General features: G+C 32.4%; 8 protein-coding genes, 1 long non-coding RNA gene and 2 pseudogenes across 14 annotated transcripts in view; 9 read left to right on the top strand and 2 right to left on the bottom strand.

The window, feature by feature from the left end:
• The first annotated feature begins 4,615 nt into the window (after positions 1-4,615).
• Positions 4,616-4,716, top strand: LOC112416181 (uncharacterized; annotated as a pseudogene).
• A 1,091-nt stretch (positions 4,717-5,807) lies between these two features.
• LOC11423785 (ABC transporter B family member 15) lies at positions 5,808-13,547 on the top strand. Its single transcript, XM_003618360.3, has 7 exons — positions 5,808-6,092; positions 6,549-6,603; positions 6,701-6,879; positions 7,082-7,539; positions 8,018-8,558; positions 9,977-10,915; positions 11,198-13,547. Exons 1-7 carry the CDS (start codon positions 5,847-5,849, stop codon positions 12,599-12,601), a joined length of 3,822 nt encoding a protein of 1,273 aa, XP_003618408.1. The 5' UTR covers positions 5,808-5,846; the 3' UTR covers positions 12,602-13,547.
• A 5,096-nt stretch (positions 13,548-18,643) lies between these two features.
• LOC11423783 (uncharacterized) lies at positions 18,644-25,524 on the top strand. 5 transcript variants are annotated; one of them, XR_005646608.1, is made up of 10 exons: positions 18,644-18,832; positions 19,147-19,170; positions 20,459-20,749; positions 21,497-21,580; positions 22,030-22,063; positions 22,157-22,212; positions 23,266-23,410; positions 23,775-23,866; positions 24,833-24,987; positions 25,219-25,524. It is a non-coding gene; the product is annotated as an uncharacterized lncRNA (long non-coding RNA). The 5 variants fall into 5 exon arrangements; XR_005646607.1 differs by having other exon boundaries at positions 19,147-20,749; positions 24,934-24,987; XR_005646606.1 differs by having other exon boundaries at positions 19,147-20,749.
• Positions 25,525-28,925: 3,401 nt separating this feature from the next.
• LOC11424105 (ABC transporter B family member 15) lies at positions 28,926-38,055 on the bottom strand. Its single transcript, XM_003618356.4, has 7 exons — positions 37,713-38,055; positions 36,477-36,531; positions 35,449-35,627; positions 34,038-34,495; positions 33,040-33,580; positions 31,184-32,107; positions 28,926-30,517 (listed from the first exon to the last, which is right to left on the bottom strand). Exons 1-7 carry the CDS (start codon positions 37,974-37,976, stop codon positions 29,114-29,116), a joined length of 3,825 nt encoding a protein of 1,274 aa, XP_003618404.2. The 5' UTR covers positions 37,977-38,055; the 3' UTR covers positions 28,926-29,113.
• An 11,850-nt stretch (positions 38,056-49,905) lies between these two features.
• Positions 49,906-57,347, top strand: LOC11424104 (ABC transporter B family member 15). Its single transcript, XM_039826662.1, is given in 8 exon segments — positions 49,906-50,367; positions 50,722-50,776; positions 51,476-51,654; positions 51,860-52,317; positions 52,847-53,375; positions 54,863-55,079; positions 55,082-55,816; positions 55,819-57,347. Coding segments are annotated over 8 exon segments (3,816 nt in total). The 5' UTR covers positions 49,906-50,124; the 3' UTR covers positions 57,219-57,347.
• Positions 57,348-60,650: 3,303 nt separating this feature from the next.
• LOC11429382 (ABC transporter B family member 15-like) lies at positions 60,651-70,309 on the bottom strand (annotated as a pseudogene).
• Positions 70,310-78,047: 7,738 nt separating this feature from the next.
• LOC11419686 (ABC transporter B family member 15) lies at positions 78,048-85,169 on the top strand. The gene is made up of 7 exons (XM_039826661.1): positions 78,048-78,382; positions 78,729-78,783; positions 78,877-79,055; positions 79,338-79,795; positions 80,412-80,952; positions 81,615-82,562; positions 83,409-85,169. The coding sequence occupies exons 1-7, from the start codon at positions 78,140-78,142 to the stop codon at positions 84,810-84,812; spliced, it is 3,828 nt and encodes a 1,275-aa protein (XP_039682595.1). The 5' UTR covers positions 78,048-78,139; the 3' UTR covers positions 84,813-85,169.
• A 14,916-nt stretch (positions 85,170-100,085) lies between these two features.
• LOC25495245 (paired amphipathic helix protein Sin3-like 2) lies at positions 100,086-104,640 on the top strand. The gene is made up of 11 exons (XM_013595441.3): positions 100,086-100,214; positions 100,348-100,390; positions 101,096-101,281; positions 101,386-101,566; positions 101,649-101,747; positions 101,871-102,183; positions 102,996-103,132; positions 103,696-103,771; positions 103,858-103,887; positions 104,030-104,231; positions 104,332-104,640. Exons 2-11 carry the CDS (start codon positions 100,350-100,352, stop codon positions 104,489-104,491), a joined length of 1,425 nt encoding a protein of 474 aa, XP_013450895.2. The 5' UTR covers positions 100,086-100,214; positions 100,348-100,349; the 3' UTR covers positions 104,492-104,640.
• A 4,967-nt stretch (positions 104,641-109,607) lies between these two features.
• Positions 109,608-111,198, top strand: LOC120580955 (uncharacterized). The gene is made up of 2 exons (XM_039835311.1): positions 109,608-109,635; positions 110,417-111,198. Exons 1-2 carry the CDS (start codon positions 109,608-109,610, stop codon positions 111,196-111,198), a joined length of 810 nt encoding a protein of 269 aa, XP_039691245.1.
• A 5,980-nt stretch (positions 111,199-117,178) lies between these two features.
• Positions 117,179-126,607, top strand: LOC11421085 (paired amphipathic helix protein Sin3-like 2). 2 transcript variants are annotated; one of them, XM_003618345.4, is made up of 23 exons: positions 117,179-117,489; positions 117,656-117,737; positions 118,361-118,567; positions 118,673-118,859; positions 118,958-119,056; positions 119,155-119,328; positions 119,410-119,683; positions 120,334-120,470; positions 121,045-121,120; positions 121,213-121,242; positions 121,411-121,598; positions 121,691-121,845; positions 121,973-122,100; positions 122,207-122,461; positions 122,580-123,224; positions 123,349-123,443; positions 123,637-124,248; positions 124,335-124,432; positions 124,552-124,690; positions 124,776-124,928; positions 124,999-125,162; positions 125,315-125,426; positions 126,117-126,607. In XM_003618345.4, exons 2-23 carry the CDS (start codon positions 117,658-117,660, stop codon positions 126,270-126,272), a joined length of 4,164 nt encoding a protein of 1,387 aa, XP_003618393.2. In that variant the 5' UTR covers positions 117,179-117,489; positions 117,656-117,657; the 3' UTR covers positions 126,273-126,607. The 2 variants fall into 2 exon arrangements, with proteins under 2 accessions (XP_003618393.2, XP_024642003.1); XM_024786235.2 differs by having other exon boundaries at positions 120,331-120,470.
• A 10,676-nt stretch (positions 126,608-137,283) lies between these two features.
• The window catches only part of LOC11423781 (uncharacterized), a 2,671-nt gene continuing 669 nt past the window's right edge, over positions 137,284-139,285 (top strand). The window contains exons 1-3 of the mRNA XM_003618343.4: positions 137,284-137,488; positions 137,944-138,010; positions 139,026-139,285. The exon at positions 139,026-139,285 is cut by the window's right edge and continues 669 nt beyond it. Coding sequence (XP_003618391.1) covers positions 137,438-137,488; positions 137,944-138,010; positions 139,026-139,285 — 378 coding nt within the window. The 5' untranslated portion in view covers positions 137,284-137,437. The remainder of the gene's footprint in view (positions 137,489-137,943; positions 138,011-139,025) is intronic.

Below are 139,285 nucleotides of genomic sequence, written 5' to 3'. Positions count from 1 at the left end.
GACAAAACTTCAGCAAAGGGAATCTTAATGCAAATCTTCTTAAGTATGTTCACAAAGTTATTGAATTGAGCCTCCAAGTTAAGCTTAACAAGCCTTAATGGGGAAGGGGCTTTGTTCTTATCAAGCGGTTTCTCACTTTCTATCACATCTTTCTCACCTAAAAGCTTAACACTCTCTCCCTTGGTACTTTTAGCTTTCGCAACGGTCTCTTCTAACTTACTACCCAAAAAAAAATAGCATTGACATGAGCCTTTGGATTGGCTTCGGTTTGACCAGGAAAGACTCTCGGTGTTTGAGAAGAGGTGGCCACTTGTTGGGCCACTTGGGAGATTTGGGTCTCAAGCATTTTAGTGTGTGTGGCGATAGAATCTACCTTGGTATTGAGTTTGGAGAGAGAGTCGTTCAGAAATCCCATTTGGTTTTTGAGTTCTTGAAGTTGTTTATTTTGATTCATCATGCAATTTTCCAACAAAATTTCCAAACTTGATTTCTGAGCCACCCTCTGGTTGTTTGTATAGCCAAGTGGTGGTGCTTGTCCATAGGAACCTTGAGGATTTTTATAAAAGTTTTGGTTAGGCCTCGTTCCTTGGTTGTATTGAGCATAGTTCATTTGCTCAATACTATTAGTAGCACTACCTAACTTACAATCAACACCAATATGACCAAATATACCACATATTTCACAAGGAGGAGATGTAGGAGTAGGTGTGACAACACTAACATTAAGTTTTTCAAATTTTTGGGTTAGTGCATCCACCTTAGTAGCAAGGTGATCATAATCAGAGACTTCATACATACCTGCCTCTTTTTTAGAGGGTGTAGAAGTGGTGATGGCTCATTCGTTGGTCCATTGGTAGTGATTATGAGCCACGTCTTCAATCAAAACGTATGCCTCCGTATAGTTCTTGTTCATTAGGGCTCCACCTGCAGCTGCATCAATAGACATCTTAGTGGTATATGTTAGGTGTTATACCCTATTTTTGGACCTAAAAATACTGGGCCCAATTTCATTTTAAACTTTGTCAATTATTAAATTTCAACTGCATGGTTCAAATTGTCTCTGCCTCGCAGTATTTTCAACCACAATTTCATCTATGTTTTTTTGCATAAAACCTTTTGAAATGTCTTTACTTGTCTTATAAGTCATTCAAAAGTGTCTATGGATCATTACATTGCTTTTACCACAGTTTATTTCAAAATTTGCAAAAAGTCATACAGAAGGGTACTTTGGTCATTTCCTGCAGTGGGACCCATTTTCATCCTTGTGACTGTCTCTGAGTCTCTTCAGATTGTTTTTTTTACATTTCATCAGTAAACCTTGTTAAATTCATTTCAAACTTGCATCTGAGTCAGTGTCAAGTCAATTTGAATCTGTTTAGGTCAATTTTAGCCCTAGGGGCATTTTGGTCATTTCACACAAAATTTTGGCATAGAGAGGTTACTTTGAAGTACCTCATTTAGGCCATTGGTTCGTTTTAGTCCATTTTGTCAGTTTTATTTTTTGTTTCGCTTTACGTTTGGTCAAATTACGTTTTTACTCAATTTTATTTTTTATTGCATTTTGGTCCCTCAATTGAGGTCCCAAAATTGCATTTTGTCCAAACTGTTTTTTAAATTTCATTTCAAGCCTTTTTTTGTGATTAATTTTGCAGTTTAGTCCCCAAATTCTTGATTTTTGCAGAAAGGTCCAGAAGCCAAGTTTGCCCAGGCCGTGCCATTTTTTTTCCAGGTCCAGGTGTCACTTTCTCATTGGTTCAGAAGCACACATGTCAAGCTATAAAAGGTGTACAGTGCCACACAGACCCATTAATTACACGCCACATCACAAACAGAAACCACAATCTCTCTCCTTTCAGTTACAGATCAAAATCATCAAATTCATCAAGAACACAAGAACCCTAAAAATTTCCAAAACCAAAATTCATACACGATTTCATTGATTTTTGCATCAATCCTCAGAGATTCGTGTGAATCTTCATCACTGGATTGAAGATTCTCCTGCAATTCCAAGTGCGAGCTCACATTGAAGCAAGCTCAAGCACTGATCACAGGGTTTCCTCACGCAAATCTAAGAAGCAAGCTCAAGCACGTAATCACAGAGAGAGAAGTAGAGAAAGAATCGAAGAAGATGAAGAAACAGAACCGGTAAACCGATTTATTTTCGGTCCAGAGAAGATCAAAAAATCATCAAGAACATTCAAGTTTTCCAAAGATTTTCCTCCATCAAAAGTTTCAACCAAAACTTCAGGTAAAACTCATTTTCCTCTTTTAAAAAGTTTATAATCACAGTTAAACCTGTAAAATCACGCGAGCAAGCATATCAAAATTTCCAGAATTCAAAGAAAACCATAACCGTAAACACGAAACCTAGATCCATAAGGATCTAAGTTTTGGAAAACAAGAACAAGCACCAGGGAAGTAGTAAACAACGAAACGATGTAGATCCGTAAAGATCTAGACCTTTTCTTTCAAAAAAGATCAAAGAAAATCAATTTCAAAACCGTACGAAATTTTCAGATCTACATCGTATCAAGCTGTGTTTGAGAAAATAATTGCTGGATTCGTGTTTAGGGTTAAAGGACGAATCAAAAGATGTAAAAATCTTTAAGTTCTGGAAATTTTTCACCGGAAACTGCTTGAGCTCGCCGGAGAAGATGAAGATTCCGGCGGACCTTCAAGGTCTCCGCCGTCACTTCATCCTCACCGGCGGCGAGGTTCTAGAGAGAGGCGAGAGGAGAGGGAAGCTTAGAGAGAGAAAGAGATGAAAGAAATGGACTGGACCGGTGTCCACGTCCTTATATAGACGCTTGAACCGGTCCGGTTTATTTCGTTTTCATCTTGAACCGTAGGATCTAGGGTTTTCTCCTTTGAATGGTTGTGATGCGTTGTTACCATATGCTTGATCTACGTTGCCATGCGCTGTGTGTTTTGAACCGTCAGATCTGAATCTGGATCAATCCAACGCCTCTGAGGCCTTTGGATGATCCAGGCCCAGTCTGTATTGGGTTTTGGTTTGGGCTTAAGTTTTCTTTTACGTTTTTTAGTTTCTTCTTGCTATTTGCACTGCCTTTCTTGCTATCTGAACCTGTTGCTTGCTTACCTTTTTCACAAAAAATTCCTAAAAAATCCTAGTTGTTTCTTGATGTATTTTTGGTATTTCTATGGTATTTTTGCATGTAAAAAAATGGTAAAATGGCCTGAACTAATCTCCATGTATTTTTACACTTTTGGTATACTTTTTGCTATGTTTTTGTTCTTGATACTTTGGTATGTGTTATGAATAAATGATACCCTATCTTGTGATGAATATGCCTCTGGACATGTGCTTCTTTTTGCTGTTTTTGAATATGATTTTATGGATTTCTTGTTTTACAAGCAACAAGTGTTTGTTTTAAAGAATAAAGTGTTAAATTTCTCTACGAATTTGGTGTGATATTTTGCTTGCATGTGTCTCCATTAATTTCATGTCATGGCTTGAAACAAAATCTCTTTCAAAGTTGCTATGATGTGATGATTATGGGTTACAAGTACCTTTAAGTATCATATCAAATTTTTTAGGTTTATTACCACTTTATAACTTTCTTTTGCTTTTCCTATGCAATTTCTTTTTGTTTATTTCCTACTATTTTGTGCTTTGTGATTACTAACCATTTCATCTCATATGTCATACATTTCATAGCATTCCACCACCCCCTTCACTTTCTTTAGCCTAGCATTTATTTTTGCAAGTTTTAATTCATTTGGTGATGTAATTTGTTATCATTGGTATGTAGCTTGGCAAAGGGGCCATAGAATGTATTTAGGCAATTTTTGTAATATGGACTATGGACACTATGGCGCACCGGCACGCACACACTCACCCTAGATGTATGCCTAGGATTGCATGTGTAGATGTATGGCTAGGATTGCATGGTTAGATGAACGCTTAGGTTTAAACACTTAGAGAAAAATCCAACTTTTTCCAAAACATGCAAATAACCTCACTTGAAAACCTTTCTTGAAAATAAAATAGGAGTCAAAACTCCTTATTTCCCTTTTATTTTCTTAAGTAAAATTTCTAATAAATTTTAACTATACTTGGACTTCATTTTGAAAAAGCTAACTCCACCTCACTTTTTTTCAAATCTCATGCCCTTGAGGCCTCTCATCTCTATTCTTCAAAATCTCTTTTCAAACTTAAAATCAACCAACAAAAACAAAAACTATTTTTTGAGAATGAACTACGATCGGTTTTGATCCCGTAAAACGGTACGTAGGCAAGGGACTTTAACCCCTCCAAGCCGAAATAAAAATCAAATTCTACTTCTTCTCACCCCCATTCTTCACTAATCATACCTTCTTTTTTACAAATAAGCAATAAAACTAAAGCGTAGAAATAAACTTAGGAGAACGGTTCTTATGGAATACCATAATCGCTCCGGGTGCCTAACACCTTCCCGTAGTGAAAACGACCCCCGAATCTAGAACTTTTTAAGGGTTTTTCTCCTTTTACCCTTCCCAAGAAAAAGAGAGATATCAACGGTCGAAAGGTTCAAGTCCAATTAATGGCTTGACACCCAAAAACCATGATAACATTAGGCCATTATAAAAAGTGTGAACTATGAGCCACTTCTCTAAACCATGGTGGGGACAAAGTCTATCCTTGAAACGCTCCCACGCATCATAAAGAGACTCCCCATCTTTTTAATTGAACCGCGTGATTTGATCTCTTAGTTTAGTGGTTTTAGAGGGGGGAAATAATCGGGCAAGGAATGCTCGCCTCATTTGATCCCATGAAGTGATGGAACCAACTTCTAGGGAATGGAACTAAGCGCTAGCTCTATCCCTTAAGAAAAAGGGAAAGAGATGAAGTCTTACGGATTCTTGGTTCTCTTTTATAGTGCCACTGAGTCTTAAGAAGGAAGAAATATGGGGATTTGAATCCTCAGTGGGTGATCCAGAAAACTGATTTTGCTGCACCAAATTGAGTAGTGCAGGCTTGATCTTAAAGTTGTTACCCTCAACCGTCGAGTGCACAATAATAGCTTGTGGCTCTTCCGTAGAAGGTGTTGCATACTCTTTGAGAGTGCGTTCAGCCATGACAATATTATTTTGTGCCTCTCTCCTTTTCTTATGCAAATATCTTTCGATCTCAGGAATGAATTCTCCGAGACTTTTACTTTTTCGCATAAGAAATTGAGAACCCAAGAAGTTAACGGTAAAACAAAGAAAGAAAGAAGTAGAGGAAAAGGGAAAAGAAAAGATTCTAATCACAAAGAAAATGTTAATTAAATTAGTTAACTCCTTGGCAGCGGCGCCAAAAACTTGATGGGATAAAACCACAAGTGTACGGTCCTATCGAAGTAGTAAAATAAGAGTATCGTTCCAACAGGGAGCTGTTAAATTCAATTAACTTTAATCGATGATTAGAAGAGAATCTAGTTGTAAAGTTGAGGTTTTCAAACGGTTGAAAGATAATATAATAAAAAGAGTCTTGGGATTATTGGTTCATCTTAATGACAAGTCCTTCTCAAACTAAACTATTAAGCCTAGAACCTTATGTTAGACCTAACTTCTAAAGACAGTTTCTCTTTTGTTCCTCTAACAACCAAGCCTATTTCGCTGACTTGATTACTATTAGATTTTTGGTCCTTTAATCAATTATTAATATTAAAAGTCAAAGAGTCAATAAGAACAAACATTTATACTCCCTCTTTATAATATAATAATCAATCAATTCAAACTCTTTTCGCTGTCTCACACACAAATATATATAGTATGTAGTTGTCAGAAAAATCTTATTGTATTTGGTTGTTTTTTCCTTTTTTTTTTTTTTTATCATCATCACAAAAGAAAAGAATACTTGAATGGGTGGTAGTGATCAGAAAAATGTTTCCATTAATGTTAAGAAGAAAAAGAAAAATGGTTCTTTTAAGTCCATTTTCATGCATGCTGATGTTCTTGATTGTTTCTTAATGGCTTTTGGTTTGTTTGGAGCCATTGGTGATGGAATAATGACTCCTTTGCTTTTGTTTATCTCAAGCAAACTTATGAACTCTATTGGTACTATTTCTGGCACATCAAGCAACAATTTTGTCCATAACATCTATGAGGTTCTCTCTCTCTCTCTCTCTCATCAAACACAACATAGATTATTTTTTTCACAAAATCTCAACGGTTAGATTAATCTAATTGTCGAGTTGTAGAGGATTCACGTCTCTCCCTTAGCAGACACTATATTCTCTGTTTCTAAATAGAAATCGAAGATCTCAACTCCTTGTCTATTTTTTCAAGCAAAATCTCATAATTTAGATTAATCCAACGACTGGTTGAGAGTGTCTCTTAGTCGTTGGATTAATTCAATTGAATTGCTGAGATTTTACTCAAGAAACGTGAAAAAAAATGCACGTGATACAACTGCTTAACAAACATATGCAGCATGCACATGGGAGAAAAGACAACAACCTAGTAAAAAATTAAGTGTTTGTTGGGAGTAACAGTTTCTTGTGAGAGAGCATTAAATAAAATTAAGTGTTTGTTGGCTTGACTTTGTCAACTTTGTGATGCAGAATGCTATTGTTTTGTTATATTTGGCATGTGCTTCTTTTGTTGCTTGCTTCCTAGGTGAGTTTTCAATTTTGTTATTATATATTTTGGTGTTCACTTCTCTTGGATTTGTATATATGATACATGACAAGTATTAACATTGTACATTTTTCAGAGGGTTATTGTTGGACAAGAACAGGTGAAAGACAAGCTGCAAGAATGAGAGTTAGGTACTTAAAAGCAGTTCTAAGACAAGAAGTATCATACTTTGATTTGCATATTACAAGCACATCAGAAGTCATCACCAGTGTCTCTAACGACAGTCTGGTAATTCAAGACGTTCTTAGTGAAAAGGTATAAAAAAAAGATACTTCTAGAGGGATAAAAAAAAAGTTTATTTTTTCTAAAAGCATACTTTCGAATTGACTTGGGGTCCGGAAAGAATATCCCTGTCCATTTTAAGCCTAATGCTAGACCTGAAAGTCTATTTAAATACCTACTTTATATTTGTGACATCATCAGTTATTTCATTTCTTTTAACTTGAAAACTATGTAGGTTCCAAATTTGTTGATGAATGCATCTATGTTCATTGGAAGCTATATAGTAGCATTTACATTATTATGGAGATTGGCAATTGTAGGGTTCCCTTTTATTGTTCTACTTGTGATTCCTGGTTTCATGTATCGAAGGACATCGATGGGATTGGCTAGAAAAATTAGTGAAGAGTATAATCGAGCTGGTACAATAGCAGAACAAGCAATATCTTCAATCAGAACTGTTTATTCCTTTACAGGAGAAAACAAAACCATAGCTGCTTTCTCAAATGCTTTGGAAGGATCAGTGAAGTTGGGATTGAAACAAGGCTTAGCTAAAGGTTTTGCCATAGGAAGCAATGGTGTTGTTTTTGCAATAGCTTCTTTTATGACTTATTATGGTAGCAGAATGGTCATGTATCATGGTGCTAAAGGTGGTACTGTTTATAATGTTGGAGCTTCCTTAGCACTTGGTGGATTGTAATTATACTTTTACCCTTTATCTCATTCTATTTATCTCATTCTATTCAATAAACACCATTAAAAAAAGTTGAATTAGCGACGTAAAATTAGAGACGGAAAAACAGGAAGTCAGTCTCCAAGTGTTAGAGACGACTTTCAATTTAGTAGCGTTGTGTTAAAAGTTTCATACTTTCTGAGCTTAAGGTATAAAATGTTATAAAAATTGTATGCAATCACGATCATGACTGTGTCATCATGGTTTGCAAGTATTGTGACCATGATTGAGACCTCGTCATTTGACTGCAATTCTCAACTGTGTCATGGTTCATGACTTGATCGTGATTTTAAACCTTCTTCCTAAGTGGTACCTTTTTTTTTGTTAACATGTATATCACAAACATACACACCGGACATGTGTCAGACACTATACTATTCTTCAAATAAAAAATGTCGGTGTTATAATGTTGTTAATTATATATTTTTCCTTATGTGACAGGACTTTAGGAGCTGTTTTATCAAATGTGAAGTACTTTTCAGAAGCAAGTGTAGCAGGAGAAAGAATAATGGATGTGATAAATAGAGTTCCAAAGATTGATTCTGAAAACATGGAAGGAGAGATTCTAGAGAAAGTTTTAGGAGAAGTTGAATTTAACCATGTTGAATTTGTGTATCCATCAAGACCAGAAAGTGTGATCTTAAATGATTTTTGCTTGAAGGTTCCATCAGGAAAAACAGTGGCATTAGTAGGAGAAAGTGGTTCAGGAAAATCAACAGTTGTATCACTTTTGCAAAGATTTTATGATCCAATTTGTGGAGAGATTCTTCTTGATGGAGTTGCCATTCATAAGTTGCAACTTCAGTGGCTTAGGTCTCAAATGGGTTTAGTAAGTCAAGAACCTGCTTTGTTTGCAACAAGCATTAAGGAGAATATACTTTTTGGAAGAGAGGATGCTACATATGAAGATGTTGTAGATGCTGCTAAAGTTTCCAATGCTCATAATTTCATTTCATTGTTGCCACAAGGATATGATACGCAGGTTAGTGCTAGCTATTATTTTTCATTATGCTAATAGACAAATATATGAGTATGAGTGGAATTTTCCTATTCTAAAATGACTAAATGGTAAAAAGTGTTTCTAAATTAAGTGGCGGCTGCAGTCATACTGTGAACCGTTGTAGTGAAATGCGAGCAAATGTGACTGTTGCGGACACAATTATTGTAGCAAAGGCGTTGCAGATACAATAGAACCGCAACCCTTATTATCATTGAAAACTTAGGATTTATAGAGTACAATTTATGTTTACATATCGTGGTTCGTACTACCTTTCTATTACTCTTGGTCCGCTTACGCGACATATCCACTTATATCAGTAAAACTATGAGTCATACTCGACTTAGATATCTCTAAAATCTTTATATTGCAGCCGAGGACTGCAATTTAGATCTATGGACAAAGATCAGAAGGTCAAATAAGGAAATTAATTTCCATTTGAAATGTTCTATTAAATTTACAATAAATTAGCTTTTTACCCATTTGCTAAACAGAATTAATGACAAGGATATCATGGAGTAAGTGGCATGAATACTTAATTTGATTTAATTATATTCTCCATCCATGTGAAATCTGTTACAATAATTTGGTATCTAGAAAAAAAACACTTAGTAATAGTTGAATTTTTCAAGACCAATATAGAATGCAAGCTACCTGCAGAAACGTAATGTACTAGTACATTCCTTAAATTGAATCAATAAACAATGAAACTTAAAGGACTATCTCTCTATTTTTTGTGAGAACTATCTCTCTGTTTTTGTGAGAACTATCTCTCTATTTTATTTAGGACTTGCTTGGGACTTTTGAAACTTAAAGGACCACTTTGGAAAAAACGAAAAACTTAAAGGACCTTTAGATGCATTTGACCCATATGTTAAGTTTTTCTTTTTACTATATATAAATTTTTTTTACTTCAGTCTTTCACCACTTTCGGTTCTTGTAAAAATTTAATGTTGCTGGTTTAAGTGCATTGAACCTGTTGTGTGTGTTCAAATCAATGATTTTGGATTGTTTCCATCAAAGTCGTAAGGCAGGCGAAGAGCTAGCGCAAGGCGTTTCTAGAAAGATGAGAAAATGTTGAGTTTTTTGTCCGGCACGCAATGCGCAGGCTTGCATGCTAGTCGTCCATGGAAACAATGAAACTTGTCCATGAAGCAAGCTTGCGTGCAAGGCGTGTCACGCTTGCGACCAGTTTTATAAATTTGTGTTTCTCAACCCAATTTTGAGAAGAGGAGTGAGGCAAATTAGCTCATATTTTTAAGACCTCAAACAAACACTACTATAAATTCGAATTTTAGAGACAGAAATATTGCGATGGACAAATTTATGTTTGAGTAATTTGTTAGTCGCTAACTTGTTATATAATTACAATTAAGTTATTAATTGCATGTTTACTACTACAGGTTGGGGAGAGAGGAGTTCAAATGTCAGGGGGGCAAAAACAAAGGATTGCCATTGCAAGAGCCATAATAAAAATGCCTAAAATTTTATTGTTGGACGAAGCGACAAGTGCACTTGATTCTGAATCCGAACGAATTGTCCAAGACGCTCTAGACAAAGTCGCAGTTGGACGCACAACCATCATCATCGCTCATCGCCTATCCACCATCCAAAATGCTGACATCATTGCAGTGTTTCAAAATGGCAAGATAATGGAAACAGGAACTCATGAAAGCCTCGCGCAAGATGAAAATTCTCTTTACACCTCTCTCGTTCGTCTCCAACAAACTAGAAATGACCAAAATGAGGACCCTGCATCTATCATGAACAGAGGTCACATGCAAAACACGAGTAGTCGTAGACTCGTGAGTCGTTCTAGCTCTTTCAACTCAATGACACATGGTGGTGATGATATCAATAATTTTGTTGACGATATTGTTAATAATGTAGTTATAGCTGATGATCATAATAATAATGATGATAAAAATAATAAGAAAAAAGAGAAGGTCAAGGTTTCTTCGTTTCAAAGGTTGTTGGCAATGAATGTGCCAGAGTGGAAGCAAGCATGTTTGGGTTGTATAAATGCGGTTTTATTCGGTGCGATTCGACCTGTATATTCGTTCGCAATGGGGTCAGTTATATCAGTTTATTTTTTGGAAGACCATGATGAGATCAAGAGGCAAATTAGGATCTATGCATTTTGTTTTCTAGGGTTGGCTGTTATCTCAATGGTTGTTAATGTGCTTCAACATTATAGCTTTGCTTACATGGGAGAATACTTGACTAAGAGGGTTAGAGAACGAATGTTTTCCAAGATACTCACATTTGAAGTTGGTTGGTTTGATGAAGATCAAAATTCTACAGGTGTTGTTTGCTCTAGACTTGCCAAAGAAGCTAATATGGTATGTTAAAGATATATTTCTTCGATTTTTGTTTTCATTTGCAAGTTATGTTAAAGATATATAATATGAAAACTGTATATAAAGAACTATATTATCTACCAAAAAAAGCCGTATGTTTTTGTTTTCAATGGTGTCTATGCTAATATTTGAAAAACAAAAACAAAAACTGAAAATAAAGTGTCATATTTAGATATGTGGGGTATGTAAAGTTTCGTCCATGTCTACCTTGTGCATTATGACTCTTTCTGTAACTATATTTCTTCTTTCAAATTAATAACACAGGTAAGATCTTTGGTGAGTGATAGATTGGCGCTAGTGGTACAAACAATATCAGCAGTGGTAATATCATTCACAATGGGTTTAATCATCGCATGGAGACTAGCCATTGTTATGATAGCAGTTCAACCCCTTATCATATGTTGTTTCTACACAAGGCGTGTCCTTCTCAAGAATATGTCAAGCAAAGCCATCAAGGCCCAAGATGAATGTAGTAAAATAGCTTCTGAAGCTGTTACAAATCTTAGAACCATCAATAGTTTTTCATCTCAAGATAGAATCCTCAAAATTCTTGGAAAAGCTCAGCAAGGCCCTAGTCATGAAAGTATTAGACAGTCTTGGTTTGCTGGCATTGGACTTGCATGTTCACAAAGCCTCTTTTTGTGTACCTGGGCTTTGGACTTTTGGTACGGTGGAAAACTTGTGTCACAAGGTTATATTTCGGCAAAAGCATTATTTGAGACTTTTATGATCTTGATAAGTACCGGAAGAGTTATTGCAGATGCCGGTAGCATGACAAATGATCTTGCTAAAGGCTCTAATGCAGTTGGATCGGTTTTCGCAATCCTCGATAGGTATACAACAATCGAGCCTGATGATTTTGAAGGTTACAAAGCCAAAAATTTGATAGGGAAAATTGAACTTCTTGATGTAGATTTTGCATATCCGGGTAGACCTAATGTGATGATCTTTCAAGGGTTCTCAATTAAAATCGACGCTGGAAAATCGACGGCTTTGGTCGGGGAAAGTGGTTCAGGGAAATCAACAATCATAGGACTAATTGAGAGATTCTATGATCCAATTAAAGGGATAGTGACAATTGATGGTGAAGATATAAAGTCTTATAATCTAAGGTCGTTAAGGAAACACATTGCACTTGTAAGTCAAGAACCAACACTGTTTGGTGGTACCATAAGGGAAAATATTGCATACGGAGCCTATGATGATAAAGTTGATGAGAGTGAGATTATTCAGGCATCAAAGGCTGCAAATGCTCATGATTTCATATCAAGCTTACAAGATGGTTATGATACATTGTGTGGTGATAGAGGAGTTCAACTTAGTGGTGGTCAAAAACAAAGGATTGCAATAGCTAGAGCTATATTGAAGAATCCAAAGGTGTTACTTTTGGATGAAGCAACAAGTGCACTTGATAGTCAATCAGAGAAATTAGTGCAAGATGCTTTAGAAAGAGTTATGGTTGGAAGGACAAGTGTAGTTGTCGCACATAGGTTGAGTACTATACAAAATTGTGATTTGATTGCTGTTTTGGATAAGGGGATTGTTGTTGAGAAAGGAACACATTCATCTTTGTTGTCTTTGGGACCAAGTGGAGTTTATTACTCTTTAGTAAGTCTACAAAGAAGACCAACCAATACAATTGTTGGTTCTTCACATGAAATCAACTAAATAAACAAGGTCGATTTTCCATGTTTGAAGGAAGAAGCTACAAAAAAGAATTTATGATGGAGTTGTTTTTTCATCTTTCTTTTACTATATTTAGTCTTTGGTCTCTATATCATATGATTAAAATCTTGGCTTCCAGCTTGAAAATAAGGGGAGTTAGGGAGATGATACTTACTAAAGAATTCTTCTTTTTTTGACAATATTATTGAAGAAGTCTTGTTCTACCTCTTATTTGAAAATTGCATTAGTAATAATTACATACTAATGTAGAACAACTTGAAGGAATTGCTGCTAGTCTCTCTTATTGCATGACCATCATAAAAGTACAACTGGAAGAAGTCTCTTATTGCTTGAAAATAAGTGATGAATTCATCAGAAACCAACCAATTACAACCATTTTTTCGACAAAAGAGAGTTGATGCTGTCGGGGCTGGGACGAGAATGGACAACGGGAAGTGGGAGAAAAAAAAATGATTTGTTGTATATGATGCATAAATATATATCGTGAGTAGGATCGCCTCAAACAATTTAGAGGTTTTGTTCTAATCTTAAAATTTGAGCCCCTAATAATAAGAAAGTGTCAAATTGGACCCGCTAAATCTCTTTCCATTCACTCTCTCTGTCTCTCTCCTTCCACAATTTGTGTATATGCACTCTAAGTTTTGGAGAGAAGATCAAGAGATAGAACATGTAAGGAAATAAGATCAAAAGAGGGATAGAAACATATTTTAGAAGGAGAGAGAGGAGAAAGTTGATGGAAGAAGAGGATCCAAAGTTGAATGGAGGCAAAATTGGGTGTCATGTGTTGAAGGTCTGCTTTCACAGACCTATAGTCTGCTTTGATGGTGAGCCTTTAACTTCCAAGATTGGTCCATCAAGCATCCTTTGTCATACTTGTCCAACCAAACACAAATATGAGTAAATGTTTAAGAGTCTATTTTGTTGTTAATCAGGTATTCATTGTGTGCAAGACCAATCCCTCGAATTAGGTATCGCAATGGACAACAAATTTCTCAATAAAAGATTTAACACTTCTTAATTCTGAATGATGGATTCGAATCCATAACCTCTATTTAAGATAGAAGAAATCCATTACCAGCTAATCTAAGTTTTCTTAGGTCGATGTTTAAGAGTCTCTTTGTTACATCTTATTTTATAAGAAAAATAATAACTTTGGAAAGTTTATATCCGTTTGTTACTAATCTACTTCTCAGATTTTTTACGTTAACTTTAACCTTTCAATCTTTCATCTTTGTTTTAAGTATTAACCTTTAATCTTTCATCTTTGTTTTTTTATTGAATCAGCAAATTTTATTTAACAACCAGATCCCTACTCACAATCTTTCATCTTTATAATGTAGTGTAGTTAAACTTAATTGAAATTGAAGCAATGAAGCTCTCGAAGAAAATTATTGAAGCAATGAAGCAGTAGCATACATTAGTCCCATCACACCCATTAAAGTAATTGGTAAGTTTTTGTTGAGGAAAGAAGCTGATCAATATACAATAGAAATTGTGAGGCAATTTCTTATCATAGTATTAGTAATTAGAATAATCTTTTTTAACATTTTAGGTATTGCATTGTGAGTAGCATTTAATTGTTGATATAAGTCCTGCCAAAATTTCAGTGTGCTAAAATTTAATTAATTAAGTTTTGATATACTTTTATTTTTCATGCAATTATTCTCGAGTTCTAAAATTTCAGTCTACTTCTCAGATGCTATTGTTCTATACTTATGCAGATTTTTTATTTTTATTTTTATTGAGTATTTGATTTATTTTAATATGCTGCCTAAAAAACATTTACTTGGTAGTGAAAAACGGAAGAAGAAAACACAAAATGAAGTGCTAATAAAATCACAACAAGGAGCTCTTAGTAAATCTGTTTTCAAAAAGGTAGATACCCAAGCAAATTTGGGAAACAACGACAATAAAAATTTGGATCATGAAAATGAAAATGAAGAAATTGATGATAATTCAAGTGTTCCTAATGATGTGCCAAATACTAATATTAAAAATATTGGTGATGATTATGAACAAGAAATTCCTCATTTTGATATTTATGATACAAGAAATTGAGAAAATTTGATAACACGTCAAAGGATATTCCCAACGACAAATATTTTTGGCATTTTTCTTATGAGAATTATTCAAGAAAATTAAACCATGGTGAGATTAGTGATAGAAAATGGTTAGTATATTGCAAATATGTTGACAACGTATATTGTTTAAATCTTCTACTTATTGATGTAACTTGAGTTTGCTAGTAAGTGAGGGTTTAAATGAAGCATATTAGTCAAAGGCTCAGAAAACATGAAAATGTTGTCGAACATATGGTTGATATGTATACTTGGAATGAATTGAAAATAAGATGTGATAAACATCAAACAATTGATAAACACTTGAAAAAATAAATTGTGATAGAGAATGAGTGTTCGATACAAGTTTTACATATAATATTTTCAGTGGTGAAATATCTTGCTAAGAATAATCTATGTGTATCCACGCTACCACAAAATAATTGGAAATGTGTTATCTTGCTTTGGAAAATATCGAAAGCAATGTGTTACAAAAAGTATGGATCTTGCAATAAGTGTTGCACTTGAAATGAAGGTTGAGCCCATCTTTTCAACATAACATCGTGTGATTAGAAAAATACATTTTGGAGAGAATAATGAGAAAATTAGTCACAAGAATAATCATTTAGAGTCGACTATTTTCTTATTGTTGTTGATATGTCAATTACTTATTTGAAAAATAGATTTTAGGAATTGATTTTTGAAAGTATTTTGGATTTTTATATGATTCATAAAAGTTTAAGTCTCTAGATAAGATAATGAAGAGTTGAATAAATGGTATGTTATAAATTTCATTCACCTTTTTCTCATGTCAAATTTATCGGATGATGTAGATGATCTTTTCTTAGAATTAAAAGTGTTTCAATTCACTTTGCCAACTGAAACAATGTCGAATTCTGCTCCTTACCCAACAAAAATTGCTCGCTCCCAATTGAAAAGATTAAAATATCCCTGATTGACGCAGATGCATTTTAGTCTTTTCAGTTGGGAGCGAACAATTGATGTTGGGTAAAGAGCAGAATTCAACAATGCCTGCCATGGATATTTTGAAATTTGTCAAACTTGAAGATTGTTATCTGAATGTTGCGATTGCTTATAGAGTTTTACTGAATGTGCAGTGACTGTGGCAACGACGGAAAGAAGTTTTTAAAAACTGAAACTTTTAAAACATAAGGGACCAAATATTTGTTGATAAATAAACCAAACTTTTTTTTTTTTTAAGGAATAAATAAACCAAACTTAAAACCTAAAATAAACCAAACTTGCAATTAAGCCTAAAATATATTACAGTTATTAGTTATTGGGTTCTCTAAAAAGTTAGTTATTTTATGTTTCTTAGAATGCGATTTATTATCCTCTACTTAAGGTTTTGCTTCTGTTACTATAGAGATAATTGTATTAGTATAAATACTGGTTGAACTTTCATTCAATCAGAGGGAAAATTAATTGTTTTATACTCATGTATCTCATTCTTCGTTGGTTAGTTATCTTTTGTAATAGTTAGATGCATAATTAATACATAAAAAGTATTTTAGAAAGTTTTATATACAAAATAGACACATAAAATATACCGTCTATTTTTCTTAATATTTGTGGAAAAAAAAACAAAAGATATTTGGCTTAAGTGCATTTTTGATACCTTAATTTTTAAAAATGTGATTTTGACCCTAACAAAAAAAAAACAATTTTGGCCCCTTTCGTCCTAAAATTGAAGAGAAGACGCCACATGTTCCTAGAAAGGGGGTCATAATCGCAACTTTTTGTAAAAATAAGGGGTCAAAATAGCATATTTACCTTATGTTAGGGGACAAAAAAACATATTTTCCTAAATATGTGGATAACTTTTGCCATTTTTTAAAAGGGGGTCAAAATCGCTACTCTTACAAACTTATAGGATGAATAGTGCGTTTATGCTAAGATATTTATAATAGGGGCGAAAAGGCTATAAAACAAAGTTATAAGAGGAAAATAAATCATGAATCAATTACTAATAGAAGAATGTTAAATTCCTATGTAATTAAATTCCACTCATTCACTCAAATAATTGAAATCAATTTTTATTAAGGGCAAATTGTTCACTTATATTTTATATTTTATAATTTATAATAGGGTTTAAAACTAGATGTAATTAATGAAATTGTAAAGAAAAAATAGATAAAAATATGAATTTGAATTTTTTAATTTTAAAGTAGATCTACAATACTATCTTTCTTCGGAGTGTGTTCGATTTTTTTTTTTTATAAATTGCTAGAGATAAAAAAAAAAACTTATTAAGGGAGAAAATTGTAGATTTAAACATAAGAGGGGTGGGAAATGTAATTCAAGATTCTTTCAGGGGTCGGGAGTGAAATAATTTCTAATATGTTTTGCATAAAAGGGGAGGGGAGTGGAGTGTATATTTTAATATAGAATGGTGGGGGAGTGTAATTCAAGTATCTTTCAAGGAAGAGGAGTGTAATTTACTCTTTATTTTTTATTATTTTTCTCTTTCTATTTAACTTCTTTTTTTATTGGTTGATGTATTTTGTTTTATTTTCTTATGAAGTAAGGTATCAATTAACATATCGGAAAGGACTTCATAAATAATGAATTATAAGAGGACGATGTAGATGATTAATTTCAAGAAGATAAACTTGAATGAATTGGAAGACGTTTTTTTTTATTGTAGTTGAAGGCGAGCTATATTTTTTGTTATTTTTTTAGGTTTATACTTCAAAGTATTTAACCTAGTATTAAATAATGTTAGACATTTTGTTTACTACTATGTGTTAAATTAATTTGTGAACTTAACTTTATTGTAATACAACTTTGTGGATGTGTGCTTAAATTAGATCTTGTTTAAGATATGATTGACAAATTTTTTTAAGCCGGTTATAATCGACTATATTTACAAAATAATTGCTAAACTGTATATTTCAATATGACACTGTAAAGTGTTGCCTATAAGCTATGACTACACATTTTAAGTGTTCCTACTGATTCATATTTAGGGAAACAAGCAATAATTGTAGCCGCCTATGACAATAATTAAAAAAACATTGCTTTAGATGCCCCAAAAAAAAAAAGAGCCCAATGATCAAGAAAAAACGTCGCCTTAGACAAACGCTCGCATCGAAGACGCTTGAAAAATGTCCCATTTTTTTAGGAAACTTCTACCCACATTCAATTGTTGGTGGAAAAGATAAATGTTGAGGTGATATTAATTATACACGTCATGGCCAAATAATGACAAAGAGTGCTTATGCATGAAGTGGTTGTTTCATGCTAAAAAAAATCATCAAATAAGAGTCCAATCCCATAAGTAATTTTAGGATGGTTATGCGATAAAGAATGTAATTGACTGATAATACCCGTCTAATCATCAACTATTTCTTAGTTTCGCATGAGAGTACATTATAATGTTAGATAGTGATTGAAAAGTTATTTGTGCCGTCTAACTAATATTCCAAAGTGTGAGGTATGAAAATCATTTGAAACATAATTGATACAAACTTAGTTATATACATCATAGGAGGAAGAAATTTTTACTTTAAGTTGTTAGGAAATAGTCTACTTAAGTTTTCTACATCGATAGGTAATCAAGTACATATGCATTAAATCAAAATTGACATTAACAATATTAATACAACTTTCAAATAATAGGTTGAACAAGACTACTTCAATAAGTGTCATCTCCCTAACTCCGCTTATTTTCTAGGTGGGAGCCATGGTTTTATTCATATATGATATGATATAGAAATAGATAGAGCAAAAATTATACTTAGTTGAAAAAAGGATTTAACTATATTACAATATAACGATATAGTAATTAGCATATATAGGACTTGTGTCTACTTATAACTATATAGAACAATTGTTGTCTGTTTTTTTGACTATTTTGCCCTTAGAAGGGTATTTTGGTAAATTAGTAAATCATGCCTTTCACCTATATATATATATGTAGTTGTACGATTTCAATTCATTTGTTCCCACTACTTCATCACTTCATTCATATTGTTCACTTGAGTCCGGTTCCCTTTCCTCTCACCATACCTTTCTGTGTCCGGTTCATTGTTCTTAGGTTTTGTGTGTTTTTTTTTCGTTTTTTTTGCTTTGGTTTTGTTCTAAGCCTGTTTTTCATCTTCTTCTTCAGGTTTCTTTGCCATCAAGCATAAAGGTTTGTGTTTTGTTTTTAATTGCTCTTTGTGTTTTGTTTTTAATTGCTTTGCATGTCCTTTTTCTGTTAAATTATTTTAATTTTTCTGTGTTTTTGTTCTGTTTTTTTAATGGTTGTTGATGTCTTTGCTTTTGATTGTAGTTTCATATTTTTTTCAGTATAGTTTTCTTCTCTTTCCTGCAGTTTGTTCTTATGCAAGTAGAAAGCTTTGTGAGTTTGGTTTGATCATCATGCATGTTGTTCCTTTGTGTTCTGTTTTCGGTTTTTTGTTGTTTTTGGTTTGTACTGATTATGTTTCTCATCTTCTTCTGCAGGTTTCTTGGTTGTCAAGCATAAGGGTTTGTGATTCTTGGAGTTGATGTTGTTTATGGCAATTACTTCTTGATATTTTGTTTTGTTTTTGTGTGATTTTGCTCTCTTTGTGTTGTTTTGTTTTTTTAATGAGTGTTGGGTAATGTTTTTTAAAATTGACTTATATGTTTTTGGGTTCTTTTTAATTTTATTTTGGTTGCATGTTTGAGACAATTGCAAAATGTTGAGACAAATGCAATAAGCTGTGATTAAGTTGCAAATAAACAGATTATAAGCCATTTGAATCAGTGTTTGTGATCAATTGATGTTAAAGATGGCCATGGATATCATTTGCTTGATCACCAAGTAATTTTAAGAACCTGGTTGCTGTTTGTGTTATATTTGTTTGCTATTGAATCATGATTTTGTTATTTCTTTTTGAAACCAGTGAGATTTTTGCTAACTTCTTTGGAACACTGAACTGATTCCATGAGGTGTAGGACTCATAAATATGGCTGCGTGCGAAATTTGAGTGACAATGACCTTTGGTTCTGACATCATTGCATCAATCCATAAAATAAGTTTGCATACATTGATTTGATTCCTGCTTAAAAATTTGCATTTCAAGATGATAGTTTTTTATTTTAAATTCTGTATGATAAGGATTCTAAATGTTGTGTCGAAGGTGTGAAAAACTGATATAGACTTCTGATACAAAATTTGGAATGGAATGATGGATGTTTTCAATGTAGCTAATCTCCAATGTAAAAGCTTGATTTAGAAAATTAAAGGTTGGGTCTGAACCAACGCTGGAACTGTAATTTTTGGAATATTTAACTGATTCCATCAGGTGTAGGGATAGACAAATTGCTGGTATAAACCTACTAAATTTTTGCTTAAATTTTTTTGGAATGGACTTCTTGGAATAGACTTCTGATACAAATTTTTGCTTAAAAATTTGCTGCTATAGTCTTGGTTTACTTTCTTGGATATATTGAACTGATTGTTATCTGAAAATTTACTGAAAATCTTAAGTTCTTGTGATTTGGTTGGTGACTTTGAGAGATAGTGTTTGTCTGAGAATAAAGTTATAATGATGGTGTTTGATACAATATTTGGGTGAAGGATAGTCTCTATTTTGTTTCAATTTCCAAACAAGTTTATCCATTTGTAGTCTATAAAATAAGGATCTTTCATTTGTAGTATATTGTTAGCTCAGTCCGAAATGTTCTGATTTTGTCATGCCAAGTACCATTTTGTGCCATCTCTTGGAAAATTTATGCATACTGTAATGTAATCCAAGTGTAAGTACAAACTGAAAGGTTCTCTTTGCAGAAAATAAGAGAAAACCAGAGCTCACCAAAATCATTGTCGCCTCTTCTGGTTTTATGAAAGCCAATGAAGTTGCTCAGAAAGCTTTTTATGGCATAAGACGTGGCAGTTTTATCATTTCTTGCAATTTGGAGGGTATTACGTTATCCCTAGCAACTTCAGGTTTATCCCCTCAGAGGTCATTCTTAATGGCATTTGTTGAGGTTATTGCTGCTGGAATAATGTGTATTGCAGCACTATGTCTCCAGTGGAACTGGTATGGAAGTATAGAGAAGTGGCACAAGCAAAGGAAGTGTAAGTGTCTGTTTAATTTTTAAAAACATATTTTGTTTTCATTTTCTAAAATTTGTTGTCAGATTAAGTTGATAAAAATAAGATGGAAGACTCCTGTAATTGTAATGAATAATCAGGCTGGTTATAGACAGGGTAGTAAATATCCAGTTTGCTTTGCTCCCTTATTTTTATAGGGTGTATCAATTTGGTCCCCTGCTTTTATAAAATGTCACGTCAGTCCCTCACTTAGTTGTCACTGGAGTTACATACAGAGTATCAAGTTGTCCCTGAAATTTCATATTCTTGGTTCATGAAATTATATACTTAGGGTCTATGAAATCCAAGTGATGAGCAAAAACATGACAAATGAACTAATTTGACAAACTTTCTGCAAAGTGAGAGACCAGCTTAACATTTTATGATAGTAGGAAACTGAATTGAGTTAATTATTCAAATAACTCCATCTTTCAGAACCAGGTAAATTTTAAAATATCAGTTTGAAACGATGAAATTATTTAAGATACATACCTCTTCAAATTCCAATATTCAAGTTCAAATATTGATATGTTACATACCTCTTCTTGGGATTCACCACACTGACAAAGAAATCCCTCTCTGCCAGGTTTCTACAATGATTTGGAATCATAGTTAGGCATAAAAAATCATGAGCGATGAGTTTCTCCCACAATTTTGATTTAAGCTTGATCTGTGGGTTTGTTGTGTTTTACACGGTAATTACTTGCTATAATTTGGTTGTTACCTTTTCAGGTCAGTTAATGGTGCTCTTGTTTAACTGAAATTGCCAGATTGTGACTACCAATGGATACTGAAGCGCGGAAAATTCTGCACGATGTAAGTAGAAACCTCGATTTCGCGACTTTTATGAACTGTGGTTTAGTTTGGTCGCCGTGACTTTTGTTTTGTTTGATTAGGTTTATTCATCGCTGTTAATTTCTCATTTAAATATTGTTTTGATGATTTTTGGTTTATTCTGTTACAAATGCACTCTGAGTACTCATAATAATTGTATGCAAGTGTTAGCAACAAAGACTGTGTATACTTTTTTAGCGTCATTGTCTTAATCTTGAACATTAAAGGCTAGGATTAATTATATTTTTAGTTGCAGTGTTTCTATATTTCTGATGCAGTTCTTGTGAATTTAGGTTATAAAACATAAAAATCTTTTTAAAACAAAATCATAAAGATGATAAATTAATTCAAGGCCTTACATTAAGATGATATTAGCTTTTGAAATTACAAAAAGAAACTTATAGTAATTTCACTTACCCTTTTCTTGGCAGGTGCTTGATGAAATTGGTGTGGATGTTGCCTCAGGTAGGAATAAGCTTTTATTAATCTCTGCACTTATATCAACTGACAGTGCTTTTGGTCAAGCTAATTTGTATTTTATTTTTACTCTTTTGGCAGTTATCAGCAGCTCCCAAAGGGGGAATCGCAACAAAGAATACTGAAAATGTCGGCAGGTATCTTCCGTGTAACTCTTTCCGTATTCTCTAAAAACAAAACGAAAGATAAGAGAAGGGAATATATACACTTCTGTATAGCTTTCTCTAATAACTCTAAAAACAAAGTAAAGTATGATGCTTTTGTGGTGGTTTGAAGTAACTCCAATCACCAAGTTTGCATATGTTGTTTTTAGTATGTACTGCTCCCTTTTCCTTTTTGACTTATTTTAAACTATAATTTCATATGTTGATGCTATCATTTTAAATTAACCATTCCTTCAACAAAATAATCGGAAGTAGCACAGTGAAGTTTGAAATATGGTTGAAGCAGTTTCGATTGTGTAAGTGCATGTTGAATTAGTTTCCATTGTCTCAGGAATTCTGTCATTGTGAGGTTTTGCGGAATTGAGGATTGGTGTTTCTAGGCTGTATTCAATGTAATTCGACACATTTAATGGCAAGCGTGTTACCTTTGTGGGATGAGAATAGTTTATTTTGGTCCAAGTTCTGTTTAGATAAACAGATGTAGTGAAATTGGCAATTTAGAATTTGATGAATCAGATCTGAATATATTTTGTCATTGTTTTGCCCTTGATTTTACCAATAAACCATGTCATGTGTGTGTGGATTTAACAAGAGCATTTTGAAAGGAAAAAAAAAATCTTGCCAATAGAAAAAATCTATGGGCCAAACCGTTAAGAAAATTTGAGTTAAATGATCAATCTTTGAACTTAATACATATAGGGAATAAAGACATTGTCTGACCCACATAGGGTGTGATACAGCTTGGTTACTGATGTATCTTCTTTATGGTAGCAATTGTTGGAGTCTATTAATTTGGGTTAAGATATACGGACCAAGGACGGTCTTATAAATAAGGTCCCATTGTTCTCTCTAACCAGATATTCTAGCTGATTTATGCGCGTATAAACATCATAACAATATCAGAAAATGTAAATTGTAAGATAGTTAAGTATAATAGGTTCTGGGCTTCTGGAATCTAAGCTATCATTTATGTGATCTCAGTATCTTTTTTCTGGAGAGTATTTCAGTGGTATGCCTAATGTGCAGGAGATGTTTTTTATGTAAACTGGAACGAAGCACTTCCTGGAGCTACTGCAGTAGTCTCAACCCTCAGAAGTTTTGGTAGCGAGGAACAAATGAGTAAGATTAACAGCGAGGCTAATGTTGGCTGCAAATGCTGCAAACGAATATGGTGAGCCATCTCATTGAGCGCTATTTTGCAGTAAAATTATTCACTTGCATTTATCTTTTATCTTTTAAGTTTGACTCTATTATTGTAGCCCTAAACTTTCATGCATACCCTTCCATAAAACAAGACTTAAAATTCTGAGAGCGTTGTTATGTGCTGTTTACAAGGCGAGTTCATTCTAATTTCCATCAACTGTCATATTTAAAAAAATAATCACCGATAGCTTTTTATATATTATTATGTTGTACTAAAAAAAAAAAAACAAAGTGAGAATCTTTTGAGTACTTATCAAAGTTTTTTTCACATTAAAAAGTGACTCACTCATTCACACACTCACTGATAGCTGTTGTCAAGTATTCTCTTATAGGTTCCATCCTTTCAAACCTTCTTCTTGTGCTTGAAACCTCTCTACTTTGTGGTGACATTGCAAACCTTGGAGTGGAGCAAAAATATGACAGAGTAAGTCCCAAAAATCCAACACTTCTGTTGTAGTATGACTCAAAATTTGATGGAAGAAGAATATTGTTGCTAAAAATATAAAAGATTTGTTTCAAATATATTTTGTGCTGAAAATATATTTATGGACAATAAATATATTTTTGTATCGTATGAAGAACGATTTGATGCAAATATATTTTGAAAGGGAATATTATATTTTTGATGCAAATATTCTTTCACTGAAGGAGGAAAAAAAAACGTATCTTCAGTGTAGTATTTGTTCCAAATTTATTAGTTATACTTTTACTATAAATATAGACCTTGTATCATGTTAAACTTTGAGAGAGAGATAGAGGGGCTGAAACAAGGGTTTAGAAAGGCAACAACAAAACTAGGGTTTGTATAGAGTTTGTCTCTTAGGAACAAACACTAGGTTTTAAGGGTTGATTCACCTTGGGAAACACTATTAGGATTGAGTCTCTTGGTTACGGGAAGAGATTGGGACTTTGGGTAGAATTAGGCGGAGAATTTATTCTTGTAACCCATTGATTTCTCTTTGTAACGGTACTCATCATATAGTGGATCGGAGGGCTGCTCTCTCCCCCAGACTAGGTCAATTTGGACCGAATTGGGTCAACAAATTCTTTTGTGTTCTTCTCTTCTTTGTGTTCTTCTCGCCGTTGTTTTCTACTTTTGGCTTGTATTTATAACTTCCATACACTTTGATTTTGGTTGCTTGATTATCCCTTGCTCCACACATCAAGTTGTTATTGGTGTGATTTTCATCGAATTCGCAACAACTTCCATTTTAAATTGAAGTATTTTCAAAATAAGTTAATTGAACTATCATGTGTGTTTTTTTGTTTCTACCTTTTTCTTGTGTTCTGTTTTTAATATACAACATTTATGTGTGCTACAAGTATATTACTTTAAATCTAAGTGACAGTACTGTACTTCAGAGCTTTTATTTTCATGTCCATATTACAGGGCGGTTCAAATATCTTTGCCTATTCTATGTAACAACTAAATGCTGCAACAGTTTATGAGATTTTGAAACTAAGGGACTTATTTATCTTTCAAAATTTCAGTGAGCTCAGAAGCAACAAAATTGATACACGTAATCAATTACTCACCACTACAATGTTAGTTATTTCAAAAATATCTTAAAATCATGATTCTTTCAAGTTGGATTAGGTTCATTTTCTTTAATATAATGTATGTTAGGACAACTTTATACTTAATGTCATTAGGTTTTGAAAGAAACATATTTCTTTGGTGTCATCATTAGGTTTTGAAAGAAACATGTTTCTTTGGTGTTAGGATTGCAAATCTACTTGCTTATACATTATTTTGTCCTCTCTTTATTGCAACAGGAATCTCTCTCTGCTTATGCTAAAAATGATTTGGATCTGGCTGGGAGCTGCACTCCTGCAAATGTGTTAACAATGTATAATTTGTATAATATTTCGATGACTGTGTGTTGAAATTATGGTTTGGATATAGTAATCCAACCCTTTTTTTGATAATCAAACTTAAATAGGTTTTTGACTATATCGCAGCATCTATATTTTGGCTGCAGTACACTATCTATACAGTAACAATGGTTGCTACGTTAGTTACTATGTAATACACGTTCCATGATTTTCAGTTTAGACAACCTTCATTTTCATATTTGAGAAGGACAACAATGTTCCATGATTTCGACAATACTCCTTTAGAAACAAATTTTGGAAGAACATCTAATTCAACCCGTGCGAAGCACGCGACCTTCGTTCTCAAATTTACGAAGAATAGCAATGTTATGTAATTTGAACATCTCTCTAGAGCAATTTTTTTAAAATACGTAATTCAACCCGTGCGAAGAACATTGTTGATCCTAAAAAAGAAGAACATCTTATGTAGAACAACATTTTATATGCATATAAGGATGTGCGTGTATATTAGTGATTCACAATATTGCACACCAGGTGAGTTAATTCATGTTTTTATTTATTTAATTTTTTTTTTGGGGTGTTGCCAGGCAATAGCATCTATGATTGTATACTTTGATCAATACTCTTTCCCTTTTGAGAAAAAACACTTCCCAAAGCATTGCCCTCCCAAAGTCACGTCTTTCTTCGATAAAATATAACCTCATTAGTCCTTTTGAGAAAAAAAAAACACTCTCTAAAGGCACTCTTAAACTCCGAAAAAGACCCTAGGTGGATTTTATTTTGAAGTTCATAACCATTTAAAATATAACCTCATTAGTCCTTTTACATTGAATTGGATAATTTGAACACTTTTAATTGGTTGCGCATGTACATGCATTTCAAAGATGCTCATATATGCTACTGAACAATATGAGAAGTGATTTTGCCTTTGATTTGTGATGACACAATTAGAATGAATAATGTTTAGTTGAATGTAACATAAATAATTAGTTATCAATTATCACAACAGGGACTTGCTTTTTCGTTTGATTTCTGTGCATCATATCTGATTTCTTGCTTTCCTAAGAGTCCTATTTGTTCAAATATAAGTAGTTTCAATCAAAATTTAGGTGTCACTATATTGTTGTTGCTTGCTTTTTCATTAATTATAGTCAATTGTTGCTCAACAATGAGTGGTTGTGGTTATGGTATCTTTGTAGATATTAAAATGGCTTGGGAAAGATTTTGGAATCAAAATTCTTGACAAAGTTCGGTTTAAGATGAATCATCAGAAGTCAAAGGAACACTTGATTTTTGAAGATGGGGTGTGAAAAAATAAAGTAGCAAAGGCTAGACTTCTTAGAAAAAATGTTCTTCAAGTTAAGAAAACAAGAAGGTTGAAAACAATGTCAAAAGAAAATGCTCCAATCTCATGTAAATGTTATTTATTTTTATTTTTTTTTTATGAATATGAAGTTTGCATTTTCACTCATATTCTAATGTTTTGGAAATTGTATTTTGGCATGTATATTTTGTATAATATTTCAATGACAACTTCACTTCGTGGTGATAATAACCAACTTCGAAATAATACTAACATGATCACAACTTCTACAGCTGCATTACCTAACAAACCATTAATATATACTGCTGTGAATTCTAAGGTGAATCAGGAAATAGAAGAAAGTAATGTTACCTCACCTAAAGTCTCATAGATTCAAATCTCTACTCCTCCGCCGAGTAACCAAGCAATGCAAGAATCAATCCACAACAGAAAGAAATGGATAAATGATGAGGAGAACTCTTCAAAAGTGGTTAAAGGATTTCGTAAGCTTATTTTCTTTGGAAGAAGGAGTTGAAGAACCTTTGTGGATTGATACTTTTTCACAGAGAGGTTCACATGAACTTATGAATTGTTCATGGAAGTTATGAGTTCTCTTTATCCATGCTTTTGGTTATTCAATATTTCAAAAGAGAGTTTACTTTGTCCATTATTAGCTCAATAGAAAGTGTTTAGCAAATTGAATTATTTGTTGTTATTGAACATGCTCATTCATGTGACATGATAGTCATGTGGAAGATTATAGATAGTTTCTAACTTCTCACACCTTATAAGAATAATATAGGTTACTAAATCCTTTTATGAAATTGCAAGAAACCTTCATACAAATTGTTATCAGCTTTTTAATGTTTAATACACCTTATTTTGGTTCAAAATAGATTGCTATTCTATCACATCTAATTAAATCTCAACTTTTATAATTGATTAGCGAAACTGTTAAAAAGTTTGACTAGAGACTCAATGTAGTCCATTTTTTTTTTGCCTAAATTCCAACAAAAATAAGTTTAAATAAATTTTTAATTCCTTAGTAAATTTATTTCTATACCCTTTACCCTTTCTTATTTTTTATCAATCATAGCAATCTCACAAATATTAATCTCTATTCAATATATCACCAAGAAAATTTCAAAAAGAGTTCGGAAAGAAAAGTGCAAGAGAGATACACTCAAAAAGACCAAACCTAGCTCTGCTAAGGCGAATTCAAAGATGGAAGCTGTAGATGAACGACACTTTGAAAAGAATATGGTTGAATGAATGACTAAGGAAGACAAGCTGTAAGTCATGGTATATTATCTTCACCTTAAAATAACTTATACTGCCATCAATTTATACATGATATCTAATTAATATTAAAATTCGTTTTCGACTTAGCATTTCCCCAATGAGATATCAAGGGCGGTTCTAAAGGGAAAACGGAAAACGACACTCATTGATGACCAAACTCAAACGAGGTATAGGTGTCGCTTGATTACCACGGAGAGAGCAAATCATGAAAACTACTTGGGTGGTCAATGGTTCAACTTTTTTCGAGAACGTGTGTTAGAGGTAGGTGGTAAATTAATCTTAAATCTTGAACAACCATCTAAAAACATGTATGTTCAAGTTGTTCCCAAATAGGTCTTCGTTGTTCAATATCCACCACATTAACAAATCGCCTTAACTCTAATCCAAAACTATCTTGATGTGGGGATACTGTTTCTTTCGTTCATTTTGTGTGCTGTGAATATTTGTGTTGATCCCTTTTTCGTAACTCTATGACAGTAGCACTTGCTTTTATAATTTGGGCTAATATGTAATTGTAATTTTCACATTTTTTGTTCCTTCAATGGTTCCAATTAGTTTCTTCTTAATCTTATGATGTTTTCGTGGTCTCATGAACAAAATATATGTTTTTTTTCATAAATCAAGACTTGGTAAGGCTTTCATAAATATTTTGATAAATATTTTTAATGTTTGTGCAATTTTTCTTAATTTTCTCATTTTTCCTTTGAAACAATTTTTTTACAAGATACGTTATTCAACCCGTGCGATGCACGGGTTTGTAACTAGTTATGTTAGAAAAGCCTACAATTTTCATAATTGTAGAAATGAAATTTTTAGGAAGCTAAGGTGAAACCAATTTCCCTGAACCTCTTCTCAATATTAATAATATTTTCAAATAAGAGGTTGAACAAGACTACTTCAATAAGTGTCATCTCCTTAACTCCACTTTTTTTTTAGGTGGGAGTCATGGTTTTATTCATATATGATATGATATGATATAGAGAAATATAGAATAAAGATTATACATAGTAGAGAAAAGGATTTAACTATATTACAATATAAACATATAGTAATTAGCATATAAATTGTGTTATGTTAGAAAAACCTACAATTTTGATGATTGTAGAAATGATTTTTTGGAAGCTAAGGTGAAACCAATTTCTCTGAACTTCTTCTCAATTTTCTTTTCAATTTCACCAACTCATCTTTGTTACTTCTCCCTTCAAACATTAAAAACAAGATATTGTTTATTTATTTAATTTCATGTGGAGAATCAACAATTATGTTGGTTGGTCTTTTTTGTAGACTTATCAAAGAGTAATATGCTCCACTTGGCCCTTTAGACAACAAGGATGAATGTGTTCCATTCTCAACAACACTTCCCTTATCCAAAACAGCAATCAAATCACAGTTTTGGATAGTACTCAACCTATGTGCTACAACCACGCTTGTCCTTCCAACCATGACCTTTTCTAAAGTGTCTTGGACTAATTTCTCAGATTGACTATCAAGTGCACTTGTTGCTTCATCCAAAAGCAACACATCTGGATTCTTTAATATAGCTCTAGCTATTGCAATTCTTTGTTTTTGACCACCACTAAGTTGAACTCCTCTGTCACCACACAATGTGTCATATCCATCTTTTAAGCTTGATATGAAATCATGAGCATTTGCAGCCTTTGATGCCTCTATAATTTCACTCTCATCAACCTGATCACCATATGATCCATATGCAATATTTTCTTTTATGGTACCACCAAACAATGTTGGTTCTTGACTCACAAGTGCAATGTGTTTCCTTAATGACCTTAGATTATAAGTTTTTATGTCTCTGCCATCAATTGTCACTATCCCTTCAAGTGGATCATAGAACCTCTCAATTAGTCCTATGATCGTTGATTTCCCAGAACCACTTTTCCCTACCAGAGCTGTCGATTTTCCAGCATCAAATTTAATCGAAAATCCTTGAAAAATCATCACATTAGGTCTAGACGGATATGCAAAATATACATCACAAAATTCAATTTTTCCTATTAACTTTATAGCTTTGTGACCTTCTATTTCATCAGGCTTGATTTTCGTATACCTATCAAGGATTGTGAAAACCGACGCAATGGCATCAGAACCTTTAGCAAGATCATTCGTCATGCTACCAGCATCAGCGATAACTTTTCCGGTACTTACCAAAATTAAAAAAGTCTTAAATAACGCCTTGGCTGAGATATAACCTTGCAACACAAGTTTCCCACCATACCAAAAGCTCAAAGCATAACTACATAACTTGATACTTTGTGCACATGCAAGTCCAATGCCAGCATACCAAGATTGTCTAATACTTTCATGACTTGGGCCTTGTTGAGATTTTTCAAGCATTTTGAGAATTATTTCTTGAGATGAAAAAGCATTGATGGTTCTTAGATTTGAAACAGCTTCAGCAGCTATTTTGCTACATTCATCTTGGGCCTTGACGGCTTTGTTTGACATATTCTTAAGAAGGACAAACCTTGTGTAGAAACAATATATGATAATTGGTTGAACTGCTATCATAACAATGGCTAATCTCCATGCAATAAGTAGTCCCATTGTGAATGCTATTACCACTGCTGAAATTGTTTGTATCACTAGAGACAATCTATCACCCACCAAAGATCTTACCTGTGTAAGTGTTAAAAATAGAATTTAATATGGATGCACACTATTAATATAAAATAGTTTTATGTCGTCGTCCATTGAGAACTCATGATATTAATATTTGAACACCCTTTAACTTTATACACCTATTCAACACTTTCTTTTCTATCTATATTTCTCTTTTAATCACATCAACAACATATTACATATGTCACATCAGTCTCTCTATCTCTTTACCTGTCAAGGTGCCAAAGGGTTTTTGAGTTACTATCAATCTTTTTCCTTAAAAATAACCATAAATTGTTTAATTCTTATTAGACGTCCATATATAATAGTTTACACTGACAATGCATGTCCTTTTTTCTAACAAATAATATTATCATATGTAACTATACATTTCTCAAAATGATCTAAAATAATACACCCTTCAAAATGACGAACAGTAAAAATTTGTGATAGAAAAAAGAACTACGTTACTGAAAGATGCTTGTGTAATTGGGGCAGTAAGTAAATACATCATTCTAATTCCTTTGTTCCTTTTTACTCTCAACTTGTGAAGAATTTATTTTTCTCATTTTTAAAATTCAATGCTAGTTTGAAAGTTGATTACCCTTGTAATTTTTATATTATATGTCTCTAACATAAAATAAAAATTTAAAATAAAATAAACTAAAAACTGAGAAGACATACCACATTGGCTTCTTTGGCAAGTCTAGAGCAAACAGAACCTGTAGAATTTTGATCTTCATCAAACCAACCAACTTCAAATGTGAGTATCTTAGAAAACATCTTTTCTCTAATCCTCTTAGTCAAGTACTCTCCCATGTAAGCAAAGCTATAATGTTGAAGCACATTAACAACCATTGAGATAACAGCCAACCCTAGAAAACAAAGTGCATAAATCCTAATTTGCTTCTTGATCTCATCATGGTTCTCCAAAAAATAAACCGATATAACCGACCCCAATCCAAATGAAAACACAGGTTGAATTGCACCGACTAAAATCGCATTTATACAGCCCAAGCATGTTTGCTTCCACTCTGGTCCATTCATTGCCAACAACCTTTGAAAGGAAGGAACCTCAACCTTCTTGTTTTTACTATTATCATCATCAACTACAAATTTAGTAACAACATCTTCAACGACATTGTTATAATTAAAAACATCATCACTGCCTCGCGTTGTTGAGTTGAAAGAGTTAGATGGACTCACGAGTCTACAACCACTCATGTTTTGCATGTGATCTCTATTCATGATAGATGGGGTGTCATCGGTTTGGTCCTTTTTTGTTTGCTGGAGACGAACAAGGGAGGCGTAAAGAGAATTGTCATTTTGCATGAGGCTTTCATGAGATCCTGTTTCCGCGATCATACCATTTTGAACAACCGCAATGATGTCTGCATTTTGAATGGTGGATAAGCGGTGAGCGATGATGATGGTGGTGCGTCCAACGGTGGCTTTGTCTAAAGCTTCTTGGACAACTCTTTCGGATTCAGAATCTAGTGCACTTGTTGCTTCATCTAGCAAAAGAATTTTTGGCATTTTTATGATAGCTCTTGCAATGGAAATCCTTTGCTTTTGCCCCCCAGACATTTGAACTCCTCTCTCCCCAACCTGCAGTAGTAAATGTGTCACCCATCAAGTAGGAATATAAGAATTTTAAATGTGAATAAGTTAATTTGAGGAGCAATTTTTACTTAGATAGAAACCCAAATGAAATTTATTTGGGTACACACACAAATGTAAAAAATTAAAAGAGAAATGATTTAGTTGCATCATTTAAATCTCTTATCTTTAAAAAAAAACATCATTTGTAAGTGTGTATTTAAAAGAAATTCATTTAGGATTGTGTTCAAGTTAGAATTTCTCTAATTTGAGAAAAGATGGGAAATTATTTATTTAGTCCGATAGAGTAGTCATTGTTTGTAATAATTAATTTAGGGAAAGTCAACTATTGACGTCTCCTTGAATCATCTTTATAATTTGATTTGTGCTAAGATCTTACATTTTGAATTTATAGTCACTAAAATACTTGATAAAAAGAAAGGAATTATTTGTTCTTCTTATGCCTGAGAGTCGTTGTCATTTATTCCGTTGGCAAATAAAAGTCAATATATTTTAAGAAGTGAATTTCTAACCACTAGACTACTTAACCAAACACAAAAGTTAATATATTTTAAGTTTTATAGTTCCACGGCATCACCAGTGGAATTTAAATATGTTAGTTTATCTTTAACTCTTTACCATAGTTCTAAATTGCACTCTACAGTCGCAATTATATTGTGGCCACAACATAAAGATTTTAGAGGTTTTTCCATCAACATTGCAACAACAATTGTTGTTGCATAATGTCTTTTTGAGGTGTCTTCAGGGCTGGTTTAGTGGGGAAAGATTATATGTGGTTTTTTGTCAATCCGACATTCAGTTGTATGGTTCGTCTGGACAACCCGTACTACTATTTTGTTTTTAGGTAAGCCTTTTGATGAGAAAGAACTGATCGATAAACTTTGTATATTCGCATTGTGGCAAAAGCAATCAACACTAACCTGAGTATCATATCCTTGTGGCAACAATGAAATGAAATTATGAGCATTGGAAGCTTTAGCAGCATCCACAATTTCTTCATATGTAGCATCCTCTCTTCCAAAAAGTATATTCTCCTTAATGCTTGTTGCAAACAAAGCAGGTTCTTGACTTACTAAACCCATTTGTGACCTAAGCCACTTAAGTTGCAACTTATGAATAGCAACTCCATCAAGAAGAATCTCTCCACCAATTGGATCATAAAATCTTTGTAAAAGTGATACAACTGTTGATTTTCCTGAACCACTTCCTCCTACTAATGCAACCGTTTTCCCTGATGGAACCTTTAAACAAAAATCATTTAGGACCACACTTTCTGGTCTTGATGGATACACAAATTCAACATGGTTGAATTCAACTTTCCCTGACACTTTCTCTAGAATTTCACCTTCCATGTTTTTAGAATCTATTTTTGGAACTCTATTTATCATTTCCATTATTCTTTCTCCTGCAACACTTGCCTCTGAGAAGTACTTCACATTTGATAGACCAGCTCCTAAAGCCCTGCCACATAGGAAAAAATATATAATTAACAACTTTGTAGCATCGACACTTCTGATTGAAGGCGTGTCCAGTGTTTGTCATGTGTCAGTGTCGTCGACACATGTGATTACATTAAAATGATTCATTTTCTCTCAAATTGATACATGTGTCATTGATCTGTCTGTGTTAGTTTCATGACAGTGTTTGTACTTAACAAATTAACAAAAAAAAGTCACCACTTAAGCACATGGTTTTAAATTGCGATCACGTAAGTATCCTTGATACTTTGAGAATTACATGCAAATATGACCGACGATGTCTCCATAATTGCCACAGACTTTAAAACCATGATAACACGGCCATAATCGTGATCGCATACCATGTTTTAAAACCCTGCTTAAACATTAATCCCACAAAGTATGAAACTTTTGAACTGAGAAAACTATAAAAATAAGATGAAGGGTAAAGGTATACTTACGATCCACCAAGTGCTATTGAATATCCAACAGCAAATACAGTACCACCTTTAGCACCATGATACATGACCATTCTGCTACCATAATAGGCCATCAAAGACCATACAGCAAAAAGAAGACCATTGCTTCCTATGCCTAAGCCTTTAGCTAAGCCTTGTTTCAATCCCAATTTCACTGATCCTTCCAAAGCATTAGAGAAAGCAGCTATGGTTTTGCTTTCTCCTGCAAAGGAATAAACAGTTCTAATTGAAGATATTGCTTGTTCTGCTATTGTACCTGCTTTATTGTACTCTTCTCTCATTTTTCTAGCCAATCCCATCATAGTTCTTCCATACATGAAACCAGGAATCACAAGTAGTACCACAAAAGGGAACCCAACAATTGCCAATCTCCATAACAATGCAAATGCCACTATGTATCCTCCAAAGAAAATAGATGTATTCATCACAAAATTCGGAACCTATGTAGTTTTCAAGTAACAAGAAATTAACAAAATGTTACAGTCACGAAATTAAATTACAGAAAATTTAATATAAACTAGGTCTTTAAACAGACTTAAAAATGGCCAGGTCAAACCCTTAAAAAGCAACATTCTTTCCCTCCTTCCAAGTCACTTCGGAAGGTAATTATGGAAAAATAGACCTTTTTATTAAGGGCATGCCAACTAGCAGGGCCGTCCATGTGAAATAGGAGGTTCGGCTCTCTTTTTAAAATAGGCCCCTAGTAAAATAAAACGTAATTTTTTTGTGTAGTTAAATTTCATTAAAAAAATCAGAATAAGAAGAACTTTTAAACATGAAAGCAATTAAAAAAATTAAGTGAAAGAGGTGAAATTTATCCAACGGTGTCGTTTGGATTTGTCACTCCTCTGTTGTGGAAAAGGGTAAAACGAATGGTTTATGCGAAGAAAAAAATAATTGTTGTGATTCTTTCAATGAAATAGCTTTTCAAATTGACTGATTAAGTGATTATACAAATTAGGGGTGGTTTGATAGGATCCGATTTATGTACAAAAAAGAGAACTAAAGTCTAGAAAAAACTCAAACGTGTACTAAAGAAAGAAAATGATATAACATATATATTTTTTATTTAAGTGGGGGGTGGGTATTAGATTTAATTTTTCAATAGAGGCCCGTAACATTTGGAGACCCGACCTGGTTGAGCACCTTGCACACTCTCAAAGTCGGGTCTGCCAACTAGTGCTTTCAGGATATTAGTTAAAGAAACAAAAGAAAAAATATTTGTATTGAAAAGAGCGTTTCTATGACTTTTAAAAACCGTGTGAATGACTATATAATATATATTATGTAGTGTTATTCAAGATAATCAAAGTCTGACTTAGCGTGACTTCGCATTTTCATCCCTATATAGAATAAAATTGATATAAAGTAAAATAAATTTTAATTTTTATACCTTTTCACTAAGAACATCTTGAATTACTAGGATGTCGTTTGAGACACTTGTGATGACTTCTGATGTGCTTGTAACATGCAAATCAAAGTATGCTACTTCTTGTCTTAGAACTGCTTTTAAGTACCTAACTCTCATTCTTGCAGCTTGTCTTTCACCTGTTCTTGTCCAACAATAACCCTCTGAAAAATGTACAATGTTAATACTTGTCATATCATATGTTAATACTTGTGTATATCATATGTAATGAATACAAAATCAATTTAGTCTATAAAATATCACTTTCTCTCCAATATAGGCTGTGACGTATATTAAGTTGTATATGATTTTTTTTTTTTTTTTTCAAGTAGTCTAGTGGCAAGAGCTAATACAATTTATTATAGAGAAGTGGAGTATCCGGGATTCGAACCCAACTCCTACATGTAATATGTGATATCTTTATCAACTGAGCTAAGCTTACGGAAATTATTAAAAATTTATATAGGCCATAACGTATATTAAGTTGTATATGAAATTTATTATTTCAATCCAATCATGTTAGTTTTAACATTTTAATATATGTGGTGACAATTTTTATTTTTTTTCTTTTGGCTACTCTTATTCTTCTTCTTTTTTATTGACAATTGTTTATACTTTTAGATACTACCTATTATGATATTGTGAGCTTAACTTAGTTGGTAGAGACAATGCATAATATATGTAAGGTTTGAGGTTTAAACCTCGGCCACCACAAAAAAAAAAAAAAAAAAAAGTTACTACTTATTAATATTTGGGTAGTGTTAACTTGTGTCCTTATGGCACATGTTAAAAAATCTAAAAGAATAAATATTCTCTAAAATTTTATGCATTCAATACATTAAAACGTTAAAGGTTAAATGTAATGCATACATCCCAATAAACTATTTTTATATTTGATTCATTAACTTGTGTTTTAAGAGCACAAGTTAGCATTTTCTTTAATATTTATATATCATTTAGATATTAAATTATAGAGAAGTAAAACCCAAAATAGTAAAAAGCTGAACACTTACCTAGGAAGCAAGCAACACAAGAGGCACATGCCAAATATAACAAAACAACAGCATTCTGCATCACAAAGTTAACAAAGTCAAATTAAAATAAGCTACTATCGTTTTCTTTAATGTTCTCTCATGAAGAAACTGTTAAAAAAATTTAGGATTAAATAAGTTTTTATCCTTATTAAAAAAAAGTGATATGTTTTGATCGTTATAAAAATTTTCAGTACATGTAAAATTAAGTTTTGTTTAATTATGATTAAACTTATAAAATTTTTAATGATTATTTTACAGGTATGTCAAGAATATTTTTTTTTTCAAGAAATTAAATTAGTCCATCTAAATTGACATTGGAGAGAAACGAACTTGAGACCTTGAAGAGGAGCACACTTCCATGACTCAAGCTAATACCACTAGGCCAACCCAAATGGGTTCATGTTAAGAATATTATAAGAAACTCTTATAAAAAAAATATAATCTTTTAACATGTTATGGATTAAATATGAATTTTTTAACCTAGAATTTATGTAATTAAAAGATCACACTTGTTTTCATGATAAAAATCAATCATGCAAATGTATGACCATTGAAATCAACACTACTAATCAATCAACACTATTAATCATTTTCTTAATAAAAAAGTCACACATGTTTTCATCATAGAATCAAGGCTAAAATATGGTTTTAGTCCCTGCAAATATGCCTTGTTTTGGTTTTGGTTTTAGTCCCTGTAAAAAAAAAATTGTTTTTGGTCCCTGCAAAATTTTTTGTTTTTGAAAATAGTCCCTGACCACACTTTTGTGATGATTTGCATACGTGACACATTATAACTGAACCAATTTTGTAGTTTTTGGTCCCTGCAAAATATTTTGTTTTTAAAAAAGGTCCCTGCAAAAAATTTTGTTTTTGAAAATAGTCCCTGGAGGGGGGACTATTTTCAAAAACAAAAAATTTTGCAGGGACCAAAAACAATTTTTTTTATAGGGACTAAAACCAAAACGAGGTATATTTGCAGGGACTAAAACCATATTTTAGCCTAGAATCAATCATGGTGTGACCCCAACAAACACTTCTTTCTTTTACTACGTTGTTGTCTTTTACTAGATTTGAAAGTATATAATTTTATACACTAAAATATATGATAATAATAGTCTTCTATTTTATACACTAGATTAATCGAACAATTAGTTTTTATTTAGAGAGAGAAGGGAGAGGGAGAAGGAGAAGGAGAAGGAGAGAGAGAGAGGGAACCTCATTGATGCTACGGACAAAATAGTTCTTTGATGGGCCAGAATTAGAACCAATAGAGTTCATAAGTCTGCTTAAGAAAAGCAGAAGCAAAGGGGTCATTAGTCCATCACCAATGGCACCAATCAAACCAAAAACCATGAAAAACCAATCAAGAACATCAGCATGCATGAAAATGGACTTCAAAGAACCATTCTTCTTTTTCTTATCATTAATGGAAACATTTTTTTCACCACACATTTGCCACCACAACCAAAAAGTATTCATACCAACGTAGTACTGTGATGAAAAGGAAAAGCAACCAAATAGAGTATGATTTTTCTTTCTTTTTTTTCAAGTGTGAGTAAGATTTAAGGTTTCTCTGACAGCTATATATAAGATGATGTAGATAGCCTCGATGAAACATAGTAAACAACAAAAGATGAAATGTTATCCAAAAGAAAAATGTTTTCTAGAATTTTGTGCTTTCAATTTAGTAAAAGCATAAAAATTAAATATAATGCACACATTCTAATGAACTATTTTTATATTTGATTCATTAACTTGTACATTAAGGATGTGTTTGATTTGCTAAAAAATGAAGGACAAGACAGAACAACTCTAGTTGTCCACTGTTTGATTTGTAAAATTGTTTCAGGTACAGGACAAATTGGAGGCAAGGGACAGGACAAAAACTCATATTTTTGTCCCTCACCAAACCACAGCACAACTTTTTGTCCCACGTACAAGTTGTCTAAAATACCAAAATAGCATTTTGTCCCTCAAAAATCGTATAAAATAAAAAATTACTCAATGCCATAAAAAATTTGTCATGTGTTGTTCTGCCTTGTGTTGTACTGTTCTATCTTATACTGTTTTGTCCAGTACTTGTTGTTTTGCAAACCAAACACACCCTAAGAATTGTATTAAAAAAAAAAAAAAACTTGTACTGTAAGAGCACAGGTTAACATTTCCCTTATAATCTTAATAATGAATCTTTTATTTTAATTTTTTGGAGAACGTTAAAGAGGTGCTCTAGAGACACATATTAAACATCCAAAACAAATAAGTTTTTGGCAAATGCTAACTTGTGCCCTTAAGGCAAGTTAAGATCCTCTTCATTTAAATTCTTTTCCATTTCTACTGTTTGGAAAAATAAAAACGCAAAAAATCTTAAAAATAATTAATGATGGTGTGACTCATTTAATGACAGAATCAACCACCTATAATTTCAATCTCCATTTATTTTTAAAAAACTTATTATAAAAATATACGTATCAAAAGTCGTGCATTCAACTTCTAAAAAGTTAAAATATCATTAATACAAATTTGCTTTTTTTAGGTTCCTTAATATGTGTCATAAGAGCACAAGTTAACAAGATCCTAAATTTTATATAAAAAGGTGGTACAATTATTACTTGATCAAAATAAGCAACCAAAATAAATATTACATTCGTCCCTTATTATAGGACCCTTTTAAAAAAAGAATGTCCCTTTTTATAAGACTCTTTTACAATTGTCAACTACATTAATGATTTCTTTACAAAATTACCCCTATTTACCCCTCTTTGGTAACTTCCATTCATGCACCTGTTTAGTTCAAAAATAATTTTGTTTTACTCCTGATCCCTATCAAAGAGCTTGTAAAATGGCGCCTCCTAATCTCTATATGTATACTCCTATTTCATGCTCCTTGTACCTAAAAAATGGCGTCATAAATTGTCAAAAATAATTCCTAAAAGTTTAAATTCCGGAGCCATCAAAATTTAAATTTTAGAAGAAAAAAAAAAAAAAAAGTGATTTCAAATTTTTGTGAAAAAAGGTGAATGTTCATAGAGGTTCCAAATTCTTGTGGCATGGCCTTTCCAATACTAGTTTTCATTCAATCCAAACTTTGCCGTCAAATATTCATTAACGTTAATTTTGTTTTTATTCTACAATGATAAATTAATTTGGTGTATTATTCAAGTAGTAGTGTGTAATTAATATAGAAAAATAATAAGTTGTGATTTCAATTATTAGAAGGGTAAACATGGCAAAAATATTATTTGTCAACAAATTTAATACAATTATCAACTTTCTTAATATTCGTGTTTTGTCAAAAAAGATCATTTTTTTGTGGTGATCGGGGTTCGAACCTTAGACCTTGCATATATTAAGCATTGTCCAAACCAACTGAGCTATGTTCACGAGGAGGACTGTCAAAAAGAGTCATATAATAAGGGACAAAGGTAGTAAGTTTTTACATAAAAATGTGATGAAATTATTACTTGATCAAAAGTAGCAACTTATATTTTTAAGACAAAATTTCTATTTATGGATTGCAAATGTATTGGTTAACAAGACCCTATTTATTTTTTCCTGAAAGAATACTTAAATAGTACTTACAAATCATCCACCATCAAAGAGGCTGTCACATTTACAGAAGCTAAACTCACGACTTTGAGAGTATGGCTGTCAAATGATAGGCCGCAAGTGTACGACTATGTCAGTTTTAGTATAAAAATGTATCCTATCCACATAGACCAATTTAACAAGTACCGCTTCTTGTTGTTCCTATGTTTATCTAAGGAAAAATTCAAAATATTTTGATTTCGTGCGTAAAATAAATATTGATTTTAATTAAATATAAGACGGGTAGAGACCAAAATGATGGTTTCCGTCGACCTTCGTCACTCAAGTAACTTTGCGCTAATTTAATTAATACGAAAAAAATAAAACTTTTGTAGAAAAATATTAAACAAGAGACTTTGTTTGCTTTCACAATACGTTGTCAGGATTTTTAGACGCATAACTCCCTGCTTCCGTAGTATATAGTTATAAGCTTAAAAATTCTCTTTTCTTAATTCAATAAATTCTTAATTAAAATAAAAGAAATGATTTCGCTTTAACTTTTTATTTTGCTACAGTTAAAAAGGCGTGCAGCTATATGAGACCCGTCGGTACGACGGTCCTCTTATTTTGGACTCAATTAAGACTACTCACACATGATAAAAACATTCTAAATTTATCTTTGATGAATTCATAGTAAAAAACAAGTAAAAGAATAAAAGAATTCTATTCACATTTCACTCAATGTTAGAAAACACTATTAATTAAAATAAATTCTCCAACCATCTTTTTTTTATATTCAAAGTTGGGAGTTTAAACTCCGACCATCTTTTTTTTATGATGTGTTTCAACTTTATTAAAAGTGTGAACAGCAATTTTGAAAAGAATATGTGTTGGAGCCTGACAGCAATTCCTACCGAACAGTAACGAAGCAACAATAAGCAACAATTGGAATCCACGATTGCAATCTAAGTACGGCACCGAACAGCTAGGAGTCAATTGGAATCCACGATTGAAATCAAAGTAGAGGCAGCAATTTAGATATAAATTATGTAGCCGCCACGTGAAATAAAGTGTATAGCCATAGGAACAAGAATTCTTGTTTTAGGCAATTTCAATTTCATACTACCGCAGTAACAAGAATTATCCCAAAAAAATTATGTTAGGATCCTAATATTACAGTTATTTAACGGAGTAATTTAACTCAAGTGATTAATAGATTTCACCAAAGACGAATTTTTCGGAAGAATTGAATTCGATTTTTAGATGGAACAACTCTTAGTCAAACTGTTGAATTCGAATCTTTCCCTTAAAAAAAAAAAATGTAAATATTTGTTGACTCAAATGACTTTTATAATAAGATCATAGAGAGTACTTTTAACTATTTATTTGATCTAAAAAAAATATATTTTTAAGAGTTATTTGAGTCAACAAAATTAAATGTATTTTATCTAAATTTTGAATTAGACATGTAAACATTTGTTGACTCAAATGACTTTTACAATAAGATCATAGAGACTACTTTTAACTATTTATTATTCTCTCTTATTTTAATTCTGCAATTTATCTTTTGTCGTATATTATTAATGAAAGATAATTTTGTAAACCAACCCGTAATTTTTCTTTCACATACAAAATTAATTACATTTTTTTAATTTGTGTGATAGATTCAACATGACTTATAATTTGGGACGAACGAGTATAATAAATCAACAAGACATCGTAAATAAAAACTTCATAAGTTACTAAATGACTAACTTAAAAAGAAAAAAGAAAAAAAAGAAGCTAAGATCATAAAACAAAAGTGATTAAATTAAATATATTTTTTTATCTCTATTCTATAGAGGAGAAAATAAAAAAATTGATTGTGACCTATTATAAATAAAAACAAATGAAAAAATTCCAACCTACCTGCCCAACCCACCCAGTCTTATCATTCTTATTGATATTGTGTTGAGCCATCCCTAAATATAACTAGTTGTAACACGTTGGTCAATGTTAGACCCGCTTGGTCAGAGGGTGTGCATAAATGTTAATTTTGAAAAGATAAAAAAATAGATTTTTTATTTTTAAAATAAATAAAAGAAATATAGTCAATTACCTCCTCCTCTGACATGGTATAACTTTCTGACCAAGGGCAATACCATGTGGACAATTAACTGTTATATTAGAGTGTTAGATGGAGGAAATTAACGAATGGAGGTATTTGACATATGTTACATAATTTTGAGGGTGTTCTTGAAGTTTCTCAAAATTCACAAGAATTTTTTGACGAAAGTTATAATTTCATAGGTAATTGATTATTTACTCTATACTTTTCTCACCTAAAAGTTATATTGTTCAAGTTGAACTCATATTGCAGACGCATTTGATGCGATTAAAATTAAAATAACCTCTAAACTGAGAATTGCAAAACAAGAAAAACTTTAAATTTGATTAAAAGATCTGCTTTTTACAAGACCCAAATCTAAAAAGTAAGTGGGGTTATGATCAAATTGAAACTAAACATTATTTAATTAGAGCCTATTATTGCGTTGTTGGTTTGAAGCTACCGAGGAATCTCACGAGAAGATTTTTTTTTGGTTACTTTTTTTCTTTTTTCTTTTTCTCTTATTTTTTTCTCTCTTTTTCTTCTTTTTTTCTCTTTTCTCTTTTTGTCTTCTTTTCTCTTTTTTTCTTCTTTTTCTCTTCTTTCTCTTGTCTCTTCTTTTTCTTTTTTATCTTGTTTCTTTATTTTTTTTCTCTTTTTCTCTACTTTTTTTCTTCTTTTCTTTTCTTTCTTTTTTTCTCTCTCTCTCTCTCTTTTTTTCTTTCTTTCTTGGCGAGTATAAAATATTAGTTAATCTCATGAGAAGATTGATACCACCAAGTTTGATTTTTGGAAATATACTTTTTCAAATCAAATAATTTTGTTTATTTTGTTTACAAAATGAATTTTGGTAATATAGTGAGAAACCATGTTTAACCATATAAAAATATAAATAAATAAAAATCAAAACCAGCGAATATTGAGAAACCTTGTTTTGTGGCTAGCTTTGATCTGTAATAAAAAAATGTTCAATGAACTTTTTGTTTCAATGGCTACTTTTCAAGAACACTTCCAAAAATTGTCAACAATTTTTAATTCGAAAAAAACTAGATAGGGTGAATGAGTGATATTCCGTAAAAGGTTAAAATGGATCAAAGCATAAGCATGTAGCCAATGTCATGGTTGTCAAACTCGCGAGTAGACTCACAAATCTATACGAGTTTAGAAGACAAAAACGGGTAGACTCGTACATAAAATTGTTTGTGATAGACTGAGGCAGACTCGTAACTACTCGCATAGACTCGTGAGTCTAGGACACGTTTACAGAGTTCATGAACTTTTCTTAGAAAGCTATGGTTTTATTTTATTTTATTTTGAAAAAAGCCTAAAATATAGCACAAATTCCAAATCAAACAAAAAAAATGTGAATAGAAAAAACCTAGAATCTTAAAACCCTAGAAACGAAAGGTTGCTTTCTCACACACTTAGTTTAGAAACAAAAAGTTAATCTTTCTCAATGACGACGTCTGATCTCACCTCCATAGCCGACTAACAATTCACCTTCGACATTCTCTCAGGTTTGTATTTCGTAAATCACTTACTTGTTTTTTTTTTTCATCGACGACATTCATTTGCTTCCTTTCATGTAATCGCTGCCTTGTTCAATGTGTTTCATTCGGGGAAGAATTTGATGATGATGATGATGATGCCGACGATGCCGACGATGATGATTAGGATGCTAGTGAAGATGATGGTGACCATGATGATGACGATGGTGGTGGTGATTTTGATGATGAGCAATATTTCATTGGAGCTTTGGATGCTTTAAGAAATTATCATTTTTTTTCCTTTATTGGTTATGGGGTTCTAATTTTTATGTTAATTGGTATTTTGTTATATATATTTCTCATTTCTGTATCACATATAGGATTTTTAAGGTCATTTTAAAATTTCCATAAACTCGTTTACGAGTCGAGTCTACAGACTCATCTCGAGTATGTATAGACTTGCAAGTTTGACAACCTTGGTCAATACTATCACCTACAATGGATCACCCACTTTTACCATTAAAAAGTATGTCATTTCTTTCTAACAAAATAGATCAAATCTTTATCGTCAACCACACCAGATGAGACACCTTCTCGCCTTTCTTATTTCTACAGATAGAATTGAAGTGAAGCAAATTGTTTAACACTTCACATCCCTACCCTGATAAATGCAAATCTAACCACTTGAAGAGCAAACTCATATTTTTTTATATCTTTGGACAAGATGCGAACAAATGACTAGTTGATTCGACCTCATTAAAACATCTGACACGACATTGTTAATGTTTATCTCTAATTATGTCTCTCCTCCACAATTCTAATGTAGTGATTTAGCTATAGTATACACAAAGCTGGCAGTTATTTATTTAGATCAACATGCTACGTTTTTGAAATAGATGTATGGTTTTCAAAAAAAGTTTTTGGATTTTTCCTATGTTATTTTGATCTTATGAATAAGCACTTAATTAAAAGCTGCTTTTAGGAGCAAATTGATATTTAGAGAAACCACATGTCAATGTCACCGTTTTTCTTGCTGATTTTTACATCAAAGTTGAAAATATATTCTTAAAATTCAATCTATATTGTAATAATATTATTAAAATAAAATATATATTAACCATAAATATTAATTTATCATTCTTTAAAAAATTGTTCCTTCGAAAAATATAAATATTAACCAAAGCCTCATTTTCCTTCCCCTCCAAATTGCCAAACAAAACCCAAGAGTATGAGCTTTCATGACATGAATTAGATCAAGAGGAAAATTACTCTTCTTCCTTTTATAATTGCTCATTCCCTTATCTCAGTGGAAGTTAAATCACGTTCGACACGGTTCAATCACTTTTTAAGTTGGTTCAACCAATTTTAAAAATGCTAGCGTGAGTTAAATCACGCTGAAAAATATCGAGCGTAAGTTTCCCGATAAAATAAAAAAATGAACAATTTTAAAAGAGAGAAGAGCAATTTTCAATCAAGAGATATGTTGGCCCAACAACCCAAAGCTATGAATCATTAGAACCATATGTCTAGTCACTAGTAGTGGAGATGATTGAGCATTTGTGGATGAATTGCTTTAAGCTAGCACAAACTTGTTAATATACGTCTCATGTATAAAAGAATCCACATGCTTCCTCTCTTGACCTTTGAATGTGAATTTAGGAATAATAATTTACGCATTGAACGTTCATTGTCCACTACATTATCAAATGTGGAGAAAAGATAAGAAGAAGAGGCTATACTATGAGCTAGGAGAATCACGGCATAAAGGAGACATTTTCGGTGCAAAATTTGGATGGGTATGTGTAGTACACTAAAAAGTAGCACAAAATAATAGTCTATAAAAAAGTAGCATAAAGTATATAATAATAACAGGGACAACTTAGTCTATAAAAAAGTAGCAGAAAGTATATAATAGTAGCATAGGAGTGAATGTTGATTTTAGTCTTTGACAAAATTCCTAAAACCATTTTAGTCTTAAACTCTCGAGAAAAATAAAAGCAATTTTTAGTCCTTAAAAAAATAACAGGGACAACTTAGTCTTTATCCTATTTACATCAAGGTTTTGCAATTCGAGAATTTACTTCAACTCGTTTCGCCTAGGTAAAATTAACTCGAGAACTCGTACGAGTTTACCTAAAATTAAAACTATATAAAATTTATTATATTCAAAACATATATAAGCCAACATAATATTGTAAATAGGTCAATAGTGAAAAATACGGCTTAATTATAAAGAAAAATTATATCAAACTACCATAATATTCCATTATGCTCAACTTAGCATCAAAATTATGCTCAACTTAGCATCAAAATACAAAAATTAACGCACAAAATCATAAGTTTCATAAGTCTCTAAGTTTAAGTCATCCATAAAATCATCCAAAAAAGCAAGTTTTACAAGTTTCTAAAGTTGTTAAAAAAACTATCTAAAAAAGAAACTAGTTAATTTTTTCAAAAGGTCAACAAACACTACCACCACAACCCTAACCGGCGTCGCAATCACCGATGTCGAAATATGAATTTCCACCGTCGGAATCGCAATGCTAACTGGTATGTGCTCTCATGTTCATGGTTTGAGAACTCATAGAAGAAAGAAAAATACATGTTCATTTCAGAAACAACGTGTTACTGTAAAGGTAACTATTCAATAAACATTTCACTCTTTGGACTTGTTGAAAAGGAATTTGGTTTTGAAAAAATTGGACCAAAAAAAGGGCCATTTTTCATTTTTTTTTTAGATGTAAACTCGTAAAACTCGGTCGAGTTTATAAGAGTTTATTGAGTGTTAACTCGGTCAAACTCATCAAACCTTCTGATTTTACCAGAAATCGAGTTTACCTCAGAGTTAAAACGATTTTGGTGCCTAAACACGTAAACTCAGTAAACTCAAAGAGTTAACATTCGATTTGCGGAACATTGATTTACACTTTGTTTAGTTGATAAAGGAATTATAGAGGAAAGAAAAAAAAAAATTATTTAGTAGTTTGGTATGAAAGAATTTGAAAAGAAATTATAATAAAAGAATTAGTTGTCTTTGACACCTTGTTCCTTAGGATATTCCCTTTCTTAGGATAGATCCAGTTTCTCTTTTCATAGGTTTTTCACTTTGTGACTCTGATGTATTGGTTCAGGCTTCTCCAGCTTTTATATTTTACTGCTTTGATAAAAAAAAAATATATATGTAATTATAAAATAACATAAATAGATTATAAAAAATATTTATAAAATGACATAAATATCCCTAAAGAAACTTCATATGATGAAAATAAATTAAAATAAGTATTTCATTACAATAAATGTAAATTACAAAAACATGTATATAAAAAAAATATGAAATATAGTATTTCATAACAATCAAAGAATTTTTTTTCAATTTAATAAATTAATAATAACATGAAAGAAAATTTTGAATTATTTTTATGCATATATATGTTACATATGTCGAAGATGGATGACAGAGAGTTTGTTGAAGTTGAGAACATAATTGAAAAGTGATGGTAAAGGTCCGTCAAATAAGAGAGGGTGCAAAAGTTTGGTTTTGCCGTCAAAATCTGGTCCAATTCTGATTAACCAAGGGCGTTGGTGGAGATTTTGTTGGTGTTTTGGTGGTTTGAAGAGAAAAATGTCGTGTTTTATGAGGTACATAACAACATCAATGTTGGGGTGGGAACGAAATAGTTGGCAAGAGAATTGTCCAAACTTTACGGGTATATAGTTTTTTTTATAGTCGTTTGAATGGAAGATCGCCACCAAGAACAGACGGAACGAGAGCGAATGAGGTAAAGTTCCCTGTTGAGTTTTTGTGATATTAGTTGCAGAAACTCATGTGGAAGCTGAGACCATTCTGCTACCATGGATGCTGCTATTCGATAGTAGGGTTGTGGAGTAAAGTCGTTGTAAGGGCTGGGCGGATAGCAAGTTTGTCGTTCTCTCGTAAAGAGTCTTAATGGGCGGTTAGCAAAGTGATATGAATAAATATCTACGGTTTATTTTAATAATATGACCCAACACGATGATTGATAACTTAAGTCATGAGGAGGTGCTGCTAGATACGGGGCGCATTCAACCGCTGGTGAAAGATTGGGATGAAACAGAAATCATCGAAGAGGAAACAACGAATAAGCTTGAACCACGACGACGTTACAAACCAGCATGGACCTACGACTTTATCATGACAATACTTAAGCGAAGAATTACGTTCTAACAAAAATACTAGCATAGTAGTTACTATCCATTAATATTAGGAAAAGTAGTTTATTTTTGTTTGTTATGCTAAGAGTAATAATAGGGAATTTAGTTTCATATTTTGTGTATAAATAACTCCTTAAAGACTTTGAAAGGTATTGATAATTATTTAGTGAAAGAGATTTGGAGTTTGGCACTAACTTGAAGAGTGCAAATTACATTACCGTATCAACTGGTGCTTTCATCGAATTCATCATGGGTAACGAAGATATTGCTGAAGCACTTCGCGCCTTGGAAATAAGCTTCAAACAACACACTGAAAACAACCTAGCTTGCTTCACCACCTCCCTCGATGAATACATGACATCCAGTGACACACGTCATCGAATTATCTGAAATTCGACAACAAGGGAACTCACCATCACCACCACCAAACGTCGACACCAACATTCCTACCATCGATGCAGGGAAGTCAATGTAATTTGCACTTTTATACATCATTATTTTTTTCTTAATTTCTCAATTCATATATCATTGCATTGCGCTTTGATGCATAGCTCCCCCACTTCGAATTAGCCCGTGCGGAGCACGGGTTTGTTGCTAGTTTAATTGAAAAAGATATTAAATTTCCTATAGACACGACCTTATTTATGTTTTTCATATTCTTATTTTTTTTTCAAAAATTTGAGTAATGGATACTTTTGAAATAAAATGGCTGGATTACTCTAAACATGTGGATAAAACATATTGTTTTGTTGTAAATTGTTCACTTTTCAAAATAGTAGCCACATGAATCTTTTAGCAAATGATGAAGTAAATGACCGGAAGCATATAAGTGAGATCGTCAATGTCACAAAAATGTTGAATGATCTAGCCATTTTATGCACTGAGAAACACATGATAGAACATTTTAATTTCTTTAAAAATAAAACATGATAGAACATTTTAATTTAAATTCAATTATTAGTAGCTTCACGTCTAGAAATGTTCGGATGAATCTTTTTGTATGAGCATTTGTATAATAAATAAAAAAATTCAACGTTTTTTTTTTTTTATGAACACTAATGTTTTTATTTTATTATTTTATATCGAAATAAAAACTATCATTTTCAATAAAATTATGCATACTTAAGAACTCAAATTTTTTATATACTTACTAGTTAGGGTTCAAATTATAGATTCAACCATAGGCCACCAAAATTTTAAAAACGGCTCTGATCGATAATCATAGGGTTAATTATAAGATTTATCATCCATTTAAAGGGATAACTGACAATGTATGGTAGTATAGCATTATAATCTAAGATCATTAAGGAAATACATTGTACTTGATAGTCAATAAGAGAAATTAGGATTTGGATTTTCTGTTATTACACAAGGACAGACGTTGTAACAGTCTGATAGTATGGTCGAGGTCGTTTTCAACAATTTTACAATTGTGTAAATCTGAACCGTTCAATTTGTAATTAACAGCCGGGATGCAGAACAACGTGAAAATTGTGTGTTTTATTACAACAGATGATCTTGGTCCGAAAAATTAATTCAAGATACTTTTGAAAAGGTTAGTTTATTTGAGAGTGATAAAAATATAATATTATCAGGGTTAAGGCTCAACCAACCCAAGCAAGGGCTTTAAGCCTCAAAATTTTGGGTGAAAAAAGACCTCTAAATAATTAATTTGGTTATAAGTATATTATATAACAGATAAATTACAGACATTTGTATAACTCAATTGATTATTAAAAAGACCTCTATTACTTTTGATCATGAATTCAAATTTCGGTCTCCACAAAATTGATATAGATATTCAGTTAAAAAAATATTTTTGAAGACCACATTAAATTTTTTATTTTAAGCCTCTTACTCTATTGGGCCGACTGTGAATATTATAAGGTAGAATCGGAAAATATGATACTCCCTCCGTCCCAAATTGTATGTCACTTTAGAAAAAATATTTGTCTCAAATTGTATGTCACTTTAGAATACCAATGAAACATTAATGTAACTTTTTCTATTATATCCTTAACTATTTATTATTCTTTTTTTTTTCAATTCTTACATTTATCTTTTCCATATCATTTATTAAGGATAATTTTGTAAAACAACTCATAATATCTCTTTCCCACACAATATTAATTATATTTCTTAATATGTGTGAAATGCCCAAAACGTCATACAATTTGGGACGGAGGGAGTATAAATATTGCTATGAAAAACAAGAGGGTACATCTCCACGTGTTATCATGAATTACACAAAAATGTTACAGCATTGAATAACAAATAAGATCATATTGAAAGCCTTTCTTCGAACCAAGCACTAATATATATTTGTTAGAAAAGTCAAATGGGTGGTGGTGATCAGAAAAATGTTTCCATTAATGTTAAGAAAAAGAAAAATGGTTCTTTTAAGTCAATTTTCATGCATGCAGATGTTCTAGATTGGTTTTTCATGGTTTTTGGTTTGATTGGTTCCATTGGTGATGGCATATCAGTTCCTTTGTTGTTGTTTATTGCAGGCAGACTTATGAACTCTATTGGTGGTGCTTCTGGCACATCAAACAACAATTTTGTTCATGACATCAATAAGGTTCCCTCTCTATCTCTCTCTTTTAACAAGTACAACTTGGATTCTATTTTAATAAAATCTGTTAGATTAATCTAACTGTTCAGCTTTGATCGAATCAGAACAATCTTTAGTCAGACTTTATTTATATTCCAGCTAAACTTTGGATTATCAGAGCACCTTCCCTTAAAAATTGTATAAAGTAGTTTTTTATTGACCTTTGCATGACTGATTCTTGGATGAAAACATATGTGACTTGTTAATTACATAAACTCTATAATAGTTGCTTCAAGACTTTCCCTTCAAACATTTAGAAAGAACATCAAAGAAAATAACATTAGCCATATTTGGTTTGACTTTATTAACTTTTTGATGCACAATGCTGTTCTTTTTTTATATCTGGCTTGTGCCTCTTTCGTTGCTTGCTTCCTAGGTGAGTTTTCAGTTTTGTTACTGTTTTTGGTTTTCACTTCTCTTTAATTTGCATATGGAATAGCAAGGACTATTTCTGGTTTTGACTTCTCTTTATATTGGAGCTGTGAAACACAGACACCTTTAGGATTAAGCGTGTCGCAGTGTCCGACACTGCTATGACACACATACGACACGTGTCGGACAAGTGCCAAAATGAGTTGTTTTCTACTTTATTTTGACACTCCTTGGACCGGTGTTTGACACCTATAACACATATAGGCGTGTCGGGCAACTCAAATAAATATCAGGATTATTTTTCTTTACTTCCACACACAACAGATTCAAGAGTTAAATCTGTGAGAAATGTTGATCAACTAGGGTTTATAAACATTAAAGTTGATTACAACACATTTAAATTTTTCGATAGTACATGGATAAATAAAGGGTAAATACTATTGTATCTTGTTATATACCTTTTTCTAATGAAGTAATCTGCTAAGTTAGATGCATATGTTTGTATTTTGATTCTTAATTTAGATCTTTTATAAATAAATTAATATATAGGTAGAGGTGTCGGTGTCCGAGGTTTTTTACATTAACAGTGTCGACGTGTCCGTGTAACTGTCGTGTCAGGTGTCTGTACTTCATGGTATTGGAGAGAAAGTAACACTTTACCGACTAAATTGATGGTCTGCTCTTTGCATATGATAAACTACAGAGGGTTATTGTTGGACAAGAACAGATGAAAGACAAGCTGCAAGAATGAGAGTTAGGTACTTAAAAGCAGTTTTAAGACAAGAAGTAGCATACTTTGATTTGCATGTTACAAGCACATCAGAAGTCATCACCAGTGTCTCCAATGATAGCCTGGTAATTCAAGATGTTATTAGCGAAAAGGTACCCCAAAATATAAATTCATTTTACTCTATATCAATTTTTATTTCTATATAGGCCCGAGTTTGGTCTATTATCTGACCAAGACTATTTTTAAGTGTCTGGTCCGACTTATACCCGAAAACCCACTTAAAGGCCTATTTCGCTTTAAATTTAATATGATTATATTTGTGACAAATAGTTAATTTATAAGTTGAAAATTATATAGGTTCCAAATTTTTTGATGAATGTGTCTATGTTCCTTGGAAGCTACATAGCAGCATTTGCATCGTTATGGAGATTGGCAATTGTTGGGTTCCCTTTTTTGGTATTACTAGTGATTCCTGGTTTCATGTATGGAAGGACTTCGATGGGATTGGCTAGAAAAATTAGGGAAGAGTACAATAAAGCAGGTACAATAGCAGAACAAGCAATATCTTCAATTAGAACTGTTTATTCCTTTACAGGAGAAAACAAAACCATAGCTGCTTTCTCTGATGCTTTGGAAGGACCACTGAAGTTGGGATTGAAACAAGGCTTAGCTAAAGGCTTAGGCATAGGAAGCAATGGTCTTGTTTTTGCCGTATGGTCGTTGATGTCCTATTATGGTAGCAGAATGGTCATGTATCATGGTGCTAAAGGTGGTACCGTTTATTCAGTTGGAGTTTCAATCGCAATTGGTGGATTTTTAATTATACTTTAACCCTTTATCTCATTCCATTCAATTAATAATACTGAGAAAAATTTGAATCAACGACGAAAAGTTAAGAGACAGATAAACATGAAGTCCGTCTCTATATGTGTTGAAGACACCCTCAAATGCAGATTAATTCAATTTTTTCATTTCTATTTTCTGTCGCTAATTGAACTTTTTCTAGTATTGATTGCTCAAACATTTGGTATGTTTGGACAATATCAAACCGTCCAAATTTCTAGCTTATTATTCGAAATTTAAAAAGAACAACAAAAATTTGCATTGAAATTGGATGGTTAAGATGTGACCTATTGCGTGCAGTCACACTGCACACAATCCAAACATGGTACCAATCACAATTGTGGCCTTGCCATCTTGGTTTTTATGTCTCTTTGACCTCATCAGTTGTATTTGACTGTGATTCTCAACAATATCAAGGTTCTTGACGTGATCGTGATTTATACCTTGTGCTTAAGTGGTGGCTCATTTTTTATTAATTAAATATTTTCCCTTATGAGATAGGGCTTTCGGAGCTGGTTTATCAAATGTGAAGTACTTCTCAGAAGCAAGTGCAGCAGGAGAAAGAATAATGGAAATGATAAAACAAATTCCAAAGATTGATTCTGAAAATATGGAAGGTGAAATTCTAGAGAAAGTCTTGGGGGAAGTTGAGTTCAACAATGTTGAATTTGTGTATCCATCAAGACCAGAAAGTGTGGTCCTAAAGTGTGGTCCATCAGGGAAAACGGTTGCATTAGTAGGAGGAAGTGGTTCAGGAAAATCAACAGTTGTATCACTTTTACAAAGATTTTATGATCCAATTGGTGGAGAGATTCTTCTTGATGGAGTTGCTATTCATAAGTTGCAACTTAAGTGGCTTAGGTCACAAATGGGTTTAGTAAGTCAAGAACCTGCTTTGTTTGCAACAAGCATTAAGGAGAATATACTTTTTGGAAGAGAGGATGCTACATATGAAGAAATTGTGAATGCTGCTAAAACTTCTAATGCTCATAATTTCATTTCATTGTTGCCACAAGTATATGATACTCAGGTTAGTCAGATTGCTTTCTTCATTCTGTCACTGCTAGCAAAATATTTGAGTAGGTGAAAGGGTAAAGAAATAGTTAGATTGCAGTTGCAGTTATACTGTTAGTTCAAAATAATGTTTTTTATGTGTCCAATAATGTTCCTATTATTGTGTATTGTTCTTAATTTAATGTTATTTAAGTAATTTTTTAATTGATAATTTAAATAATAATATAAAAATGATCAAATGTTTTTTTTGTGTGGTGGGGTTCTCATAAATGATTAAATTGTTTAAATGAAGGGTAATTAACTAGCATATCCCCTTTATAAATTGTTTAAGCTTTTATATTTATTTTTTATCTCTCATCTCTGTCTCTCTATTTTAAATTTTTACTCATGTCATCATGTGCAAGTTGCACAATGGTCTTCCATGATTTTTATGCAAAGAATATTCTCATCCTTTCTCATATTGCTTATTCACATTTAAAATATTTTATGCCTACTTGATGGCTGAGACAATAATTAATACCAAAATGTTCCCAATACTTTCTATCAATCTCTTTTTCCTCAATAGTATTACTGGTATTAGTTATTATATTTTTTAGGGGTAGTATTTGTTATTATAATTAATAATTATAATAATAAATAGCAAGTAGCATTCACGCAATTGACTGATTGAGAGAAGTTCAATAAATTTACTCAATAGTGTGCTCAAAATATTGTATCAGATGTAAGAACCCAAAAAAAAGTAGTGTGTATCAGAGAATATGATTTTGGATATATAAAACTTATGTGCATTTTTTTTAGTGTTTTTTCTTATAATTCTTATTTAAAAATACACTTTTTTTTTATTATTATTATAAATATAACAAGCTTTGAAAAATTATGAATTTGAACAAATCATGGTTAATTTAGTTAAGAATGATACAAAAAGTACCTAAGAAAATGCACATAAATTTTGTCATATGGTTTTCATCTCTACTTTAAACCTATCTAAATAAACTGATTAGAAAATAATTCACGACAAAAAAAAAATTTGAACAAATAATTCACGACAAATTAATGCAAGATCAATGGTTTTATACATGAATTTTTCATTTTTACTCAATATTCGCAAGAGTATTTTATTTTTCTCTCTTATTAATTTTTGTTATTATATATGATTTGCACTTGATTCCTTTATATAAAATTTAACCAGATTAACATTTGATACAACATTTGTTATTGATAAAAGAATTAGCAAAACACTTTTTTCCAGTCTATTTAATGAAATGTATGTGGCTTACACTACTTTAAAAATGATTCTCCCCACATAGGAATTAGGGAGACTTGTATGAATTTCGAGCAATATTATGGAGAGAGTAATGCTAACACTTCTATTCTTCATAACAAATCATCGATTAAAAAAATTTGTAAAGTAAGAATTCACATGAATCAAACTAATTCTACTAAATTATAGAATTATCGTGTTAAGTTAAAATAAAGATGTTAATTACATGTTTACTACTACAGGTTGGGGAGAGGGGAGTACAAATGTCAGGGGGACAAAAGCAAAGAATTGCAATTGCAAGAGCCATCATAAAAATGCCAAAAATTCTATTGTTAGACGAAGCAACAAGTGCACTCGATTCTGAATCCGAACGAGTCGTCCAAGAAGCTCTAGACAAAGCTTCAGTTGGACGCACCACCATCATCATCGCTCACCGATTATCTACCATCCAAAATGCAGACAAGTCCTTTTAGAGGATGATGGTGATGATTTAGATGATAGCAACAAAAAGCATTATCCACACCATTTGCCATGCCTAAAAAGATGAGTAATTTTAAGTGGGTGTTAGGAGCCAGATTTGGTACCAAAGATGAGTTCAATAAAGCAATTACCAACTATGATATCTACAATATGACTTGTTTGAAACGATTCAAAAACTAAAAGGACTTGTTTGAGACCTTTAAAACTTAAAGACCACTTTGGGAAAAATGAAAAACTTAAAGGACCTTTAGATGCATTTGACCTAGAATATATTTGGTAGTAAAGTTTGTTTACATATAGATAACAGTAATGTGATTTTTAATTAAATTGTTAGCTCATGATATATTTAAGTAATGGAGCTTGTATAAGGTATCACCAATTTAATTATCTTTAATTGTAATATGCTTTCAATTTTGTACTTGTGTATAAAATTTACATAAGGGTGCCCAATGTATGTGGACTCATTTGGCAATAATTGTTGAGCTTGTGTATAAAACATATTTTTCATGTTGGATTAGTCCCATAGCCGACTCAAAGGATGTTAATTATGGTGACTTCCATTTTCTTTGTTAATTGCATAAAACATATGTTTATGTTTTCCATTGCAAAAATATCACATTATTATAAGTTTTCAAATATTTATAAAAATATTAGAATACTTTTCAATGTTTTCTATACTAAAATCTGCAAAATAATACCTTGTGCATTGTGATTCTTTCTATAACATTTTCTTTATTCCAATTAATGACATACGTAAGATCTTTGGTGGGTGATCGATTGGCATTAGCAGTACAAACAATTTCAGCAGTGATAATAGCATTCACAATGGGCCTAATCATTGCATGGAGACTAACCATTGTTATGATAGTAGTGCAACCAGTTATTATATGTTGTTTCTATACAAGGCGTGTCCTTCTTAAGAACATGTTAAGCAAAGCCATCAAGGCTCAAGATGAGTGTAGCAAAATAGCTGCTGAAGCTGTTTCAAATCTAAGAACCATCAATGCTTTTTCATCTCAAGATAGAATTCTCAAAATGCTAGAAAAAGCACAAGGACCAAGCCATGAAAGTATTAGACAGTCCTGGTTTGCAGGTATTGGACTTGCATGTTCACAAAGTCTCAATTTTTGTAATTGGGCTTTGGACTTTTGGTATGGTGGAAAACTTGTGTCGCAAGGTTATATCTCGGCTAAGGCGTTATTCGAGACTTTTATGATTTTGGTAAGTACAGGAAGAGTTATTGCTGATGCCGGTAGCTTGACGAATGATCTTGCTAAAGGCTCTAATGCGGTTGGATCGGTTTTCACAATCCTCGATAGGTATACAAAAATCGAGCCCGATGATTTAGAAGGTTACAGAGCTGAAAAATTAATAGGAAAAATTGAACTTCGTGATGTATATTTTGCATATCCAGGTAGACCTAATGTTACAATTTTTCAAGGGTTCTCGATTAAAATTGATGCAGGAAAATCGACGGCTTTGGTAGGGGAAAGTGGTTCTGGAAAATCGACAATTATAGGACTAATTGAGAGATTCTATGATCCATTTAAAGGGATAGTGACAATTGACGGTAGAGACATAAAGACATATAATCTACGATCATTAAGGAAACATATTGCACTTGTGAGTCAAGAACCAACATTGTTTGGTGGTACCATAAAAGAAAATATTGTATATGGAGCATATGATGATAAAGTTGATGAGAGTGAGATTATAGAGGCATCAAAGGCTGCAAATGCTCACGATTTCATATCAAGCTTAAAAGATGGTTATGATACACTGTGTGGTGATAGAGGAGTTCAACTTAGTGGTGGTCAAAAACAAAGAATTGCAATAGCTAGAGCTATATTGAAGAATCCAGAGGTGTTGCTTTTGGATGAAGCAACAAGTGCACTTGATAGTCAATCAGAGAAATTAGTCCAAGATACTTTAGAAAGGGTTATGGTTGGAAGGACAAGTGTGGTTGTGGCACATAGGTTGAGTACTATACAAAATTGTGATTTGATTGCTGTCTTGGATAAGGGAATTGTTGTTGAGAAAGGAACACATTCGTCTTTGTTATCTTTGGGACCAAGTGGAGTTTATTACTCTTTGGTAAGTCTACAAAGAAGACTATAACCAATACAATTGTTGATTCTTCACATGAAATCAACTAAATAAACAAGGTCCAGTTTCCATGTTTGAAGGGAGAAGCTACAAAAAAAGAATTTATGATGGAGTTGTGTTTGGTAATAGGTAAAATTGAAAAGAAAAATGAGAAGAGGTTTAGGAAAATTAGATTTCCTTTAGCTTCCGAAAAATTTCATTTGAACATGAATGTTGTGTTTATGGTTTTACACACATGCCACAATTCCTATGTTAATTATTATATGCTTCTATTGTAAATTGTAATATAGTTACATCTTTATTTTACTATATTCAGTCTTTGATCTCTCTATATCATATGATTAAAATCTTGGCTTCCAGCTAGAAAATAAGGGGAGTTACGGAGATAATACTCACTAAAGAAGTCTTCTTTTTTTGACAATATTATTGAAGAAGTCTTTTTTTTTTTTTGAAGGATTTATTGAAGAAGTCTTGTTCTACCTCTTATTTGAAAATTGTATTAGTAATAATTACCTACTAATGTAAAACAACTTGAAGTAAACTATTTTTCAACAACTTTGAGTTAAAGTTTCAAATGATTTTCATACCTTGCTCTTTGGGAAATTAGTTAGAAGGCAGTCGCAAAGGAATTGTTAACCTCTCTTGTTGCATGATCATCGTAAAAGTACTTATGGCATGTCAAAGCATTCAAATTCATATGAAATCTATACTATATAAAGAAAATAATCTCTTTCAGTTTTTTGGGCTGATTTTTTCTCTTTTTAAAAATACCCTCAATTTTCAATACAAATAACATCTATTTCGAATCAAAATTCATTTTCTTCTCTTTTTTTCCTCCACTCTCACACCATCAGGCTACTTGTTTCTCTCATTAATCAAAGCAAATCAATACCAAACTGCATCAACAGAAATCGAATCAACTGCTAAAAACAATTATCAACATAGAGAATCAATAAAATATAAATGAAATACATGCTCTTGAAAAAGACGATGTAGATGAACAATGCAAGAATGAATGGAGATGAGAACATTCATCTCCATTAAAGAATGAATGAAGATGAAAATAGAAGAGAAGAAATTATGCATTCTTTCTTATTGAATCATTACTGTTCATACATAGTGTTAGTCTTTATATAGGAGAATGCTTCTAACTAACTTTGTGGTTACTTCATGTGCAAGTAATCCACTATCTAACTAATCTCCTATGAATTAGGAAAAGTCTAACTGTCACAACAGTTTGTACAGCTGGCACATTATTCAATCTAACTAACTAACAATCAAAACTAATCATCTACATTGGTGTCATACTATAATAAGGAGAGAGTGGAGATAGTTGATGGAAGAAGAGGATCCAAATTCTATTAATTTCGCCACGGTTGAATCGAGGCAAAATTGGGTGTCATGCGTTGAAGATCTGCTTTCACAGACCTATAGTCTGCTTTGATGGTGAGCCTTTAACTTCCAAGAATGGTCCATCGAGTATCGATCCTTTGTCACACATGTCCACCCAACACACAAATATGAGTAGATGTTTAAGATTCTATTTTGTTGTGAATAAGGTATTCGCTATGCACAACTGTAAAAACGAATCCCTAGAATCACGTGGGATCGTAATGGTCCATCAATTATTGATGCAATGAAGCAGTAGCATACATTAGACCCATCACACCCATTAAAGAAATTGGTAAGTTTTTGTTGAGGAAAGAAGCTGATCAATATACAATAGAAATTGTGAGGCAATTTCTTATCATAGTATTAGTAATTAGAATATTCTTTTTTAACATTTTTGGTATTGCATTGTGAGTAGCATTTAATTGCTGATATAAGTCTGCTAAAATTTCAGTGTGCTAAAATTTAATATAGTAATAGATGGGACTAACTTATTTTAATGTGAGTAACGTTTTGGAAAAACTTAAAACTTTTAAACCATAAGGACCAAATTAAAAGCCGTTCTTTTTTATTATAGTTGAAAGTATTAAACTTGAACAATATAATTTTCAATGTGTTTCAACGCTGAAATATATTTTTTGTTATTTTGCTAGGCTTGTACTTGGAAGTATTAAATCTAGTATTAAATAATGTTAGACATTATGTTTACTAGTATGTGTTAAATTAATGTTTGAACTTAGGTTTTTTCTAGATTATCTTTGAAGAATTGTGGATAATTTACCCACCAACCAATGAAAATGAGCAATTTGTTGGTGGGGTCAAGATAGTTCATGGATACCACTTAAAAATGTGCTTATGTGGCTAATGTGTATTGGTTGGGATAAATTATCCACCATTCTTCCATAGGTACCCTAGTTGTCACCTTGAACTTAACATTTTTGTAATACAACTTTTGTGGATGTGTGGTTAAATTAGATCTTGTTTGAGATATGATTGACAAAAATTTTAGAAGCCGGTTATAATATCGACTATATTTACTAAATAATTGCTAAATTGTATATTTTAATATGATACTATAAAAGTGTTGCGTCTAAGCTATAACTACACATTTTAAGTGTTCCTACTTATTCATATTTAGGGCAACAAGTAATAATCGTAGCCACCTATGACAATAATTAAAAAAAAAAAATTACTTTAGATGCCACAAAAAAGGGCGCAAAAATCAAGAAGAAACGTCGCATTAGGAAAACGCTTGCATCGAAGACACTTGAAAAACGTCCTTTCTTTGTAGGTAACTTTAACCCATATTCAGTTGTTGGTGGAAAGGATAAATATTGAGGTGATATTAAGTGGTTCTTTCATGCTAACAAAATCATCAAATAAGAGTCCAATCCCATAATTAAGTACTTTTAGTATACAACTCTTTCTTGGTTTCACATGAGTGTATATTGTATTGTTAGATATTGATTGGAAAGTTATTTGTGTGGTCTAACTAATTTTCTAAAGTTTGAGGTATGAAAATCATTTGAAACATAATTGATACCAACTTGGTTATATATCATAGGAGTAAGAAATTTTTACATCAAGTTGTTAGGAAATGTTCTACTTCAAGTTTTCTACATCGCTAGGGAATCAAGTACATATGCATTAAATCAAAATTGACATTAACAATATTAATACAATTTTTAAATAAGAGGTTAAACAAGACTACTTCAATAAGTGTCATCTCCCTAACTCCGCTTATTTTCTAGGTGGGAGCCATGGTTTTATTCATATAGATATAGAGATAGATAGACCAAAGAATATACATAGTAGCAAAAGGATTTAACTAAATTACAATATAACCATATAGTTATTATCATAGGAATTGTGTTATGTTAGACAAACCTACAATTTTGATGATTATAGAAATGAAAATTTTAGGAAGCTAAGTTGAAACCAATTTCCTTGAACCTCTTCTCAGTTTTCTTTTCAATTTCGCCTATTAATTACTACAACAACTACATCATCAACCCATCTTTGTTGCTTCCCTTAAAACATTAAAAACTTGATATTGTTTATTTAGTTGATTTCATGTGAAGAATCAATAATTATGTTGGTTGGTCTTATTTTTAGACTTATCAAAGAGTAATATGCTCCACTTGGCCCTTTAGACAACAAAGATGAATGTGTTCCTTTCTCAATAACACTTCCCTTATCCAAAACAGCAATCAAATCACAGTTTTGGATAGTACTCAACCTATGTGCTACAACCACGCTTGTCCTTCCAACCATGACCTTTTCTAAAGCATCTTGGACTAATTTCTCTGATTGACTATCAAGTGCACTTGTTGCTTCATCCAAAAGCAACACCTCTGGATTCTTCAATATAGCTCTAGCTATTGCAATTCTTTGTTTTTGACCACCACTAAGTTGAACTCCTCTATCACCACACAGTGTATCATAACCATCTTTTAAGCTTGATATGAAATCATGAGCATTTGCAGCCTTTGATGCCTCTATAATTTCACTTTCATCAACCTTATCATCATATGATCCATATGCAATATTTTCTTTGATGGTACCACTAAACAATGTTGGTTCTTGACTCACAAGTGCAATGTGTTTCCTTAGTGACCTTAGATTATAAATTTTTATGTCCCTACCATCAATTGTCACTATCCCTTTAAGTGGATCATAGAACCTCTCAATTAGTCCTATGATCGTTGATTTCCCAGAACCACTTTCTCCTACCAACGCTGTTGATTTTCCGGCATCAATTTTAATCGAGAATCCTTCAAAAATCATCACATTTGGTCTAGACGGATATGCAAAATAAACATCACAAAATTCAATTTTTCCTATTAACTTTTCAGCTTTGTAACCTTCTATTTCATCAGGATCAATTTTCGTATACCTATCAAGGATTGTGAAAACCGATTCAATGGCATCGGAACCTTTAGCAAGATCATTCGTCATGCTACCAGCATCAGCAATTACTTTTCCGGTAGTTACCAAAATTATAAAAGTCTTGAATAACGCCTTAGCTGAGATATAACCTTGCGACACAATTTTCCCACCATACCAAAAGGTCAAAGCATAACTACACAATTTGATACTTTGTGCACATGCAAGTCCAATGCCAGCATACCAAGATTGTCTAATACTTTCATGACTTGGGCCTTGTTGGGATTTTTCAAGCATTTTGAGAATTCTATCTTGAGATGAAAAAGCATTGATGGTTCTTAGATTTGAAACAGCTTCAGCAGCTATTTTGCTACATTCATCTTGGGCCTTGATGGCTTTTCTTGACATGTTCCTAAGAAGGACACACCTTGTATAGAAACAACATATGATAACTGGTTGAACTGCTATCATAACAATGGCTAGTCTCCATGCAATGATATTAGTCCCATTGTGAATGCTATTACCACTGCTGAAATTGTTTGTACCACTAGAGCCAATCTATCACCCACCAAAGATCTTACCTGTGTAAGTGTTGAAAAATGAATTTAATAGAGATGCACATTATTAATGTAAAATAGTTTTACATCGTCATCCATTGAGAACTCATGATATTATCATGTAAGCTTTCCCTGTAATCACTATTTAAAAGTTCAACTTTTATATTTGAACTACCTTTAACTTTATACACTTATTCGACACTTTATTTTCTTTCTATTTGTCTCTTCATATCACATCAATAACATATCACATCTATCACATTAGTCTCTCTATCTCTTTCTCTCTCTCAAGGTGTCAAAGGGTTTTTGGGTTACTATCAATCTTTTTCCTTAAAAATAACCGCAAATTGTTTAATTCTTATTAGACGTCGGTATATATTAGTTTACACTGAAAATGCATGTCCTCTTTTCTAACAAATAATAATATCATATGTCACTATACATTTTTCAAAATGCTCTAAGAAAGTACACCCTTCAGAATGACGAACAGTAACAATTAGTGATAGAAAAAAGAACTCTGTTATTGAAAGATGCATGTCTAATTGGGGCAGTAAGTAAATACAACGAAGCTAACATGAAAAGCTAATCCAAAATGAATTTAAATGCAAATTTGAAAGTTGACTACCCTTGTCATTTTTATATTATATATCTCTAACATAAAACAAATATTTAAAATAAAATAAAACTGAGGAGACATACCACATTGGCTTCTTTGGCAAGTCTAGAGCAAACAGAACCTGTAGAATTTTGATCTTCATCAAACCAACCAACTTCAAATGTGAGTATCTTGGAAAACATTCGTTCTCTAACCCTCTTAGTCAAGTATTCTCCCATGTAAGCAAAGCTATAATGTTGAAGTACATTAACAACCATTGAGATAACAGCCAACCCTAGAAAACAAAGTGCATAAATCCTAATTTGCTTCTTGATCTCATCATGGTTCTCCAAAAAATAAACCGATATAACCGACCCCAATCCAAAAGAATACACAGGTTGAATTGCACCAAATAAAACCGCATTTATACAACCCAAACATGTTTGCTTCCACTCTGGTCCATTCATTGCCAACAACCATTTAAAGGAAGGAACCTCAACCTTCTTCTTGTCTTTACTATTATCATTATCATCATCATCAACTACAAATTTAGTAGCAACATCTTCAACAACATTGTTATAGTTTAAAACATCATCATTGCCTCGTGTTGCTGAGTTCAAGGAGCTAGAAGGACTAACGAGTCTACAAGTACTCGTGTTTTGCATGTGATCTTTATTCATGATAGATGGGGTGTCGTCAGTTTCGTCCCTTTTTGTTTGTTGAAGACGAACAAGGGAGGCATAAATTGAATTGTCATCTTGCACGAGGCTTTCGTGAGATCCTATTTCCATAATCTTACCATTTTGAACAACTGCAATGATGTCTGCATTTTGGATGGTAGATAGGCGGTGAGCGATGATGATGGTGGTGCGTCCAACGGTAGCTTTGTCTAGAGCTTCTTGGACAACCCTTTCTGATTCAGAATCGAGTGCACTTGTTGCTTCATCTAGCAATAGAATTTTTGGCATTTTTATGATAGCTCTTGCAATGGCAATCCTTTGCTTTTGCCCCCCTGACATTTGTACTCCTCTCTCTCTAACCTGTAGTAGTAAAGATGCAGCTGATAATGTGTCAGCCATCAAGTAGGAATAAAAGAACTTTAAATGTGACTAAGTTAATTTGAGGAGCAATTTTTACTTAAGCACAAACCCAAATCAAATTTATTTCGGAATACACAAATGTAAAAAATTAAAAGAGAAATGATTTAGTTGCATTATTTAAATCTCTTAATCTTTTAATTTTTTTTTTTATTTGTGAGTGTGTACCTAAATAAAATTGTTTTGGTTTTGTGCCTAATTAGAATTTCTCTAATTTGAGAAAGGATAGGAATATTCTTGCATAAACTACCGATGGATAATTAGGTCTGATCGAGTAGTCATTATTTTTAATAATTAATTTAGGAAAAGACAACTACTGACGTCTCCTTGAATCAATTCTTTATAATTTGATTTGTGCGAAGAACTTACCGGTAAAGGAATATAAAAAGGGAGCTTCTATGGTGCAGAAAACTGACTTTTTGAATTTATGTAGTTACTAAAATACTCTGGAAAAAAAAATTGGGAAGTATTCGTGCTACTTATGCCTCTGCTCCTTGATTTAGGCAGCCTACAGTAGGCTAGGTTTATTGACCCATTGTGTTGGATTCTTGGTGGAGTTTGAAGCATTGCCCTTAAGCATTATTGGATTCTTGGTGGAGTTTGAAGCATTGTTTTAGTTGGTGGAGTTTGAAGCATTTTTTTCTTGACTCGCTGGTGTTTTCTTTTGGTTTTGGTTTCTTGGTGGTTAACTTGTTTTTTCTGGTTTGGGTGGCTTGTCCAACTTCGTATATTCGCTCACTTTCTCCCTATATAGACATTGAATGCACAATTGTCCAACTTTTTAAACTATCAAGATATTGAATGCACAATTTTCAAAATTAAGTTTCTACATTTGGTTTATAAACTTGTGTCTTAAGGGCACAAGTTAACATTTCATATATATATATATAATGTTTTTCATTCAAAGAAAAACCAATTGTTCCTCCATCAGCCACATTTTTCGACAGTTTATCCTTCATGATATTAAGGTTCACCAGCAACCACGTTTTTAGAAAAGGTAATTATAGACATTTTAGCCTTGTAATGATGTTTTTCAATTTAAGAACCTAAATGTTAATTTCATAAATTAAAAGGCTAAATTGAATGATTTTTAGAATTTCAACAACTAAAATATACCTTTTTTTAATAGGGAAATTCCACTTACTCATAAATACTTGGAAGTAGCATAATATCAAAAGAAACTACCCCTAACATGAGTATCATATCCTAGGAAAATTCCAGTAATTACTCATATTTGGTTAGTAACTAATAACAAGTCATCTTACGTTGTTTTTAGCATATTTTTCAGTCATTTTCAATTGGTTTTACCAACATAAAAGATGAGTATTAGAACAATTGTCTATGATTTCGTGACATTTGTAATGTTTTCTATATTTGAGTCTGTAATTCTATTCTTCCCAAAACATGGCAATTCTTGGGTGTTTTTGATGTAATTCACGAAGAAATCGTGATAATCGGCAAAGCAAGAACATCCGAAGATTAGTGAATACCTTAGGAAGATCAAGAATGAAGATTCAAGAGGCCTCAGAAAACTTTATAAAGGAGAAATTTTATTCCCATGTCCCAAGACATCTTATATGGAAGCAAAAACCCAAAAGGACGGAAAATCAGAGAATTAGGGCCCGGAGAGCACACTCATGCGCCTAGGGCATGGTTTGCAATGCACACTCATGTGCCTAGGGCAAGAGGTATGTTCCCCGAGCACTAAGTGGTGCGGGCCAAAACTGTTTTTTCCTACTTTTTATGGGAAAAGCCTGGTTTTTGGGCCAAACTTCAGGTGGAAACTCTCCCAATAAATACCGCATTCCTCATTCATAATTTCTAATTCAGAGCTGAGGCAGTTCAAGAGGAAAGCGACACCAGGAGCTTTCAAGGAGGATTTTCTCTCTCCTCTCTCCAAGTTTTTCTAGGGAACATTTATTTGTTTTTGTAATTTGTTTTTAGTTACCATGGGTAACTAAATCTGTTTAGGCTAGGGTTCTAAGATGAACCTCTATTTCATTTGTTGAATAATTATTTAATTCAATGTCATTTATTCAATTATTTTTTGTTGCTATTTAGTTTTACTGTAGTGTGTAAAATTTATCTCATCTGGAGCATAACCCTAGTTTAGGCATTTAGGTAGTGACAGAGCCTAATATTGATGTTTATATCTTGATATTTATATATGTCTATATTAGGAGGTGACATTACTAATATTTGAGTAAAATTTGCTGAAACCAGGATGTAACTAGTTAGTAATTAAGGAAACAAGTGACTTCATGACTTAAATCAGCCTAGTAACGTCATTCTCCTCGCACCTTGGTAAGGTAGACGCTGATAGGGTTGTCTGTTTGGAGAACTACTGAGAGGGAGAGTGTGCTATGTACTCCTAAGATTCATAGATGAAAAAACATTTAGGAACACTGACCACCATACCTTATGAAATTTAGGAACGCCAACTTAAGTTTATGTTTCAATTACCATTGAGGGAGTAAGACCCCACAGGTAAAAATTACCGTGTGACCAGCAGGTGCAACTCAACAGGCGGATGGATAGACCAAAATCAACCGAGAGAGTAAGACCCCGCATGCAAGGATCACCGTGCGACCAGCAGGTGCAACTTGAAAAACCGATTAGGTTAGAACGTCCCAACAGACTCATCCCTTTGATAACTGAACGCAACTTGACTATTATTTAATTCCAACAAATGTATAGGGGGATTCAAAGAATCCTAACCGCTGGTAACATTTCTGCAACTAAGACATGTAACTTGTTGTGTTGAAAATAGATTAAAATTAAAAATCTCTACACCCTTGACTCTTTTATATTATTTTGTTCTCAAATAAGAACGCGAATTTTTTGGACGAAACGACAATCATTTTGGATGCATACTATACTTATCACTTCATTACTTGGTAAACAATTTGGTACACTTGCCTAATTAGACCATCAGTGACATAATTCCAGTTAATCATATTTGGTTTATAGCATATTTACAAAAGCAATCAACACTAACCTGAGTATCATATCCTTGTGGCAACATTGAAATGAAATTATGAGCATTAGAAGCTTTAGCAGCATCCACAACATCTTCAAATGTAGCATCCTCTCTTCCAAAAAGTATATTCTCCTTGATGCTTGTTGCAAACAAAGCAGGTTCTTGACTCACTAAACCCATTTGTGACCTAAGCCACTTAAGTTGCAACTTATGAATAGCAACTCCATCAAGAAGAATCTCTCCACCAATTGGATCATAAAATCTTTGCAAAAGTGATACAACTGTTGATTTTCCTGAACCACTTCCTCCTACTAATGCCACTGTTTTTCCTGATGGAACCTTTAAGCAAAAATCTTTTAAGATCACACTTTCTGGTCTTGATGGATACACAAATTCAACATGGTTGAATTCAACTTCCCCCGACACTTTCTCTATAATTTCACCTTCCATGTTTTCGGAATCAATCTTTGGAACTCTTTTTATCACTTCCATTATTCTTTCTCCTGCTGCACTTGCTTCTGAGAAGTACTTCACATTTGACATACCAGCTCCTAAAGCCCTGCCACATAAGAAAAATATATATAATCAACAACTTTGTAGAACCGACACTTCTGATTAATGGTGTGTCCAGTGTCTGTTACGTGTCACTGTCTACGCTGACACATGTGATTACTTTAAAATGATTCATTTTCTCAAATTGATTATGTGTGTCGATTTGTCTGTGTTATTTTCGTGTAAGTGTTTGTGCTTCACATATTTAACTAAAAAAAGGCACCATTTAAGCACAAGGTTTTAAATCGTGATCACGTAAGGATCCTTGATACTTTGGAATCACAAGAAAATATGACCGACAAGGTGTCATGATTATCATGAAGACTTTAAAACTATGATAACACGGCCATAATCGTGATCACAAACCGTGTTTTAAAACCCTGCTTAAAATTTTATCCCACAAAGTATGAAACTTTTGAACTGAGAAAACTATAAATATAAGATGAAGGGTAAAGGTATACTTACGATCCAGCAATTGCTAATGAAAATCCAACTGAATAAACGGTACCACCTTTAGCACCATGATACATAACCATTCTGCTACCATAATATGCCATAAAAGACCATATAGCAAAATTAACACCATTGCTTCCTATGGCCAAGCCCTTAGCTAAACCTTGTTTCAATCCCAACTTCACTGATCCTTCCAAAGCTTCAGAGAAAGCATCTATGGTTTTGCTTTCTCCTGCAAAGGAATAAACAGTTCTAATTGAAGATATTGCTTGTTCTGCTATTGTACCAGCTTTATTGTACTCTTCTCTAATTTTTCTAGCCAACCCCATCGAAACTCTCCCATACATGAAACCAGGAATCACAAGTAGTACCACAAAAGGGAACCCAACAATTGCTAATCTCCATAACAAAGCAAATGCCACTATGTATCCTCCAATGAAATTAGATGTATTCATCAAAAAATCCGGAACCTATGTAGTTTTCAAGTAACAAGAAATTAACTAAATGTCACGGTCATAAAATATATATTAAAGAAAATTTAATATAAACTAGGTCCTTAAATAGACTTCTCTAGGCTTAAAAATGGCCAGGTCAAACCCTTAAAAAGGAACATTTAGTCCCTCCCTCCAAGTCACTTAGGAAGTAATTATGAAGAAAAAAAATAGACTTTTTTTTTTGTTAAAGGCTTGCTAACTAGTGCTCTCAGGGTACTAGTTAAGGAAACAAAAGAAAACAAATTTTTATTGAAAAGAGCATTTCTTAGACTTTTAAAATTTTGTTTACTCAAGTTTCAAGATATCTTTATTATATTTGCTTCTTTAACTAATGTTACAGAAACACTAATTAACGTTTTCCTTTTTTAGTTATACGGAACTATACTTCCCACAGAAAACACGGTAGTTTTACCCTCCATAAGTATACTTTCAAACATGTGTAGATTTTTGAAATGTCAGGGTAGAAAAAGAAGTTCTCTTTAAAAATAGCTTGACTGTTGCTTTTCTGACATCCAATATATCTTGGAAACATAAGTAAATGACCAAAAAAGTCAACGGTAGTTATCTGCTGCCGGATTTCTAGATATATAGCCAACGGTAGTTAACTACAGCTGAGGTATTTTAGTATTTTACTTGTGTTTTTAGGAAGTTTATGATGTTAAACAGCAATTGTCAAATAGCTTGTGTCAAGTAATAGACTAGATAAAGTCCTAGGACTTTTAAAACAAATCGGACCTATTTAATCTATGATATTTGTTGATATTTAGATAAATAGTAAATAGTTTATATTTACGTCGTAAATATATTCTAGCTTACTCTAGAAGTTACTGAAGATAGAACAGTATTTTGTTTGTAAGTAAGTGTATAATCCCTTATATAATAGACCTTCTACAGTGTTATTCAATTACATAGTTTTCTCTCTTATTCAACATAATCAAAGTCTGGCTTGGCATGACTTCGTGTTTTCATCCCTATATAGAAATAAAAATTTATATAAAGTAAAAATAAATAAAAAATTTATACCTTTTCACTAAGAACATCTTGAATTACTAGGATGTCGTTAGAGACACTTGTGATGACTTCTGATGTGCTTGTAACATGCAAATCAAAGTATGCTACTTCTTGTCTTAGAACTGCTTTTAAGTACCTAGCTCTCATTCTTGCAGCTTGTCTTTCACCTGTTCTTGTCCAACAATAACCCTCTGAAATTCCTCACCAAGTAAAAAAAAAAAAAAAGGGTTCAATGTTAATACTTGTGAATCATATGTAATGAATAAATTATCAATTTAGTCTAAATAAAATATCACTTTCTCTCCAATATAGGCCATGACGTATATTAAGCTGTATATGAAATTTAGAAATTAAATTATAGAGACCAAAATGAAGTAAAAACTATAGAGAAGTAAAAACCAAAATAGTAACAAAACTGAAAACTCACCTAGGAAGCAAGCAACAGAAGAGGCACATGCCAAATATAACAATACAATAACATTCTGCATCACAAAGTTGATAAAGTCAAATTAAAATAAGCTACTATTGTTTTCTTTAATGTTCTCTCATGAATAAACTGTTATAAACTTTAGGATTAATCAGATTTATTTAAATCAATTGCTGAGATTTTTCTCACCAAACATATGCAGTATGCACATTGGGGAAAAGACAACAAACTTTAGGGCCATGCCATGATTGGTCGTTGTATTATCTAAAAGTTGAGATTTTGCTAAAATTAAGTTGAGTTAACATCTTCTCAGTTTTATTTTATTTTAAAAATGAAGGCATTTGTTCCTATAATTAGATTTATAAAAGACAAGTATATGTCACTAGATTTGTAAGTATACAATTTTATACACTAAAATATTTGATAATAATAGTCTTCTATTTATTGTCAAAAAAAAGTCTTCTATTTCTTTTGAGAAACGAAAAAGATATATAGTCTCTACTCGGAGAGGGATCCGATTAGATTAATCGAACAATTGAGATTTTATTAAGAGGAGGAGAGGGAGAGAGGGACAGAGAGAAAACCTCATTGATGTTATGGACAAAATTGTTCTTTGATGGGCCAGAAATAGAACCAATAGAGTTCATAATTCTGCTTAAGAAAAACAGAAGCAAAGGGGTTATTAGTCCATCACCAATTTGTTTTAGTAAAGTTTATGAAAATAATTTTTCTACAGCTTTAATTACTAATATTTTTAAGCATTTTAATTAAAATAGTTAAACTAATATTAGTTTTGAGAAAAAACTAATTACAAATAATAAAATATAAATATTTAGGGTCAAGTTTGAGTTCTTTATAAACAACCACTATTATATAAAGAGTGGTGATATTTGAACATCTATTTGAAACAACTTTTGTGACAACCTCTTTTTTCTCTCTTTTCATTGATCAAAAACAATGGAGAGAGAAAAAATAAGAGAGAATAAGAATATAATGTGAGAATTGAGAAAAAGGGTGTAGTGTTACCAAATTACCCATCTAGTTCACACCAAAATTATTGTTTTGCCCATACTATTGCATATCTGTCTAAAATTGTGTGTCTTATCATTTCTCTATATAAAAACTACTTAGATCAACTATTGATTGGTTAAATCATACATAGAAATTTGACCCCACGAAAATTAACATAGTTTACCCACTTTAGTTCACCCCATTAAAGATACTCTAATAGTTCTTATTATTATTTTCATAAATAATGACATCACTTAATTGACATCACTTAATAACTTAATGTAAATTAGGCCTAACATGGAACTCAATGGTGTACCTACTATAAGTAGGATTGGGTATATGATGGATAGAGGACTACATATCACAACTCATATTTTTAAAGTTTGACTCGTTTAACACGTGAGCTTTTAAAGATTGGATTAAATGGGAGTTTAGGTATGCTTCATTTATCTATTGCTCCATTTACTCAATTTAGACTACGGATATGTGACATGTCGTAAAGATAGATCTAAGGGTTGAGATTTCAAACAATAAAAAAAGTTTGTTTAATAAAAATGAACTAAATAGACTGCACCGCCTCCTCCCTTCTTTGTCTTTATAATTTCAGTCCTCTCTCCCTTCTCTCATCGCCGTGATCCTCCACCCACCGTCGTCCATTGTCATCGATCTCCGTCCCTTTCCCGTAATAACAACATACGCCCTCTCTACTCTTTCTTTCATCGCCCTCTCCCCTCATCCTCTCACCGTCGTGCCGTCGCCGTCGTTTCAAGCCATAGTTGTTGTTATGGATCAGATTTGTTTTCAACTCATCTCTCTTGTTCCAACTCTGATTTGTTTTCATGTATTGTGACGGGACATATTGAAGGAAATGGGGAAATTGGGCAACAAATGTTGAAACGGCGGTGTACACGGTGGGGGTAATACCACGGTGAGAGGAAAGGGACGAAGAAAGCATAATCAAAGTGGCGGCAGTCAGGGAGGATTGACTGCCATGATAGGAGAGTGCAGAGGAAAGAACACGGAGGGTATTTTGTTTTGTTCTTTGTTTATCACACATACTGTTTATTTATTATTTTAAATCTCATAATAACTGAGTTATAATAACTGAGTCATTTAAAAAAAAAAATCGAAATGAATGAATTATTTCACTTTTCAATACAATATATTTTTGTAAATGGCTCGGTTATTATAGGATGAAAGGAGTAGTATTTTGCTTTTAAATTCGATATCCGATTCAATGAACAGCTAATTAGAATTGTTCAATTCCATCGTTCACTTATGACCTCATTTAAATCAAGAGCAAAGTTTTATATAGACTAATTTATTGAAATTTATATCATAGAGAATTAAATATAAGAGCTGAAAAAGAGCACAATTCAAAATTTTAAGCCAGCATCTTTATATCAACCTAAGTGGGTTTGCATTGCACTTTCTTGATTATAGTTATGATACTAATGTTAGACTATTTAGTAAAAAAAAAAAAAACCAATGTTAGACTATTGCAATTCACATTTGCTTTAAAAAAAAAAATTCAACCAAAGAAAAACTTGTATAAATTAATAGATAAATTTAGGGTCCTGCTAACCGGTGCTCCCGGGGTATTGGTTAAGCATACCATAAAAGGGAATTATTACCATAAAAGGAAATTATTTTTGACTTTATTATAAATTAATTACATAATTTCAATGCATTAACTACTATATAATTTCCTTTTTTATATCATTAACCAGTACCTCAAGGGCACCGGTTAGCATTTCCCATAAACTTATATTTAGGGACAAACAATTTTTTTAAATATGATCTTATAATTATGGACTGAATCACAGAATCAATATTAATTAAACATATTTTGTTTAGAAGAAATTAATTAACATATTAGTTTTGTCAAGAAAATTTTTAAGTTGAATGATGTGCAAGTATCTTATTGGATTATGTATAGAAAAACTTGTTACGATGGCGTTCTCCCTAGGACCTATCTTTCAAATACTTTGGATAGATAAATTGAAGAAATAGAGTAGAGTGGTATCGTAACTAGGAACAGACACTCTTTATGGCCCACCTTTAACCCCTTTTAAAGGGTATCTTGACACTCTTTAGCACCAATGGCCCACCTTTAACCCCTTTTAAAGGGTATCTTGACACTCTTTAGCACCAACCCAATGGTAGTGCCTGCCTACATTCATAAGCATTACTGCATTAGTATCTATTAGGTATTTCCTCCGTTTTAAATCAGTCGTGTTGATTTTAATGATAAAATAAATTTCATTTATTAAAATACTCTTATTAACTATAGTTTATAGTGTAATTGGATTATTGAAATGCAATGATAAGAGTATTTTAATGAAAAGAATAATAAATATTATATTGATATTATAAAGTGACAAATAATTTGAGACTGAGAAAAATAGTAAAGAGGACATCTATTTTAAGATAGATGGAGTATCATCATTTAAGAAAAAAAATTTAACTGCTTAATACATTGGGAGTCTCAAATAAACACTCTCAATTTGCGGGTCCTACACCTTAATATTGAAATTTGAAATGTAATAATATATAGTTATTGATAGATGATTAGTGAATTACTATACAAAGGTTGTGTGAGGTGTTGGTCTAAAGGGATTAAGTGATTATCAGGCATTACTATTAAAAAAACAATAAATTACTGATATTTGTTGTTGTGTGCAAGTGTGAGTTATATGTCCCACATCGGATAAAAGAGTAAAGGTTGAACACATTATAAGTAAGAGGACCCATAAACCCACAGCCTTAAGGTTTTGGGTAAGAATGTGGTGTCTCTCTTGCTTGTGCGGTTGTTCTAGCCTCGATGTGGAAGGTCCCCAAGCTCCCCTCATTACCCAACAGTGGTATCAGAGCCCCGGTTCCACGAAGGGTACGACCGAGGCAGCCAGTTCGTTTGCGCAGAAAGCAGCAATTGCGGTACAATAAGTGACGGTCCATTTGCGGAGAAACCAACAACAGAGATACAAACAAAGTAAGAGCTTTCGCTTGAAGGGGGACCATGATGAATAGACGGACTCACACTTGAGGGAGAGTGTTGTTAGCAGGTGTGAGTTATATGTCCCACATCGGACAAAAAAGTAAAGGTCGGATACCTTATAAGTAAGAGGGCCCATAAACTCATTGCCTTAAGGTTTTGGGTAAAAGTATGGTGTCTCTCTTGCTTGTGTGGTTGTTCTAACCTCGATGTGGATGGTTCCACAGGCTCCCCTCACGAATCAACAGTGGTATCAGAGCCCCGGTTCGACGAACGGTACGACCGAGGCAGCCGGTCCACTTGCGCAGAAAGCAGCAACGGCGGTACAAAGCGGTGTCGGTCTGTTTGCAGAGAAACCAGCAACGGCGATACAAACAAGTAAGAGCTTCCGCTTGAAAGGGGAGCAACATGATGAATAGATGGACTCACACTTGAGGGGGAGTGTTGTTGTGTACAAGTGTTAGTTATATGTCCCACATCGGATAAAAGAGTAAAAGTTGAACACCTTATAAGAGGAACCATAAACCCATAACTTTAAGGCTTTGGCTAAGAGTGTGGTGTCTCTCTTGCTCGTGTGGTTGTTCTAGCCTCGATGTGCACGGTCCCCGAGCTCCCCTCATGACCCAACAGTGATATCAGAGTCCCGGTTCGACGAAGGGTACGACCGAGGCAGCCAGTCAGTTTGCACATAAAGCAGCATCACACTTGAGGGGGAGTGTTGTGAGCAAGTGTGATTTATATGTCCCTCATCGGATAAAAAGTAAATGTTGAATACCTTATAAATAAGAGGATCCATAAACTCATTACCTTAAGGTTTTGGGTAAGAGTGTGGTGTCTCTTTTGCTTGTGTGGTTGTTCTGACCTCGATGTGGACGGTCCCCCAGGCTCCCCTCATGAATCAACAGTGGTATCAGAGCCCCGGTTCGACGAAGGGTACGACCGAGGCAGCCGGTCCGCTTGGGCAGAAAGCAGCAACGGCGTTACAAAGCAGTGTCGGTCTGTTTGCGGAGAAACCAACAACGGCGATACAAGCAAGTAAGAGCTTCCGCTTCCGCTTGAAAAGGGAGCAGCATGATGAATAGATGGACTCACACTTGAGGGGGAGTGTTGTTGTGTACAAGTGTGAGTTATATGTCCCACACGGATAAAAGAGTAAAGGTTGAACACTTTATAAGTAAGAGGACCCATAAACCCATAGCCTTAAGGTTTTGGGTAAGAGTGTGGTGTCTCTTTTGCTTGTGCGGTTGTTCTAGCCTCGATGTGGACGGTCCCCCTAGCCCCCCTCATGACCCAACAATATATGCATGTGAGACTCATTTAAGTATCCAAAAATTGATTTCTTCATTGTTGATGCTCTAACTACTCTCTCTTTGATCGATGTTTTAAAAGTACTACCTCCATCTTAAATTAAAAGTTGTTTTGGCAAAAATCAAGCAATTGGACTCAAGTGGTTAATGAGCTTTACAAATGACGAATCATCCGAGAGAACCCGGGTTTGATTCCCGGATGGAACAATTCTTTGTCAATATTACTGTTATTTTTTCTTTTATACTCTCACTAGACTTATTTATAAATGATATTTGGATCAACAAAATTAAATGTATTTGATCTAAATTTTGAACCACACACAAACTTTTGTTGACTCAAATGTCTTCTACAAATAGGATAATAGAGAGTATTTTAAACTATCTATTATTCTCTCTTATTTTAATTATTCAATTTATCTTTCTCGTATATTAATTAAGGATAATTTTGCAAACCAACCTATGATTTCTCTTTCACATACAAAAATTAATTACATTTTTTAATTTATGTCAAATAATCAAAATGATTTATAATTTGGGACGGACCTTTCCTACATCTACAGATAGAATTGAAGAGAAGGAAATTGTTTTAACACTTCACATCCCTACCTTGATAAATGCAAGCCCAACCACTTGAAAACCAAACTCCAAATTTTTTTGTCTTTGGACAAGATGCGAACAATTGACTAGTTGATTCGACCTCATTAAAAAATCCAACACAACATTGTTGATGTACATCTCTAATTACCCTTCTCTGCCACAATTATACTCTAATGATTTAACTTAAATATACACAAAGCTGGTAGTTATTTATTAAAATCAACATGTTACGTTTTTGAAATAGATAGTGATTTAACTGAACCAAATCGAGAAGATATATAATCTTAACCGAGTGTAACGTCTCCGGTACAAATCGAGAAGATGAATTGAGCAGCCATGGATGTGAGTACTGGACACGTGAGAAGAAAAGAAAGTGAAGCGTATGAAATTACTGTTTATTTTAACAAAAAATGTTTTATTTAATTTTAAATTCGAGTCATTGAATTTTTTTTTACCACGTGTCATTTATCCAAAACCTTAAATGAATTAAATGGAGCATATTGACTCGTATCCATGAACATCTTTAGTTAAGGTATCTTTGAATTTTTGGGTATAAAACGGTAATAAAATTTGTAATCTCCAATTTTTGGTATTTCCTATGGGGATACGTTAGTAAAAAAAAAATGAAGTAGGAGACGTTAGTAAGTTAGTATATCAACGTACCCCTACTAGGATGTTGATATATTTATATACATTTATGCATATAATCTTGCCCCACTAATTAAAATTTTAGATTCCTCTTTGTTTTATATAAGTATTTAGATGTATATATAGAAGAAAAAAAATTCCCATGTTGTTTTGATCTTATGAATAAGCACTTGATTAAAAGCTGCTTTTAGGAGCTAATTGATATTTGGAGAAACCACATGTCATTGTTACTTTTTTTTTCTTATTGATTTTTACATCAAGTTGAAATTAAGGCTTTATTTCGATGTTTGGATGAGAGGGGAGGGGAGGATTTTGAAAAAAAAATATGAGCAAGTGGAAGAAATATAATTATTGATAGGAGATAACTTTAAATGTTAATTTTTTATTCATAATACAAAATCCCCTTCGTTTGGAGGAACTCAATAAATATAACAACTTCATCACGACTCATACAAGTTAAAAGAGAAAGAAAAAAAAAGTATCTTTTGACACAAATAACTAACTACTCCAAAATGAACATTGGATAAGGACTGGTGTTGATGAAAGCAAATAAAATAGTCAAATGCAAGTGAAAGGGATTTTGTTAAAAAAATTAATGTAGTAGCAAATAAAAACATAAGGATGGTCAAAACTCCACAACAAGAAAATTGTGGATGATCAAAACAAAAGACTAGACAAGAAAATAAAGATCAAGCACTTTTATTTGAATGTTTCTTATGACAATCTCCAACCCAAGTCAAAATACCATGGTTCTGGAAAATTGACAACATGGACGTATATGAGACAGGATAAGGAGGGCGATCGTCCCAGACCATAAAAAATAAGTTCAAAATTTAGGCCACAAAATATAAAAAAAATTAAAGGTTCATTAAGTAAAAAATAACAATACTTGATGGCCTAGATCTTAATTGACCCATTTAGAATTTATCACATCATGTTATTAAAGGAAGATAATCTTGAACAATCTAATGAAAATTGGAATGATGGCAATCATATCAATGAAAATGATAATGTTTTTGCATCAAATGTTGATATAGACATCGATTACCACTTCATCACTTATTTATACATTTATGATCCTAGAAATTGGGGTATTCTTGATGTTAAAATCATTATAGACCTAAACATGTGAAATAAAGAATAAAATGGAGACTTTTGAAATAAAATGGCTGGTTTACTCTAAACATGGGGATAAAGGATATTGTTTTGTTGTAAATTGTTCACTTCTCAAAATAGCAGTCACATGAGTCTTTTAGCAAATGAAGGGAATGATTGGAAGCATTTAAGTGAGATCGTCAATGTCACAAAAATGTTGAATGATCTAGCCATTTTATGTACGGATAAACACATGATAAAACATTTTAATTCCTTTAAAAATACATGATAGAACGTTTTAATTTAAATTCAATTATTAGTGACTTCACATCTAGAAATGTCCGTATGAATCTTTGATGTGTATACATAAGAAGACGTTGTAACAGTCCGTCTGATCGTATGGTTGAGACCGCTTTCAACAATTTTACAATTGCGTTAATCTGAACCGTTCGATTTGTAATTAACAGCCGAGATGCAGAACAATGTGAAAATTGTGTGTGTTTTATTACAGCAGATGATCTTGGTCCAAAAAATTAATGCAAGATGCTTTTGAAACGGTTATATTTGACTTGAGAGCGACAAAAATATAATATTATAAGATAGAATGAGAAAAAATGCAATTAATATATTGCTATGAAAAACAAGAGGGTGCAACTCCACGTGTTATAAGCAACTCCACGTGTTAGCATGAATTACACAAAAATGTTACAGCATTGATTAACAATTTAACATACAAGACCATATTGAAAGCTTGTCTTCGAACCAAGCACTGATATATAGTTGTCAGAAACATCTTACTTGGTTGTTTTTCTAAGAAAAGAAAGTGTAGAACAAGCCAAATGGGTGGTGGTGATCAGAAAAATGTTTACATTGTTAAGAAGAAAAAGAAAAATGGTTCTTTTAAGTCAATTTTCATGCATGCAGATGTTCTAGATTGGTTTTTCATGGTTTTTGGTTTGATTGGTTCCATTGGTGATGGCATATCAGTTCCTTTGTTGTTGTTTATTGCAGGCAGACTTATGAACTCTATTGGTAGTGCTTCTGGCGCATCAAGCAACAATTTTGTCCATGACATCAATAAGGTTTTCTCTCTCTCTCTCTTAACACACACAACTTGGATTCTATCTTGATCAAATTTGTTGGATTAATCTAACTGAGGCTGTGATCGAATCAGAATAATCTTTAGCCAGACTTTACTTACGTTCCGGTTAAACTTTGGATTACCAAGAGCACCTTCCCTTGAAAATAAATTGGAGGGTTAAGACCAAAAAGAAATACACAAGATACAACTGCTTAACAAATTGTTGGGGTTATACCTTTGCATGTCTGATTCTTCAAGACTTTCCTTTCTTCAAACATGCAGAGAAAATATTAATGAAAATAACATTAGCCTTATTTGGTTTGACTTTATTAAACTTTTTGATGCAGAATGCTGTTCTTTTTTTATATTTGGCATGTGCCTCTTTTGTTGCTTGCTTCCTAGGTGAGTTTTCAGTTTTGTTACTGTTTTTGGTTTTGACTTTATTAACCTTAATTTGCATATGATACACAAGTATTAACATTATACCCTCTTCAGAGGGTTATTGTTGGACAAGAACAGGTGAAAGACAAGCTGCAAGAATGAGAGTTAGGTACTTAAAAGCAATTCTAAGACAAGATGTAGCTTACTTTGATTTGCATATTACAAGCACATCAGAAGTCATCACCAGTGTCTCCAATGATAGCCTCGTAATTCAAGATGTTATTAGCGAAAAGGTACCACAAAATGCAAACTCATTTGACCTATTATGGGATAGCATATCAATTTTTATATTGCAATAGAAATATATCAGACCATACTTAAATTAAATAGGTTTTACTGTTATAATACTCCAAGCCCCGAGTTTGATCTATTACCTGACCTAGATTATTTTTTAAGTGTCTGACCTGACTTATGCCCGAAAGCCTACTTAAAAGCTTATTTCACATTAAATTTCATATGATTATATATATGACATTAACAAATAGTTAATTTCTTATAATTTGAAACTTACGTAGGTTCCAAATTTTTTGATGAATGCATCTATGTTCCTTGGAAGCTACATAGCAGCATTTGCATTGTTATGGAGATTGGCAATTGTTGGGTTCCCTTTTTTGGTACTACTAGTGATTCCTGGTTTCATGTATGGAAGAATTTCGATGGGATTGGCTAGAAAAATTAGAGAAGAGTACAATAAAGCCGGTACAATAGCACAACAAGCAATATCTTCAATCAGAACTGTTTATTCCTTTGCAGGAGAAAGCAAAACCATAGCTGCTTTCTCTAATGCTTTGGAAGGATCAGTGAAATTGGGATTGAAACAAGGCTTGGCGAAAGGCATAGGCATAGGAAGCAATGGTCTTGTTTTTGCTGTATGGTCTTTGATGTCATATTATGGTAGCAGAATGGTCATGTATCATGGTGCTAAAGGTGGTACTGTTTATTCAGTTGGAATTTCAATAACACTTGGAGGATTGTAATTATACTTTAACCCTTTATCTCATTCCATTCAATTAATACTATTCAGAAAAAAGTTGAATCAGCGACGAAAAGTTAAGATACAAAAAAACATGAAGTCCGTCTCTATGTGTTAGAGACATCATAATTGCATAGTAATTCAATTTTTTCATTTCTATTTTCTGTCGCTAATTGAACTTTTTTAGGTATTGATAACTCAAAAATTTCTTACTTTGTGAGCTTAAGGTATAAGGGTCTAGGTTGTGTGCAATCTCAACTCGACGACTGCACGCAGTAAGCCACATTTGGATTGTTTCAACAAGATCCAACCATCCTAATTTCTACCTCATTATGCTAAATTTCAAAAATAAAAAAAATAAAATTTGCATTGAAATCAGACGGTTAAGATGTGACATATTGCTTGCAGTTACACTGCACACAATCTAAACCCAATGTACATACCGATCACAATTGTGGCCTTGCCATCATGGTTTTTAAGTCTCCATGACCTCGTTGGTCGTATCTGACTATGATTCTCAACAGTATCAAGGATCATGACGTGATCGCTATTTAAAACCATGTGCTTAAATTGTGCCTCTTTTTTTATTAACTATATATTTTTATTTATGAGACAGGGCTTTCGGAACTAGTTTATCAAATGTGAAGTACTTCTCAGAAGCAAGTGCAGCAGGAGAAAGAATAATGGAAGTGATAAAAAGAGTTCCAAAGATAGATTCTGAAAACATGGAAGGTGAAATTATAGAGAAAGTCTTGGGGGAAGTTGAGTTCAACCATGTTGAATTTGTGTATCCATCAAGACCAGAAAGTGTGATCTTAAATGATTTTTGCTTGAAGGTTCCATCAGGAAAAACAGTGGCATTGGTAGGAGGAAGTGGTTCAGGAAAATCAACAGTTGTATCACTTTTACAAAGATTTTATGATCCAATTGGTGGAGAGATTCTTCTTGATGGAGTTGCTATTCATAAGTTGCAACTTAAGTGGCTTAGGTCACAAATGGGTTTAGTGAGTCAAGAACCTGCTTTGTTTGCAACAAGCATTAAGGAGAATATACTTTTTGGAAGAGAGGATGCTACATATGAAGAAATTGTGGATGCTGCTAAAGCTTCCAATGCTCATAATTTCATTTCATTGTTGCCACAAGGATATGATACTCAGGTTAGTGCTAAATGTGCAAGTCTAACATGCACAAGTGTTTTTTTTACCATTAGATCAATAAGTCACATCACATCTTCATATAATTTAATCGTGAGATTTATTGGTCCAATGTTTAAAACTAAATTTTGCATGATGCAAGATTTGTCTTACTTGTTCACTATTGTTTTGTCTTCTTTCTATTATATCTCACTAACGCCGAGATGGGAGCTTACATGTACGTTTTGCTTTGGTTTGCAATGAACAATAAAATGGTAAAAAATAACTAAGTGAAGGGTAAAATTGAAAGAAAAAAGTGTTTACATTTTTAGATTAGTTTTGTGTATTGTTCCTATTTTAATGCAATTTAAGTAATTTTTTAATTGATAACTTAAATTGTAATATAAAAAAAATCATTGAAGAATTAGAAATACACTATTTGGCAATTTCTTTTTCATAAATTTATTCAATGAAATGTATGTGGCTTACACTACTTAGGGAGACTTGTATGAATTTCGAGCAATATCATGGAGAGACTAATGCTAACACTTCTACTCTACATAACAAATTATCCCTTAAAAAAAATTGTAATGTAAGAATTCACATGAATCAAACTAATTCTACTAAATATATAATTATTGTGTTAAGTTAAAATAAAGATGTTAATTGTATGTTTACTACTACAGGTTGGGGAGAGGGGAGTTCAAATGTCAGGGGGACAAAAGCAAAGAATTGCAATTGCAAGAGCCATCATAAAAATGCCAAAAATTCTATTGTTAGACGAAGCAACAAGTGCACTCGATTCTGAATCCGAACGAGTCGTCCAAGAAGCTCTAGACAAAGCTGCAGTTGGACGAACCACCATCATCATCGCTCACCGCTTATCTACCATCCAAAATGCAGACATTATTGCGGTCGTTCAAAATGGTCTGGTCATGGAAATGGGATCTCACGATAGCCTCATGCAAAATGACAATTCTCTTTACACATCCCTTGTTCGTCTCCAACAAACTAGAAATGACCAAAGTGATGACACTCCATCTATCATGAATAGAGATCACATGGAAATCACGAGTAGTCGTAGACTTGTGAGTCATTCTAGCTCTTTCAACTCAATGACACACGGTGGTGATGATATCGTTAATTATAACAATGATGTTGAAGATACTGTTAATAATGATGTTGCAGTTGTTGATCACAATAATAATGATCATAAGTATAATAAGAAAAGGGAGAATGTCGAGGTTCCATCGTTTCGAAGGTTGTTGGCCATGAATGGGCCAGAGTGGAAGCAAGCATGTTTGGGTTGTTTTAATGCGGTTTTATTCGGTGCGATTCAACCTGTGTATTCGTTTGCAATGGGGTCGGTTATATCAGTTTATTTTATTGAGGACCACGATGAGATCAAGAAACAAATTAGGATTTATGGTTTTTGTTTTCTAGGGCTGGCTGTTATTTCAATGGTTATTAATATGCTTCAACATTATAGCTTTGCTTACATGGGAGAGTATTTGACTAAGAGGGTTAGAGAAAAAATGTTTTCTAAGATACTCACATTTGAAGTTGGTTGGTTTGATGAAGATCAAAATTCTACAGGTTCTGTTTGCTCTAGACTTGCCAAAGATGCCAATGTGGTATGTTCTCTTCAATTTCTGTTTAACTTTGCTCTAGACTTGCCAAAGATGCCAATGTGGTATATAATATCACAAATATATATTAAGAACTTTTATTTTAGAGAAATCTATATATTAAGAACTTAATACACTAACTTAAGAAGTTTACATAAATAGTCAATACTATTTCATAGTCTCGTCATATTATAAAAACAAATGCTAAGAAGTAATACCAGAGTGATTTTTGCTTGTTAAAAAAAAAACAGTAATACCATAGTGTAGTAAGATGGTAGATATATTTGATAGTAAAGTTTATCTACATATAGATAACAGTAATGTGTTTTTTAATTAAATAGTTAGCTCATGATATATTTAAGTAATGGAGCTTGTAGAAGGTATCACCAATTTAATTATGTTTACTTGTAATATGCTTTCAATTTTGTACTTGTGTATGAATTCGCATAAGGGTGCTCGATATATGTGACTCATTTGGCTATAACTGTTGAGCTAGTGTGTGTGTGTGGAAAGAACACCGTTCGATTCTATCCTCACAAAATACATTATTGAGGATTAGTCTCATAGTCGACTCAAAGGACGTGCGGATATTTTGAAGTGTCGCCGAAATCAAATTAAAGATTTGAATCATGGTGGCTTCCATTTTCTTTGTTAATTGCATGAAACATATGTTTTATGTTTTATAAAAGTAATAGAATAATTTTCAATGTTTTCTATACTAAAATTTGAAAAACAAAAAGTGAAAATAAAGTGATATATTTGGAAACATGAGGTAGGTAAAGTTGCTTCCAAATACACCTTGTGCATTGTGATTCTCTCTATGACATTGTTTTATTCCGATTAATTTCACAGGTAAGATCTTTGGTGGGTGATAGATTGGCATTAGTAGTACAAACAATTTCAGCGGTGGTAATAGCATTCACAATGGGCCTAATCATTGCATGGAAACTAGCCATTGTTATGATAGCAGTTCAACCACTTATCATTTATTGTTTCTACACAAGGCGTGTCCTTCTTAAGAACATGTCAAGCAAAGCCATCAAGGCTCAAGATCAGTGTAGCAAAATAGCTGCTGAAGCTGTTTCAAATCTAAGAACCATCAATGCTTTTTCATCTCAAGATAGAATTCTCAAAATGCTTGAAAAGGCCCAACAAGGCCCGAGTCATGAAAGTGTTAGACAGTCTTGGTTTGCAGGTATTGGGCTTGCATGTTCACAATGTCTCAATTATTCTACTTGGGCTTTGGACTTTTGGTATGGTGGAAAACTTGTGTCGCAAGGTTATATCTCGGCTAAGGCGTTATTTAAAACTTTTATGATTTTGGTAAGTACAGGAAGAGTTATTGCTGATGCCGGTAGCATGACGAGTGATCTTGCTAAAGGCTCTGATGCCATTGGATCAGTTTTTGCAATTCTCGATAGGTATACAAAAATCAAGCCCAATGACTTGAGAGGTTACAAAGCTGAAAAATTAATAGGAATAATTGAACTTTTTGATGTACATTTTGCATATCCGGCTAGACCTAATGTGATGATTTTTCAAGGGTTCTCGATTAAAATTGATGCTGGAAAATCGACAGCTTTGGTAGGGGAAAGTGGTTCTGGAAAATCAACAATCATAGGACTTATTGAAAGATTCTATGATCCACTTAAAGGGATAGTGACAATTGATGGTAGAGACATAAAGACATATAATCTAAGGTCATTAAGGGAACACATTGCACTTGTGAGTCAAGAACCAACATTGTTTAGTGGTACCATAAGGGAAAATATTGCATATGGAGCTTACGATGATAAGGTTGATGAGAGTGAAATTATAGAGGCATCAAAGGCTGCAAGTGCTCATGATTTTATATCAAGCTTAAAAGATGGTTATGATACATTGTGTGGTGATAGAGGAGTTCAACTTAGTGGTGGTCAAAAACAAAGAATTGCAATAGCTAGAGCTATATTGAAGAATCCAGAGGTGTTGCTTTTGGATGAAGCAACAAGTGCACTTGATAGTCAATCTGAGAAATTAGTCCAAGATGCTTTAGAAAGGGTTATGGTTGGAAGGACAAGTGTGGTTGTGGCACATAGGTTGAGTACTATACAAAATTGTGATTTGATTGCTGTTTTGGATAAGGGCATTGTTGTTGAGAAAGGAACACATTCAAATTTATTGTCAAAAGGGCCAAGTGGTGCTTATTACTCTTTGGTAAGTCTGCAAAGAAGACCAAACAATTTAATTTCGTATTCTTCACATGAAATCAACTAAATAAACAATACTAAGTTTTTCATGTTTGAAGGGAGAAGCAAGAAAGAAGAATCGATGATGTACTTGTTGTGATAACAGGTGAAATTGAAAATAAAATTGAGGAGGTTTACGGAAATTGGTTGTCCCTTAGCTTCTAAAAAATTTCATTTGTACAATCATCAAAATTGTTGGTTTTTCAAACATAAGACAATTCCTATGTTAATTACTATATAGTTATTTTGTATTGCTCTCAATATCATATATGATTAAAATCTTGGCTCCCACCTTGAGAATAATGGGAGTTAGGGAGATGACACTTACTGTAATCTTGTTTTACCTCTTATTGAAGTAGTCTAATTCCACCTCTTATTTGAGAATTGTATTAATATTGTTAATGTCGATTTTGATTAAATGCATATGCACTTGTTTACCAATGGATGTAGAACAACTTGAAGTAGAATATTTCCTAACAACTTAGTGTAAAACTTTCTTCCTCCTATGATAACCAAGTTGGTATATCAATTCTGTTACAAATGATTTTCATATATACATCACTCTCTAACATTAAAATGTAGACTTATGTGAAGCTAAGAAAAGAATTGAAGAGGAGATGCAGATTATCACTCATGTGAAACAACCACTTATTACATAACCCCTCTTTGTCCTGCTTAGGCCATGACTTGTTTCAAAATATCTATTACGTATACCTAAATATCACTTATAGCACCCATTGGGTTGGTCTAGTATAGTGTTAGCTTGGGACCTTGGGAGTGCTCTTTTCTCAAGGTCTCAGGTTCGAGTCTCCAAAATACCAATTTCATTGGGTTAGTTTGACTTCTTAAAAAAAACTGTAATATTGGACATTGTATTCCATTCTATAGGTTGGATACGAATTAGCTACCAAAATTGGCTACGAAGTAACATTTTTACCCAGAATCAGATAAAATTGCATCTTGCTAGAGGTTAGCTACGAATTACCTGCCAAAACTGTTACATTTTTAAAATGATACTAAGAAGACTCTCAAGGGTTACTAAAACCATTTAGTAACACGGACTTTACCAAACATTTATCAAATGTTACAAGATCTAAATAGTAACATTTGTTTTTGATTTAGTTACAATTTTACTAAATCTCATATATGTTGTAAAGTTCCTTGAAAGATTCGTTAATTCACATTGAAGCTATATATGATGAGTCATGTGATTTGTAGTGATTTCTAGCACAAATCATATCTGAAGTTAGTTAAAGTGGATTGCCAAAGAGCTAAAGAATATATGAAGGTGCTGAATATGCTATAGCATATTAGGACCAACCTTCATGGTGAAAAATGAGTAGCAGAATGATGAAGGAGATTAAGCAAGTCAAATCTTCCATTAACTATCCGTCTTTCAACATTAAGAAATTGGGAATAAGGTTTTTATTGTAGTGAAAAGTTAGTTCTTATAAAAAATTAATCATGTAAAAAATATTTCAAGTAGGGTTAGCTTTGTTTTTTGAATAAAAATAAAATATTCATTATATCTATAAGGCCGAAAAATATTCATTATATACCGTCAAAGTTAAGAAATTTCAAACAATTAGCTGCGACCTAGTGGTGTAGTGTGACGCTTGTAGGCGTCTGGTACCCGAGGTGGTGCGCTTTTCTAATGATATTAGTCTCTCTTTTTTAATTATGTTTTTAGTGTTTGTTTTATTAAAGGTCCATTTTATAAGTTTAAAATGGGGCCTTCGAATTGTCGAAGAATGTCCTCCATTTTTATCACATAGGTTATTTTCCTAGCATCAAACCACCTCCAAGAGATGATTTTGATAGCCTCTACAATCTCCTGCATCTCGAATTTTTAAATTGTTGCATGCCAAATAAGCATTAAGCTCTTCCGATGCTTTTTTACGAGCATGACAAGGAGTGTTTATTTGGGAAGTGGTTGTTTCATGCTAACAAAATCATCAAATAAGAGTTCAATCCAATAAGTACTTTTAGGATGGTCACGCGATAAGAATGTTATTGACTAACAATCCCCATCTCCTCTTAAACTATTTCTTAGTTTCACATGAGTGTACATTATAATGTTAAAAAGAGTTTGGAAATTCTTTGTGCCTTCTAACTAATTTACCAAAGAATGAGGTATGAAAATCATTTGTAGCAGAATTCTAACTAATTTTCTTAGTTTTTGAATTATTTTTTTACAATGAAGCCTTGGTATTAGATTTTCTTTTTGAAGCAGCTTTGATATTGGTTTTTTGTTCAAAAGAGCTTAGATAATGGTTATAGCATTCGAGTAAATGGTTTGTGTCTCAGATGTCTTTTGTGATCTGTTCGAATGTTTCTCGGGCACATATTATGTTTCTCATAGTTTTATTTAAAAAATTAACGAAAATTTATAGATTTGCCCTCAGCCTAAAAAAAAAAATTAAGACATAAATTTGGTTCTTTAGTCAAAAACAATTGAGTGTATATTGCTAATTTACTCCTTAATGTTTTTAGGTAGATATAATTATTGCAATATTACATGACCCGTGAGAAAGCATAGGTCTTTTTACTAGTCGTAACTAAATTTGTAACCTCACTTGAAACCCTAAAAGTATGTCTGGTGCACAAGATAAAAAGATAGTATATGATTAAAATATTGTGACTCAATCCATTATTTGGTACAGAAAATGATAAGTTTAACATATTTCTAATCATATCTCACTGTCCCTTTGTTATTTTAGAGCTCAATTTGTTATAGTATATTAAGGAAACAAAATCTTTTAAAAAAAAAAAATCACTTTTAATATTATTGTATCTATTTGTTACAATTTTTTTATCATAAATTATAATCTAAAAACAACTTCAAATAAAAAGTTGTCTAAAATATCTTCTCGAAATATAGAGTTTTTTTGCTGAGGAGAGTGAAAATAAATGTAAAAAAATTGAGTTATTTTTTATAACAAAGAATCTCTTTAATATAGTTACATACAAACACAAAATAAATTTAAATTTTCTATAAAATAAAACCTCTAACAATAATATTTTATTTTAATACGTAACAAACTAGTTTTATTTTATTTTTTTGAGAGAAAGCAACAAACTACTTGTTTATCTTAATTTTTGGTGGATTGCCAACCTTATAAAATCGGAAATTTCTATGGTACTTTCATAAAGTGAGGTGTACCGGTACTCCTGCTTCATAATTTTATAAAGGCTTAATTGCACTTTTGGACCCCTATCTTTTCAAAAGTTGCGGTTATGGATCCTTAACTAATTTAAACACAAAACAGCCCTCTATGTTTTGATTCTTTGGCAGTTTTGGACCCCCAGTCCATTGTTGACTCGGTCAACGCTGACGTGGCACCCTAAGTGAGGTGCCACGTGTCAAATTTTTTATTATTTTTTTGCCTTGGGGGTCCAAAACTGCCAAAGAATCAAAACATAGGGGGTTGTTTTGTATTTAAATTAGTTAGGGATCCATAACCGCAACTTTTGAAAAGATAGGGGTCCAAAAGTGCAATTAAGCCTTTTATAAATTAACGATCATTTTTTATGAAATAAATAGTTATTTGTTAATATTTATATTTTATAGAACATCATTTCTTAAGAAAAAACATCATTTCATTATTTATAAAAATCATAATAAATTTTTTTTACATATTATCATAAAAAATAATCAATGTTCTCAATTATGAGTGAAAAATATTCAAAAAAAGATTAATTTTATTTCGTTGACACTTTTGATGAATAAGATTTAGTTATTATAAGTATAGATGATAAAAAACAATATTTAAGCGTACCAATACACTCAAATATATTGAATGTACCATAGAATTTGCCAGTAAAATTACGTAAAATTACAAACCTCTAGTTAATTCTTTTGAAACCGTCCATTCTCTCTCAGTTCTTCATCTCTACGGTCAACCCTCCAACTCTCGGTTTCTCCCTCTCTCCCGTCAAGCCCCCCCCCTCCCCCCCCCCAAATTACTGCATTATTCTCCTGTTTGTTCCTTTTTTTATCATAATTTGTGTGTTGCACGATTGAATGTTTGATTGAAAAATTGTATGACTGATAAAAAAAATTGAATTTGTTAATTGGAAAAGAAAAAACATGTTGATTGAAGGATAAATTCCTATGTATGTAACCATTCAATTTTTCTTTCTTGGTAATACTACCTTTAATTTGTTCAATCAACCTAAGAACAAATTCAATTTTTTTTCGTCCAATGGAAGATATAAGTGTGTGTGTTTGTTTGATACTCCTATCATGTCAGTATCACATCGTATCCTTATTCAACTTCTTATTCTATTTCATATCTATCTTATCATGCACACCCAACAACCTTAAATTTTTATCACTCTGGCCGATTCAAAACCCTAGAAGTGACTTAATCATAATTATTGGGTTTGGTTACATTCAAATATTTGTTCTTTAGTCTATTTTTAAACACCGATACAACTTAGCTGGATAGTGTTACTTGTGGTGTGATTTTGCTTTCATATTATTAATATTGCTGTCATATTACATGAGTCTTGGATGATATATGGTTAATGATTCTTCTAAGCAATGACTTTAAGAAATATATATTTGTTTAACTTTGTTAGGTCAGTCAAGTGTAACTGAAGACAAAGAAACAAAGGAGTATTGTTGAAGATGAAAAGCCAAAGTGAAACAGATATACAAGACGGTAACAACGCAGACAGACTCAGTGATCTGCCGAACCATCTTCTTCTGCATATATTTGAATTTATGAACATAAAATGTTCTATTCAGACTTGTGTTTTGTCTAAACGTTGGAAGGACCTTTGGAAAAGTCTCACTAATCTCACGTTTCATCACTCTAGAGACAGATCTGGTACATACAACAAGTTTGTATCTCATATTCTGTCTGGCCGTGACGACTCTCTTCCGCTTCATAAGTTAATATATTTTCCACTAACATCAAAAAAGAAAATAAGATATTTTCTTCAAGATTCCTCAAATTCCTCAAAAACTACACTCCTAGAGGTCATGAAGTATGCTGCTTCACATAATGTCGAGGAACTCACAACCTATGCTGGCCCATGGCTCATAAAGAATTTTGAATTGCCTCATTCCATCTTTCATTGTCATTCTTTGACATCTCTTAAGCTTGACTTTGGGCATCCATATTCATCTGGCCGTAGTAAGATAATGTTTCCAAAGTCATTGAACTTGCCGGCATTGAAAACCTTGCATCTTTCTTTTCTCACTTTCTTTACAAGTGAAAATGGTTGTGCTGAGCCCTTTTCAACATGTAAGATGCTGAGTACTTTGGTCATTATTAAGTTTTGTTTAGAGGAAGATGCACAATCCCTCTGCATATTTAATTCTAACATTTCTAGTTTGAAAGTAGCTAGTGACTGCACGATTATGGGAGATCACTCTTACGAAGTTGTTTTATGTACTCCAAAACTTACTTCTCTCACTATCATGGGTTGTTATAGTTTCCTAACCCCTTCTACATGCGATTTAAATTTTCTTGAAGAAGGAAATATTCACTACAGATTTTGTAATAAACCGTTAGAAGAATTAGTCATGATTGGTTGGTTACATTTGCTTGCTAATGTCAAGAAAATGACTCTCAAGTTTCGAGTGTTTTTGCAAGATACATAAGGTAAGTTATTTTAGTATCTTTATTTATTGGCAATATTTTCTATTTTAACTTGCTAGAAAGGAGGTTGGTATGAATCATTGTAATGAAGATAAAGATGAAATGCTTGTTATGTTGCATTTTTGGAAATTATGAAATTATTTTGGTATTTTAGTTGTTTCCAAGAATTGCACATAATTGCTCACTTTTAAGTGTCTAGCACTTCCTTGGTAGCAAGTAAAATTAACAACATTGTTTAGGAAATATAAATATATTCTTTTGCACAAAGGAAACAATCTTGTATGTGACAATATTCATTTGAATGTATCCAATTATGCAGGCTCTAAACAGATTTCCTTGCTTTGTTAGACTGAAGTCATTAGAAGTGGAATTGGAATCTGATTCAATGATATTTGATGAGATAATAAGAGGAAAGGTAAGAGAAATGGTAACTAATCTGCTTCAAAAGTCTCTTCATGCCAGAGTTGATATCATTATGAAGGCAGGCTTAACTTTCAGGTATTGAATTTTACTAAATATATATATTTTGTTTGTGTTTTGTTTCATTTATTCTCTCTCTCTCACTCCTACCAAGTCTATGGTAAACCAGTTACCTATATTATTTGATTTACTTTAGTAGGTGGATGGTGAAGGGTTTTCCAATGTCCCATTTTGGTTTAATAAATCTTACAAAATTTTCAATGTATTTTTTGCTTGATTGAAGTTGAAATTGAAAAGTAGTTTACGTTACTTATTCTATTCACAGGAAATTAGAAGACTAAAAGGTGTAAGCAAGTGTTGGTGGCAATAATGTCAAAGGCTTCAACCAGCTTTTTTATAACAATTATTTTCTTTCATTAGAAGCTTTTTTTACTTGATTAGCTATGGGATGTAGAACAACTTGTAGTAGAATATTTCCTAATATCTTAATGTAAAACTTCCAATTTGAAAATAACATTTCCTTCATTGTGTTGCTGCCAACTAGACTTCACCACATCACCCAAACTTGGTTCGATCCTCCAAGCATTTTCAAACCTGAAATTTTTTCGAGTTTTATTAGAACGAACCGTAGGAACTCGAGTAAGAAGAATGGGATAATGATCAGATGTCGGTGCAACTAAGTTATCCAACGACACATTGGGGAAGAGGTTAAACCATGCTTCATTTGCTAACACTCGGTCAAGTCTCTCCTCCACCGCTCTATCTGTACCCAAACTCTTGAACCAAGTGTAAGGATACCCATCAAGGTTAATATCAATCAAACCTGCATCATGAATAGCTCTTCTTTAGCCATTTATCAACCAGGATGGACGGACTGTTCTCCCCTTCTTTTCATGTGCATGAAGGATATCGTTAAAATCTCCAAAAATGCACCATGGCAGAGAAGTACTATTTGCTAATTGACGAATGAAATTCCAAGAATCTCTTCTCCTCCTCCCATCGGGGAAGCCATAATAACCCGTTAACTGCCATTTACCACGTGAACCTTCGTCCACCTCAACATTAATGTGGTTCTGAGAGTAATTTAAAAGTTTGCAATTAAAAGTATTACGCCAAAATAAAGCTAACCCGCCACCACGACCTTGTCTATCAACAGCAAAACAATTTTCAAAGCCAGGAATATGATGGAATTCCTCGACTTTATTACTGAAGACTAGTGTCTCACTTAGAAAGAGGGCATCTGGCTTGTAATATCGAACTAGGAACTTTAAATTAGGGACTGCGCTCAGGCTCCCTAGACCTCGACAGTTCTAGCTAATAACACTCATTTTTAGAAATGCACACCCTGACAAGAAGCAAGATCATATTGAAACAATAGCATATGGAGGGTGTTTGACGCTTCAAAGTAACACAAGATCCTAATATATATATATATATATATATATATATATATATATATATATATATATATGAATAAGAGTGAAACGTGTGGTTAGAAATAACATATGCAAGTCTCGGTTCAAAACTAGAGGAGGACAAATAACATCAGGCTTATATAATCAATATCTATAACCATGATTGATTAACTTGAAATTGAGACACGTTTTGTATTTACTAGGGAATTGACGGACTATGGAATTACATTTAAGAATAATCCACTTCAATTGAAACTTGATCCCATTACATAGAATACACACATACATACCTGAGATACCAAACGTACAGATTAGGGGAAACCTAACCGTAACGATGAACCAACACACTCACAAGGGAAGTAGCGTCAAAAAATTGTTGATATGTTAGTATAGTACATGTCCACTATAAAAAAATTATAAAATTAAATAATATGTATTTTTAGAGTTTTTCCACAGGTTATGATCCTAACTGACTTAATATATTAGTTTGTGTAGTTGAAATTTTTTAAAATGTGTATATTTGGTTGGATATAATGAAAATTGATTTGTAGTTTGTTGATATATTGATGCTACATAATAAGATATTATAAATTAATTTAAAATTTAAATGAACACAGACTGTAATATCGATACATGCGGGCTTAAGAAGGAAAAAAAAAAACTTCCCGCCTCAAAAAAATAAAAGCTTATTAAAAAGAATTTGACAGATACTACCACACCCTAAATAATCCAAGTTACACCCCAAAAATACTAATATACCCTTTAATTAAAATAAAAATTTCAATCCAATTTAAAACCCACAAAACACGATTTACATATTCTAGGTTTCCATATCCCCACAAAACTGAGTTTACATACACTACGTAAATTAAGTTTACATACACCATGTAAACTGAGTTTACATAAGTTAAGTTTACGTAGTTTATGTAAACTGAGTTTACTTAGTTCATGTAAACTGAGTTTACGTGTATGTTATTCCTTTTTAGAATATGTACGTAAACTAAATTCACGTGCGTCAGACCTATGTAAACTTAAATTACGTAACCCTTCTACGTAAACATAAATCAAACAAATCGACATCGACAGACAAACGTTAAATTAACAACAACTATAAACATCCATGGTAAAATTAACAACATCAAATAAATCATAGAGCAAACGATAAATAGAAACTCGAAGAAATTTATGAAATTCATTTACTTGTATGAATCGAGTACATATCAATGGAAGAGATGTTGATTCAATTAGCGATTTTATTAGGTATTGATTGCATATCCATGGTGGTTTGTGGGTGAAAAGGGGTGAGGGTTCAAAATGATAATGAAAGAAGATTTTTAGAAATTGACATGAAGAGGGCAATTTTGGTATTATTATAAAATTTTAAATAAATTTTGGTGTAACTAGAATTATATGGGGCGAGACTAGAAAGAGTCAAAGAATTTTGCTCTTTACCCAAACGATTTTGCTCGTTCCCAAAGTAAATGTTCATATTGCTCCTACGTGAGTTAACTCACGTTAGTATTAAATTTACGTAAGTTAACTCACGCTGATAAATCACTTTGAATCCCAATGTGAGTTAATTCACGCTAGTTTTCTTTCAATATCCATAACCATGATTGATTAACTTGAAATTGAGACACGTTTTGTATTTACCAGGGAATTGACGGACTATGGAATTACATCTAAGAATAATCCACTTCAATTTGTTTAATTTTGTAAGAAACGAGTTTGGATTGATTAAGTATGTTAGAGGCATAATTTGTTTGTTCAATTTTTTTAACATGTTATTGTATTGTACTAGGCGTGTGTAATACCCTCGATGAAAATAGGTTGAAGAAGAATGTAACATTTATGTGATAATAATACAAGCAAATTAGTCCTTGAATTATTGTGAAAACATTAAATCGATCCGTACATTATATGCAAAACTATCAAATAAATCCTTGAATTATATATTTAATAATCAAATTGATCCTTGATGCATACATGTTCATAACAAAGTAAAAAAATAAAAGCGACACAATTAGAGTGCATATCTTCAACCTGTTTCATAATTTAGCCATTGTATTACAAGTCCTTGCGTACACAAAATAATGTTTTCTAACCACCCTTGATAAAGTCATAATAGTGGACCTAAACTTAAGGTAACCACCGCAAAAACAAGTGCGGAAATAATGCATATCCAAAAACAACCCAACTATGGACATTAGTAAGTCAAAAGTTATAAAAGGAAGTTCTTTAATATTACGTAGCTAAAAGCAACCCAACAATAAGGTATAAATAAGCCATAAGCAAAAATTTCCTAAGCTAACGACTTGAATTAGCTTTGACGGTGATCTCGTCGTTCCTCTTTGGAAGTTTGCTTCCTGCCTCACCAACAAATTAATGGGTTTCTAAGCATGATGCATGTTTCAAATTTACTTCCTTCAAATGCACTTTGTGCAAAATCTATTAGTTAGATTGTTATAATAATTCATGGATGAAACTTCAATTCAAACATGTAAAAGATAATCAATAACAATTTTTTTCGTTTTTAACAAAAATATCAGTGATTAATTTGACTGTTAAAATAATTAATTTAAGGATTAATTTGATATCAGGGACCATCTTGTTTTTAATGAATAATTCAGAGATCAATTCAACAGTGTAATAATTTATTACGACTTCATTTTTTTTTAAAAGTCCAATGTGTTTTTGTAAATCTTCGATCAATTTTATCCTTAAATACATGGGATCTGAGTTGCCAATACACGACAACGTTTAACATTAAACGTCATCACCGTTAACGATGAGACTTGACGGAAGGGCGGAATTGATCGACGTTTATAAAATTCAAACTTGTTTTAACTATTTCGAATAATTCGAGGACGAAATTAATCGATGCAGACAAATTAAAGGAAGAACATACATATTCATTAAAGATGAATGTTATGGACACTCTTTTTTCAACACCCTCTTATTGGATGAAACTAATGTTATATCCTACTACTTTAATGGAACCCATTTTCAAAGTGTAAATCCACTTTGATTTAAATTAACAAAGAAGTGAGTATTTAAAAAAGTATTGAAAAGAGAGTGTTGTTAACACTCCTCTATCTATATCCAAGCTTGAGTTACAAAATTTATCACCATTTCTTATTTTATTGGTAACATTAACATACAACGCTTCATGTCTAATGCTAATATTTCTTCCTTTCATGTCTAATGCTAATATTTCTTCATTGCAAAACGGTGAAAAAAATGTATCGTTGTTGAATGAATTTTTTTTTTTTAAACCTTGACTTTTCAATTTCATCATATCAAGTTGAAAACACGTAAAATAGAGTATCCAATCGAGTAAATTTTTCTCTAAAAAAAAACAAAAGAGTAATTTTTTTTTATGTAGTGGCGTTTTGGCAGCAATCAAATTGTTGTATCTTCCTTTCAGCAAATAAGTTGTTAATCAAAATAAGGGATCGAAGGCACCGTTGTCTTTGACAATAATCTTATATTTACTCCCAATATTTTCTTCAACTTGAAAAAACGAGTGCAAATCAAGCTTGGATACGAAAGAAAATGTTATTCTTTTGAATAACGCCCTACTTACACACATGATCCAACATATTTTAGCAAATTTATGAGTACAACAACTTTTATGGCAGGTATGAGTACACATTTCAATCGTGCTTCTTACTTAAAAATTTGAGTCTTTTATTAAAGGGAAATGTTAATTTGTGCTATTAAGACATAAGTTAATGAATCAAATATAAAAATACTTTATTAGAATGTGTGTATTATATTTAATCTTTAACTTCTTAGTGATGTGAATGCACAACTTTTAGAGAACATTTATTTTTTTGGGTTTCTTAACATGTGTGCTCTAAGGGCACAAGTTAAACTACCCTTTATTAAATATACTTTGACGTTAGGGCTCAAAATGAGTAGAGCTGAATCAAACTTTCTTCAGCTCAGCTCGACTCGATAAAATTTAGTTCGGCTTTAAACTCGACTCGAGTTTGTTACAAACTATTTTTTTTTAGCTTAAATTCAACTCAATTCAATCTCATGAATAACTCGGTTCAGTTCGATAGATTCACTTAAATAATCAAATAAACCAAAAGTAAAAAACTATATTAGCAAGGTGTTTAATTAACCTAAGAAGCCTCCCTAAAAATGATTAGTATATATATTATATGCCTATGAAAAATGATTTTCTTTAAGATTTGGGTTGACCGTGGCCCACCCTAACCCACGAGTAGCTCCGCTGCTGCCCTTAGAATCAATTATTACAATCTAACTCGATATGAATTCTCATGTTTTTAAACTATTCTTATCAATCATTGTCATAAAAAAAAAAAAAAAAAACTATTCTTATTATTAATATTAATAATAATCGTATTAACTTTGATAAAAAAAATAGTAGTCATGTTACGTATTTTAAAATACTATAATCAAAGTTATTATTTTATTATATTTAAGAAAAGATTAAAAATATATTCTCATTAAACCTGTGCGACAATCTCCTAGTAATTAAGTTGAAAAAGAAAAAAAAATCTCCTACCAATTGATTCTATTCTATTCGAAGGGTGAATTTGTAGTTTTTCACTTCTATATTTGATTTTAACATTAAATTTATTGTTAAACCCAAATTTACAAAAATACATTCCAACATAAATCGATATGCATTAAATTCACTTTACTTAGAATTAATTTCACATGATCAATTTACTTACGATTAATTTTAGTCACAATAGAATCGAACATAAGTTTTCCAAAAAAAAAAAAGAATCGAACATAAGTTATCTCGTAAATGTAATTAAGTTGGTAGCTATCAGTGATAAATTGTGTAGGGGTCAGAGTTCGAATTTCGAATTCTCCACTTCTTCACATATAATGTGTGTGAATTTAGCAATCAAACAGACTACTTGATAAAAAAATAAAAAAAATAAAAAAAACATAAGCTTTAGTTTTTTTCTATCGAAAATAACACGAGACTAAGATATAATCACAACATAAACTTTTTTTCTTTCAAGTACCTAGTGATTTTTTTAAAGGTTCAACTAGTCTAGTAGTAGGAATTTAACTTTTAAGTTGATTTTTTTTTTATCGTAGCTGGAGTTTGAACCACGTACCTTACATATTTATGTATTGTCATTAATAAATGAACTAAGTTTATAATAACAACTTTTAAATTGAATAATTGTAATGTTAAAGGTTTGAATTTGATTCGTATATATTATAATATATTGTCTCTGTCAATTAAATAGTAATTTTTTTCATTATAATTTCTAAAGATATAATTTTTAAAATAGGTGTATATGGTGTAAACATTTGTGTTTAGAGTGTAGAATGATTTTGTCATTTCTCTTTATTCTTGACAAAAGAAATTGACTAAAAATTATGAGGATTGCTATTTCCCACGAAAGGCAATTCCACGAATAGCACGATGGTGTGCAAATTTACTAACACAATTTTGTTTTTAATATTAAAATGAAATACACGAAAAGCGGATTTGGTGGAAAACATGGGTGGGTAGTGCTATTCGCAGGTTTCGTGTTTTGCCATTCGTAGTAAAAAGTATTTCCCAAAAATTATACATGTTGCGAACTGGTTCCGACAAGTTTAAACGGCTCTTCAAACTTCTAGTTGTACTTCCTCCGTCCTATATTAAGTGACATAGTTAACTTTGTCACACGTATCAATGCACATTTTTGATCTTACATAACTTTACTAAACTATTAAAAAAAAATTATAAAAAATTTATTTTTTAAAAATATTCATTGAGACAAATTCAACAAAATTTTATATAATATTATTTATCTTTTTATATTAGTAAGAAAATACAGTCAAAATATGTTATAATAATGCATATTTTCAACTAGGTCTAGGACGGAAGAAGTACTAATAATTATTTTGATAAAATGAGAGATTAGAAATACACAATTCTTCATGGTATTTTGATCGCTAATGAGGTGGTTGATGAGGCAAGGAAATCTAAGAAAGATCTTTTGTTGTTCAAAGTGGATTTTGAAAAAGTGTATGATTATGTTGATTGGGGGTACCTTGATGAGGTTATGGGGAGTATGTCGTTCCTGATGGTGTGGCGAAAGTGGATTAAAGAATGTGTTGGTACTGCTATTGCCTCAGTTCTTGTGAATGGTAGTCCTACTGATGAGTTTTATCTTGAACGGGGATTACGTCAGGGTGACCCATTATCTCCTTTTTTTTTTTTATTGGCAGCAGAAGGTTTGAATGTGTTGATGCAAGCGTTGGTAGACGCAGGTTTGTTTACGGGGTATAGAGTGGGGCGCGCGACTCCAGTGGTTGTGTCTCATTTACAGTTTGCTGATGATACGCTTCTTATTGGGAATAAAAGTTGGGCTAATGTGCGGGCGCTGAGGGCTGGTCTTGTTTTGTTTGAAGCTATATCGGGTTTGAAAGTAAACTTTCATAAGAGTTCTCTGGTAGGGGTTAATATTAATGATTCGTGGTTGTCAGAAGCGGCTTCTGTGTTGGGTTGCAAAGTAGGTAAAATCTTGTTTCTCTATTTGGGGCTCTCGATTAGGGGTGATCCGCGTCGACTTTGTTTTGGGAACCTGTTGTGAATCGTATTAAATCTAGATTGTCTGGTTGACAAAGTCGGTTCCTTTCTTTCGGTGGTCGTTTGATTCTACTAAAGTTCGTCCTGACTGCTCTACCTGTCTATGCACTTTCCTTTTTCAAAGCTCCGTCGGGTATAATCTCTTCCATTGAATCTTTGTTTAATAAATTTTTTTGGGGAGGGGGTGAGGAAAAAGAAAAATATCTTGGGTTAGGTGGGATACTTTGAGTATGAGGAAGGAGTATGGAGGGTTGAGGGTTACGAGGTTGAGAGAGTTTAACATTGCTTTGTTGGGTAAATGGTGTTGGCAGTTGTTATTGGAGAGGGAAGCTTTGTGGAGAAAGGTGTTAGTGGCTAGGTATGGTGTGGCGGATGGAGGTTTGGAGGATGGGGGCCGGAGTTGTTCTTCGTGGTGGAGGGAGATAATGAGGGTTAGAGATGGGATAGGTGAGGGTGGAGAGGGATGGTTTGGGACTTGTGTTAGGAGGAGGGTGGGAGATGGTGCAGAAATGTTCCACTATGTGCCCGATTTAGGCGCCTTTTTGACTTGAATGTTCACAAATCAATCTTAGTTAGGAATATGTTCTTGTTGGGGGTGGACGTGGGTGGGGAAGCGTTGCGGTGGCGTAGGCGGTTGTGGGCTTGGGAGTAGAAGTTGGTAAAGGAGTGTAGGGCTTTATTACTAACAGTTTCTTTGCAGGAATCAGTGACAGACAGATGGCTTTGATTACCTAATCATGATGGTGGGTATTCTGTACGTGGAGTCTATGATATGCTGACATCACAAGAGCAGCCCCAGTTACACCATAATATGGAGTTAATTTGGCATAAACAGGTTCCTCTCAAAGTATCTATCCTTGCTTGGCGACTTTTGAAAGATCGGTTACCTACAAAAAATAATTTGGCAAACCGTGGCATTTTACCTTTGGAGGCGCAGTTGTGTGTTTCTGGATGTGGGAACGTTGAAGATGTTAATCATTTGTTTTTGTCTTGTGTAACTTTTAGTGCATTATGACCAATGGTGCGGGCATGGCTAGGAGTGATAGGGGTCGATTCTCAATCAACTTTTTGCTTTTAAACTACGAAGCTGTCCGGATTATGTAATCCAAAAACTATTGGGAATTTCCTGATTTTGTTTTCCAAAAGGCTATTTTGTATTTTTCTGCAGGTCGTGTGAGAAGGGCATAGGGTGGGAAAAATAATAGTCATAAATTACTTGGCCTAATATCATATTTAAGCCAACTTATAATTAGTAAATAAAGGCCATATTTTATTTAGCCTTAAAAAAAACATGGATTTAAATTGGTTGATTTTTTGACCCGACCCATACAACATAGCAATAACCCCTCCCTCTCTCAAGTTGTCTTCTCAGCTCAATACAATTTTCCTGTGAAATTCATAAAGTACAATTCTTTTCCTTTTTAACTTTCAATTCAATATTATTGATCAACTGAATTGTTCATTTTTTTTTATTGAATTAAATTAATCAATTAAATTTTAATTTTTGGATGTGATTATGTGATTTTGATTATGCAGGGATGAAATTCAAACGGTGCATGGGTTCACCAAGTGCTGATTCGTAAGTTTTCTTTGTTACTGTCATTATTTTAATTTGAAATTTTGATTTTTTTTTACCTATTTTGTGTTTCACACTTTTTGGATTTGCCCTAATTTTGTGTTTCACTGTTGAATTTGAATTCATATATACCTTTTCACTTGTAATGTTCAATTGTTGTTGAATTTCATTAGGGTTATATTTGATTTGAGTTTAAATTGCTTGTGTAGTTTTTTTTTTTTTTTTTTAAACTCGATATCCTGCTCTTGATCAGACTAATCCGAGGGGACCATCCCAGGGGATCAACCGGGAGGGTTTATTTTTTTCTTTCTATTTGAAAATTCGGTATCCGGCTCTAGATCGGACTAATCCGAGGGGCCAAATCATATTGATTTGCATTATTTTTGTGTATGAAACTTACTAGCCAAGTAATACGAGTAATGTTGAAATTAACATAATTTGGATTAAAGAACTATGTGTTTGCATGTATCTGTGGACTAGTATTTTTGAACCTGCAATATTATGAACTCTTGTTAGTTTGTTGATATTTTGGATATCTGAAATTTTCGTCGGGCTTTGAAGAACTATGTCTTTGCATGTATTTGTGGACTAAGATTTTTGAACCCTGGAATAATTATGAGTTTTGATTTTGATATTGGAGAAATAGATGTCTTGTTTGTTGTTGATATTTCAGATATCTGAAATTGTCATTGCATTTTGTCTATGAAGCTCTGAAAATGGAGGTGGCAGTGTTGGAGGTGGAGTTGTTAATGGCGGTGGAGGTGCAAGTACTCCCAGGAAGCTGACAACCATTGATGCTTTATCTTATTTGAAGGAAGTGAAAAACACGTTTCCGGATCAAAAAGAAAAATATGACATGTTCCTTCAGGTCATGAAAGATTTCAAGGCTCAAAAGTAAGTTCTTAACCTTATTTTTACGTTTGATAATGATTTTGAAATGTGGAACATTGTGCTTACAATCAAGGGATCTCGATATTTTTTGTGGTGATTGTTTCCAGGACTGACACTCATGGTGTCATAGCTGCTGTCAAGGAACTATTCAAAGGTCACAACAATTTGATTTATGGATTCAACGCTTACCTACCAAAAGGACATGAGATAAGACTTGATGAGGATGAAGCTCCTCAAAAGAAAAAGGTTGAATTTGAAGATGCTATTAGTTTCGTGGGCAAAATAAAGGTAATGTGCTTTTTTCAGTTACTAAGTGAGTTTACTGATATAGTTAATTTCTAGCTGTAATTGGTAGATTTGTTTTCTACAGAACCGATTCCAAAATGAAGAGCATGTTTACAAATCATTCTTGGACATTTTGAATATGTATCGCGAAGAACACAAGACTATCACTGAGGTTTACAGTGAGGTAATATGGTTGTCCTATATACTTTCATCACTTTGTTGTCATTTTTCAAATATTCTTATAAAAAACGTTTTGGTTGAAATGTTTACTCTTTTTATTTTAACTTCTTTTCATAAAAATCTCTAGGTTGCTACCCTTTTTAAGGACCATAATGATTTGCTCGAGGAGTTCACTAGATTCTTACCAGATAATTCGCTAGAACCTTCCACTCAACATGCTCCATTTGGTCATCGTGATCTGAGTGTTGAACATCCTGATGTGGATGACGAGGAACCAATGAACATGCACAAGGAGCAAAGGAAACGTGAGATCAGGGATATAAGGAAACATGATTTGAACTCACTACGCTCTCCTAACAAAAAGAAATCTGTTAAGAAGGCTGAAGCTAATGGATTGTCTTCTGACTTAGCTTCTCATGACGATAAAGATGCGTTAAAGAGTAAGCTATCATATTATGCTTTGAATGAATATTATACTTGAACATGTGATCTATATTTCTTACATTTTAGGTTCTTACTGTTATTTTAGTTTGCGTGTAAACCATCACGTTTTCAATATGCTGTAGATTTTTATCTAGTTCTATGTCATAAAGTAGTATGATTATCGGCCCTTGTGCCAACACGTAAAAAATTAAGAAGAGGAATTGAAACTATAATTACTTTTCTATATTCTCAAACACTCAAATTGTAGATACAGAGAGATTGAATCTGAATTTTATTCTCTAGAACTCAATAGTGATTTGTGATTATAAAGCGGGTATTTATAGTGAATGTATCTTAACTGATTTGAACTCAATCGTTAATACACAATACTTGTATCACAAATAACTTTTGACTTACAGAATGTGGAATACAGATTCATTCTTTGTTTTCAGTTTCTATCACAGTTGAAGAAGCTCGTTTAACAGGAGAACTATAGGGGAGGATTAGCGTATGTAGTCAACTGTCATAAAACTATCGAATTTGACTAAACTATTTCTATTGCCGTTATAACATTTTTCCTTTTTGGAGTTATTAGATGCATAAAATTTACTATTAGGACCACTATTGAATGTTGATTTTATATTTGAAGTTAAAAACGTATGCATGATTAAATGTAGCCATTTCGAGTTCTTGAAGTTTCTTTATTAGTATTTCTCTGTCCTGTTGGCATCTTTCTTGATTTTTAGCTTTCTGCTTTTATTTGAGATAATATTGACCTAGAATAATTTTCTAAATTTTGTTATTTATTTAATTTCCGTATTCATGTCAGTCATGTATAGTCAAGCATTAAGTTTATGTGCGAAAGTTAAGGAGAGATTGAGCAGCGCTGAGGACTACCAAACATTCTTGAAGTGCCTTCATAATTTTAGCAATGGAATAATAAAAAAGAATGAGTTACAAAATATGGTATGTGCTTCCTTTTCGTGTATCCTTGCTGACTTTGGATCGTCAATGTTATGAAAATTAGTTGGTACTAGACAACTTGAAAAGAAAAATTAAAGAAAGATTCACAATGTTTCTACTTGATATTTTGACCTATGGTATATGCTACTTTGGACAAATTATTTAATATGTATTTACGTAGCATTAACCGGAAAGAATAAGATTGGAGCTTGCATATAGTGTACAAAAGTTTTCAGGGTCACAAAAAACTGTTAAACTTGGAACTTCTGATCTAGTCTCACATTTTTTGCTGCATTATCCAAAGATTCGCAGATTGTTATTTGAAATTTGCATCTTTGATGTAATTATACATATTTAGTTTATGCTACAATAGATTTCATGTAGTTTCCTTTCTGGTTTTTATTACTACTCTCTTCCAAGTGAAACTTTAGTTTAAAATTATGCTGCGACTATGAAGGATTTTCAATAGTATTCCAACTTGGCGGTTTCACTATCTCGGAAGCATTACCTTGTGAGTTCTATTGCGGTCTAGTTTAATTCATATACTTTTGAAATATATATTTCAGGTGACTGATTTACTTGGAAAGCATTCTGATCTCATGAGCGAATTCAATGATTATTTGGAGCGTTGTGAAAATACTGGTAATTGTTTTGCAACTCTTTTGTTTATTCCTGTTATCGTATTTTCTCATATCTTGATGTTTCATTCTGCCTATTTGTTTTTGCAGACGGGTTCCTTGCTGGTGTCGCGAGTGAAAGTATGTTGACATACCATATATATCATTGCAATTTTTTACTTAGGAGTCGTTCAAATGATGATGTTGAATTAGCTGTGTAATTTACATTTTCTTTTTCATCCAAGTTTGGTTGATTTTATTGTTTCGAATATATTGATTTCAGAGCCACTCGATACTGACGGTCATTTATCGGAATCAACCAAGTTGGAGGACGACGAAGACAAAGAACACAAGCATGAGATGGAAGTATCTGAAGAGAGAGAAACATACAGGGAAAAATACATGGGAAAATCCATTCAAGAACTTGACCTTAGCGTCGGCAAACGTTGTTCTCTGGGCTACCAGCTTCTACCTACTGATGACAGGTAAAACTTGCGTTATCGGCTTCAATCAACTGTCCTACCTACTGATGAAATGTGTTGACATGCATTTAGGTTTGTGATAACATTGTTATTTCTGATGTAGGCTGGACATTTGTATACACATTGTGCGCGGTGACAAGTCTGATGTCAGAGGTTGCAGCGGTCGTAGCCAGCAATCACATTGGAGGCAGCGCGCATGGATTGGTCTTCTAATTATTATCAATTTATTTTTGTTTTATTTTAATTTTTTGAACAAGTATTAGAGAGTTTAGTTTATTTTAAGATATAAGGGATTTTAGTAAATTAATAACTTAAATGATATAATGATGTGGAAATTAAGTAGACATCTATAAACTTTGGTCGACATGTCGTTGTCCGGTCCACATCAACCTTGATTAGCTGTTGATTACAACTGTTTTAGTTTTTTTTTTTAATTTAATTTCTATTTAAAAATTATTAAATAGTTTAAGAATCTTGAGATTAATTTAACATTCTTATTGCATGGCCATCCTAAAAGAAATAGATAGATAATACTTAAGGTTGCACAATAAAGAAAAGATGGGAATGAGCTCTTATTTGAAGACTTTGTTACCAATCACTTCCTACATAAGCACTTTTTTCCATACTTAGGTCATGGCTAGCTTCAAAATATATATTGAAATCTAGTGAAATCTCTTAAGAAGTAGCTTCAATCCTCAAGGACTTATGACATAAGCACTTATATTACTATCTATTAGTATACTATTTTGATTGTGTGGATAAATAACTTAATTAAACGTTTATTATATATAAGTGTTTATGTATAAGTTATTTCTATAAATTTGTTTTAGAAGCTATTCTATTATGTGGAGAACTTGTCAAAAAATGTCTCAAACAATATTATGAATGTTTATGTCAGTAGGTAAGCTCAACTAACTTATCAGATGCTCATAAGTTGTTTTCAACTTAAGAATAAGTACCTAATTAAACTCTCTCAAATAGCTTATTGAATGAGCTCATATTTAAATTGTTTAACCCAAACACGTCCTTTTTGCCATAAGTAGGCCAGGTACATTATCAATTATGCTGCATACATCTCATTGTCAAAGCTACTTTTAAGAGCTAATAGAGATATATTTGGAGGAGCCACATGTCAATGTTACCTTTTTCTTGTTGATTTTGACATTTTTATTTTTTAAATAGGACTTGATTTTGACATGGAACTAAGAAAGAATATGAGATTTCTGTCATAAGAAGAAACTTATTAATGTGATTAGTTAGTTTTTCAGTTCTAATGGACTACATAGCTTCTTAATAACATGTCAATTTTTGTAGAAATCATGTCCCCGGAAAATATATGTATAAAAAAAATAGTCTTTTTTTTTTGTGGTCGGGGTTTGAACCTTTATTTTTTTTTTGACAAACGAACCTTTATTTTATTGATGATAGTTGAAATTACTACAACTCACGCAAACATTTTATCGAGATTGGGCCCCACAAAATGTTGTTCCTTCATCAACGAACGATTATTAACAGTTTTCTTGCAAAATCTTCTCCTTTTCATGTGACACACTAGCGGACGCAATCAAAAAAGTTGATGTTGGAGTTGCTCTAAGAGAGCTTGAATTTAGTTGATGTTAGAGCTTGAAATGTTGTTCAAATTTCAATGTTTAATGACCTACAATGTTTTGTATTTGAATATTTATTGTTAAGAAAACTTAAAGAAAACCAACGCACTGTTATTACACCTTGGCGGATTCCAACAATTTTCTTTGCGAAATTCTCTCTTTTTCATGTGACATGCTTGCAGACGCAACCAAAAAAGTTATAGTTGGAGTTGATCGAAGAGAGCTTGAATTTAGTGGAAAAGATTTGTCGTCGTTGACAACGTGATGAACTATTGTTCAAATTTCAATGTATAAAAATTTCAATATGTTATATTTGAATATTTACCGTTAAAAAAAACTTATAGGAAACCAATAAAGGAAAATCCTACCCTAAAATGGTCTACTACTGTCCCAATCCAAAACAGCATAGGCTAAATCTTGTCTTTTAGTTTTCTTTGAAGATAGATTGTCATGTACACAGCCAAGTCAATCTATCAAAAGCAAAGAAGTTGAGTTTCTCATTGGTAGAAATGTATCCCAAAATCATTCTCACGAGGAAACAATCTATGTTGGACAATCCTTAAATAAAGGGAAGACCAAGATGGAGATGATGTTTGTTGAATAAACATTTTAAAGCATGTGTAGATACGTTAATTTTAAGTTGATACGTTTTACTATGATGTTTTTTATGTGTTTGTATTGCGGAAATTATATAAGATATTTTTTTTTGGTGCACAAGAGGGTCTAAACCGGAAGGAAAAGAAAACTAAGTAACAATTAAACGAGGAGTATTCCTTTTACATTATTACTAATCAGCTTGTAGAGTTTGGTCGGACAAATATTAAATTCTTGCAATCCACTACTAGAAGCACAATCAAGAATGACTAATGCTTTTGCACACTTGTTAGCCCCTTCGTACGAGTGACAAACTCGCACATTTCAATACATCTTCAATATGTGATCTTATAACATTAATCTCTATTTAAATTTTATTCTATTTTTCATCCTCAACGTTTTTTCACGTTTGTAGGTTTGGTCTCTGCTATCAAATTGTTGATGACTGGACAGACCGAGATGCCATTTAGACGAGCCACGTGAATGCCACTTAGACTCATTTAATGGCGTGGCATGCCAAGTGTTAAAAATATCAATTAAATAAATTCACTTGAGTTGGTCTGGTGATGTTGACTTGAGATCTTGAAGTGTGTTTCTCTCCGGTGTCAATTTAAGTGTGCTAATTTAATTTCTTAAAAAACATCATTTAAATTAAATATCTAAAATTAAAAATTATCTTTTGGTGGTGGTCGGGGTTTGAACCCCGTACCTTGCATATATTATGATGCATTGTCCATACAATCTGAGTTAAGCTCACGAGAACAATTAAAAATTATCTAAATTAAATAAAAACATTATTCAATAAAAAAATAAAAATTCCTTTTAAAAAAACAAAAAAAAATAAAAAAGCAAAATTGAAATAAAATACTTTTAAATGGCTGCCCAGAAATTCATCATCATTTCCAAACACCTCTACTCATCACCTCCAACAATCATCAATCATCCTCATACTGTGCTGTGTTTTTGTGTCCCATTTATTTTCTTCTAGTATAGAGAATTTTTTGAAATAAGTCTCATGCAATCTTAGAAGTGTTTATGTTACCCAAAAATAATAATTTATCAAATTCTCACAAGTACTTAATAAAACCCTCCCTCAAAATAGCTTATTGAATAAGCTCATTTTCTACGAAGCACGGACACTTACGACATTAAATGTGTCCTGTTTTTTGACACATGTCAGTTTGTGACACAGATACGACAGCCGTGCATCACGCATTAAGAAAAAACTTTTTTTTTTTCTTTTTTTATACACTTTTACACTTTTTGGATATTTCTATAAGGCTTAAAGATGGACTATTGATTAATGATGCTGATATTTAAATTGTTTAACCCTAACTTGTTATTATTGTCATTGGATATTTCTATCGAGCTATGAAATACGGACACTCATTGGATTAGGTGTGCTCCGGTGTCAGACACATGTTGATGTCTAACACGGGAAAAACACATGATTTTATTGAACTATATGATTTTATCAAATTATTATCGATATCGACATATCATTATTGTGTCCGTATCTATATCCGTGTTTCTGTAACGATGCTCATATTTAAATTGTTTAACCCAAACTTGTTTTTATTGCCATGAATAGACCAGGCATCAATTATGCTACATGCATCTCATTGTCAAAGCTGCTTTTAAGAGCTTATAGATATATTTTAAGAATTGCATGTCAATGTTACCTTTTTCATGCTGATTTTGACATGGAACTAAGAATAAGAGCTTTCAGGGACAGGATTTAGGAAGATCTGGAGGTACAAATGGGCCACCATCCAAGCCCAAATAATTAAATAGGTTGGCCCATAATCTTGGCCCAACATCATGACCAATTCTACTAATTAATTTGATTAGTTAATTTTCAATTCTAATTACATAGTTTGCTGGTCTTCTCAAATTACAAAATTAGATAATCTTATCAAGGCCAGTCCCAAATTTGGGTAAAAGGAGAAGGTTGTGTTAGACATTGACAGTCAACGTAAAACTTTGTGGAATTTCTATGACATGGATCAAGTACGAAGTAGTGTGAATGTCAAGTTGTTGCCCAGAAGCAACACATTGTATAGCTCGAGTACAATGTCAAATGAGCAAGGGATGTTACATCACCGCCAGAATGCAGTGAGAAATAAGCCGACCCTACTTAGTGAGGATAAAACTTGGTTGTTGTTTGTTGGTCTTCTCAAAAAGTATAGAGCTTGTTGGTAACATGTCAATGTGTGTAGAAATCGTGTGCCTAGCAAATGTATGTACAAAAAAAATCAACATTGAGTGTAGAGTGATACAAAGTGTTCTTCAATATGGTTTGAGATTCTATAGTTAATACATCAGTACATATGTACTATATTATACAATTATTATTGTGTATGTTTGGTTATTGCTAGGAAATTCTAACAAGAACATGTCAAACTAAAGTTTATCTTAGATCAAAATAACGACTTCATCATCTCTTGACTTTTGCTAGTTGCTATATAATTTAAAAAAAAAAAAAAAGTATCTTTGATAAATAACTACTCCAAAATGAACAATGGATAAGAACCGGTGATGAAAGCAAGGAAAATGGTCTTATACATGTGAAAGGAATTTCAAAAAATATACTCCAATGTAGTAACAAATACAACTTTTTTTTTATGATCCTTAAAAAAAAAACTTATTCGTTTTTTGAACAACCAAGAGTGATCCAAGAAGAAGTGTTAATGTTAGTGAAAAAAAATTGGATGAATTGAAGGGACTACTATCCCAAGTAATAGAGCGCAAAAGAAAGTCTGTGATGATCATAACTATTTGGACACAATATACGAAAATATTTACAATTTTTTAAAAAAGATAAAAAAGAGAAAATAATTAAGCAATGTGTATTTAGAAAATAATTAAATAATATTTATTTTGATACATGTATGTTTAAATACTATGCCAAAATCATCGTGACTATAAGTATTTGACTATTCTTTAAAAAAAAAAAAAAAAAAAAACTATTTGACTATTTTCCAAACAAACACTAATGCCAAAAAGTGGCATCAAGGAAAAGAGGGACAGACACAACACTTGGGTGACATTGTGGTTGGTGACATTGGCCAACCACAATGTCACATGTGGCTTTCTTCTTTTTCTTTCACAAATTTTTTTGTTGTTTTACACACTTGTAACATTGTGGTTGGTAATGTCACCAATGTCACCAACCACAATGTCACCCAAGTATTATCCCTCAAAAGGTGAGACTATAGCCACTATTGAGCCCTAGGCTAATACACCTTGCAATCTCGAATTAAAAATAAAAATTGGATCTTTTATTTTACAAGTTTCTTCATATTTAAATATTAGAAATTTTAATTATTTTCACTTCATTTTCTTAATTAATATAAATTTTATATTGTAATAACTCTTATTTATACTTTTTCAAAAGAGTCTAACAATCAAACTCGCACACATAAAATGTAAAAAAGAAAGGTGTTGTGAGTTTTGTAATTGCTAACATAAATGGTTTACTATATGAATTGTACTTACGAATGATTTTTTTTTTTCCATATTAGAACAACTTTTTAGTCTTCGTGAATTTAACTCAGTTGATAGGAACAATACATACTCCCTCCATTCGTTTTCTTTTGATGTTTTAGCTCTTGACACAAGTTTTAAGAAGTAATTAAAGTATATAAACATCTGTGTGTTTTTTACTTAAATGTCTTTATTTATCATTAAATTCACATGTGATAAACCAAATGTCACAACTACTTTAATAGTTTATTGTGTTTTTCAACAAGGGTAAACTTGAGAAAACAATAATAAATTCACTAAAACATTAAGAACCAATACACTATCTTATGCAAAACCTCTCAAGAAAACTTCCAATTGGATCTCCTACGAGGTTGTGACCAATATCATCCTTTATTTTACGGGTACCATGTGAGAGATTTGGATACGATTAATCATCATGGGATTGTACAGAGGTTATTGTTTGGGAGACCATTTCTTTTGAGCATGTTTTGGTAATTTTAGGACATTTTTTGAAGACCAACGAGTGTTTTGTGTTGCTTAATGTTTATGCCCCATGTAAGGTATCCAGACAGCAGGTGCTTTGGGATAATATTTCTCTGAGGTTGACTGCATTCGACGGTCAGAATATATGTGTTTGTGGTGACTTTAATGTGGTCCGCTGTGTGGAGGAACGGCGTAGTGTGGGAATGGTTTGTAGGCAGTCAAGGATTACTAATTTTAATCAGCTTATTGATGGTAATTTTTTGCTGGATCTCCCTCTCCGTGGTCGTAGCTTCATTTGGTACCGCGACGATATAAGGTCTATGAGTCGTATCAATCAGTTTTTGCTTTCTGAAAGCTGGTGTGTGACTTGGCCTAATTGTGTTCAGTCGGCTTCGACTAGGGGAGTGTCGGATCATTTCCCTTTACAGTTGTTTATTGATGAGGAAAATTGGGGGCCGAAACCGCTTTGTATGCTAAAGTGTTGGGAAAAATTTTCGAATTACAAAACTTTTGTCCGTGACCAATGGAACTCTTTCCTTGTGGATAGATGGGGTGGTTATGTGCGGAAGGAAAAATTTAAGTTAGTTAAAATAGCGATAAAAGGTTGGCATCAGCTTCATTCTCAAAATTTACCAGCAAAAATTTTGTCTATGAAGGATAAAATTACAGCTTTTGATATGAAAGGAGAGTCTGCAGTTTTAGATGATGAGGAGGTTGAGGAGCTTCATGGGTTATATGAGGAGTTGTTCTCTTTATCTCGGATAAATAATAGTATTTGTTGGCAACAGTCGAGGGCATAATGGCTTGGTGAAGGGGATGCCAATTCAAAATTCTTTCATGCAATTATGTCTAATAGGAGGAGAAGGAATGTGGTGTCGTGCTTTCTAAGGAATGGGGTGTTGGTGGAAGGGGTTGAAAATGTGTGTAATGCTGTTTATATTCATTTTTCCTCCCATTTTCAAGCACGCTTGGTGGAGCGCCCTAGTATGGCTGGCCTCCAATTTCACTCTTTGTCTTATGGTGAGGGGGTCAGCTTGGTGAAGCCGTTCTCGGTAGAGGAAGTGAAGGCAACGGTGTGGGATTGCGATAATTATAAATGTCCGGGACCTGATGGTATATCCTTTGGTTTCATTAAAGATTTTTTGGAAATTTTGAAGGAAGATGTGATGTCTTTTCTTGTGGAATTCCATATGAACGGTAGGCTGGCCAAAGGGATAAATAGCACCTTCATTGCTCTTATCCCTAAGGTTGATAGCCTACAAAGGTTGAATGATTTCAGACCCATTTATTTGGTGGGAAGTAGTATGTACAAGATTTTATCGAAAGTCATTTCTAATAGACTTCGTTCGATTATTGGATTAGTTATATCAGACTCTCAGTCAGCGTTCATTAAAGGTCGTCAGATTCTGGAAGGCATTCTAGTTGCTAATGAAATTGTTGATGAAGCTCGTCAGTGCAATAAGGAGATTTTACTTTTCAAGGTTGATTTTGAGAAAGCTTATGATTCGATAGATTGGGCCTATCTGGATGAGATTATGATTTTGATGGGGTTCCCGACTCTTTGGCGGAAGTGGATTAAAGAATGCATCATAACAACAACTACATCTCTTTTGGTTAATGGGTCTCCTACGGCAGAGTTTCCATTGGAGAGGGGGTTGAGGCAAGGTGATCTTTTGTCCCCTTTCTTGTTCCTTTTGGCCGTAGAGGGATTCCATGTGTTGATGGAGTTGTTTTCTGCTAATAATCTTTTTACAGGCTATCAGATGGGGAGAGGTGATTCAATAGTTGTTTCTCACTTGCAATTCGCGGATGATACTCTAATTTTGGGTGAGAAGTCTTGGGTCAATGTCAAGGGTATGTGTGCTGCTTTTATTCCTTTTGAATCTTTGTCTGGGTTGAAGGTGACTTTTTCAAAAAGTCAGTTGGTTGGTGTAAATGTTGAGAGGTCGTGGTTATTAGAGGCGGCTAAGGTATTGAACTGTAGGGTTGATGCTCTTCCTTTTGTGTATTTGGGGTTGCCTATTTGTGGAAACGCGAGACGTCTGTCTTTTTGGGTGCCTGTAATTGATCGCATTAAGTCTAGGCTGTCGGAGTGGAAATCTAAACATTTATCATTAGGTGGTCGTCTAGTTTTGCTGAAGTCTGTCCTGTCATCTCTGCCTGTTTATGCTCTTTCTTTCTTCAAGGCCCCGACATGTATTGTCTCCTCTATTGAATCTATTTTAAATTGTTTTTTTTTTTTGGAGTGAGGACCACATGAAGATAACATGGGTTGACTGAAATTTTGTTTGTTTAAGTAAGGAGGTTGGTGGTTTGGGGATAAGGAGAATTAGAGAATTTAATAATGCTCTATTAGGAAAGTGGTGTTGGAGGTTGTTGATAGATAAGGATAGTTTGTGGTTTAGGGTGTTGTCGGTCCAGTATGGTATGGAGGGCGGCCATGTGTTAGATGGATGAAGGTCATGTAGCTTCCTCTTGGTGGCGTGATATTGCAACCTTTCGTAGGAAGGAGTGGTTTCGTGATCATGTTAGTCGTGTGGTGGGAGATGGGAAGTTAACTATGTTTTGATTGCATGACCGATTTGGCTCATTAAACCCCCGGTTTGCCGATTCTAACCGAGTTTGTCCGATTCATGCCGGTTCACACCAGTTTGACTGCATGACCGATCCAACATGCCAACCGAACTGGTTTCCCCTCCGGTTCATGGTCAGATTCGACTGGTCGGTCCGGTTTTCAAAACTATGCTCTCAATTTATCGTCAAATTATGAAAGAGATACTCAAATAAAAGAGACTATTACTTTTCCCACCCTATGGCCTTCTCCCGCGCCCTGTAAAATTTTCAAAAATGTCTTTGTGCATTCCGGATTTTAAAATCCGGATTCATGTTTACTATTTCGGATTTTATAATCCGGACAATTCTTATGTGTATAATCATCCATTACACTCTCTCACATTTCAGCAGTTTTGAGTTTTGCTTTTAAAAATAACAAAAAACTAAGTAAAAAAAATGCTAAGAATGTATCAAATAAAATCATAAAAATAGCACCAAAAAAAATTCTAAAAATCAAATAAAATTATTGCAAATTTTTTCGGATTTTTCTGAGAATATGAAAAATTTTAAAAAATGAAAAATGAGTCTAAACGATTGAATTTTGGATTTTGAGGGGCGGAGTCCCGTAAGAAGTCACTTCTATGAGAGTCATGGTCCTTGAATTTTTTCTGATTTTCTGGGCAAGTTTCGGAGCAATCCGATCAAGTAGTCCGAAAACTCGGTTTTTAACTACGAATAGGTAACAATGACCCAAAACAGAAGGATGAGAGTTAGGAAGATTAATATTGTCCCTAAAATGACTATCCATGTTACAAACATGTTCAGAATTTGTGCGGATAGAGTTCGGATTATATAATCCGAACTGTTTTACCTTGAAAAAGGGTGTTTAGGGGGTTTCCAGATTATGTAATCCGAGGGTAATTTTGAAAAAAATAGGGCGTGCGAGGAAAGACATAGGGTGGAAAAAGTAATGCTCAGTAAAAGATCAACGAGATCTATTAACATGTCCACTTAAAATGACTCATAGTAAAGACATGCAATTTTTTTTTTACGATGAATGTTATCAACACTCTTTTTTTAACATTGATTCTCTTATCATATGAAACTCATTTAAACTCTCCATTTAGAAATGAATCTCATATAAAATGGTTGACCCACACAAGTTTCACCCAATAACAAAGGCTTAATAGCAGTTTTTGCTCCCATACCAATTTTGATCAAGTCAGTGCACACGTGAACGCCACATGTGTAATAAATAAACAAATTACACATGTGGCGTCCACGTCAGCTTTGACTTGGTCAAAATATCCATGGGATGCCAAAACTGCAAAAAAGACAATACTTATGGGACAATTTTGTATTTTATTTTGTTAGGGGTCAAAATCGCAACTTTTTAAAACATAGGGGACCAAAACTACTATTAAGCCAATAACAAATTAAGTTTTAATAAGTTTTAAAAACAGTGTTAAAAAGATATTGTTTCTATCATTTCTCTTTTTCCAAATATCTATCTACATTTTAATGTACATTTATGAAAGACAAACACAGATAGAAAATTAATGAAATTCAACAATGGCATCTGCATATTAAAATGATTTAAATATATTTTTAGTCCTTATAAGATTACAAGTTTTTAAGTTTAATCCTTACAAGTTTTTTTATTCACTGTTGGTCCCGATTTGCAGTTTATCAATATTATTTTAGAGGATGAGAGGTATTCATTTTTTGTAAATTTTTTTAAAATAGGGATCATTCTTACAAACTATAATATTGTGGAGGACTAAGATTTTGCTATTTCTATTGCGCTAACATATATGATTATGTTATTATGTTTGTTTGTATAATTTTGATTAAAAATTTTAAAATTTTAAATATTATAGAAATTATTTCTAAACTCAACATATTTTAGTTTGCCTGCATATAAAATTAAGGTAAAATAATGATTATTTATTGTTTATTCTAATAGTAATTAGTAACATCATAACATAAATATGTGTGTTGTGTAAAAGAAACATCGTAAATAAATGCTATGATTGCGATAAAAGAATATCTTTAAAAACTATATTTTCCGTAAAGTCTCCATCTTCTCCTTCTATTTTCCATTCTTTAATGAGAACTTTAGTTGAATTTTGAGAAACTCCACTTGATAAAGCTACATATAACTGACCAAGACTGAAAACATGTCGTGGAAGATAGATTCCGACATTGGAAATGGTCTGCCCTTGTGACTTATTTATGGTAATAGCAAAAGTTAGTCTAACGGAAAACTATTTTCTACTAAGCAAAAAGGGAAGTCATTAACTCACATTTGTTTTTAATTTAATTATGGCAAGAATGCTCTTTTTCCAGCATTGCTTCCTGCTAGGATATCCATATTCAACATATTCTTAAATAAACAACGACATAACAATCGTGTTCCATTACACATGCCATATCTAGGATCTATGTTTCACAACAACATCAAAGGTGCACCTTTTTTTACCTTTAAAAAATATGGTGGGATACTTCCTTCAGCAGTTGAGTTTAGGAATTTCTGTTGATATAAGTTATGAGAATCCCTTCAACATTATTATTTTTTGCTCACGATTGTTACTAATCTTTTTTTTAGAGGATTTAAAGTCTAATCTTTAACATTATATTTTGCACACGTTTGTTACTAATCTTTTTATCAGAAGATTTAAAGTCCAATATTTAACATTATTTTTTGCTCACGATTGTTACTAATTATTTTTTTTTAGAGGATTTAAAGTACAATCTTTAACATTATTTTTTTGTCACGTTTGTTACTAATTTTTTTTAGAGTATTTAAAGTCCAATCTTTAAAAATACTTTTTGCTCACGTTTGTTACTAATTTTTTTTAGAGGATTTAAAGTCCAATTTTTAACATTATTTTTTGCTAATATTTGTTACTAATATTTTTTTTAAAGGATTTAAAGTTCAATCTTTATCATTATTTTTTACTCGCGTTTGTTACTAATATTTTTTTAGAGGATTTAAAGTCCAATCTTTACCATTTTTTTGCTCATGTTTGTTACAATTGATCAAAGGCTAAGGAAAAGTAACTTATATTAATAAAATAATATGGAAATTCTGTTTTTTGTGGAAGTAATAAAATAATATGGAAATACTGTTTTTCGTGGAATGGATATGAAAATACTTGGCAATTTTTGTCGATTGTATTGAGGGGAACAAAACAGATGTACAACATCGACTGATAAAAAGTATCATGAGTTTTTGTTTTGTGCTAGTTTTTTGTGAGTTTGATCTGTGGTTAACGGAGGTAAAATAGGGTTAACGGGGACGATTAGTGACATGGATTAGTAACCCACGTGTTATTTTATAATTGGCTAAAAGTAAGAACAATTCATAAGGAATTGTGCTTAAGTTTTCTCCTTAAATTAAATTTATTCTTATCTATTTGTTACATGTATTATTTGTATTTAAAATTAAAATTAAAAATTAAAGGTATTTTGGGAAAGAAAAGTCCAACCCAAAAGTGTGCTGAAAGAGGTAGTTTTCTTTATATATAGTATAAATTAAACTTGAAAACTCATAATTTTCTAGGGACAAAAAATTTATTTAACCTTATAAAATAGATCATTTTCGTAAAATATGGACATTAATCGTTCATTTGTGTCTATTTATCATTTAAGTGAACAATAAACAAAACAAACCCGAATTCATTATATTTTTTCTAGTCGATATCTATATTATATATAAAGAGAATAATGGATTTTAGAAGATATTGGGTTAACTTTTTTGTTATTTCAATTATATTTTTAAACAAATTTTTCTATAATAATATTATATTGTTGTTGTTATTAAAAAAGATAAGAATTTTTGTTACATTATTGTTGTCATTGAAAAAGATAAATATTGTTTGTTGAGTTTGTTACATTTTAAAGTCACAAATATATCTTTACTTATAATTTTAATTTCTATAAAATATCTTTTGTAATTTACACACAAATTTCCATAAAATATTGTTGATAATCTATAGGTGTTAGCGCAATAAAAATAACGAAAATACGAGCAGTAAGTCTCCATCTTTTCGTTATTATAAAATAACAATAATCATTTAAATTTATATACAACAGAGAGAGTCAATAGTAATAATTTCGACAATTTTATCGGTTGAGATAAGACTAATGGGCCGGATTACTTACAAGACTAACGTAACAACAAACACAAGACACATATATAAAGCAAAACTTGTTCCTCAATTTCACTTCATTCTTCATTATTTTTTTCAAAACCTGAAATTTCGAGTTCTGAAAATTTTCATACTTTCACGTACCACCGTTTTCTCTCACACCAAAACTCTCTCTCTTTCTCTCTCTCTCTCTCTACACTGTTTCTTCAATTAAATCTCACAACGTAAGAGAGAGACACAACAACACAAACCTTAAAATCCAACAACTTGTTTTCTTTTTCTTTGATCAAAAAAATCGTTTTTTTTCCTCTCCGATCAAACCCATCTTGAAGATCTACTCAAGTTGTTGTTTTCTCAGCATAATTTTCGTGGGAAATTCATAAAGTATGATTTTTTTTTTCCTTTTCACTTTCTGGGTCATCTTCATATACACTCAATTCAATGTTATTGTTAATCAAATTGTTAATTATGTTGTTAATGTTGTTGTTGATTTAATTGATCAATTGAATTGTTAATTTTTTCATTTGATTTTGTGATTTTGATTTTGTAGGTATGAAGAGGGCTAGAGATGATATTTACTCTGCTTCTGCTTCTCAATTCAAAAGACCCTTTGGTTCATCACGTGGTGATTCGTATGTTTTTTTATCTTGATTTCATTAATATTATAATTATAATTTGAATTTGAAATTTTGATTTTGGTATTTTTTTGCCCTATTTTGTGTTAATGCGCCAATTTTGTTTTTTCAGTCTTTGGGATTAGTTTTGTGCCCTAATTTTGTGTTTCACCGTTGAATTGTTGAATTTGAATTCATATACTTATATCTATTTCACTTGTGGTGTGAAATTGCTGTTGAATTTCATTAGGGTCATGTTTGATTTGAATTTAATTTGATTTGGAATTAGTTTTGTGCCCTAATTTTGTGTTTCACAAATTTTGAATTCATATACCTATATCTATCTCACTTGTGGTGTTTAATTGTTGTTGAATTTCATTAGGTTTATGTTTCATTTGTGTTGAAATTGATTGTGGAGTTGTTGTATGATGGGATCATTGGTTAAAGTGAAAGGAATTGTTGTATGAAACTTACTAGGCAAGTAATACGAGTAATGTTGAAAATTGAAGAACTCCCTGTGTGCATGTATTTGTGGATTGAAGAATGTTATGAATTTTGATAGTGTTGTAGGTTGTGATTAGCATGTTGTAGTTGTTGATATTTAGGGTTTCTGAAATTGTGATTGCATTTTGTGTGTGAAGCTATGGTCAAGGCCCCGGAGGTGGCGGTGGCGGTGGTGGAGGTGGAGTTAACGGAGGAGGAGGAGGAGGTGGGGGAGCAACTACCTCCCAGAAATTGACAACCAATGATGCTTTATCCTATTTGAAGGAAGTGAAAAACATGTTTCAGGATCAAAAAGAAAAATATGACATGTTCCTCGAGGTCATGAAAGATTTCAAGGCTCAAAAGTATGTTCTTAAACATTTGTACGTTTTGTTATGATTTTGAATGACAGAACATTGTGCCTAAACAATCAAGGGATCTTAATATTATTTATTTTTGGCTGTTTCCAGGACTGACACTACTGGTGTCATAGCAAGGGTTAAGGAACTATTCAAAGGTCACAACCATTTGATTTTTGGATTTAACACTTTCCTGCCAAAGGGGTATGAAATAACACTTGATGAGGATGAGGACGAAGCTCCTCCGAAGAAAACAGTTGAATTTGAAGAAGCTATTAGTTTTGTGAACAAGATTAAGGTAATGTACTTTTTTTTTCCTTCTTCCATTCAAGTTACTGAGTTAGTTTACTGGTATAATTGGTTCGTAGCTTTAATTGGTTGGTTTTTCTGCCACAGAAACGTTTCCAAAATGATGAACATGTTTACAAATCATTTTTGGACATTTTGAATATGTATCGCAAAGAGCACAAGACCATCACTGAGGTTTATAGTGAGGTAATAGCTTTGTCCTATCACTTTGCTTTCTTTTTTCTTATTTTTTTGTTTAAAAAAATTGGCTGAAATGTTTACTTCTTTTAAATAAAAAACTCTAGGTTGCTACCCTTTTTAAGTCGCATGGAGATTTGCTCGATGAGTTCACTAGATTCTTACCAGATAATTCTTCAGCACCTTCCACACAGCATGCTCCATTTGGTCGAAATTCAATGCAGCGCCTCAATGAGCGGAGTTCTATGGCACCCATGATGCGGCAAATGCAAGTAGATAAGGTAGTAAGAGCCTTCCTCTTCATAACGATTTTTGTACTTTTTGAAAGAAAAGAACATTGTCATAAAAACTTACTTTTACAGCAACGATATCGGCGAGACCGATTTTCTTCTCATGATCGTGATATAAGTGTTGAACGTCCTGATCTGGATGATGACAAAACAATGATGAACTTTCACAAGGAGCAGAGGAAGCGTGAGAGCAGGGATAGAAGGATGCGCGATCACGATGATAGAGAACATGATCTTGATAACAGCAGGGATTTGCACTCACAACGCTTTCCTGACAAAAAGAAATCTGTTAAGAAGACTGAAGCTTATGACTTTGCTGCTCATGATGATAAAGATGGAATGAAGCGTAAGATATCATACTATGCTTTGGATTATTACATTGCCTGGATACGTGGTCTATATTTATTACATTTTTGGTCCTTACTGTTATTTTAGTTTTCCAATGAACCATCATGTTTTCAATATGCTGTAGATTTCTCAATACTTGTGTTATAAAATATAATGGTTATTGGCACTAGTGTCACAGCCTAAAAAAATTAAGAAGAGGAAATGAAACTATAATTACTTTTCTATATTATCAAACACTCAAATTTTACATACAGAGAGATTGAATCTGAATTCTAAAATATGCGTGGACGTAGATCAATTGTTATAAAACTATCAAATTTGACTCCACTATTTCTTCTTATTTGTTTGGATACAAGACTCCACTATTTATATTACTGCCATATCACTTTTTCTTTCTTTACAAGTTGTTAGATGCATAGAACTTACTATTAGGACCATAACAATTGTTGAATGATGCAGTCCCATGTTTGGAGTTAAAAAAATGAACATATGCATGATTAAATTTAGCCATGTCGAGTTCTTGAAAAAAAAAAATTTAGTATTTGTTTGTCCTGTTAGCATCTTTCTTGATTGTATTTGAGACAATATTGACCTATATAATTTTCTATGTTTTGTTACTTATTTATTTAATTTTTGTATTTGTAGCAGTCATGTATAGTCAAGCAATCAGTTTCTGCGATAAAGTTAAGGAGAAGTTGAGCAGCGCTGAGGACTACCAAACATTCTTGAAGTGCCTTAATATTTTTGGCAACGGAATTATAAAAAAGAATGATTTACAAAATTTGGTATGTGCTTCATTTTTGTTTTGGATCGTTATTTCATCTTGCTCCCTTTAGATCTCTAGGACTTTTATAAAGTTTCATTAGTTGACGTATGAAAATTAGTTGGTGAAGATTATTTACTACTCAAATGATCTGACTTATGGTATATGCTACTTTGGACAACTTATTTAGTACGAAAAGAAAATGATAGGAGCTTGCATAGATTGTATGAAAAGTTTAGGATCCCAGAAAACTGCCAGTCTCATGTTTATAGCAAGTGTCTGAGATTGTAATCTAACATTACATTTTTTTATATAATTATACATATTTAGATTGGATGTATATGGTTGTGTAAGTTCCCAACCCTAGTTTTTGGATTGTCATTCTGGTTTGTGCTTGGGATGTTTGAATAACTTTCAGCCACTAACAAAAGATGTTACTTCTCTCTTCTAAGTAAAACTTACATATAAAATTATGCAACGAGTTCGAAAGAATTGCAACAGTATTCCAATTTATCATTTTCACTATCTCATAAGCATTACCTTGTGAGTTCTATTGACTCCAGACAATTTATATCCTTTTGAAATGTATGTTTCAGGTGACCGATTTACTTGGAAAGCATTCTGATCTCATGAGCGAATTCAATGATTTCTTAGAGCGTTGTGAAAATATTGGTAATTACTTTTCAACTCTTCTGTTTGTTGTTGTCGCTGTTATTGTATTTTCTCATGCCTTGAGGTTTTTTTGTGCCTATTTGTTTTTGCAGACGGGTTCCTTGCTGGTGTCATGAGTAAAAGTATGTTTATGCCTGTATCAGCTTTCCTCCTAATGCTTATATCATTACAATTTTTTACTTCATTTAAGGAGTCATTCAAATGATGATGTTGAAATAGCTGAATAATTAATTTTTTTTTTTTTTTCATTCATTTGATTAATTTTATGGTTGGAATTATATTGATTTTAGAGCCACTTGCTGGTGATGGTCATTTATCTCGATCATCCAAGTTGGAGGACAAAGAACATAGGCGTGAGACGGATGGAGGTAAAGAGAAGGAAAGATACAAGGAGAAGTACATGGGAAAATCCATTCAAGAACTTGACCTTAGCGACTGCAAACGTTGTTCTCCGAGCTACCGGCTTCTACCGGCCGATGTACGTAACTTTCAAATCGATTACTTTTCTTGTTGGTTTTGTCAAATGCACTGTTCTTGTGAATTTCCTTCACACCTTTTGTGTTTTTGCAGTATCCAATTCCTACTGCTAGTCAGCGATCTGAGCTTGGTGCACATGTACTGAATGATCACTGGGTATCTGTGACTTCCGGAAGTGAGGATTACTCTTTCAAACATATGCGCAGGAATCAATACGAAGAAAGCTTATTCAGATGTGAAGATGACAGGTAAAAAGTGTTCTGTTTTGTGGCTCCTGAATGCAATGTTCATTTCGTAGTCATTGGTTTGTCTTAAGATGAAATGTATCGACACTGTTGGCATTTAGAGGTGATGACATTGTTATTTCCGATGTAGGTTTGAGCTGGACATGTTATTAGAGTCTGTGAGTTCCGCTGCTAAACGAGCTGACGAGTTATATAACAGCATTGTTGAAAATAAGATTAGTGTGGAGAGTCTAAGCCGTATTGAAGATCACTTCACTGGTATGTGTCAAAATAATCTCATTCTAAAGTGTTTTTCACTGTAACCTTATTTTTCTACTTTTTTATAGTATGAATTAATTTTTATCTGATATACATGTTTATACAGTTCTGAATCTAAGGTGCATTGAACGCCTATATGGTGACCATGGTCTTGATGTCTTAGACATACTGCGTAAGAACCCAACTCATGCTCTGCCTGTAATATTGACTCGATTGAAGCAGAAACAAGAGGAGTGGAATAGGTGTCGTTCAGATTTCAATAAAGTTTGGGCTGACATTTATTCTAAAAATCACTACAAATCACTTGATCATCGTAGCTTCTATTTCAAGCAACAAGATTCAAAGAACTTGAGCACAAAATGTAAGTCAATCTTAAATAATAATGACTGAATTGCATTGTATAGTGTACTAATTTGGTTGCGAGTTTAGTGGTATATCATCTTAATCTGTTGCAATATTTCATGTTTGGCAATATACAGCTTTGGTGACTGAGATCAAAGAAATTAAAGAGAAGCAGCAGAAAGAGGATGACATCGTTCAGACTATTGCTGCAGGAGCTAAACATCCTCTCATTCCACATTTTGAGTTTGACTTTTCTGATGCTGAAATTCACGAGGACCTGTATAAACTTGTTCGTTATTCATGTGAGGAAGTATTCCAAAGTAAAGAGTTATTCAATAAAATTATGAGGCTCTGGAGTACCTTCTTGGAACCGATGCTTGGTGTAACTTCCCAATCTCATGAGACGGAAAGGGCCGAGGACAGGAAAGTAGGACATAACGCTCGAAGTTCTGTTGCACCTAACGTAGGAGGTGATGGAAGCCCTAACAGAGAGTCGAATTCAAGGCTACCAAAATCTGACAAGAATGAAGTTGATGGTAGAGTAGGTGAAGTTAAAAATGGTCACCGGACTAGTGTAGCTGCCAATGATAAAGAAAATGGTTCTGTTGGTGGCGAGCTTGTTAGTAGAGATGATCATTTAATGGATAATAAAGGGCAGAAAAGTGTTGAAAGCAGTGATAAAGCCCCTGGATTTGTTAAACAGTTCTCCTCTGATGAACAAGCAGCGAGAAACTCTGCATCTGTCACAATTAGAGGCGAAAGCAGTGTGCATATGTCCCCAGGTCCGTATACAACATAGTTGTGTACCATGTGATTTTTTTTCTTTCTATTTATGTTAACTCAATTCATTTCTCTTATGTTTAATTTTATTGTTGTCAGAATACTAAATTTTGTTTATATTTCAAGGTCGCGTACTTACTCCAACCCGACCTACTGATGCTGATGTCTCTGTTGCTGTAGTCATAGCCAAGTCTCCGAGTGTTAATGTACCTTTGGTGGAGGTATGAGTTTCCATCTCTGTCCAATGTCGAGTTCCTTTTATCTAGTTTTTATACTTAAAAGATAACCTAATTTTTTAACTTAGATCTTTTTTTCTTTTAATACCGTTTGACCCAAACATAGCCTTAGTCGAAGGGTTTTATTTTTTTCATGCTTATAATGATATCGGTATGTCGGCTTATCTCTGTGTCTCAGGGCGTTGCCGCTGCACCTCCAGTACCAGTGGCCAATGGCGTGTTAGTTGAGAACAGTAAAGTTAAAAGCAATGAAGAATCTTCTGTGCCTTGCAAAGTTGAAAAAGAAGAGGGTGAGTTATCCCCGAATGCTGACTCTGAGGAGGATAACTTTGTTGCCTATGGAGATTCAAATGCACAGTCAAACCAGAATGACGATAGAAGGAAATACGAGTCTAGAAATGGGGAGGACGAGCACCGTCCAGAGGCTGGAGGTGATAATGATGCAGATGCTGATGACGAAGACAGCGAAAATGTTTCTGAAGCTGGTGAAGATGTGTCAGGAAGTGAGTCTGCTGGTGATGAATGCTCCCGGGAAGATCATGAGGAGGAAGATATGGAACATGATGATGTTGATGGTAAAGCCGAAAGTGAAGGTGAAGCAGAGGGGATGTGTGATGCTGATGCACAAACTGGAGTAGATGGCTCATCTTTACCGTTATCAGAGAGGTTCCTGTCAACTGTGAAACCTCTCACAAAGCATGTATCTGCAGTTTCATTTGTTGAAGATGTGAAGGATTCAAGGGTGTTTTACGGAAATGATGATTTCTTTGTTCTCTTTAGGCTTCATCAAGTAAGGATGATGTTGATTCCTTTTTGTTTATGTCGAAAAAATTTCCTTTGTGTTGATGTCTTGTGTATTCTTTATGAACTTGGCAGATTCTTTATGAAAGGATCTTATCTGCAAAAGAAAATTCAACAAGCGCTGAAATTAAATGGAAAACAAAAGATGCTAGTTCCACAGATCTTTACGCAAGGTACATCCTGTAATTATGTATAGGTTTAAACTATATAATCACATTAGTACTTGTACTTTTCAATTCAATCAACAAGATTTAATTTTTATCTTATTTTCCACTGTTCTTTTTTTGTTTAGATTTATGGATGCATTGTACAATTTGCTCGATGGATCCGCCGAGAATGCCAAGTTCGAAGATGAATGTCGAGCAATTCTTGGAAACCAGTCTTATGTGCTATTCACATTGGACAAGTTAATATATAAATTAATCAGACAGGTATATTGCTTTATTCATTTGTCCTACATGCTTTTGATTTGTTTCTCTTTAAAGGCTAAAATGTAATAATATACCTACACTGCAGCTTCAAACTGTTGCAACCGATGAGGAAGACGCTAAGCTTCTCCAATTATACGAGTATGAAAAGTCTCGAAAACCTGGGAAATTAAATGATTCAGTGTATCATTCAAATGCGCATGTCATCCTTCACGAGGAGAACATATATCGTTTTCAATGTGTAGGTCCTTCGTAAACAGAAGCATTTGTTATTGACTTCATGATTTGTTATTGACTTCATCTTTTTGCAGTCATCTAGTTCCTCTCGGCTCTCCATCCAGCTCATGGACAATATGAATGAAAAGCCCGAGATTGCTGCTGTTGCTGTTGATCCAGATTTTTCATTTTATCTGCACAATGATTTTCTGTCTGTCCTCCCCGGCAAAAAGGAGCCTCATGGCATTTTACTGGAAAGGTACATATTATCTTTAAGGGACTTAAAATGTATAAAAAATAGAGGCTAAAAATGATTTTCCATTGTTTTCTTATTGGTGTTTTAGCATTTTTCTTTATTCATATTCAATTTAGTGATGCATAAGATTCTTCTTTTTATTTTGCTCTTCTCAGAAACAAACCAAAATATGGGGACTTAGATGAGCTTTCTGCAATTTGTGCTGTAATGGAAGATGTCAAAGTAGTTAATGGATTGGAATGCAAGATATCTTGCAACTCATCCAAGGTATGCTTACTTTTCATACCAGTGATTTTCCATTTTGCAGTTTAGTACTTTATTCATAACTAGTTAAAACACATGCAATGCGTGGTTGTACCTTTTATCAATATATTAAATGATTAAGATGAAATAAATATATTAAAAAAATTATTTTGATTCCTTAATAAGTTTTTCCTCATTTTTGTAGGATGAATAAACAATATTTTACGACTATTGGTATAATTGTGTTTTAGAGATGAGAAACAAATGTTTATCTAACAAAGGAATTAGGTCTTTGTGCAACTGTTGTTTAGTCTGGAAACTTGTACAACACACCACCGTAGTTCTTGTAGCACCTGAGTTTTTATGTATCATTATGAACCCTCTGGATTTGAAATGTTTGATAATATATAGTAGAATTTGAAGAACCTAAATTTACAAGGTAATTTGATATTATTATTATTATCATCATCATTTATTATTTTTTGTTTTTTTTCAACACTTATTATTTCTTGAAAACCAATGAAATCAATCTAAAGCTTTTTCCCACTAGATGGTGTCAAAAAAATAAACAAAAACAATGTTATAATGTCTTGTCATGAATTAAATCCAATCCAATGATGAATTGTTTAATTCTCAACTCTCTTGATATAATGTCATATAGTTTTTCTATTTTTAGCATATAGTTTTCTTCATGTTCACTATTTTCATCTGCAGATTTCTTATGTTCTTGACACACAAGATTTTTTCTTCCGACCAAGAAGGAAAAGGCGAACATCATCAACAACATCATCATCATCAAGTACAGCATCTTCTCGGTCTCGCAGGGAAAGAGAGGAAAGATTCCGCAAATTGATGGCGTCCTCCACCTAAACTGTAAATTCATGATGAAGAATTCATACACATACTTGTGTTCATACAAGAGTCTTGATGTGGCAACAACCTAGGAAAAATAACATTTTTATTTTTAGTCATAATGTTACTTGAATTTTCATATTAAAAAGTGAAGGAGGGAAATATTCATATAGGAATGTGTAATCTGTATGAGGTCACATGTATCAATGAGTGTCACTCCTTTGTAAATAGTTTGCATCATATTATTTATTTGTAGAGTATTGTACCAAATTGATATTTTTCTTCAATGGTTGCAACAATGTTGTTTAATGTTGCTTCAACCCTTCTAAGAAGGTTATGTGGTTCTTATTTTATTTCTTCATTAAAAGTTCCTATTATAAGGTTAAAGCCTGAAATGTGTTTTTTCTTAATTTCTTGGCCATCATGCATGTTTCTTTAAAATTCTATCGTGCACAAGTGAAATATGTGTTGTATGATACACGTGTTATTTTTCATCATTTGAATAATAAGTTTTACAATTTGATATGTGAGATATGACGAAACTTGCAGAAATGGCTTCACATGCTTAGCCCTATACCATATGATGATTTGGTCCCATAATTGAGCCATCATGGCCTACTAAGTTGATTACGAATGTTTTAGTTGATTATATATATATATATATATATATATATATGATGACCACAATCTAACACAAGTAGTTGGTGCACATAGTGTGAATGTAGATGTTCAGGTCTTAAATCTTAATTGAATCAAACTAAGCAACCAATGCTAGTCATAAGAATTGAATCCTTGACTATACATGCAATTCATCTTTGTTTTTTACGAACAAAAATCAAAAGCATTATAAAAGCAAAAGGCATGAAGAAAAAAACTCACGATATCCTAATCCTAGTGATAAGACCAAATTTACATGTGACATGTAGTTGATATGAGTTTAGTATACTTCATGATCACCCAACATTTACTCCTTCCATTTATTTAAGATTTATAAGAGGGAAAAAAAAAAATCATTTTTTATGTTTTCGTTATGTTTTGAAGTTTTCTGAAAATTTATTTTCTTAAAAAATACTTTTTAAGCTGAAAAATGAAATAGCTATTCTGATTAGGTTTTGGGGAATTTTGGTTTTAATAGAAGAAAAAGAAAAAAATAGTATATGGTGTCTATTATTTTCAATCATATTAATAAAAGCGATTATAACAATCTTGTAAGTGTAGCTCAATTAGTAGTCACCAGAAATAAAGTTTGCAGGGGTGTTCGAACCCTGGATTCTCCGCACTTTAAAAGTGTGTTATTTAGTCACTAGACTACTTGACTAAAAAAAAAATTATTTTAGCATGCATAATTTCCAACTTGAATGTTTTTTCAACCACATTTATGTTTTTTTTTATATATAAACAATCACTAAAAAATAATCTCTAAATTATTTCTATTTGTAAAAAAAAAAATCCAAATTCAAATACCAATAAGTCAATTCAATCAAGATAAGAAAATACAAAACTTGATCACAACAAGAAAAATCATGATTTAATGGCGACTTACTTCCGCCGCTAAGGGTCCGTTTGGTTCGAGAATTAGGAGGGGAGGGGAGGGATTTTTACGGAGGGGAGTGGAGGGAAGATATTTTTAATTAAAAGTGTGTTTGGTTCACAAGGTGAGGGGAGGGATTTTAACAGTATTTTACCGTTTTACCCTTAAACTTAATTAAATAAAAGAAACTGTTTGTTTTTACGATTTCAGAAACTGACAAAGACAAGCACACATCTAAGCCGCTATTTTATCTTAAACTGGCTCATGTATTTTGCTCCAAGCATCATATTGTTTTTTTTTTTTGGCTTTTTTTATCGGAGCAATTCTTTGTAATATTTTTTTTATAAGAGCAATTCTTTGTAATCCTTGCATTTTTTTCCAATTACTTTCGTAAAAAATAGCATAGCTCTTAAATATATGACATAAGAATTTTCAAAATCATGGATAGTGCTTATTAATTAACAATTGTAAGATAAATGAAATTTGTTGCATATGAACAAATAAGACACATGAAAGTGACTATGACTACTGTTAACTATTTCTCCTTAAAAAAAATAATGATTAATGTATAGATATATGGAAGATAAAAAAAATAAAACAAAGCATATAGATTAATGTACAGAAAAATAAAGCCAAGATTTTACACAACAAGACATGTAGGATTGGTGAATTAACAGTGAAAAAAAACACTACTAGGTTGTGATTATCCTATTTTAGCTAGAAGTGAAGATTTGCATTTTATATAAGCTGTATCTGATACTCCAACAACAATAAGTATCAATAAAAATAATGCACAGCTTTGAGGATGGATAATGTAGTGTGCCAACAGGAACAAGTTCAATAGCCAGCATCAGCCTTTAAAAAAATAAAATAAATGGCCTGCATGCTTGAGAGAGGTTTTAAGTGGGAACATGTGAAATGTAAACATGTCCTGAGTTTTTACTGTTCGTTTGCCTGTAGGCTGTAGCTATTTTATGCAAAATTTTATTTGTATATTTCTGTTCTCATGGTAAATTATTTTATTTTTTTAAAACTATGTGCGTTTTTAGTGAATTTCATTTTCAATTTGATTCAATGATTACGAGTTATATTCAGCTAATCCGATAATAGTAAGGTTGTGTAGTGAAAAAAAATTCTGGTCAAGATTTTACACAACAAGACATGGATAGGCGAATTAACTGTGAAAAAAAAACAAGCAACAACAAGTATAATAAGCTGAATTAAAATAAAATAATAATAATAAAACTTCAACGATTTCATCAAAAAAAAAAAGACTTCAACGATTTTAAAAGTGAAAAAAAACAATACTCTCAAATGAATGGATCAATACCATAAGAAAAAACACACTATGAAACAAACAAGCCACCGTAAGGATAAAGCAACAATTTAAACAATAAAGTTCCAACAACGATAACGATTAAACAAGGATAATAAAGTAGCGAATCAATAACGATGTAATTAATAATACTACGATATAGACAATGAGATGATGAAATTACTCACAATTCACTTTGGAGGAAGCCTCAAGCAGTCGTTGACAACAACAAAGTAGTAGTAAGAGCGGTTTGTACATCTAACAAATAAGAGTGGTAGATTATATAATAATAAAAATTGTTACAAGGAAAATATAACAAAATAATAATAATAATTGTTACAAGAATAAGATAACCTAATAATAATAATAAGATTGTTACAAAAATAATATAATCTAATAATAATAAAAGTTGTTACAAGGTTAATATTGAGATTTGAAATTAATTTAAGGATAATTATGGCAATGCAATAAAATTTTAAAGAGATTTGCTCCCCTCCCCTCCCCTTCCCTTCCCTTCTAAAAATTGAACCAAACACTTCAAATTAAAAATCTCCCCTCCCCTTCCCTCCCCTCCCCTCCAAAACTCTCGAACCAAACGAACCCTAAGGCTTTATTTGAAAGTTTGAAGGGGAGGGGAAAAAGGAGTTTTGGAGGGTTTTAAATATAAGGGAAAATTGAAAAATCTTTCACACTTTTTGAAAAATATTGTTTTAGAGATGATACATCAATGTTTATGATTAATATATTTTTAATTTTACGAATATTATACCGACATAGATTAAATTTGAAGATTTTATTTATATGACATCCTTGTTTAGTCTATGTCGGTATATTATATTTTGAGTAAATTACACTCCCCTCCCCTCAAAGATGCTTGAATTACACTGACCTCCCTTCTTATGTTAAAATATATACTTCCCTCCCCTCTTACTCAAAACATATTAGAAAATATTTCACTCACCTCCTTTGAGAGAAGCTTGAATTACATTCCCCTCCCCTCTTGTGTTAAAATCTACGCTTTACTCCCTCAATAATTTTTTATTTTATTTTTAATAATCTAGCAAAAAAAAAATCTAACACACTTTGAAGAAAAATAGTATTATAGGTTCATTTTAATATAATCAAAATTTGAATGCATATTTTTCGCTATTTTTTATTCACAATTTTATTAACATGTAGTTTTAAACCCTATTATAAAATATGAAACAACCCAAAATAAAATTAAAATACGTGAAATACTAACGTCAAATACGTAATGCTTATTTAAATGTGAATTTTATACTCCAAAATATAAAATTAATAACAAAATATTTAAATTTTAATTATAATTGACATTTAAATTATATAAAAAATAAATTTATGTTTTTTAAATCGTGATTCAAAATTAGTATATATTATAAAAATATTTATTTATGTTAAAATATATTAAAGTGTAGTGTATATTTAATTATTAAGGGAGGGGTAGAAATTTAAGCATCTCATAGTTGAGGGGTTTATCAAATTTACTTTTCAAGGGAGGGGAGTGTATATTTTAATATAAGAGGGGAGGAGAGTGTAATTCAAGCATATTAGAGGGGAGGGGAGTGTAATTTACTCTTATATTTTTAACAACATTCTAGGATTTCAAGTAAATCATGCATATATACATTCTCTACAAAAAATAAAATAAAAAGTAAATCATGCATATATAGATATTCAACATTCCTAAAATACTATCATTATATGAATATCATCTTTAATGAATCATCACATCATTCTCATATCAACAACATTATCTCAAATGTACAAATATCACCAAACAACTTATCCAAGTACACAACTTCACATAACATACAACAATTTTGCTTCTTATATAAAAACTTTTGTATGCATGGTTATTTGTTCAAAGTATAGATAGAAAGAAAATTAACAACATATCAAGAAGGTAAATCGCTATTCCCTACTCCATCCAGACAACAAATTATGAAAAACAAATGTAAAGCAGCTCGTGAGTTAACGATCTATGGAAGAAAGAAGGCTTCAGTTCTTTAGCAACAACAGCAACAATGAAAAATTAACGGAAAAGTAGAAGATTTGATCAAACGATTCAATAACCCGAGCAAGATGATTTTGAAGAAGATGATTAAACCCTTCTATTCTTGATTCGATGCTAAGCGATATTTCCCTCTCTTTTTTTTCTTTTTTTTTGGTACAACTAGTTACAAACCCGTGCTTCGCACGGGTTCAATAACGTATTCGATAAAAAAATTCTTTGAAAGAAGAGATGTTAAAATGACGGAACATTGTGATTCATCATAAAATATGTATGAGTTGATTAAGAGAGCATATAATATTTAGGATGAAAACTATTGGAACCAATAAAGGAATCAATGATGTGTGAATTTACATATTATCCAAAATTATAAAAAAAAAAGTTTTGTTGTAATACCCATATTTACATCAAATGAAATCAAGCAAAGAAGTAGCATCAGTGAGTGAAGATAATCTAGTCTAGGATTAAAGTTAAGGTGACATGTTGAAAGTGCGGATCATGAACACCAAATCTTTATTTGGAAACGACTTGAACGTGCATATTTTAAGGTGGCTTCTCTAGATAAAAAATTAACTTATCACCTACCTCTAACATATGTTCTCGGCAAAATTTGAACCATTGGCCGCCTAAGTATTTTTTGTAACTTGCTCTCTTTGTCGTTATCAAGCGACACTTACATCTTTTTTGAGCTTGTTTGTCGATGAGTGTGATTGTTTTCCGTGTTTCTTTTAGAAATGTCATTGATATCTCATTTTAGAAGTGCTAGGTACAAAACAAATTGCAGTGTTAATTAGAAGTTATATATATGCACATTTCTAAAACATTTACCAAAGCATTGTAAAGATTTACTGTAGGAAAATAGCATGTTTTATTTTTCTCAAGAGATTAGGAAAACAACATTACAATTAATATGATACTAATTGGAACCAATGAAGGAACCAACAATGTACAAATTAACGTTACATAATAGTTAGGTTTATAAAAGAGATTGCAAGTTTCATAGACTAACCAAAAAGGAATTTTTGTCAATACTTACATCAGACAAAATGAAAAGAACAAATGACATCCCAAAGTCAAGATAGTTTACGACTACAATCCAAAACGATACATCAAAATAATAGAAGTTAAAATAGTTCAACAACAAAGATCTATTTTGGAACAACTCGAATTTGCAAGTTCTTATGTGACTTTTCGAGATCAAAGATGAGCTTACCACCTTCTTCCATCACTCGTTATCTGTAGAAATTGAACCACTGCCCACCCAAGTAATTTTCATAGCTTGCTCTATCGGTGGTAATGAGATGACAGTTATACTGTCTCTGTGTCTGATCATCAATGAGAGTGATTGTTTTGCACTTTCCTTTCAGAATTGTTCTTGACACCTCGTTTGGGAAATGTTAAACAGGAAAATAACTGCAATATTAGTCTAATGCATATTTACATGGATAAGATGTATGCGAATATAGTTACATATAATTTATAAAATAAAGGTATCATAACTGATTTTAAGCTAAAGAAAATGTAACATGACTTCTAATTTATCATCCTATTATCTACCTATAAAGTCTAGATAAATGCATGCAAGTACATTATATGCACCCCGTTGACCAATTAACATTGTTGAAACAAATGGAAATTAAGCATCTCTTCCGCATGTGCATATATAGCCAACACCATTTGACATTGATGTCTTCAAACATTTGGTGCAACTCTCATAATACAATCCAAACTGGTTATGATTGAATTTAGTTGTTTTATAAATAGTGATGCAATATCTTTCCTAACACAAATTATGCACATGAAATAAAGAATAATACAATATGTATTTTTAATTTGTGCGTAAAAAAACTCAAAATATGTTTGTTCATAAAAAAAGCAGACATTGACTAAGTTTATAAATTCAGCAATTGGCCTAACATGTGAAAGTTTGGAAAAATCGTTGTACGAAGTACGTTGAGAAGAAGTCGAACTCTGACTTAAGTTTTAACTGAAGTTTGACTCTGAGCTTGAGAAGTGTTAAGGTCATGACAACAATTTAAGAAACATGGTCAAAAAACAATCAAATCGGATTGTGAAATAATAAGTTACTCTAACACTGTATTGTGAAATCATAATGCAAACTTACTAAGTCTTAAACTTCTCAACAACCGGATGATGTAGATTGTAGGTTGATGAGCAACCTCGAACCTGACCAATTGTTACATATATCTGGGTTGCCATTGACTACAAAATGGAAGCAAGGAACTCAAGGTAAATAAATGGTAAATGATAAAGCTACGGAGTATTTTTCCCATAGTGTTACATCAACTATATTCCCACTACATAAGGAAAGAGATTTTTCGGGTCATTATTAAACTTATACAAAATTCTATCATCTGATGTTAACAAAATAGAAAATAATACATTTTCTATTTAGCAATATTTAGTTTTTTTGAATAAGAAAAAGATATGCATAGTTTGTTATGATATAAAGGTGCAATATATATATAAAAGATAAGTATAATTTTTTTAGGCATCTATACCTTTTATGTGTGTACATATTTTTTTAGGCATCTATACCTTTTTTGAAGAAAAGACATCTACAATTTTACTTTTAATTAAAATCAAAATTTTATAAAAATTATACGCATTAGCGTAACAAAAAAACAGACACACATAAAGTATTACTCTAAACGCTAATATGTGTGTCTGTATATTTGCGAGGTTGAAGAAAGAAAATAAAAATATTCTGTATCATTAAATGATAGCGTAAATAAAAATATTTGTGAGGTTGTTATAATTAAAAGTTATTTAAATTAAATATATAAGTGATAAAAAGATAATAAAATTTCTTTGAAAAAAAGGTAATAAAATTAAATGGAACATCCTTTAAAAAATTAAATGGAACAGATAAAAAAAATTAAATGGAAGAAAAAAATATATTGAAATATAATATTTGAAAATAAAAGAAAAGGTTCCCAACATGAATTGAAGAGAGATGATTGTGAAATAAATTGTCGAGAAATAGTTTTTTGAAGTAACATTCAACAACTTTTAGCCAAAGTTCATTCCATTCAATTTTATGCATTAAAAAAAGTACCTTTTTTAGTAAGTACTTAATTGATATTGTACTTGGCCTAACTTCTTCTTAAAAATGTAGAGAAGTTGAAGAGAAAAAAAAACGGGTCAAACGGTATCTTAATCTCCCACAACGGCAGTGTAGAAGCAACTGAATTTGTAAGAAAAAAATTAAAAAATAGTTAAAAATAAAAAAAATTGGAAAATAGTCAGAAGTTTTTAAAAATATGAAAATTGGAAAATAGTTAATAAAAATCGGTGAAGTAGCACTCAACCAAGCAATACGAAAAAAAATTATATGCATTAGCGTAACAAAAAACAGACAGACGGACATAAAATATTACTTTAAACGTTAATGTGTGTGTGTATATTCGCGAGGTTGAAGAAAGGAAATAAAAATATTTGGTATCATTAAATGTCAGCGTGAATAAAAATATTTGTGAGGTTGTGATGATTAAACAATATTGAAATTAAATATATAAGTGATAAAAAGATAATAAAAATCTTTTGAGAAAAAGATAATAAAATTAAATGGAACTGTCAAAAAAATAAAATAAAATAAAGTTAAATGAAAAGAAAATATATTGAAATATAATATTAAAAAATAAAAGAAAAGGTTCCTAGCGTGAGTTGAAAAGAGGTGCTTGTGAAATATATTGTCGAGAAGTAGTTTTTTAAAGTAGCATTCAACAACTTTTGGCCAAAGTTCATTCCATTCAATTCTATGCATTAAAAAAATATTCCCTTTCTAGTAAGTACTTAATTGATATTGTGTTTGACCTAACTTCTTTTTAAAAATGTAGAGAAGTAAAAAAAAAAAAAACCGGGTCAAACGGAATCTTAATCTCCCACAATTGCAGTGTAGAAGCAATTGAATTTGGGAGAAAAAATTGAAAAATAGTTAAAAGTATTTAAAAATTGGAAAATAGTTTAAAAAAAATCGGTGAGGTAGCACTCAACCAAGCAACACTAAAAAAAAATTATATGCATCAACGTAACAAAAACACAGACAGACGGACATAAAATATTACTCTAAACGTTCATGTGTGTGTGTAAATATTTGCGAGGTTGAAGAAAAGAAATAATAGTATTTGGTATCAATTAAATGACAGTGTGAATAAAAATAGTTGTGAGGTTGTGATGATTAAACAATATTGAAATTAAAATAATTGATAGTGTGTTTGACCTAACTTCTCCTTAAAAATGTAAAGAAGTTGGAAAAAAGCCGGATCAAGCGATACCTTACTCTGCCACAATGGCAATTTAGAAGCAACTGAATTTGGATGAAAAAATTGAAAAATAGTTAAAAAAAATAAAAATTATAAAAGTTATTAAAAATATAAAAATTATAAAATAATTAAAAAAATGGTGAAGGGCAAAATGGGAAATGCACCCCAAAATGATGAGGTGGCATTAACCACACCCCATCAATAGAAAATTACTAAAATGCCCCTCCAAGAGGTAAAATGGTAAAATCCTAGGAACTTACTTTTATAATATAGTAAGTAGATATTTCCCTCTCTTTCTATTCAGAACATTGTTGTAACTAACTCAGCGAGTGCCACGTCACATATTTAAAACGAGGGTCAAGAGTCAAACTTCTAAAAAAGCAGGATAGTTTTAGACATAGTAAATAGCTTCTTTAGTATCTATCTTACATTTGAGATGAGATAATATAAATTATTTCTCTTATAATTTTGTATATAAAGTGATGGCTTAATTACCTTTTTGGTCCTCTAACTATTTAGTTGGTATCGGATTGGTCCTCTAACTAAAAATTGATTTATTTCGGTCCTCTAAGTTTCTCACCGTTACTACATTTAATCCTTTCTGTTAGTTTTATTTAAATAAACGTTATGATCTGTGTTATGTGAGTATCTGACCTCTTGTTTCACACATACATATGAACCATAACAATTACCAATAATATCAGTCACTATTTAATCATAATACCTTAACAAAGAATATGACCAAAATGATACTAATAAATAAAGTTAGAGGACCCACATAACACAAACACTAACGTTTATTTGAATAAAACTAACAGAAAAGACTAAATGTAGTAACAGTCAGAAACTTAGAGGACCGAAATAAATCAATTTTTAGTTAGAGGACTAATCCGATACCAATTAAATAGTTAGAGGACCAAAAATGTAATTTAACCTAAAGTGATTATATATAAAAATTTCAACCATACCTATAAGTAACCAAAAAAACCATACTTATAAAATACTCGAAAATTAACTTTTAGCAACAACATTGTTTGACATAAAAATAATAACTAAATCCAGATCTTTTTTATAAATGAAATTTAACAACGAAGTTTAAGGCTTCTTTTTGTCTTCTCTTCATTCTCCGCAAATCTTCTAAAATAGCTGTACCGAAGCTTATAAAATAACTAGTTTCTTGGTGATACCCGATAATAGCTTTAATCGAGACAAAATTTTAATCAGGTTAGTGACGATGTGTGATTACTCTTTCCTACATGCCTAAAATTTTTTGTTTACTTGCATTAAATCAAGTTCGTAGTAGGATTTCTACTTTCCTTTTTGAAGAAGATAAAATTAGCTAATCGAAATTGACACCGTGAATCTAAACTGAAATCTTGAAAGGAGCACACTTTAGCATCTCAATCAAACACCACCCAACAAAACGATTTCACCTTCTTAATTTATTAGAGAACATAGTTTGAGAGTTAAACTCGCTTCAAAGGCTTCTAAACTGTCATTCCCTTAAAACCCATCCAACTTTGTTGTTGTGACCCCCTCATCCGATAGAATATTTGATGCAATAAGCGAACCACCACTCCTAGAATCTTTATCTATAATGACATTATCAATATTAATAAATTTACTTGGATTTAGCTGATTCTCCTTTTCCTTTCATATCTTCAGAATTTTTCCTTGTGGGATGAAGTTCATAAATTTTGAAAACTTTTGACAAAATGTATATTTAGAAATAAAAATATTAAATTACTAAAATACTGAATAAAGCAAAAATAAAAGGAATATACAAATATTTTAAAACTATATTATAAATATCATGAGAACAAAAACATTATGGTACTTACATAGCCACGTAGAGAAAAAAAACATCATATGAATGTTATGTTTTGTTTTTGATGAAAACAGAAAGAAAACAGAACAGAACACAAAATCAAACAGAACAATTTGTAACATAACATCCACTCCCTCTCTATCCTCCTCCTTTGTTCTTCTCTCTTTCTCTGTATTTCCTTCCTTCATTCAATGGCTCCTGGTTCCATTTCTGACCCTCCTTTCTCCTCCAAGAAGAAGAGGGTAAACCCTTCTCCTTTTATATTTTTATTCATTTTTGTAATATTCTATTTTTTTTTTCAAACCCTTAGAGCTATAAAAATTTGATTTTTTTATTTTTTTTATTTTTGTGATTTTTTCAATATTGAGAGATGAAAATTTGATTTTTTTGTAAAACCCATTTTCAATTTCATTGCATTTTGTTTTGTTGAGTTCAAAGGGTAGCAGATTCTATATTTCTTTCTATGTTTTTTTGTTCTTGGAAAATCTTCATTTTTTATTTCATGGTTTTATCATAAATGTTCATTCTCATTTTCCATTGTATTGCATTGCATTTCCTTTTATTACATTCATTATGTTTTTCCTCTAAGGAAGCAGTTTTTCTTTTTTGGTTTGTTTTTGATGTTTTGGAAATTTTCACTATGTCATGGTTTTGGTGTTTTTTGTTTTTGTTGGCTTATTGTATTGTGAATTTTCAGACTAATGGCTCGGCGAAACTGAAGCAAATCAAGCTTGATGTTAGGCGCGAACAATGGCTTTCTAGAGGTGGCTTTATGATCATCATTTTCATATGGAAAATTTTGATTTTTGACCTACTGATTATGTTTTACTTTGTTCAAACAACCAATGATAGGGTTTTTCTTTTTGACTTCATAATCATGAATCTTGAATGTCATTCTGTTATGTATATAAGGGTTTAGAGGATTTAGAGATTTTTGAAGATTTATAGAGATGTTTGTTGATTCTCTGATATTGACATGCATTAGTCCTTTGATCCATTCGCTATTATATTTCTTTGTTCGATTCCTTGCATTATATACCAAAATGATTAGCCATTTAATCGAAATCAACATGTGTGAAATGTTTTACATTTGAACTTTCAAATTGTAACATTCAAACTAATATGACATTTAAAGCTTAGCTTAGTTAGTCTTGGGAGGGACATGGCTTCTCAACTGATCATGTTTGAAGCATCATGTGACTGTCTTTTGTCATTGATTCCAAATTTTAGGTTTTAGGGCCTGTTGGTACTGACTTATTTTAGTTTATCAACTGACATAAACATTTGTCTTTTAGGGCCTGTTTGGATTGACGTAAGAGTGTATGGAAATAACTTATGACATATTCATAAGCTGTTTTCGTCTTACTTCCAAAAGATCTCCAGGACAGCTTATGAAAATAACTTATAGCTCATATAAAATTAGTTTGACTTTATTTTATCTTTTATTATAGAAATAGCTTATACATAAGCACTTACATGATAAGCATTTATGCTATAAGAGCTTATCCAAATAAGGCCTTACTGCAACAACAGTCAAATCTTTTTTTCACTAGATGGGATTAGTCATGCTGATCAAACAGCTGCTATAGATAAATATTAAACAGAATTCAAAGTGAATTAAAGATATTGTTTTTCAATGGAATGCAAGAAATAGTTGTAATATCATTGTTTTTCAAAGATGATAAAAACAATAGTTATGAATTGCTTAAAAACCCTTTCGAAGTTGGTAACTTTTTCATTACTTAAATGTTAACTGTTGATCATACTTTTGTTTTTCAGTTAAAAAGGGATGCGATGTTGACTCAACTGGAAGGGTTGATAGTTATCCATCAGCTAAGCACATTGCGAGCGAGGAGAATCAACCATCATACAAGGAAATCAGGAGAAAAGGAAGAGAGGATGGTACATGCATCCAAGGCAATGATTCCGGATCCATAATAAACAACTCTATTCAAAGTAGTTATAATCACGATGAATCAAGGAATGGTTTTAACGGAAGTAGAAGCAGCAGTACGAGTGCTTTTTCCTCAGGAAATCTC

Source organism: Medicago truncatula, chromosome 6, assembly GCF_003473485.1.
Source record: "Medicago truncatula cultivar Jemalong A17 chromosome 6, MtrunA17r5.0-ANR, whole genome shotgun sequence".
Lineage (NCBI taxonomy): Eukaryota > Viridiplantae > Streptophyta > Magnoliopsida > Fabales > Fabaceae > Medicago > Medicago truncatula.
The sequence above is the reverse complement of the archived record's forward strand: the minus strand, read 5'-3'. Positions and strand labels throughout refer to the sequence as shown.

Excerpts from the sequence above, each read along its gene's own strand:
- LOC11423785 (XM_003618360.3), top strand. The coding sequence starts at position 5,847 with ATGGGTGGTAGTGATCAGAAAAATGTTTCCATTAATGTTAAGAAGAAA. Across the intron at positions 6,604-6,700 it reads TTTTGTTGCTTGCTTCCTAG|AGGGTTATTGTTGGACAAGA; the intron begins GTGAGTTTTCAA and ends TACATTTTTCAG. Across the intron at positions 6,880-7,081 it reads AAGACGTTCTTAGTGAAAAG|GTTCCAAATTTGTTGATGAA; the intron begins GTATAAAAAAAA and ends AAAACTATGTAG.
- LOC11424105 (XM_003618356.4), bottom strand. The coding sequence starts at position 37,976 with ATGAATACTTTTTGGTTGTGGTGGCAAATGTGTGGTGAAAAAAATGTT. Across the intron at positions 35,628-36,476 it reads TTGTGTTGCTTGCTTCCTAG|AGGGTTATTGTTGGACAAGA; the intron begins GTAAGTGTTCAG and ends TACATTTTTCAG. Across the intron at positions 30,518-31,183 it reads TTGCCAAAGAAGCCAATGTG|GTAAGATCTTTGGTGGGTGA; the intron begins GTATGTCTTCTC and ends ACACTTACACAG.
- LOC11419686 (XM_039826661.1), top strand. The coding sequence starts at position 78,140 with ATGGGTGGTGGTGATCAGAAAAATGTTTACATTGTTAAGAAGAAAAAG. Across the intron at positions 78,383-78,728 it reads TTGTCCATGACATCAATAAG|AATGCTGTTCTTTTTTTATA; the intron begins GTTTTCTCTCTC and ends TTTTTGATGCAG. Across the intron at positions 79,796-80,411 it reads TCAATAACACTTGGAGGATT|GGCTTTCGGAACTAGTTTAT; the intron begins GTAATTATACTT and ends TTTATGAGACAG.
- LOC25495245 (XM_013595441.3), top strand. The coding sequence starts at position 100,350 with ATGAAATTCAAACGGTGCATGGGTTCACCAAGTGCTGATTC. Across the intron at positions 100,391-101,095 it reads GGTTCACCAAGTGCTGATTC|CTCTGAAAATGGAGGTGGCA; the intron begins GTAAGTTTTCTT and ends TTGTCTATGAAG. Across the intron at positions 101,282-101,385 it reads AAAGATTTCAAGGCTCAAAA|GACTGACACTCATGGTGTCA; the intron begins GTAAGTTCTTAA and ends GATTGTTTCCAG.
- LOC120580955 (XM_039835311.1), top strand. The coding sequence starts at position 109,608 with ATGTCACCCAAGTATTATCCCTCAAAAG. Across the intron at positions 109,636-110,416 it reads CAAGTATTATCCCTCAAAAG|GACATTTTTTGAAGACCAAC; the intron begins GTGAGACTATAG and ends TGGTAATTTTAG.
- LOC11421085 (XM_024786235.2), top strand. The coding sequence starts at position 117,658 with ATGAAGAGGGCTAGAGATGATATTTACTCTGCTTCTGCTTCTCAATTC. Across the intron at positions 118,568-118,672 it reads AAAGATTTCAAGGCTCAAAA|GACTGACACTACTGGTGTCA; the intron begins GTATGTTCTTAA and ends GGCTGTTTCCAG. Across the intron at positions 123,225-123,348 it reads CAGTGTGCATATGTCCCCAG|GTCGCGTACTTACTCCAACC; the intron begins GTCCGTATACAA and ends TTATATTTCAAG.